Source organism: Taudactylus pleione, unplaced genomic scaffold (assembly GCF_031769625.1).
Source record: "Taudactylus pleione unplaced genomic scaffold, aTauple2 ptg001760l, whole genome shotgun sequence".
NCBI lineage: Eukaryota > Metazoa > Chordata > Amphibia > Anura > Myobatrachidae > Taudactylus > Taudactylus pleione.
The window spans coordinates 234,107-378,285 of record NW_028286157.1 but is presented as its reverse complement, the minus strand read 5'-3'; the positions used below and the strand labels follow the sequence as shown (position 1 = coordinate 378,285).

Genomic DNA, 144,179 nt, shown 5'->3' with positions numbered 1-144,179 from the left:
TCCTCCCCAGTGCCTAAACCAAACCTCACTCACCGCCCCCTAAACCTAACCCTCCCCCCAGTGCCTAAGTCTAACCTCACTCCCCGCCCCCTAAACCTAACCCCTTCCCCCAGTGCCTAAACCTAACCTCACTACCGCCCCCTAAACCTAACCCTCAGTGCCTAAACCTAGCCTCACTCCCCGCCCCCTAATCCTAACCCCCCCAGTTCCTATACCTAACCTCACTCCCCACCCCCTAAACCTAACCCTCCCCCCAGTGCCTAAACCTAATCTCACTCCCCAACCCCTAAACTTAACCCTCCCCCAGTGCCCAAACCTAACCCTCCCCCAGTGCCTAAATCTAACCTCACTGCCCACCCCATAAACCTAACCCTCCCAGTGCCTAAACCTAACCTCACTCCCGCCCCCTAAACATGACAATCCACCCCAGTGCCTATAAACCTAACCTCACTCTCCGCCCCCGAAACCTTAGCCTCCAACAGTGTCTAAACCTAACCTCACTCCCCACCAACTAACCCTAACCCTTGCCCCCAGTGCCTAAACCTAACCTCACTCCCTGCCCCCTAATCCTAACCCACCCAGTGCCTAAAAAGAACCTAATTCCCCGCCCCCTAAACCTTACCCCTTCCCCAGTGCCTAAACCTAACCTCACTCCCACACCCCCTACACCTAACCCTCCCCCATTGCCTAAACCAAACCTCACTCCCCGCCCCCTTAACCTAACCCCTTCCCCCAGTGCCTAAACCTAACCTCACTACCCGCCCCCTAAACCTAACCCTCAGTGCCTAAACCTAGCCTCACTCCCCGCCCCCTAAACCTAACCCCCCAGTTCCTATACCTAACCTCACTCCCCGCCCCCTAAACCTAACCCTCCCCCCCAGTGCCTAAACCTAACCCTCCCCAGTGCCAAAACCTAACCTCACTCCCCGCCCCCTAAACCTAACCCTCCCCCCACCACACCACAAGTGAGCTCTAAGCAAAGATTGTGATGGCGATCTTGTGGTGAAGTGGTGCCATGGATGGTCTGTGTGGGCATTTATCTTGATATTATATTTGTACTCAACCTGGGTGACAATAGCTACAGCCCATTGTTTCTGCATTGTGTGTCACCATTGTCACTTACACTATACATTGACCTCCCGATGGGGTTGTCAGCCTAAGAGAGTACCTGCAATATTTGGGTATTCTCTCATACTGAGGAGAGAGAGAGATGGGGGGTGATAGAGGGGGAGAGAGATATTCATGAAAAATCGTACATGTTCTTGGTATATATTTATAATATATACATACACACACATGAAATATCATTCATGCACTATATATTTTTTAATATGCCCGCATATATATTCATTATATAAATATATATTCATATATATATTATATAATCACACATATATATTTTTATATATAATAAAAATCATACATGTTCTATATATTAAATATATACACATTTATAATATATAACATATTTATTTACAAATATATAAGAAAATGCTCTCTATATATTATACTGAAAAAATGTTTCAGTAGCATGCAGGCCGGCAGGCAAAAGTTCTGACACCTCACGTCAGGAAGCCGCCTTCACGGAGCTGCCTGCAACTGCTGGAATCGGTATGAATTACCACCAGACGCAAGACCCGACAGCGGCTGCCCGAAATGGGTGAAAATCCCGATCATCCCCAGGTAGGTATTAACTAACCTAAACAGACAAATCTCAGGTGCACAACTCCAAATTATTAATAATATATAAATGCAATACAATTTTGCAATCAATAGAGGTTTTTAGCATAATCTTGGCCAAGGTTATGGGCCTACCCACCATATCCAGGTAACCTCTGTAGGGTAGGTCCCTAACATACTACGATTCAAATCCAGAGTGCAGGACACCCCCAAACTAGCCAAGCTAAGCCACCCCAGGGCACCGCCATAGTAAGAAAAGTGCAGTGTGAAAGAGATAGTTAGGAGCAGCTACTGCTGCATATAAAGAATGAAAATAAAAAGTGAGGTACATATATAATAAACAAACAGTGAAGGGTTAAAATGTGTTATAAAAGAAAAATGTGTTATAATGCGGTGCCCTGAAACATATCAACAAAGGCAATCCAGGGAGACCCACGTCCCAAAAATGAACCAAAGTTGCACTACAGTATATAAAACTTGTAGGACTTACCTAGAATTGTGCCTATTACTAGTGTGCATATTCATTACAAGACTCCATGCTTTTAAACCAATAAGGTAGGGGTGCTAATCCAGACTGAGGGCATCTCCTTTCCCTCAGGTGTGCAATAAAGCACATTAAATAGAGTATATGGGAAAGATTTCTGGACTGCACACCCTGAATATATATATAATGGGAGGTGCTACCTGATGAGACAAATTGCAGGCACAAAAACAGACAAATCTCAGGTGCACAACTCCAAATTATTAATAATATATAAATGCAATACAATTTTGCAATCAATAGAGGTTTTTAGCATAATCTTGGCCAAGGTTATGGGCCTACCCACCATATCCAGGTAACCTCTGTAGGGTAGGTCCCTAACATACTACGATTCAAATCCAGAGTGCAGGACACCCCCAAACTAGCCCAGCTAAGCCACCCCAGGGCACCGCCATAGTAAGAAAGGTGCAGTGTGAAAGAGATAGTTAGGAGCAGCTACAGCTGCATATAAAGAATGAAAATAAAAAAGTGAGGTACATATATAATAAACAAACAGTGAAGGGTTAAAATGTGTTATAAAAGAAAAATGTGTTATGCGGTGCCCTGAAACATATCAACAAAGGCAATCCAGGGGGACCCACGTCCCAAAAATTAACCAAAGTTGCACTACAGTATATAAAACTTGTAGGACTTACCTAGAATTGTGCCTATTACTAGTGTGCATATTCATTACAAGACTCCATGCTTTTAAACCAATAAGGTAGGGGTGCTAATCCAGACTGAGGGCATCTCCTTTCCCTCAGGTGTGCAATAAAGCACATTAAATAAAGTATATGGGAAAGATTTCTGGACTGCACACCCTGAATATATATATAATGGGAGGTGCTACCTGATGAGACAAATTGCAGGCACAAAAACAGACAAATCTCAGGTGCACAACTCCAAATTATTAATAATATATAAATGCAATACAATTTTGCAATCAATAGAGGTTTTTAGCATAATCTTGGCCAAGGTTATGGGCCTACCCACCATATCCAGGTAACCTCTGTAGGGTAGGTCCCTAATACTACGATTCAAAGCCAGAGCACAGGACACCCCCAAACTAGCCCAGCTAAGCCACCCCAGGGCACCGCCATAGTAAGAAAAGTGCAGTGTGAAAGAGATAGTTAGGAGCAGCTACTGCTGCATATAAAGAATGAAAATAAAAGTGAGGTACATATATAATAAACAAACAGTGAAGGGTTAAAATGTGTTATAAAAGAAAAATGTGTTATAATGCGGTGCCCTGAAACAGATCAACAAAGGCAATCCAGGGGGACCCACGCCCCAAAAATGAACCAAAGTTGCACTACAGCATATAAAACTTGTAGGACTTACCTAGAATTGTGCCTATTACTAGTGTGCATATTCATTACAAGACTCCATGCTTTTAAACCATGCGGTGGCTTAGCTGGGCTAGTTTGGGGGTGTCCTGCACTCTGGATTTGAATCGTAGTATGTTAGGGACCTACCCTACAGAGGTTACCTGGATATGGTGGGTAGGCCCATAACCTTGGCCAAGATTATGCTAAAAACCTCTATTGATTGCAAAATTGTATTGCATTTATATATTATTAATAATTTGGAGTTGTGCACCTGAGATTTGTCTGTTTTTGTGCCTGCAATTTGTCTCATCAGGTAGCACCTCCCATTATATATATATTCAGGGTGTGCAGTCCAGAAATCTTTCCCATATACTCTATTTAATGTGCTTTATTGCACACCTGAGGGAAAGGAGATGCCCTCAGTCTGGATTAGCACCCCTACCTTATTGGTTTAAAAGCATGGAATCTTGTAATGAATATGCACACTAGTAATAGGCACAATTCTAGGTAAGTCCTACAAGTTTTATATACTGTAGTGCAACTTTGGTTCATTTTTGGGGCATGGGTCCCCCTGGATTGCCTTTGTTGATCTGTTTCAGGGCACCGCATTATAACACATTTTTCTTTTATAACACATTTTAACCCTTCACTGTTTGTTTATTATATATGTACCTCACTTTTTATTTTCATTCTTTATATGCAGCAGTAGCTGCTCCTAACTATCTCTTTCACACTGCACTTTTCTTACTATGGTGGTGCCCTGGGGTGGCTTAGCTGGGCTAGTTTGGGGGTGTCCTGCACTCTGGATTTAAATCGTAGTATGTTAGGGACCTACCCTACAGAGGTTACCTGGATATGGTGGGTAGGCCCATAACCTTGGCCAAGATTATGCTAAAAACCTCTATTGATTGCAAAATTGTATTGCATTTATATATTATTAATAATTTGGAGTTGTACACCTGAGATTTGTCTGTTTTTGTGCCTGCAATTTGTCTCATCAGGTAGCACCTCCCATTATATATATATTCAGGGTGTGCAGTCCAGAAATCTTTCCTATTAACTAACCTAACCTCCCCCCCTAACCTTCCCCCCAGTGCCTAACCCTAATCCCCTCTCTAAGTGCCTAAACCTAACCCCCCTTTTCCTGCCACCTAAACCTAAGTCCCCCAGGGGGGTGCCTAACCCTAACTCTCCCTTCCCCTAGCCTAACCCTAAGTCCCCCCCTGGAGCCGAAAACCTAAGCCTCCTCCCCCCGCGGCTCTCCGCAGCGGCGCCCGGCATCACTTCGATCGGGATGCCGGGCGCCGGTCTCTCGGCGACGGTAAAATGACACGCGTCTAGATTTAGACACCTGTCATATAACCCTCGCCGGGATAAAGCATTCGGGAAGCCGGCCGTCGGGATTACGTCCGCTGGCTTCCCGACTGGATACCCGACTGCTGTTCTGCTATTTCTTTCGGGGCACAGTGATGTCCTGACATCACATGGGGCAGAGGAGGCGCCAGGTCACTGCGTGATGGTGTGTGGTGCAGTGAGGGCTAGTGAAGCCTTCCATTGAGCCACCTTGTTTATGCAATTTATGTTGGGATGGCATTCGACCATTGATTCAAAATCATCGATGGTTTATGGCCGATGTTGAATAGTTTTAACATCGATTACAGAGAGCTAATGGCTCTTTGCCATTGATGTATGAGTAGCAGCCGATACTTTTTTTATATCTGGACGGGATGGCGCTTAGCCCAGCCCCCAGTGGCCACTAAGCCCAATCCCCTTTTTTGATTGGCCTGCTCGGGGGGCCCAGACTGCTATCCCAGTGTTGAGAGATGCTCATGGCACCCATCACCATAACCCAACTCACTATTTAAGATTTACTATGAACGTCTCTACAACCTTTCCAAATCCTCTCCCATGGCCCCTGCTGCCAACTTCTCGACTTCAGAATACTTGACTTCTTGCAACCTTCCTCGCATAGACCCTGTCACCTCCCTCGCCCTAGACAATCCCATTTCTGCCGAAGAAATCCTTTCAGCCCTTAAAACACAAAAAGCCTCCAAGGCTCCTTGCCCCAATGGATTCCCGATGTCTTACTTTAAGACTTTCCAGTCCTCCCTGGTACCCCACTTAACCATGACTTTCAACCATATTCTCGGTGTTCCATTTCACTCAGACACATCTAAAGCCACTATCACAATCCTCCCAAAACCCAACAAAAATCCCTTATCCATGTCTAATTATTTGCTCATTTCATTGCTCAAAACTGATTTAAAAAATTTCCCAAAGTAATCGCAAATAGACTGAACCCACTTCTCCCTACCCTGGTCCACCCTGATCAGGTGGCTTTGTCTCATCCAGGCAAGCATTCGACAACACCAGATGCATGATTGATATTGTTCACTCCATCAATGTCCATAAACTTCCCTCACTGATGCGGAGAAGGCCTTGATGCGGAGAAGGCCTTTGAAGGGGTCTCCTGGCCATTTATGTTCCAGACGCTACGCCATTTTGGACTTCAGGGTAAATTCCTTAAGGCCGTTCAAGCCCTCTACCACAATCCATCTGCCACTGTCTCGGCTTGAGGTTTACTTTCTGACCCATTCCCAATCACTAATGGCACTAGGGAAAGATGACCCTTATTGCCCCTCATATTTGCACTTGTCATTGAGCCACTTGCTAACCGAGTATGGGCTAACCTCGACATAGCTGGCATAGAGGTTAAACACTCTCATTAAACCCTATCCATATTTGCCGATGACATACTCCTCACGCTAACAAAACCTTATGCATTCCTTCCCAACCTTGTTTGTGAACTCTCTCTCTCTACGGCGATTTTTCAGGTTATAAAGTCAACCACTCCAACTCCGAAGCTCTTCCTCTCCATCTCCCTAGGAGCATAAAGACGCTACTACAATCACATTTTGACTTTCTGTGGAATAGAGATTCATTGAAATACCTTGGTGTCCTTATCTCAAAATTTTATGGCTCCCTCTACAAAACCAACTACCCTACCCCCCGCCCTCATCAGCTCCATTGATAGGGACCTACAGCAATGGCATTCATACTTTCTCTCATGGGTAGTATATGTTTTTCAGACACTCCTAGTGCCTATTCCTTTACATACTCTCAATATTCTTCAATCCACACTTTGCAAATTTATTTGGAATAGTAAAAAACCCAGAATCCGATGAGATATTCTTGCCAGACACACATGGGATTGGGGGTTAGGGCTAAACATCCTTCACCGATACTACAATGCTTCCCGATTGAGCCAAATGATTGCCTTGCAATCTCCCATCACGTTAAATGCTGGGTCAACCTAGAAAGTGACTTGGTAGATGCACACTTGATCTCTCACCTGTCATGGTTAACCCATAAACACAGACCCAAATCTGCTTCATTGGTTCCTACTATCTCTCTGACACTTAGCAATTGGGACTCACTCAATAAAAAATTTAATCTTTCTTCATACACATCCCCCCTAACCCCCATTTGGAATAATCCTGCATTCCTACTCATGCCTTGATTTCAGTCGGCATCACCAGACTCCACCATATTCCAGGGAAATTTGCCCCCATGTCTTATGCCGATATTCAAGAAAAATACAGGATCCCCAACTCACTCCAATTTCAAGACCTATAGATTCGCCACTTCACCACCTCATCTTCTCCTGCTCTTTCATCCCCTCCTTCTCCTTTAGAAAGATTTTGTATTTATAGACCTAACGACAAAGTGGCTATTTCACATTTATACCATTCTATCCTCGCATTGGAGTCCTTGAGGCACAGGAACAGGCTTGGGAATCAGATCCGGGCCTATACCTTGGTGACAATATTTGGGAAGCCAAACGAACGGTCATCTCAAAATGCTCTATCAGCTATTCCAGAGAGTTCTTACAAAGTATTTACCAGATGGTACCTGGTGCCAAAACACCTCCATCAGATCTACCTGAATACCTCTAATTTATGCTGGAGATGTAGTGACCCAATCGGAACGTTTTTCCATATCTGGTGGACATGTCCACTTATTCTCCCTTTCTGGAACATGGTTCGTACCCTACTCTCCCAAGTTATTGACACCCTGACACCTCTCTTCCCCCACCAATCTATTACTCTGTGCCCCGATGGATCATGTTTCCAATGACTCTCATAAATTGATTCTCCACGTATCTTGCGCAGCAAAATATCAAATAGCCCGTAATTGGAAAGTGTCGCTCACCCCCAGCCATCAGGAACTTTTAACCAGAATATGGTTTATATCGAAAATGGGATATACTGTATTACTAGTTAGCACAGGGGTTCCCAACTACGGTCCTCAAGGAACACTAACGGTCCAGGTTTCAAGGATAGCCATACTTGAGCACAAGTGTCTTAATTAATACCTCATTTGTTTTGATTTAACCATCTGTGCTGAGGCATGGATATAACTAAAATCTGGACAGTGTGTCTTGAGGACCGAGGTTGGGAAACACTGAGTTAGCAGAACAACACTCTATGGAGATTCCAATCTGTCTGCAATCTGTGGTACTCCTACAATAATATATATATATATATATATATTGTGATAGAAGCACTGGAACAGTTTTGAATGGCTTATAGGTCTATCCCAGATTCCTGTCCTATGTGTTTTAAAACCCCCAGGAGAAGTCTGTTTGGAAAAACAGACTAGAAATGTCAGCTTTAGTGAAAAGCTGGAATGGGTCCTGGGGGTGTGGATGTGAGGAGAGGTAGGGCTCCATCCACAGGCCATTCCAGGTGTTGGGCCTTTCAGCCTGGTAGCAGGCTTGTTAGGGCTTGCACCTGAAAGTGGCTCAGATAAGCTGGGTTTTGTTATAGCTGAGTGTCTCATACCTGGGAGGGCAGGCTCACAGGCTAGTTTGCTCTGAGACACTGTGTGATACCACCTGTAAGTACTGTGGACGTGAACTTATTTAGTCTTCTGTTAGTGAGGGAACCTGCTGTCTAATTAGAGCCCAGATGGGCTAGGATTTTTGTTTGTGTTTTGTTTTATTTATGTGTCCAGTGCAATAAAGACTGGCTCCGACCAGCTTGCACGAGAACCCCAGAATTGTGTCCTGTTTCTACTGCTGCTGTGTGTGTAAAGAGGGAGTCCATCTACCCAGGAGAGGGACCCCTATCCCGACTGTGTCACAATTGGTGGGGAATGCAGGCAAGCACACACTGAAATTGCAGCAAGGGAAAAAAAAATTTCCTTAAAAATTTAAAGGAACAGACACGTAATTGTGGAATCCATGAAGGTGGCTTCAGCAGATGCTTAGAGAAGCTAGATTCAGCTTCCAACCTGCACCTAAAGATAACATGGAGGACATTGTTAAGGCCTTGCTCCAAGCTACGGAAGCTCAGCAGGAAATGAACAAACTTCAGCAGGAAGCTACCAGAGCTCAGCAGGAATCCACCAATGTGCAACTGTTGGCCTTGGAGACAGCCCAGAGGCAACAACAAGTCACTATCGAGGAAACCGCCAGGCCTTAAAAGAGGTAGTACAACACTTGGTATCCCGGTCTGGAGAAGCATCCACTGACCCTCCAATCCACACTCGCTCCATATGCGCCAGGCATTTTTTACAGAAGAGAACTCCAAGTGATGATGTGGAGGCGTATCTCACAGCATGTAAGAGAACCGTAGAACGGGAGAGTTGGCCCAAGGAACAGTGGGCAAGTCTTGTGGCACCCTTCCTGTCTGGAGAACCACAAATGGCCTACTATGATTTGTGCCTGGCTGATGCAAAGGACTATGAAAAGCTAAAATGTGAGATTCTAACTCGCTTGGGGGTCACCTCGTTTGTTCGTGCCCAACGAGCCCACCGCTGGGAATTCCAAATGGAAAAGCCTCCACGCTCACAGATGCATGACCTCGTTCATCTAACCACAATATGGCTACAGCCCGAGAAGCTGACAGGACCACAGATCGTCGAAAGAGTCGTGATGGACCGGTATCTGCGATCACTACTGCATCTCTGCGCAAGTGGGTGAGCCATGCAGACCCTAAGTCTGCAGACCAGTTAGTTGAACAGGTGGAGAGGTATGTGGCGGCTGAGGAGCTGTTGAGTCTGCCCCACTGAGCCCCGATGGTGCATCGGCGAACTCCCATCAACACGGGTAAGAGTGTTCCAGGGGAGAAGGGTGCTGGGCGATGGATTGTACTTAAGACTGAGGATGTGGAACCTGGAGATAGGCCAGCCAGGCCAGGAAGGTTCCTGCCCTGTAAAAGACTAGATAATAATGTGATTCAGTGTTTCCGATGTTGTGGTTTTGGCCATATTGCGGCTAATTGTTCACTTACCTCTGAACCTATGCAATATGATACTGCTCATGTCAACTGCAGGGGGTCTTTCTTTGCACAGCCAGCCTGTACTGCTGACCGGCAGGCTGAGACAGATAAACACATTTGTGTACTCACTGTAGATGGCAACCGAGTAGAGGCTCTGTTAGATTCTGGTAGCCTGGTTATACTTATGAAAGCTGAACTGGTGAACCCCTTGAAGTGTAAGGGGAAAACTGTTGGTGTGACCTGCATACATGGGGATACTCGGTATTATATTACTGCAGAAGTGAACATCGAGACAACATGTTGTTCCGCGATAGTCTCTGTGGGTTTTTTACATGGCTTAATGTATGATGCAATATTGGGGAGAGACTTTGCTCACTTCTGGAAGTTGTGGGAAAGCCGATTTTGCACAGAGGTAAATCACCCTGACCCATTTGAGAAGGTTACTGGTGTAGTAGCAGAGGTCAGAGTCAGAGATGTTCCCTTTATCTAGTATGAATGCGGAGCGTGATGGTGGCTCGTCAAGTGTTGTGCCTCCCACTGAGGTGGGAAGTGTTATTGATCCAGTTGAATGTCTGCCTGATTTAGAGGTCAGAAGAGAGGTCTTTGCCATGGAGCAGTTGAATGACCCTACTCTGGTAAAAGCCAGGGAGAATGTCAAAGTGATCAATGGTAAACCCATAGACCCCGATAGTCCTTTGTCATATCCTAACATGGCAGTATGTCGGGATTTTTTGTATCAAGTGACTAAGAAGGGGGAAGATATTGTGGAACAATTAATAGTCCCCAAAGCATACAGAAGAACAGTGTTAGATCTGGCCCATGGTCATATAACGGCAGGCCACCTGGGGGTAGAGAAAACCAGTGAGCAAATTTTGCAGAGGTTTTCCTGGCCTGGGGTCCATAAAGAGGTATCTGACTATTGTGCATCCTGCCCTGAATGTCAGTATCATGCTCCAAGGCCACATTTTAAAAGTCCACTAGTCCCATTACCCATTATTGAGGTGCCATTTGAAAGAATAGCAATGGATTTGGTTGGACCCTTAATGAAGTCACCACACAGTTATCCAACGGACCAATAGAACAGTCTACGCCTGGGCATCAGTAACAGACCATCTACCCATTTGGCTGAGTGTCCGCCCACCTGCCTGCCTGCCCACACCCCTCGTGACAACCGGTGCTGGAGAGGAAAGGAGTCACCGGAGGCTGTCTATACGGATCACAGAGGATCCTGACAAACACCTGCAGCCGCCGGCGCACCTTAAGAATCGTGCACGCGGACATCCCATCCGGCCCTGTGAAGGAGAGCAGTGATCGGCAGTCAGTTACAGACGGGGGAGAACACATCGCGACCAGTGTATTACTGCGCCCATGGTAAGGGCAGGAGTGCGGGACGCCGCCCCTGTCTCTATTTAAAGATTGTTCCACACTGTGCCTTTCCTCTATTACACTAACTATTGAGTGAGGATACGTATGACTATTCATACGGAAGGTTAGCCCTGCATGAGGGTACACCTACACCCTGCACCATCACAAATCCCTTGGGGATAATTACAACAACGTGATACGTCATATGTGCATATAAGCACTATCCTTTTACTACAGACTAATCAGACAGGTGATATCAGGGATACGTAGGCACGGGGAGCCATACGGAAAGGGACCTCACATAGGGGTTACCTTATGTCACCTGCACCTTGACATAGGTGTCTCACCTATCCAGAGACACCTTTCGTAACAAGGACCCTGTAACTTTGACCTAGGAACACGTAGACACCCATTGGTGACCTACGGAAAGAGGCACCCTAAAGGAGCTCTCTTATCCATCTACTAGTGTCACTGCTCAGGAACTTCATCCCCACCTATGGTGTTGAAATTGGACACCTGCTATATTGCATATTTTATAATAACAAGCGACTTCTTGAACTCTTTTTTCATTTAATAAATCCATATAAAGTTATTCGCATCTTGTACTCACTACTACACCACTGGACATAAAACGTTCCCACACACCATTAGAGCAGGTTAGCGCTGGATACTACTATTTAATTTATCATCCCCCTTAATGAAGTCTGCCCGGGGCCATCAATATATTCTGGTGATAATGGATTACACTACCAGGTACCCGGAAGCGATACCATTGCGCAATACGTCAACCAAGTCCATTGCTAGAGAGTTAGTCCATGTCTTTAGCAGGTAGGGAATACCTAAGGAAATACTGACTGACCAAGGAACCCCATTTATGTCAAAAGTCATGATAGAGTTATGCCGCCTGTTCAAAATCGAACAGTTAGGAACTTTGGTCTATCACCCCCAAACCGATGGGATGATGGAGAGGTTTTTTAAGATGTTAAAACATATGCTAAGAAAAGTAGTCGACAAGGATGGTAGAGATTGGGATTACTTGTTGCCTTATTTGTTGCTGGCCATAAGAGAGGTACCTCAATCCTCCACAGGGTTTTCACCTTTTGATTTGTTATATGGGAGACACCCAAGGGGGTTACTAGACATTGCCAATGAGACATGGGAGGGGCAGTCCAGTCCATATAAAACAGTCATTGAGCATGTTTCCCAAATGCAAGAAAGAATTGCTGCTGTGGTGCCGAGGGAGCACTTGGAACAGGCCCAACAGGCCCAGCAGAGGGTGTACAACCGCATTGATCGGTTACGCAACTTTGCTCCTGGGGACAGAGTGTTGTTGTTGGTTCCCACAGTAGAAAGTAAACTCTTGGCTAAGTGGCAAGGACCCTTTGAAATTTTTGAAAAAGTGGGGCAGGTTAATTATAAAGTTTACCAGCCGGGGAAAAGAAAGCTGGAACCGATATACCATGTAAATCGTATAAAACCCTGGAGGGATAGAGCAGCTCTGTCAGTCATCCGAGCCCCTCCAGTAAACCCAGGACCCTTGGTTCCCAAAGTGACAATGGCAAGAACCTTGTCAGCGGTTCAACAGCAGGAAGTTAAGGAATGTCTTATCAGAAATAGGGTGCTGTTTTCTGGCCTACCAGGGAAAACCACGGTCATCAAACATGACATAATCACTGACCCAGGGGTTAAGTTTAACCTAAAGCCCTATAGGTTACCAGAAGCTCAAAGAGAATCAGTATTGAAAGAAATTAAAAAATTTTAGAGTTGGATGTAATTGAAGAATCGCATAGTGAGAGGTGAGTGGTGAAGTCCAATTGTGCTTATTCCAAAGCCTAACGGGAGTCTGCTTTCCTGCAATGCCTTCCGAAAATTGAACAGTGTGTCAAAGTTTGATGCCTATCCAATGCCTAGGGTGGATGATCTAATTGAAAGGCTGGGGACAGCCAGATATTTAACGACTCTTGACTTAATCAAAGGGTATTGGCAAGTGCCGTTAACTGAGAATGCCAAAGAAAAGACAGCTTTTTCTGCACCAGAGGGGTTGTTTCAATACAAGATGTTGCCCTTTGGGCTACATGGGGCACCTGCTACTATCCAATTATGGAAAGGATTTTAAGGCCCCATAGACAGTATGCTGCTACTTGTCTAGGTGATGTGGTCATTCATAGTCCTGATTGGCAGTCTCACTTGCCCAGAGTACAAGCAGTGTTGGACTCCATCTATAAGGCAGGTTTATTATTATTATTATTATTATTATCCTTTATTTATATGGCGCCACAAGTGTTCCGCAGCGCCTTACATAGTACATAGAACTAATAAGTGAACAAGAAACAAGTAACTTACAGTACATTACAGTGCAGGACAGGGACACAACTTATATACATTGCTGAAATAGTGATTAAAGCACTCACAATAAGCTGCCGGGAGTTGGCGGTCCCGTGTTAGGTGCCCTAATGGGGAGTAGAGAGTAGAAGAAAATGTAAAGAGAAGCACATGAGGGAAGAGGTCCCTGCTCATGAGAGCTTACATTCTAAGGGGAGGGGCAGACAGACAGGCGTGACACAGAAGGGGAAGATAGGAAGGAAAGAGCATGAGGTGGGTTAGGAGGAGTGCTGGAAGGCCTTGATGAAGTAGTGGGTCTTGAGAGCCCGTTTGAAGATTTGTAGAGAGGTGGAGAGTCTGATAGGGAGAGGGAGAGCATTCCAAAGGTAGGGAGCAGCACGGGCAAAATCTCGGATGCGGGAGTGGGAGGAAGTAATCAGTTGGCAAGAGAGGCGGCATGCATTAGTTGAGCGAAGTGGGCGGGTGGGAGTGTGAAGGGAGAGAAGGTCAGAAATGTATGCGGGAGAGGATTTGGTGAGGGCTTTGTAGGTGAATGTAAGAACCTTGAATTGGCATCTGAAGGGGAAGGGGAGCCAGTGTAGGGCTTGAAGGAGAGGGGAAGCAGATATAGAACGTCTGGAGAGGAAGATGAGCCGAGCAGCAGCATTGAGAACAGATTGTAGTGGAGAGAGGTGAGAGACTGGGAGGCCAGCTAGGAGAAGGTTACAGTAGTCCAATCTGGATATGACCAGTGAGTGGATGAGGGTTTTAGTGGCATCCTGGGTGAGGAAGGGTCTAATCCTGGAGATATTTTTTAGGTGAAAACGGCAGGACTGCGAGATGTGCTGAATGTGCGGTTTAAAGGAGAGGGAGGAGTCTAGGATAACTCCAAGACAGCGCACTTTGGGGCTAGAGGAGATAGTTGTGCCATCAATAGATAACGAAATTGTGGAAAGTGATGTAGTGGAAGAGGGTGGGAAGATGATCAGCTCAGTCTTAGACATGTTAAGTTTAAGAAAGCGCTGGGACATCCACGAAGAGACAGCAGAGAGACAGTTGGAGATACGGGTAAGGAGCTCAGGGGTGAGCTCAGGGGTGGAAAGGTAAATTTGAGTATCATCTGCATAGAGATGATATTGGAGGTCAAAGGAGTTAATGAGTTCACCTAAAGAGGATGTATATAGGGAGAAAAGGAGAGGTCCAAGAACAGAACCTTGGGGAACTCCTACCTTTAGTGGAAGTGGAGGGGAAGAGGAGTCATGAGAGGACACAGCGAAGGAACGATCAGAGAGGTAGGAGGAAAGCCAGGAGAGGGCAGTTTCACGTAAACCGAGAGAGTAAAGGATTTGCAGGAGGAGAGGGTGGTCTACAGTGTCAAATGCAGCAGAGAGGTCAAGGAGAATGAGCAGAGAGTAGTGACCCTTGGATTTGGCAGCAAGGAGGTCGTTGCTGACTTTCGTGAGGGCAGTTTCCGTGGAGTGGAGAGATCGGAAGCCAGATTGAAATGAGTCAAGGAGGGAGTGGGAGGAAAGAAAGGTGGTAAGGCGGTTGTAGACAATACGCTCAAGGAGTTTGGAAGCAAAAGGGAGAAGAGAGATGGGTCGATAGTTTGAAAGTATGTTAGGATCAAGGGTAGGTTTTTTAAGAATGGGGGAGACAAGAGCATGTTTGAATGCAGAAGGGACAGTGCCAGATGATAGGGAAAGATTAAGGAGGTGAGCCAGATGGGAACAGGCAGAAGGAGACAAGTGGGAGAGGAGACGGGAAGGGATAGGGTCAAGAGGGGAGGTGGAAGGAGGGGAGGACCGGATGAGGGCCAAGACTTCCTCTCCAGAAGCAGGGGAGAAGGATGTCAGAGTTGGTGAGACAGAAGGGGAGGGGTGGTAAGGGCAAGGAGGGAGAGGAGTGCTAAGGGTCTGATGGGATATGATGTCCTCACGTATGGAGTCAATTTTAGATGTAAAGTAGGTGGCAAAGTCGAGGGCAGAGAGCGAGGAGGGAAGGCGAGGAGGGGAAGGGCAGAGTAGGGAGTTGAAAGTGGCAAAGAGACGCCGGGGGTTTGAGGACTGGGAGGAGATGAGGTGTTGTCTAGGGATGTAAGAAGTAAAGTATCTTGGGTACACCATTGGCGGAGGTTTGATTAAGCCACAGCTCAATAAGATTGAGGCAATACAAAACTGGCCATGACCCCTGAATAAGAAGCAGGTGAGAGCCTTCTTAGGGATTACTGGGTATTATAGGAGGTTTATACCCAATTTTGTCACCATTGCAGTCCCACTGACTGACCTTACCAAAGGCAAACAGAAAGTCATGGTGGAATGGGGTCCTGAAGCAGAGAAGGCTTTTCAGGAGTTGAAAATTGCATTGTGTACCCAACCAGTTCTGATGACTCCAGATTTTGACAGGGAGTTTGTTGTGCAAACTGATGCGTCAGAAGTAGGTATAGGAGCGGTCCTGTCCCAGAGCAAGGACACTGAGAAACACCCTATTTTTTACCTAAGCAGGAAATTAAATGTACATGAGAGAAACTATGCTACAGTGGAGAAAGAAGCATTGGCCATAAAGTGAGCATTAGAAACTCTCAGGTACTACTTGATGGGAAGGAAATTCAGGCTGATCACTGACCATGCCCCGTTGAAGTGGATGTCAGAGAACAAGGAGACCAATGGGAGAATAACAAGGTGGTTCTTGGCATTACAGAACTTTAAATTTTCGGTAGAACATAGGCCAGGAAGCCAGCTGGCCAATGCGGATGCTTTGTCACGCGTTCACTGCTTGGGGGCTGCAGTTGTTCTGCCCCACAGGTCGAACCAAAGGGGGAGATATGTGATAGAAGCACTGGAACAGTTTTGAATGGCTTCTATGTCTGTCCCAGATTCCTGTCCTATGTGTTTTAAAACCCCCAGGAGAAGTCTGTTTGGAAAAACAGACTAGAAATGTCAACTTTAGTGAAAAGCCGGAATGGGTCCTGGGGGTGTGGATGTGAGGAGAGGGAGGGCTCCATTCACAGGCAACTCCAGGTGTTGGGCCTTTCAGCCTTGTAGCAGGCTCATTAGGGCTTGCACCTTAAAGTGGCTCTGATAAGCTGGGTTTTGTTATAGCTGAGTATCTCATACCTGGGAGGGCAGGCCCGCAGGCTAGTTTGCTCTGAGACACTGTGTGATACCACCTGTAAGTATTGTGGATGTGAACTTATTTAGTCTTCTGTTAGTGAGGGAACCTGCTGTCTAATTAGAGCCCAGATGGGCTAGGATTTTTGTTTGTGTTATGTTTTATTTATGTGTCCAGTGCAATAAAGACTGGCTCCAACCAGCTAGCACGAGAACCCCAGAATTGTGTCCTGTTTCTCCTGCTTCTGTGTGTGTAAAGAGGGAGTCCATCTACCCAGGAGAGGGACCCCTATCCCGACTGTGTCACAATATATATATATATATATATATATATATATATATATATTACACACACACACACACACACACATATATATTACATACATTATATATCTATATCTATATATATATATATATAATGTGTAAGGGTCAGCATAATGCCACATGAAGTAAATGTGGAATATCCAGATCTCCCAGGTTTGGCAGAGCAAAGGCATTAGGGTCGTGTAAATGTCCAGTTCAGGTGTTGCCTCAGTCAGTGCCTGGAAAGGCAGCTGATTACAGACACCAGTGAGAAGCTGGTTTAAGAACTACAGAGACACTTGGGAAACTGAGCCTGACGGTGAGATAGTCGCCCAGCTTATAGGCCCGGGGGTGATTAGTGTTAGGGATCCTGGACCTGCCAGTCCTCTGAATAATTATTGCTGTATAGGAAGACTTTGTGTAACATGTTACCTGTGATACTGCCATATCCTGTGTACCTGCCTGTGATACTGCCGTATCCTGTGTACCTGCCTGTGATGCTGCCATATCCTTTGTACCTGCCTGTGATGCTGCCGTATCCTGTGTACCTGCCTGTGATGCTGCCGTATCCTGTGTACCTGCCTGTGGTGCTGCCGTATCCTGTGTACCTGCCTGTGGTGCTGCCATATCCTGTGTGCCTGCCTGTGCTGCTGCCATATCCTGTGCGCCTGCCTGTGGTACTGCCACATCCTGTGCGCCTGCCTGTGATACTGCCACATCCTGTGCGCCTGCCTGTGGTACTGCCACATCCTGTGCGCCTGCCTGTAGTACTGCCATATCCTGTGCGCCTGCCTGTGATACTGCCATATCCTGTGCGCCTGCCTGTGATACTGCCATATCCTGTGTGCCTGCCTGTGGTACTGCCATATCCTGTGTGCCTGCCTGTGATACTGCCACATCCTGTGTACCTGCCTGTGATACTGCCACATCCTGTGTACCTGCCTGTGATACTGCCACATCCTGTGTACCTGCCTGTGATACTGCCACATCCTGTGTACCTGCCTGTGATACTGCCACATCCTGTGTACCTGCCTGTGGTACTGCCATATCCTGTGTACCTGCCTGTGGTACTTCCATATCCTGTGTACCTGCCTGTGGTACTGCCATATCCTGTGTACCTGCCTGTGGTGAGCAATAAAAGCTACTGATGGATTTTACCGAGTCTATGTGATTCTTGTCACATTTGGCGCCCAAACAGGGACTCTTGCTGGATACTGCTACACAGCAAGAGCAGAGATACAGTGACCGGATCCACCCACAGCGGCAGTAAGAAGCTTTGTAGGATGCTACGTACTGCGCAGCGGCAGGCCAGCCATAAAGTGGCAGTTGTTCACAGTGATAATAATATGTCTGTGTATATGCACATTGTGCAGAATATAAATACTGCTTAGTTCCTGTGCATGGGTGAATGGACAGGGAATGTGGTGCAGTTTTAAGAGAAGCCAGCTATGATATAGGGCCTGATTCAGACCCGCTCGCGAGCGCTGAACGCTCGCAAGTGGGTCGATGTTGGCCCAGAGCGTATGTGCATGATGGACCTGGCTCTGTCGTGCGCATGCGTGAGACCCGGATAGCGACGGGCAAGCCGTCGCTATGGGTCTCGCTATGGGTCTCACTATGGGTCTCGCTGCTGTCGATGGTGAGTGACAGCACGTCTGATAGAGCCAAAAGCACTCCAGGGCTTGCGGCAACGAGACCCTACCGCAAGGGTCTCGTCGCAAGCCCGATGGTCGCAACGGTCTTGACCATCACGACCATCTTCCTGGCCGCTCACTATAGAGGTGGGTGGTCACCCACAGCTATACAAACGGCCAGGAGGCTGCTCTAAAAATAAGGACAGCCCTGATTCAGAGCGAGCGCTCTATCAGAGGGTCCGGCTCTGAATCAGGGCCATAGTTTGTTGGGAATCTGGCTTCCAAAAGAGAATTTATAAAGCCTCCTAAGTTTGTCCATAAAGGTATAAAGCAGTGTAATATGGAGGAGCTTTTGAAAAGTTTTGCTGAAATAGTTGCAGGGCAACAAGCTATTCAGCAGCGCATCAAGCACAGATGCAGAGTTAACTGAAGTGAGGAAAGGTGGGCAGGAGTGAGAGGTGTTACAGGGGCCCATTTATCAAAGTTAATTTGAGGCAAATTCCCCAAAAACACCTGTTTTCGGGGGTTTACCTCAAATATTAAGTATGCCCCGGATGTATGAAAGAGGGACCGCAGCAGGTATCTTCGACACCTGCTGCGATCCCTCCATTGCCGCCCGCAGCCGCCTCCCCCATAGGTTTCTATGGGGGATGCGATGCTGCCAAATGTATCAATATCGGGAATGCGAAGCATTCCCGATATTGGCCCCAGCAGCTAACGCTGTCTGAAGATAGCGTTAGCCGCTGTAGTCTATGGGGACTTGCCACATTTCAGCCGGTGGAGGGATCCCCCAGATCTCTCCGCCGGCAATGGGTGCCGCTCATGTGCAGTCCCGCATGCACTCAGGCCACATCGCAGGGATGGGCTCCTTTCGGAGCCCGTCTCCCTGTATGTGCCGGATAGTACATTCAGCCGGTATGATCGCATTTTGCAATGGGCGGTACTGGATGCCCTGATCACATTGCAAAATGCGATCATTAATAAATGGACCCCACAGAAGCTTACTCCATCTGATGACATTGAAGCTTTTCTGTGTACCTTTGAGCGTACTGCTACACATTTAAAATGGCCTGAGGAGGAGTGGGCTGCCAGACTTGCTCCCTGTCTCACAGGGGAACCTCAGAGAGCATATGTTGATTTAAACGTGACTGAGGCAAACTCCTATCCGCACTTGAAAAAGGCCATATTAGGCTGAGTTGGAGTGACTGGAAATAGCAAAGCTCAGGAGTTTCAGGAATGGCAGCTAAACCTGTCTGAAGCTCCAAAGGTCCAGCTGGCCAAATTAGCCAGGCTGAGTAAGGCGTGGTCGCAGCCGGATAAGAACTCTGCTCAGCGTATAGTAGAGGTGGTGGCTTTGGACCATGCTGTACGGGTACTAGATCGTGTGGTACAACAATGGGCTCTACAGGCTGATGCTCAAACGTTTGAGGAGTTAGCAGTGATTGAACAATACCTGACTTTTGGGAAGTTAAACAAACCCAAACAGGCATTCCAGATTGTTCCCAAGCCGAGAACTCCCATTTGTAAAAGCCAAAAAACCACCTCCAGTTGTATTTTGACTGCAGCAAGCCTGGTCATTTGTGCCAGCACTGCCCAAAGCAGGGTGAGCCGATGGACTGTAGTGCTGGAAAAACAACTCAACCAGATGTCAGCATGGCTGCTGGAAGCACTTCACCGGTACAAACCACCTTGTTTCATTTGATGGTGTGAGTGGAAGGCCGGGAAGTCTGGACCTTAATGAATACTGGCAGCAAATTAACCATCATCTCTGCCAACTTTGTTCCACCTGGGGCTGATCAGGTGCTACCCCCGGTAAAGATTATGGACCTTATTCAGAGGCGGCCGTATGGTCTATGACCGCCTTGATGTTTTGCCAGTGCGCATGCGCACGAGGGAGCCGGCTCTCTCGTGCGCATGCGTGAGACCCGCAACGACCGACAGCGCCGGTCGTAGCGGGTCTCTTTCCAAAGGGGGCGAGTTGTCGATGTTGATTGACAGCTCGCCCCGTTTGGAAGGCAGGCCGGGGGGCTGGCAGCCCAAATGGAGGCGTTCCCATGGGAATGCCTACCATTTGGGGGAGGCCCCACTGACATCACTAGTGATGTCAGTGGAGAGCTCCCGGCTCTGACAGAGCTCTGACAGAGCCAGAAGCTCTCCGAGACTTACGACAAGTGAGACCCTACCCTAGGGTCTCGTCGTAAGCCCCGATGGTCTCTGACCATCGCGACCATCACCCGAGTGGTCGTTAGAGCTGTGGGTGTTAACCCACAGCCTAACAACCGCAACAGAGGCGGGCGGTCAGGATGCAAGCGGCCGCCCAGTTTCTGAGCGACCGCTTGCATCCTCTGACCGCCTCTGAATGAGGTCCTATATGTGTACAGGGGGATGTAGAAGAATACCCCCGAGTGCACTTCCCAATTTTGATCAAAGGGCGATCCCTGAAGGTGATAGCTGCAGTAGGCGCCAGGCCACCCTACCCATTGATCACAGGATGAGACTTTCCGTTGTTACAAGAGGTGGTTACGTGGCATGATGACAGCAGAAGGTCCACAACAGAGGTGTCTGAGGAGCCAAGCTCTGCTGTTTCCCAAAGTTTGGTTTACATGGGGCTACAACAACCTTCCAGAGGTCTATGAACAGGTTGCTGCGACCTCACAAGGAATATGTAGCTGCATATCTAGATGACATGGTCATCTTTAGCTCCGACTGGAGTCACACCTACCAAGAGTAGAAGCAGTGTTACAATATTTATGGGCACATGGGTTTACTGCTAATCCTAAGAAATGTGACATTGGAATGGTGGAGGTGAAATATTTGGCATATATTGTAGGCAGAGGGCAGGTAAAACCTCGGCCCAGTAAGGTGGAGGTGGTCCTCACATGGCCTAAACCCAAATGTAAATCCCAGCTCAGAACATTCCTTGGCCTAGTGGGTTACTATCGCAGATTCACTTGTGATTTTGCCACTAGGGCAGCATCATTAACTGAGTGTCTTAAAAAACAGTCCCCAGGCAAGATACTGTGGTCTAGAGCAGCAGAAGCTGCATGGCAGGATTTAAGGTACGCCTTGTGTTCTGCAGGCTCCTAACTTTAAAAAGCAGTTTGTATTGCAGACAGATGCCTCAGGTACAGGATTGGGGGCTGTCCTTTCCCAAGAAACCCATCCTCTACCTCAGCCAGAAATTGCTGCCCAGGGAGCGAAAGTACTCAACTGTGGAGCAAGAGTGCTTGGCAATTAAGTGGGCAGTAGACTTGTTAAAATAATATTTGTTGGGGCAGGAGTTTGTGTTGGTTACACATCAGGCCCCTTACAATGGACGCACATGAACAAAGAAGTGAATGCTCGTGTAACCCGCTGGTTTTTGTCTTTGCAGCCATTTAAGTTTGAGGTGCAGCGTCGTCCGGGGAAACAGCACCTCAATGCTGATGCCCTTTTCAGAAGATTTGTTGAGCCTGATCCTCCAAGCAACCCTATGGTGAAACTAGATGAGGAAGAGGAAGAGGGTGAGGATGGCGAACAGTGGAAAATGGCAGAGAGCTGAGTACCGAGATGGATGTCACAAATAGATGTGGGCAAAGCAGGTAGCTCACCTGAAAGTGTTTTTTTACCAGGGTGGTTGAAGCTAAGGGGGAGAAGTGTGAGAGGGTCAACATAATTCCATATGAAGTAAGGGGAAGATGTATTAACGGCAAAAATGTGGTAAAACCCCCGAAAATGCAGTTTTTGGGGGTTTTATCGCATTCCCCGTATGTATTAAGCAGCAGAATGGCGTTATCCAATAGAAGCCTATGGGTTTCTTAGCGCAACGCTCGGGGCTGGGACGGATCCCTCCCATGAGCCCCCGCGGACCGCGGCTCTCTGCGCATGCATAGAAGGACTTCTGGGTGTTAAACCCGGAAGTCCCTCTGCTTGGCAGCATCGCAAAGGACAGCTCTCATCGAGAGAGCTGTTCTTTGCGATATTCTTGGTACATACCGCGGTAATTAACCGCGGTATGTACGCAAAGTCGGGGGGATATACCGCATCAGCGATGTCGCCAATGATACATCTCCCCCAAAATGTGGAATACCCATATCTCCCAGGTTTGGCAGAGCAAAGGCATTAGAAATGTGTAATGTCCAGTTCAGGTGTTGCCTCAGTGCATAACGGGGGGTTTCGTTCTGATCGAAATTAAATAGTACCCATGTGACCAATATGAGCGAGTACAAATGAACACACTTTATTTACAAGTAACAAACAAACAATAAACAAACAACATACAAAGTATACTGTATACTCAACTTTTGTCTATGTCTTCAGATGACACCGGTAAATCATCATCAGCATAAGATGTACTTCATCTTATCTTCTGTCTGGGGAGCCCTCGTTTCACAACGCCCAGATAATATATATATAATACATTGCAGGCACCTCTTCTGCAGAGTATTAGGTCCATACATGAGCTAATGGGTCCTTTGTGTACCTCTGGTTTATATACCTTAGTATGGGGTGTTGGCTTGCCGGATATTAAGCCCATATCAGTTACATACAGTGCTAGGTATCAAGCACTCATTGGTCCAGCGTAGCATTGACCAAACTTATCTCTCTTGCACATGCTCCGTAAGCACTAAGATATACTACCAGACAAAGAAATACATTAATGACGTATCCTAATGTCTGGAGATGAACTGTATTTCAAGTAGGGATGTGCAGGCTCGGATAGGTTCGAGTTTGCACGTGGAGTTCGGATTTTTCCCTCCAAAAAAACGGAACTCAGAACGAGGCAAAACGTCATCTTACATGGACGAACATCATCATTCCTGGACAAAAGACAAGGAATGATGATGTTCGTCCATGTAAGATGACGTTTTGCCTCGTTCTGAGTTCCGTTTTTTTGGAGGGAAAAATCCGAACTCCACGTGCAAACTCGAACCTATCCGAGCCTGCACATCCCTAATTTCAAGGCTCCTTTGTATAGAGTCTGGACATCACTACTAATTACCCATAATGCTTAGCATCTCTACACAGCTTACAAATGGTCATTCCAATGGAATGTGGTTAACTGATAAGAACATAGAAGCTATGAATGGCTCATTATACTTATAGTTGCAATAGAAATGACAGGTAGAGCTAGGCCCCAATATTTATGTCTTCTTTGACCCCAAAAGGGCATTTGACCAGTCTATGGAAAAACAGCAACTGTATTAAGACAATCTCATTTCAAACCTGAAGAGGACTAGCAAGGGGTATATATATGTGTGTTACAGCTTATATACTTATGTAGAAATTAACTATTTAATCCACTGATTACACCTCAGTCAGTGCCTGGAAAGGCAGCTGATTACAGACACCAGTGAGAAACTGGTTTAAGAACTACAGAGACACTGGGGAAACAGACTGATGGTAAGATAGTCGCCCAGCTTATAGGCCCGGGGGTGATTAATGTTAGGGATCCTGGACCTGCCAGTCCTTGAAGAAATATTGCTGTATAGGAAGACTTTGTGTAACATCTTACCCGTGATACTGCTATATCCTGTGCACCTGCCTGTGATACCGCCATATCCTGTGTACCCGCCTGTGATACTGCCATATCCTGTGTACCTGCCTGTGATACTGCCTTATCCTGTGTACCTGCCTGTGATACTGCCCTATCCTGTCTACCTGCCTGTGATACTGCCATATCCTGTCTACCTGCCTGTGATACTGTCATATCCTGTGTACCTGCCTGTGATACTGCCCTATCCCGTGTACCTGCCTGTGATACTGCCATATCCTGTGTACCTGCCTGTGATACTACTCTATCCTGTCTACCTGCCTGTCATACTGCCCTATCCTGTCTACCTGCCTGTCATACTGCCCTATCCTGTCTACCTGCCTGTGATACTGTCCTATCCTGTCTACCTGCCTGTGATACTGCCCTATCCTGTGTACCTGCCTGTGATACTGCCCTATCCTGTGTACCTGCCTGTGATACTGCCCTAACCCGTGTACCTGCCTGTGATACTGCCCTATCCCGTGTACCTGCCTGTGATACTGCCCTATCCCGTGTACCTGCCTGTGATACTGCCCTATCCCGTGTACCTGCCTGTGATACTGCCCTATCCTGTGTGCCTGCCTGTGGTACTGCCGTATCCCGTGTACCTGCCTGTGGTACTGCCGTATCCCGTGTGCCTGCCTGTGGTACTGCCGTATCCCGTGTGCCTGCCGGTGATACTGCCGTATCCCGTGTGCCTGCCGGTAATACTGCCGTATCCCGTGTGCCTGGTGTGCCTGCCGGTGATACTGCCATATCCCGTGTGCCTGCCTGTGGTACTGCCCTATCCTGTGTGCCTGCCTGTGATACTGCCCTATACTGTGTACCTGCCTGTGATACTGCCCTATCCTGTGTACCTGCCTGTGATACTGCCCTATCCTGTGTACCTGCCTGTGATATTGCCCTATCCCCTATCCTGCGATACTGCCACATCCCGTGTACCTGCCTGTGATACTGCCGTATCCCATGTACCTGCCTGTGGTACTGCCCCATCCCGTGTACCTGCCTGTGATACTGCCCTATCCCGTGTACCTGCCTGTGGTACTGCCGTATCCCGTGTACCTGCCTGTGGTACTGCCGTATCCCGTGTGCCTGCCTGTGGTACTGCCGTATCCCGTGTGCCTGCCGGTGATACTGCCGTATCCCGTGTGCCTGCCGGTGATACTGCCGTATCCCGTGTGCCTGGTGTGCCTGCCGGTGATACTGCCGTATCCCGTGTGCCTGCCTGTGATACTGCCCTATCCTGTGTACCTGCCTGTGATACTGCCCTATCCTGTGTACCTGCCTGTGATACTGCCCTATCCTGTGTACCTGCCTGTGATACTGCCCTATCCTGTGTACCTGCCTGTGATACTGCCCTATCCTGTGTACCTGCCTGTGATACTGCCCTATCCTGTGTACCTGCCTGTGATACTGCCCTATCCCCTATCCTGCGATACTGCCACATCCTGTGTACCTGCCTGTGATACTGCCATATCCTGTGCACCTGCCTGTGATACTGCCACATCCTGTGCGCCTGCCTGTGATACTGCCGCATCCCGTGCACCTGCCTGTGATACTGCCGCATCCCGTGCGCCTGCCTGTGATACTGCCGCATCCCGTGCGCCTGCCTGTGATACTGCCGTATCCCGTGCGCCTGCCTCTGATACTGCCGTGTCCCGTGCGCCTGCCTCTGATACTGCCGTGTCCCGTGCGCCTGCGTCTGATACTGCCGTGTCCCGTGCGCCTGCCTGTGATACTGCCGTATCCCGTGCGCCTGCCTGTGATACTGCCGTATCCCGTGCGCCTGCCTCTGATACTGCCGTGTCCCGTGCGCCTGCGTCTGATACTGCCGTGTCCCGTGCGCCTGCCTGTGATACTGCCGTGTCCCGTGCGCCTGCCTGTGATACTGCCGTGTCCCGTGCGCCTGCCTGTGATACTGCCGTATCCCGTGCGCCTGCCTGTGATACTGCCGTATCCCGTGCGCCTGCCTGTGATACTGCCGTATCCCGTGCGCCTGCCTGTGATACTGCCGTATCCCGTGCGCCTGCCTGTGATACTGCCGTATCCCGTGCGCCTGCCTGTGATACTGCCGTATCCCGTGCGCCTGCCTGTGATACTGCCGTATCCCGTGCGCCTGCCTGTGATACTGCCGTATCCCGTGCGCCTGCCTGTGATACTGCCGTATCCCGTGCGCCTGCCTGTGATACTGCCGTATCCCGTGCGCCTGCCTGTGATACTGCCGTATCCCGTGCGCCTGCCTGTGATACTGCCGTATCCCGTGCGCCTGCCTGTGATACTGCCGTAACCCGTGTGCCTGCCTGTGATACTGCCGTATCCCGTGTACCTGCCTGTGATACTGCCCTATCCTGTGTACCTGCCTGTGGTACCCGTGTGCCTGCCTGTGGTACTGCCGTATCCCGTGTACCTGCCTGTGGTACTGCCGTATCCCGTGTACCTGCCTGTGATACTGCCGTATCCCGTGTACCTGCCTGTGATACTGCCGTATCCCGTGTACCTGCCTGTGGTACTGCCCTATCCTGTGTACCGGCCTGTGATACTGCCCTATCCTGTGTACCTGCCTGATACTGCCCTATCCTGTGTACCTGCCGGTGATACTGCCCTATCCCCTATCCTGCGATACTGCCACATCCTGTGTACCTGCCTGTGATACTGCCGTATCCCGTGTACCTGCCTGTGATACTGCCGTATCCCGTGTACCTGCCTGTGATACTGCCCTATCCTGTGTACCTGCCTGTGATACTGCCCTATCCTGTGTACCTGCCTGTGATACTGCCCTATCCTGTGTACCTGCCTGTGGTACCCGTGTGCCTGCCTGTGGTACTGCTGTATCCCGTGTACCTGCCTGTGGTACTGCAGTATCCCGTGTACCTGCCTGTGATACTGCCGTATCCCGTGTACCTGCCTGTGATACTGCCGTATCCCGTGTACCTGCCTGTGGTACTGCCCTATCCTGTGTACCTGCCTGTGATACTGCCCTATCCTGTGTACCTGCCTGATACTGCCCTATCCTGTGTACCTGCCGGTGATACTGCCCTATCCCCTATCCTGCGATACTGCCACATCCTGTGTACCTGCCTGTGATACTGCCGTATCCCGTGTACCTGCCTGTGATACTGCCGTATCCCGTGTACCTGCCTGTGATACTGCCCTATCCTGTGTACCTGCCTGTGATACTGCCCTATCCTGTGTACCTGCCTGTGGTACCCGTGTGCCTGCCTGTGGTACTGCCGTATCCCGTGTACCTGCCTGTGGTACTGCAGTATCCCGTGTACCTGCCTGTGATACTGCCGTATCCCGTGTACCTGCCTGTGATACTGCCGTATCCCGTGTACCTGCCTGTGGTACTGCCCTATCCTGTGTACCTGCCTGTGATACTGCCCTATCCTGTGTACCTGCCTGATACTGCCCTATCCTGTGTACCTGCCGGTGATACTGCCCTATCCCCTATCCTGCGATACTGCCACATCCTGTGTACCTGCCTGTGATACTGCCGTATCCCGTGTACCTGCCTGTGATACTGCCGTATCCCGTGTACCTGCCTGTGATACTGCCCTATCCTGTGTACCTGCCTGTGATACTGCCCTATCCTGTGTACCTGCCTGTGGTACCCGTGTGCCTGCCTGTGGTACTGCCGTATCCCGTGTGCCTGCCTGTGGTACTGCCGTATCCCGTGTACCTGCCTGTGGTACTGCAGTATCCCGTGTACCTGCCTGTGATACTGCCGTATCCCGTGTACCTGCCTGTGATACTGCCGTATCCCGTATACCTGCCTGTGGTACTGCCCTATCCTGTGTACCTGCCTGTGGTACTGCCCTATCCTGTGTACCTGCCTGATACTGCCCTATCCTGTGTACCTGCCTGTGATACTGCCCTATCCCCTATCCTGCGATACTGCCACATCCTGTGTACCTGCCTGTGATACTGCCGTATCCCGTGTACCTGCCTGTGATACTGCTGTATCCCGTGTACCTGCCTGTGATACTGCCGTATCCTGTGTACCTGCCTGTGATACTGCCCTATCCTGTGTACCTGCCTGTGATACTGCCCTATCCTGTGTACCTGCCTGATACTGCCCTATCCTGTGTACCTGCCTGATACTGCCCTATCCTGTGTACCTGCCTGTGATACTGCCCTATCCCCTATTCTGCGATACTGCCACATCCTGTGTACCTGCCTGTGATTCTTCCGTATCCTGTGTACCTGCCTGTGATACTGCCACATCCTGTGTACCTGCCTGTGATACTGCCACATCCTGTGTACCTGTCTGTGATACTGCCACATCCTGTGTACCTGCCTGACTGTGATACTGCCCTATCCCGTGTACCTGCCTGTGATACTGCCGTATCCCGTGTACCTGCCTGTGATACTGCCGTATCCCGTGTACCTGCCTGTGATACTGCCGTATCCCGTGTACCTGCCTGTGATACTGCCGTATCCCGTGTACCTGCCTGTGATACTGCCGTATCCCGTGTACCTGCCTGTGATACTGCCGTCTCCTGTGTACCTGCCTCTGATACTGCCGTCTCCTGTGTACCTGCCTCTGATACTGCTGTATCCCGTGTACTTGCCTGTGATACTGCCGTATCCCGTGTACCTGCCTGTGATACTGCCGTATCCCGTGTACCTGCCTGTGATACTGCCGTATCCCGTGTACCTGCCTGTGATACTGCCGTATCCTGTGTACTTGCCTCTGATACTGCCGTATCCTGTGTACCTGCCTGTGATACTGCCGTATCCTGTGTACCTGCCTGTGATACTGCCGTATCCTGTGTACTTGCCTGTGATACTGCCGTATCCTGTGTACTTGCCTGTGATACTGCCGTATCCTGGGTACCTGCCTGTGGTGAGCAATAAAAGCTACTGACGGATTTTACCCGGTCTATGTGAATCTTGTCACATTATATTATATATATACACACAGAAACTCTCTCTCTCATTAGATATGACATTAAACAGAGAGAGGGGTGAAGATTAATTGTTCTCATTTAATCATCATGTAACATTATACAGTGGATATTACAATGGACAAGATGAGAGGGGTGATAATAATTATATAACGTCCGATCAGAGGACAGCGCAGACCAGTCGCTTCTCCCGGAACGGATTCTCAGCAGATGGAAGCGGAGAGACCAGCGGGTCTGAGAGAGAATGAGACTGGCAGAATGATAGAATCTCCGAGACCACCACAGACACCTGAGACACAGACGAGACGCAAATTATTATTAGCAGCAGCATTTATTTATGAGGAGCTCTGTACACAATAGAGAAACAAAGTAACAGGCCTACATAGTGTATATACATCTAACAGGCCTACATAGTGTATATACATCTAACAGGCCTACATAGTGTATATACATCTAACAGGCCTACATAGTGTATATACATCTAACAGGCCTACATACTGTATCTACATCTAACAGGCCTACATACTGTATCTACATCTAACAGGCCTACATACTGTATCTACATCTAACAGGCCTACACACTGTATCTACATCTAACAGGCCTACATACTGTATCTACATCTAACAGGCCTACATACTGTATCTACATGTAACAGGCCTACATACTGTATCTACATCTAACAGGCCTACACACTGTATATACATCTAACAGGCCTACATACTGTATCTACATCTAACAGGCCTACATACTGTATCGACATCTAACAGGCCTACATACTGTATCTACATCTAACAGGCCTACATACTGTATCTACATCTAACAGGCCTACATACTGTATCTACATCTAACAGGCCTACATACTGTATATACATGTAACAGGCCTACATACTGTATATACATGTAACAGGCCTACATACTGTACATACATGTAACAGGCCTACATACTGTACATACATGTAACAGGCCTACATACTGTATCTACATCTAACAGGCCTACATACTGTATCTACATCTAACAGGACTACATACTGTATCTACATCTAACAGGCCTACATACTGTATCTACATCTAACAGGCCTACACACTGTATCTACATCTAACAGGCCTACACACTGTATCTACATCTAACAGGCCTACATACTGTATCTACATCTAACAGGCCTACACACTGTATCTACATCTAACAGGCCTACATACTGTATCTACATCTAACAGGCCTACACACTGTATCTACATGTAACAGGCCTACATACTGTATCTACATGTAACAGGCCTACACACTGTATATACATCTAACAGGCCTACATACTGTATCTACATCTAACAGGCCTACACACTGTATCTACATCTAACAGGCCTACACACTGTATCTACATGTAACAGGCCTACATACTGTATCTACATGTAACAGGCCTACACACTGTATATACATCTAACAGGCCTACATACTGTATATACATCTAACAGGACTACATACTGTATCTACATCTAACAGGACTACATACTGTATCTACATCTAACAGGACTACATACTGTATCTACATCTAACAGGCCTACACACTGTATCTACATCTAACAGGCCTACATACTGTATCTACATCTAACAGGCCTACATACTGTATATACATGTAACAGGCCTACATACTGTATATACATGTAACAGGCCTACATACTGTATATACATCTAACAGGCCTACATACTGTATATACATCTAACAGGCCTACATAGTGTATATACATCTAACAGGCCTACATAGTGTATATACATCTAACAGGCCTACACACTGTATATACATCTAACAGGCCTACATACTGTATATACATCTAACAGGACTACATACTGTATCTACATCTAACAGGCCTACATACTGTATATACATGTAACAGGCCTACACACTGTATATACATGTAACAGGCCTACATAGTGTATATACATGTAACAGGCCTACATACTGTATCTACATCTAACAGGCCTACATACTGTATCTACATCTAACAGGCCTACATACTGTATATACATCTAACAGGCCTACATACTGTATCTACATGTAACAGGCCTACATACTGTATCTACATGTAACAGGCCTACATACTGTATATACATGTAACAGGCCTACATACTGTATATACATGTAACAGGCCTACATACTGTATATACATCTAACAGGCCTACATACTGTATATATATCTAACAGGCCTACATACTGTATATACATGTAACAGGCCTACATAGTGTATATACATGTAACAGGCCTACACACTGTATCTACATCTAACAGGCCTACATACTGTATATACATGTAACAGGCCTACATAGTGTATATACATGTAACAGGCCTACATACTGTATCTACATCTAACAGGCCTACATACTGTATATACATGTAACAGGCCTACATACTGTATCTACATCTAACAGGACTACATACTGTATCTACATGTAACAGGCCTACATACTGTATCTACATCTAACAGGCCTACATACTGTATATACATCTAACAGGACTACATACTGTATCTACATGTAACAGGTATCCTCTCTCCTTTACTTGTTACAATAGACCTCTCTATATTCCTTTCCCTTTAGCGCCTCCACCCAAGTCCTGGATTTTCTTACGCTATACCTGGAGAGGACTTGGGATCACCCCTGAATGGTAAGTATTGGCTTTGTGTCATGTTATACCTTAATATCAGACTGGTAACCTACCAATGACAATGATAACTATGCACCAGCAATTACTCACTTCACTATAACATCTCTGTTTATACTCAGAATTACACACTAATTAGTTACATAGTTTATGTTACTGCGACTCTCTGTTCTGCTGAAGATGAATTCGGTTAATGAACAATGCAGTAATCATAACATTTACACATTTATCAATAAAAGCTGAAAACCAGATCATAATATCTCTCTATACAAATGACATACTGATAATAATTAATTTTCTTTAAAGCTTTACAGAGCTTAGGGGGTCATTCAGACCCACTCGCGAGCGCAGTGGGTCGATGTTCCCCACTGCGCATGCGCATGACGGAGGGAGCTCCGTCGTGCGCATGCGCGAGACCCGGACTGCGACAGCCAAGCTGTCGCTCCGGGTCTCGCACCGAAGGGGGCGTGCTGTCGATGTTGATTGACAGCACGCCCCCTTTGGTGGGCGTGCCTGCCAGACGGAGGCGTTCCCATGGGAACGCCTACCGTCTGAAGCCGGCCCCACTGACATCACTAGTGATGTCAGTGGGAGTGATTTTGGCTCTGATAGAGCCAAAATCACTCCAGGGCTTGCGGCAGCGAGACCCTACCGCAGGGTCTCCAGCGCAAGCCCAATGGTCGTGATGGTCAAGACCATCGCAACCATCTTTTTGGACGCTCCATTTTCATGGAGGAGGGCCCTGATTCAGAGCGAGCACTCTGGTCAGAGCGTCCGGCTCTGAATCAGGGCCTTAATCCTCTCATATTCTGTTCTTACACTCCCCTTATTAGAACGAGGAGTTAAAAAGATCCGCACAGACTCCTAGTACTCCATCATGACAATATAATGTTGTCCTACCCCTACTGGATTTATATAGCTACTGTATAGCTCTCACCAAGAGGGGGTGCACCCAGGAATAAATTAGATATCAATAAAAGAAAAAAGAAAAAGTATTCCTATCACGGGGCACTCAAAGACAAACACCTAAAATTTAATTAATTTTTAATTCTACATAATCACCAAATACAACAATAATAGTGAACCATATTATACCAATTTTCTTTTTTTTTTAAAACATAACCTTTAATCAATCCTTAGATTGGATACAGCTACATTTTTATAATTTTTAATTTATATATAAAAAACAGAAAACAACTCAATCATTAGTACCACCTCACAATACTTGATAGTACTTTATTATACGGACTAACTTCATCAAATTCAATATGGTTTAATGTCTCTCATGAGCGTCTGTAGACAACGGACATATGTTATGTCAGAAGGTGTAATATCTCTGGTTATGAGAAGCCAATATTAATATCCTTGTTATCACAATCCTAAAGATCACCTACTGTACCCTTTTACAGTTATAGATACTAAATTAAAGATATGTCCTGTATCTGAGTAACTGATGTAATTTCCTATATTGGTAATGCAGGCATCATTAATATATTACAGTGCATACAGTAGTCTTCAGCTTAATTACTGACATCAATGTCTCATAAATAAATCTGAATGCCGAGTCATACGTGCCCGCTAATCAGTGCCCTATAGTCTAACAGACGCCTATAAATCTTTACATAGTATAGTGAGGATGGTCAAAGCATATACATACATACACACTACACCTTTTATCAATCCTTAGATTGGATGCAGCGGGATATATATAATATTTTATATATAAAACCAATATAATACAATCATTAATTCCATCTTACAATGTTCAATGGTTCATTATTAATCGGACTAACTACGTAAAATACTGTATAATTAATTACGTCTCTCCTGAGTGCCTATAGATAATGGATATATGTTATATCACGATGCGATATATCTCTATTTGATAGAGAGCCAATATTAGTATCCTTATCATTACAATCACCTACTGCAGATAAGGGATTAATGTCAATCTACTTTAATCCTCAAGATTACATATGGATACAATCTATTCAGTTCAACTGACATCACATATTAAGCCAATAAAGCGCTTGTCTGATTGCAAGTAAGCTTATTATTGATCCATAGTGGTCACTGTTACCTGCAGACACTCATTATTGTACATCTCTCCACCATGTGTCACTGTTACCTGCACACACTCATTATTGTACATCTCTCCACCATGTGTCACTGTTACCTGCACACACTCATTATTGTACCTCTCTCCACCATGTGTCACTGTTACCTGCACACACTCATTATTGTACCGCTCTCCACCATGTGTCACTGTTACCTGCAGACACTCATTATTGTACCTCTCTCCACCATGTGTCACTGTTACCTGCACACACTCATTAATGTACCTCTCTCCCCCATGTGTCACTGTTACCTGCACACACTCATTATTGTACCGCTCTCCACCATGTGTCACTGTTACCTGCAGACACTCATTATTGTACCTCTCTCCACCATTTGTCACTGTTACCTGCACACACTCATTATTGTACCTCTCTCCCCCATGTGTCACTGTTACCTGCACATACTCATTATTGTACCGCTCTCCACCATGTGCACTGTTACCAGCACACACTCATTATTGTAGCACTCTCCACCATGTGTCACTGTTACCTGTAGTCATTCATTACTGTACCGCTCTCCACCATGTGTCACTGTTACCTGCACACACTCATTACTGTACCGCTCTCCACCATGCGTCACTGTTACCTGCACACACTCATTACTGTACCGTTCTCCACCATGCGTAACTGTTACCTGCACACACTCATTATTGTACCGCTCTCCACCATGTGTCACTGTTACCTGCACTCACTCATTATTATACCTCTCTCCACCATGTGTCACTGTTACCTGCACACACTCATTATTGTACCTCTCTCCACCATGTGTCACTGTTACCTGCACACACTCATTATTGTACCGCTCTCCACCATGTGTCACTGTTACCTGCACACACTCATTATTGTACCTCTCTCCCCCATGTGTCACTGTTACCTGCACACACTCATTTTTGTACCTCTCTCCACCATGCGTCACTGTTACCTGCACACACTGATTATTGAACCTCTCTCCACCATGCGTCACTGTTACCTGCACACACACATTATTGTACCTCTCTCCACCATGTGTCACTGTTACCTGCACACACTTATTATTGTACCATTCTCCTTGTGTCACTGTTACCTGCACACACATATTATTGTATCTCTCTCCACCATGTGTCACTGTTACCTGCACACACTCATAATTGTACCTCTCTCCACCATGTGTCACTGTTACCTGCACACACTTATTATTGTACCATTCTCCATGTGTCACTGTTACCTGCACACACTCATTATTGTACCTCTCTCCACCATGTGTCACTGTTACCTGCACACACTCATTATTGTACCACTCTCCACCATTTGTCACTGTTACCTGCACACACTCATTATTGTACCGCTCTCCATGTGTCACTGTTAACTGCAGACAATACTGTACCACTCTCCACCATGCGTCACTGTTACCTGCACACACTCATTATTGTACCGCTCTCCATGTGTCACTGTTAACTGCAGACAATACTGTACCACTCTCCACCATGCGTCACTGTTACCTGCACACACTCATTATTGTACCACTCTCCACTATGCGTCACTATTACCTGCACACACTCATTACTGTACCTATCTCCACCATGTGTCACTGTTACCTGCAAACACTCATTATTGTACCGCTCTCCACCATGTGTCGCTGTTACCTGCACACACTCATTATTGTACCTCTCTCCACCATGTGTCACTGTTACCTGCACACACTCATTATTGTACCTCCTCCATGTGTCACCATTACCTGCACACACTCATTATTGTACCTCTTTCCTCCATGCGTCGCCATTACCTGCACACACTCATTATTGTACCGCTCTCCACCATGTGTCGCTGTTACCTTCACACACTCATTATTGTACCTCTCTCCTCCATGTGTCACTGTTACCTGCACACACTCATTATTGTACCTCTCTCCACCTTGTGTTACTGTTACCTGCACACACTCATTATTGTACCGCTCTCCACCATGTGTCACTGTTACCTGCACACACTCATTATTGTACCGCTCTCCACCATGTGTCACTGTTACCTGCACACACTCATTATTGTACCTCTCTCCACCATGTGTCACTGTTACCTGCACACACTCATTATTGTACCTCTCACCACCATGTGTCACTGTTATCTGCACACACTCATTATTGTACCTCTCTCCACCATGTGTCACTGTTATCTGCACACACTCATTATTGTACCGCTCTCCACCATGTGTCACTGTTACCTGTAGTCACTCATTACTGTACCGCTCTCCCCCATGTGTCACTGTTACCTGCACACACTTATTATTGTACCTCTCTCCACCATGTGTCACTGTTACCTGCACACACTCATTATTGTACCTCTCTCCCCCATGTGTCACTGTTACATGCACACACTCATTATTGTACCGCTCTCCACCATGTGTCACTGTTACCTGCACACACTCATTATTGTACCTCTCTCCACCATGCGTCACTGTTACCTGCACACACTCATTATTGTACCTCTCTCCACCATGCGTCACTGTTACCTGCACACACTGATTATTGAACCTCTCTCCACCATGCGTCACTGTTACCTGCACACACACATTATTGTACCTCTCTCCACCATGTGTCACTGTTACCTGCACACACTTATTATTGTACCATTCTCCTTGTGTCACTGTTACCTGCACACACATATTATTGTATCTCTCTCCACCATGTGTCACTGTTACCTGCACACACTCATAATTGTACCTCTCTCCACCATGTGTCACTGTTACCTGCACACACTTATTATTGTACCATTCTCCATGTGTCACTGTTACCTGCACACACTCATTATTGTACCTCTCTCCACCATGTGTCACTGTTACCTGCACACACTCATTATTGTACCACTCTCCACCATTTGTCACTGTTACCTGCACACACTCATTATTGTACCGCTCTCCATGTGTCACTGTTAACTGCAGACAATACTGTACCACTCTCCACCATGCGTCACTGTTACCTGCACACACTCATTATTGTACCGCTCTCCATGTGTCACTGTTAACTGCAGACAATACTGTACCACTCTCCACCATGCGTCACTGTTACCTGCACACACTCATTATTGTACCACTCTCCACTATGCGTCACTATTACCAGCACACACTCATTACTGTACCTATCTCCACCATGTGTCACTGTTACCGTGCACACACTCATTATTGTACCTCTCTCCTCCATGTGTCACTGTTACCTGCACACACTCATTATTGTACCTCCCTCCTCCATGCGTCGCCATTACCTGCACACACTCATTATTGTACCGCTCTCCACCATGTGTCGCTGTTACCTGCACACACTCATTATTGTACCTCTCTCCTCCATGTGTCACTGTTACCTACACACACTCATTATTGTACCTCTCTCCACCATGTGTCACTGTTACCTGCAAACACTCATTATTGTACCTCTCTCCACCATGTGTCACTGTTACCTGCACACACTCATTATTGTACCTCTCTCCCCCATGTGTCACTGTTACCTGCACACACTCATTTTTGTACCTCTCTCCACCATGTCACTGTTACCTGCACACACTCATTATTGCACCACTCTCCACCATGTGTCACTGTTACCTGCACACACTCATTATTGTACCGCTCTCCACCATGTGTCACTGTTACCAGCACACACTCAATATTGTACCTCTCTCCCCCATGTGTCACTGTTACCTGCACACACACATTATTGTACCTCTCCCCACCATGTGTCACTGTTACCTGCACACACTTATTATTGTACCTCTCTCCCCCATGTGTCACTGTTACCTGCACACACTCATTATTGTACCGCTCTCCACCATGTGTCACTGTTACCTGCACACACTCATTATTGTACCGCTCTCCCCCATGTGTCACTGTTACCTGCACACACTCATTATTGTACCTCTCTCCCCATGCGTCACTGTTACCTGCACACACTCATTATTGTACCTCTCTCCACCATGTGTCACTGTTACCTACACACACTCATTATTGTACCTCTCTCCACCATGTGTCACTGTTACCTGCACACACACATTATTGTACCTCTCCCCACCATGTGTCACTGTTACCTGCACACACACATTATTGTACCTCTCCCCACCATGTGTCACTGTTACCTGCACACACTCATTATTGTACCGCTCTCCACCATGTGTCACTGTTACCAGCACACACTCATTATTGTACCTCTCTCCACCATGTGTCACTGTTACCTGCAGACACTCATTATTGTACCTCTCTCCACCATGTTTCACTGTTACCTGCACACTCTCATTATTGTACCTCTCTCCACCATGTTTCACTGTTACCTGCACACACTCATTATTGTACCTCTCTCCACCATGTGTCACTGTTACCTGCACACACTCATTACTGTACCGTTCTCCACCATGCGTCTCTATTACCTGCACACACTCATTATTGTACCTCTCTCCACCATGTGTCACTGTTACCTGCACACACACATTATTGTACCTCTCTCCACCATGTGTCACTGTTACCTGCACACACTCGTTACTGTACCGTTCTCCACCATGCGTCACTGTTACCTGCACACACACATTATTGTACCTCTCTCCACCATGTGTCACTGTTACCTGCACACACTCATTATTGTACCGCTCTCCACCATGTGTCACTGTTACCTTCACACACTCATTATTGTACCTCTCTCCACCATGTGTCACTGTTACCTGCAGACACTCATTATTGTACCTCTCTCCACCATGTGTCACTGTTACCTGCAGACACTCATTATTGTACCACTCTCCACCATGTGTCACTGTTACCTGCACACACTCATTATTGTACCACTCTCCCCCATGTGTCACTGTTACCTGCACACACTCATTATTGTACCTCTCTCCACCAAGTGTCACTGTTACCTGCACACACTCATTATTGTACCTCTATCCACCATGTGTCACTGTTACCTGCACACACTCATTACTGTACCGTTCTCCACCATGCGTCTCTATTACCTGCACACACTCATTATTGTACCTCTCTCCACCATGCGTCACTGTTACCTGCACACACACATTATTGTACCTCTCTCCACCATGTGTCACTGTTACCTGCACACACTCGTTACTGTACCGTTCTCCACCATGCGTCACTGTTACCTGCACACACTCGTTATTGTACCTCTCTCCACCATGTGTCACTGTTACCTGCACACACACATTATTGTACCTCTCTCCACCATGTGTCACTGTTACCTGCAGACACTCATTATTGTACCTCTCTCTACCATGCGTCACTGTTACCTGCACACACTCATTATTGTACCACCCTCCACCATGCGTCACTGTTACCTGCAGACACTCATTATTGTACCACTCTCCACCATGCGTCACTGTTACCTGCACACACTCATTATTGTACCACTCTCCACTATGCGTCACTATTACCTGCACACACTCATTACTGTACCTATCTCCACCATGTGTCACTGTTACCTTGCACACACTCATTATTGTACCTCTCTCCTCCATGTGTCACTGTTATCTGCACACACTCATTATTGTACCTCTCTCCCCCATGTGTCACTGTTACCTGCACACACTCATTATTGTACCTCCTCCATGTGTCACCGTTACCTGCACACACTCATTATTGTACCTCTCTCCTCCATGTGTCGCCATTACCTGCACACACTCATTATTGTACCGCTCTCCACCATGTGTCGCTGTTACCTGCACACACTCATTATTGTACCTCTCTCCTCCATGTGTCACTGTTACCTGCACACACTCATTATTGTACCTCTCTCCACCATGTGCTACTGTTACCTGCACACACTTATTATTTTACCACTCTCCACCAAGTGTCACTGTTACCTGCACACACTCACTATTGTACCGCTCTCCACCATGTGTCACTGTTACGTGAACACACTCATTATTGTACCTCTCTCCCCCATGTGTCACTGTTACCTGCACACACTTATTATTGTACCATTCTCCATGTGTCACTGTTACCTGCACACACTCATTATTGTAACTCTCTCCATCATGCATCACTGTTACCTGCAGACACTCATTATTGTACCGCTCTCCACCATGCATCACTGTTACCTGCAGACACTCATTATTGTACCACTCTCCACCATGCGTCACTGTTGCCTGCACACACTCATTACTGTACCGTTGTCCACCATGCGTCACTGTTACCTGCACACACTCATTATTGTACCTCTCTCCACCATGCATCACTGTTACCTGCACACACTCTTTATTGTACCTCTCTCCACCATGTGTCACTGTTACCTGCACACACTCAGTACTGTACCTATCTCCACCATGTGTCACTGTTACCTTGCACACACTCATTATTGTACCTCTCTCCCCCATGTGTCACTGTTATCTGCACACACTCATTATTGTACCGCTCTCCACCATGTGTCACTGTTACCTGCACACACTCATTATTGTACCGCTCTCCATGTGTCACTGTTAACTGCAGACAATACTGTACCTCTCTCCACCATGCGTCACTGTTACCTGCACACACTCATTATTGTACCACTCTCCACCATACGTCACTATTACCTGCACACACTCATTACTGTACCTATCTCCACCATGTGTCACTGTTACCTTGCACACACTCATTATTGTACCTCTCTCCACCATGTGTCACTGTTATCTGCACACACTCATTATTGTACCTCTCTCCCCCATGTGTCACTGTTACCTGCACACACTCATTATTGTACCGCTCTCCACCATGTGTCTCTGATACCTGCACACACTCATTATTGTACCTCTCTCCACCATGTGTCACTGTTACCTGCACACACTCATTATTGTACCACTCTCCACCATGTGTCACTGTTACCTGCACACACTCATTATTGTACCACTCTCCACCATGTGTCACTGTTACCTGCACACACTCATTATTGTACGACTCTCCCCCATGTGTCACTGTTACCTGCACACACTCATTATTGTACCTCTCTCCACCATGTGTCACTGTTACCTGCACACACTCATTATTGTACCTCTCTCCACCATGTGTCACTGTTACCTGCACACACTCATTACTGTACCGCTCTCCACCATGCATCACTGTTACCTGCACACACTCATTACTGTACCGTTCTCCACCATGCGTCACTGTTACCTGCACACACTCATTATTGTACCGCTCTCCACCATGCGTCACTGTTACCTGCAGACACTCATTATTGTACCTCTCTCCACCATGTGTCACTGTTACCTGCACACACTTATTATTTTACCTCTCTCCACCATGTGTCACTGTTACCTGCACACACTCATTATTGTACCTCTCTCCACCATGTGTCACTGTTACCTACACACACTCATTATTGTACATCTCTCCACCATGTGTCACTGTTACCTACACACACTCATTATTGTACCGCTCTCCACCATGTGTCACTGTTACCTGAACACACTCATTATGGTACCTCTCTCCCCCATGTGTCACTGTTACCTGCACACACTTATTATTGTACCATTCTCCATGTGTCACTGTTACCTGCACACACTCATTATTGTAACTCTCTCCACCATGCATCACTGTTACCTGCACACACTCATTATTGTACCGCTCTCCACCATGCATCACTGTTACCTGCACACACTCATTACTGTACCGTTCTCCACCATGCGTCACTGTTACCTGCACACACTCATTATTGTACCGCTCTCCACCATGCATCACTGTTACCTGCAGACACTCATTATTGTACCTCTCTCCACCATGCGTCACTGTAACCTGCACACACTAATTATTGTACCTCTCTCCACCATGCATCACTGTTACCTGCACACACTCATTATTGTACCTCTCTCCACCATGCATCACTGTTACCTGCACACACTCATTATTGTACCTCTCTCCACCATGTGTCACTGTTACCTGCACACACTCATTATAGTACCGCTCTCCACCATTTGTCACTGTTACCTGCACACACTCATTATAGTACCTATCTCTCCACCATGTGTCACTGTTACCTGCACACTCATTACAGTACCTCTCTCCACCATGTGTCACTGTTACCTGCACATACTCATTATTGTACCGCTCTCCACCATGTGTCACTGTTACCTGCACACACTCATTATTGTACCGCTCTCCATGTGTCACTGTTAACTGCAGACAATACTGTACCACTCTCCACCATGCGTCACTGTTACCTGCACACACTCATTATTGTACCACTCTCCACCATGCGTCACTGATACCTTGCACACACTCATTATTGTACCTCTCTCAACCATGTGTCACTGTTATCTGCACACACTCATTATTGTACCTCTCTCCCCCATGTGTCACTGTTACCTGCACACACTCATTATTGTACCTCTCTCCACCATGTGTCACTGTTACCTGCACACACTCATTATTGTACCTCCTCCATGTGTCACCATTACCTGCACACACTCATTATTGTACCTCTTTCCTCCATGCGTCGCCATTACCTGCACACACTCATTATTGTACCGCTCTCCACCATGTGTCGCTGTTACCTTCACACACTCATTATTGTACCTCTCTCCTCCATGTGTCACTGTTACCTGCACACACTCATTATTGTACCTCTCTCCACCTTGTGTCACTGTTACCTGCACACACTCATTATTGTACCACTCTCCACCATGTGTCACTGTTACCTGCACACACTCATTATTGTACCGCTCTCCACCATGTGTCACTGTTACCTGCACACACTCATTATTGTACCTCTCTCCACCATGTGTCACTGTTACCTGCACACACTCATTATTGTACCTCTCACCACCATGTGTCACTGTTATCTGCACACACTCATTATTGTACCTCTCTCCACCATGTGTCACTGTTATCTGCACACACTCATTATTGTACCGCTCTCCACCATGTGTCACTGTTACCTGTAGTCACTCATTACTGTACCGCTCTCCCCCATGTGTCACTGTTACCTGCACACACTTATTACTGTACCTCTCTCCACCATGTGTCACTGTTACCTGCACACACTCATTATTGTACCTCTCTCCACCATGTGTCACTGTTACCTGCACACACTCATTATTGTACCTCTCTCCCCCATGTGTCACTGTTACCTGCACACACTTATTATTGTACCATTCTCCATGTGTCACTGTTACCTGCACACACTCATTATTGTAACTCTCTCCATCATGCATCACTGTTACCTGCACACACTCATTACTGTACCGTTCTCCACCATGCGGCACTGTTACCTACACACATTCATTACTGTACCGCTCTCCACCATGCGTCACTGTAACCTGCACACACTAATTATTGTACCTCTCTCCACCATGCATCACTGTTACCTGCACACACTCATTATTGTACCTCTCTCCACCATGCATCACTGTTACCTGCACACACTCATTGTAGTACCGCTCTCCACCATGTGTCACTGTTACCTGCACACACTCATTATTGTACCAATCTCCACCATGTGTCACTGTTACCTGCACACACTCATTATTGTACCTCTCTCCAGCATGTGTCACTGTTACCTGCACACACTCATTATTGTACCTCTCTCCACCATGTGTCACTGTTACCTGCACACACTCATTTTTGTACGTCTCTCAACCATGTGTCACTGTTACCTGCACACACTCATTGTACCACTCTCCACCATGTGTCACTGTTACCTGCAGACACTCATTACTGTACCACTCTCCACCATGTGTCACTGTTACCTGCATACACTCATTATTGTACCACTCTCCACCATGTGTCACTGTTACCTGCACACACTCATTGTACAACTCTCCACCATGTGTCACTGTTACCTGTAGTCACTCATTACTGTACCGCTCTCCACCATGCGTCACTGTTACCTGCACACACTCATTACTGTACCACTCTCCACCATGCGTCACTAATACCTGCACACACTCATTACAGTACCGTTCTCCACCATGCGTCACTGTTACCTGCACACACTCATTACTGTACCGCTCTCCTCCATGTGTCACTGTTACAAGCACACACTCATTATTGTACCTCTCTCCACCATGTGTCACTGTTACCTGCACACACTCATTACTGTACCGCTCTCCACCATGTGTTACTGTTACCTGCACACACTCATTATTATACGGCTCTCCACCATGCATCACTGTTACCTACACACACTCATTACTGTACCTCTCTCCACCATGCGTCACTGTTACCTGCAGACACTCATTATTGTAACTCTCTCCACCATGTGTCACTGTTACCTGCACACTCATTATTCTACCTCTCTCCACCATGTGTCACTGTTACCTGCACACACTCATTATTGTACCACTCTCCACCACGTGTCACTGTTACCAGCACACACTCATTATTGTACCGCTCTCCACCATGTGTCACTGTTACCTGCACACACTCATTATTGTACCTCTCTCCACCATGTGTCACTGTTACCTGCACACAATCATAGTACCGCTCTCCACCATTTGTGACTGTTACCTGCACACTCATTACAGTACCTCTCTCCACCATGTGCCACTGTTACCTGCACATACTCATTATTGTACCGCTCTCCACCATGTGTCCTGTTACCTGCACACACTCATTATTGTACCTCCTCCATGTGTCACTGTTACCTGCACACACTCATTATTGTACCTCCTCCATGTGACACTGTTACCTGCACACACTCATTATTGTACCTCTCTCCAGCATGTTTCACTGTTACCTGCACACACTCAGTATTGTATCACTCTCCACCATGTGTCACTGTTACCTGCACACACTCATTAATCTACCTCTCTCCACCATGTTTCACTGTTACCTGCACACACTCATTATTGTACCGCTCTCCACCATGTGTCACTGTTACCTGCACACACTCATTATTGTACCTCTCTCCACCATGCGTCACTGTTACCTGCACACACTCATTATTGTACCTCTCTCCACCATGCGTCACTGTTACCTGCACACACTCATTATTGTACCGCTCTCCACAATGTGTCACTGTTACCTGCACACACTCATTATTGTACCGCTCTCCACCATGTGTCACTGTTACCTGCACACACTTATTATTGTACCTCTCTCCACCATGTGTCACTGTTACCTGCACACACTCATTATTGTACCGCTCTCCACCATGTGTCACTGTTACCTGCACTGTTCCCTGCACACACTCATTATTGTACCTCTCCTCCATGTGTCACTGTTACCTGCACACACTCATTATTCTACCTCTCTCCCACGTGTGTCACTGTTACCTGCACACACTCATTATTGTACCTCTCTCCACCATGCGTCACTGTTACCTGCACACACTCATTATTGTACTGCTCTCCTCCATGTGTCACTGTTACCTGCACACACTCATTATTGTACCTCTCTCCACCATGTGTCACTGGTACCTGCACACACTCATTATTGTACCTCTCTCCACCATGTATCACTGTTACCTGCACACACTCATTATAGTACCTCTCTCCAACATGCGTCACTGTTACCTGCACACACTCATTATAGTACCTCTCTCCACCATGTGTCACTGTTACCTGTACACACTCATTATTGTATCTCTCTCCACCATGTGTCACTGTTACCTGTACACACTCATTATTGTATCTTTCTCCCCCATGTGTCAGTTACCTGCAGACACTCATTACTGTACCGCTCTCCTCCATGTGTCACTGTTACCTGCACACACTCATTATTGCACCTCTCTCCCCCATGTGTCACTGTTACCTGCACACACTCATTACTGTACCGCTCTCCACCATGTGTTACTGTTACCTGCACACACTCATTATTATATGGCTCTCCACCTTGCGTCACTGTTACCTACACACACTCATTACTGTACCTCTCTCCACCATGCGTCACTGTTACCTGCAGACTCTCATTATTGTACCTCTCTCCACCATGTGTCACTTTTACCTGCACACACTCATTATTGTACCTCTCTCCACCATGTGTCACTGTTACCTGCACACACTCATTATTGTAACGCTCTCCACCATGTGTCACTGTTACCTGCACACACTCATTATTGTACCTCTCTCCACAATGTGTCACTGTTACCTGCACACACTTATTATTGTACCTCTCTCCACCATGTGTCAGTTACCTGCACACACTCATTATAGTACCTCTCTCCAACATGCGTCACTGTTACTTGCACACACTCATTATAGTACCTCTCTCCACCATGTGTCACTGTTACCTGCACACACTCATTATTGTACCTCTCTCCCCCTTGTGTCACTGTTACCTGCACACACTCATTATAGTACCTCTCTCCACCATGTGTCACTGTTACCTGCACACTCATTACTGTACCTCTCTCTACCATGTGTCACTGTTACCTGCACACTCATTACAGTACCTCTCTCTACCATATGTCACTGTTACCTGCACCTACTCATTATTGTACCGCTCTCCACCATGCGTCACTGTTACCTGCACACACTCATTATTGTACCGGTCTCCACCATGCGTCACTGTTACCTGCACACACTCATTACTGTACCGCTCTCCACCATGCGTCACTATTACCTGCACACACTCATTACTGTACCTATCTCCACCATGTGTCACTGTTACTTGCACACACTCATTATTGTACCGCTCTCCACCATGCGTCACTGTTACCTGCACACACTCATTATTGTACCGCTCTCCACCATGTGTCAATGTTACCTGCACACACTCATTATTGTACCTCTCTCCACCATGTGTCACTGTTACCTGCACACACTCATTATTGTACCTCTCTCCACCATGTGTCACTGTTACCTGCACACACTCATTATTGTACCGCTCTCCACCATGCGACACTGTTACCTGCACACACACTCATTATTGTTCCTCTCTCCACCATGCGTCACTGTTACCTGTACACACTCATTATTGTACCTCTCTTCACCATGTGTCACTGTTACCTTCACACAGTAATTATTGTACCTCTCTCCACCATGTGTCACTGTTATCTGCACACACTCAATATTGTACCTCTCTCCACCATGTGTCACTGTTACCTGCACACACTCATTATTGTACCTCTCTCCTCCATGCGTCACTATTACCTGCACACACTCATTATTGTACTGCTCTCCACCATGTGTCACTGTTCCCTGCACACACTCATTATTGTACCTCTCTCCTCCATGTGTCACTGTTACCTGCACACAGTCATTATTGTACCGCTCTCCACCATGTCACTGTTACCTGCACACACTCATTATTGTACCTCTCTCCCCATGTGTCACTGTTACCTGCACACACTCATTATTGTACCACTCTCCACCATGTGTCACTGATACCTGCACACACTCATTATTGTACCTCTCTCCACCATGTGTCACTGTTACCTGCACACACTCATTATTGTACCTCTCTCCTCCATGTGTCACTGTTACCTGCACACAGTCATTATTGTACCGCTCTCCACCATGTGTCACTGTTACCTGCACACACTCATTATTGTACCTCTCTCCACCATGTGTCACTGTTACCTGCACACACTCATTATTGTAACTCTCTCCACCATGCATCACTGTTACCTGCACACACTCATTATTGTACCACTCTCCACCAAGCGTCACTGTTATCTGCACACAATCATTACTGTACCGTTCTCCACCATGCGGCACTGTTACCTGCACACACTCATTACTGTACCGCTCTCCACCATGCGTCACTGTTACCTACACACATTCATTACTGTACCGCTCTCCACCATGCGTCACTGTAACCTGCACACACTAATTACTGTACCTCTCTCCACCATGCATCACTGTTACCTGCACACACTCATTATTGTACCTCTCTCCACCATGCATCACTGTTACCTGCACACACTCATTGTAGTACCGCTCTCCACCATGTGTCACTGTTACCTGCACACACTCATTGTTCCACTCTCCACCATGTGTCACTGTTACCTGTAGTCACTCATTACTGTACCGCTCTCCACCATGTGTCACTGTTACCTGCACACACTCATTACTGTACCACTCTCCACCATGCGTCACTGTTACCTGCACACACTCATTACTGTACCGTTCTCCACCATGCATCACTGTTACCTGCACACACTCATTACTGTACCGCTCTCCTCCTTGTGTCACTGTTACCTGCACACACTCATTATTGCACCTCTCTCCCCCATGTGTCACTGTTACCTGCACACACTCATTATTATACGGCTCTCCACCATGCGTCACTGTTACCTACACACACTCATTACTGTACCTCTCTCCACCATGCGTCACTGTTACCTGCAGACACTCATTATTGTAACTCTCTCCACCATGTGTCACTGTTACCTGCACACTCATTATTCTACCTCTCTCCACCATGTGTCACTGTTACCTGCACACACTCATTATTGTACCACTCTCCACCATGTGTCACTATTACCAGCACACACTCATTATTGTACCGCTCTCCACCATGTGTCACTGTTACCTGCACACACTCATTATTGTACCTCTCTCCACAATGTGTCACTGTTACGTGCACACACTCATTATTGTACCTCTCTCCAACATGCGTCACTGTTACCTGCACACACTCATTATTGTACCTCTCTCCACCATGTGTCACTGTTAGCTGCACACACTCATTGTTCCACTCTCCACCATGTGTCACTGTTACCTGTAGTCACTCATTACTGTACCGCTCTCCACCATGTGTCACTGTTACCTGCACACTCATTACAGTACCTCTCTCCACCATGTGCCACTGTTACCTGCACATACTCATTATTGTACTGCTCTCCACCATGTGTCACTGTTACCTGCACACACTCATTATTGTACCTCCTCCATGTGTCACTGTTACCTGCACACACACATTATTGTACCTCTCTCCACCATGTGTCACTGTTACCTGCACACACTCAGTATTGTATCACTCTCCACCATGTGTCACTGTTACCTGCACACACTCATTATTGTACCTCTCTCCACCATGTTTCACTGTTACCTGCACACACTCATTATTGTACCGCTCTCCACCATGTGTCACTGTTACCTGCACACACTCATTATTGTACCGCTCTCCACCATGTGTCACTGTTACCTGCACACACTCATTATTGTACCTCTCTCCACCATGCGTCACTGTTACCTGCACACACTCATTATTGTACCGCTCTCCACAATGCGTCACTGTTACCTGCACACACTCATTATTGTACCGCTCTCCACCATGTGTCACTGTTACCTGCACACACTTATTATTGTACCTCTCTCCACCATGTGTCACTGTTACCTGCACACACTCATTATTGTACCGCTCTCCACCATGTGTCACTGTTACCAGCACACACTCATTATAGTACCTCTCTCCACCATGTGTCACTGTTACCTGTACACACTCATTATTGTATCTCTCTCCACCATGTGTCACTGTTACCTGTACACACTCATTATTGTATCTCTCTCCCCCATGTGTCACTGTTACCTGCACACACTCATTATTATATGGCTCTCCACCATGCGTCACTGTTACCTACAAACACTCATTACTGTACCTCTCTCCACCATGCATCACTGTTACCTGCAGACTCTCATTATTGTACCTCTCTCCACCATGTGTCACTTTTACCTGCACACACTCATTGTACCACTCTCCAGCATGTGTCACTGTTACCAGCACACACTCATTATTGTAACGCTCTCCACCATGTGTCACTGTTACCTGCACACACTCATTATTGTACCTCTCTCCCCCTTGTGTCACTGTTACCTGCACACACTCATTATAGTACCTCTCTCCACCATGTGTCACTGTTACCTGCCCACTCATTACAGTACCTCTCTCTACCATGTGTCACTGTTACCTGCACACTCATTACAGTACCTCTCTCTACCATGTGTCACTGTTACCTGCACATACTCATTATTGTACCGCTCTCCACCATGCGTCACTGTTACCTGCACACACTCATTATTGTACCAGTCTCCACCATGCGTCACTGTTACCTGCACACACTCATTACTGTACCGCTCTCCACCATGCGTCACTATTACCTGCACACACTCATTACTGTACCTATCTCCACCATGTGTCACTGTTACTTGCACACACTCGTTATTGTACCTCTCTCCTGCATGTGTCACTGTTACCTGCACACACTCATTATTGTACCTCTCTCCCACGTGTGTCACTGTTACCTGCACACACTCATTATTGTACCTCTCTCCCACGTGTGTCACTGTTACCTGCACACACTCATTATTGTACCGCTCTCCACAATGCGTCACTGTTACCTGCACACACTCATTATTGTAACTCTCTCCACCATGTGTCAATGTTACCTGCACACACTCATTATTGTACCTCTCTCCACCATGTGTCACTGTTACCTGCACACACTCATTATTGTACCTCTCTCCACTATGTGTCACTGTTACCTGCACACACTCATTATTGTACCTCTCTCCACCATGTGTCACTGTTACCTGCACACACTCATTATTGTACCGCTCTCCACCATGCGACACTGTTACCTGCACACACACTCATTATTGTTCCTCTCTCCACCATGCGTCACTGTTACCTGCACACACTCATTATTGTACCTCTCTCCACCATGCGTCACTGTTACCTGCACACAGTCATTATTGTACCTCTCTCCACCATGTGTCACTGTTATCTGCACACACTCATTATTGTACCTCTCTCCTCCATGCGTCACTATTACCTGCACACACTCATTATTGTACTGCTCTCCACCATGTGTCACTGTTCCCTGCACACACTCATTATTGTACCTCTCTCCTCCATGTGTCACTGTTACCTGCACACAGTCATTATTGTACCGCTCTCCACTATGTGTCACTGTTACCTGCACACACTCATTATTGTACCTCTCTCCCCTATGTGTCACTGTTACCTGCACACACTCATTATTGTACCGCTCTCCACCATGTGTCACTGATACCTGCACACACTCATTATTGTACCTCTCTCCACCATGTGTCACTGTTACCTGCACACACTCATTATTGTACCTCCTCCATGCGTCACCGTTACCTGCACACACTCATTATTGTACCTCTCTCCTCTATGCGTCGCCATTACCTGCACACACTCATTATTATACCGCTCATCACCATGTGTCGCTGTTACCTGCACACACTCATTATTGTACCTCTCTCCTCCATGTGTCACTGTTACCTGCACACACTCATTATTGTACCTCTCTCCACCTTGTGTTACTGTTACCTGCACACACTCTCCACCATGTGTCACTGTTACATGCACACACTCATTATTGTACCGCTCTCCACCATGTGTCACTGTTACCTGCACACACTCATTATTGTACCTCTCTCCACCATGTGTCACTGTTACCTGCACACACTCATTATTGAACCTCTCTCCACCATGTCACTGTTACCTGCACACACTCATTATTGTACCACTCTCCACCTTGTGTCACCGTTACCTGCACACACTCATTATTGTACCGCTCTCCACCATGTGTCACTGTTACCTGCACACACTCATTATTGTACCACTCTCCACCATGTGTCACTGTTATCTGCACACACTCATTATTGTACCTCTCACCACCATGTGTCACTGTTATCTGCACACACTCATTATTGTACCTCTCTCCACCATGTGTCACTGTTATCTGCACACACTCATTATTGTACCGCTCTCCACCATGTGTCACTGTTACCTGTAGTCACTCATTACTGTACCGCTCTCCCCCATGTGTCACTGTTACCTGCACACACTTATTACTGTACCTCTCTCCACCATGTGTCACTGTTACCTGCACACACTCATTATTGTACCTCTCTCCACCATGTGTCACTGTTACCTGCACACACTCATTATTGTACCTCTCTCCACCATGTGTCACTGTTACCTGCACACACTCATTATTGTACCTCTCTCCCCCATGTGTCACTGTTACCTGCACACACTTATTATTGTACCATTCTCCATGTGTCACTGTTACCTGCACACACTCATTATTGTAACTCTCTCCACCATGCATCACTGTTACCTGCACACACTCATTATTGTACCACTCTCCACCAAGCGTCACTGTTATCTGCACACAATCATTACTGTACCGTTCTCCACCATGTGGCACTGTTACCTGCACACACTCATTACTGTACCGCTCTCCACCATGCGTCACTGTTACCTACACACATTCATTACTGTACCGCTCTCCACCATGCGTCACTGTAACCTGCACACACTAATTATTGTACCTCTCTCCACCATGCGTCACTGTTACCTGCACACACTCATTATTGTACCTCTCTCCACCATGCATCACTGTTACCTGCACACACTCATTGTAGTACCGCTCTCCACCATGTGTCACTGTTAGCTGCACACACTCATTATTGTACCAATCTCCACCATGTGTCACTGTTACCTGCACACACTCATTATTGTACCTCTCTCCACCATGTGTCACTGTTACCTGCACACACTCATTATTGTACCTCTCTCCACCATGTGTCACTGTTACCTGCACACACTCATTGTACCACTCTCCACCATGTGTCACTGTTACCTGCAGACACTCATTACTGTACCGCTCTCCACCATGTGTCACTGTTACCTGCACACACTCATTACTGTACCACTCTCCACCATGCGTCACTAATACCTGCACACACTCATTACTGTACCGTTCTCCACCATGCGTCACTGTTACCTGCACACACTCATTACTGTACCGCTCTCCTCCATGTGTCACTGTTACCTGCACACACTCATTATTGTACCTCTCTCCACCATGTGTCACTGTTACCTGCACACACTCATTACTGTACCGCTCTCCACCATGTGTTACTGTTACCTGCACACACTCATTAGTATACAGCTCTCCACCATGCATCACTGTTACCTACACACACTCATTACTGTACCTCTCTCCACCATGCGTCACTGTTACCTGCAGACACTCATTATTGTAACTCTCTCCACCATGTGTCACTGTTACCTGCACACTCATTATTCTACCTCTCTCCACCATGTGTCACTGTTACCTGCACACACTCATTATTGTACCACTCTCCACCATGTGTCACTGTTACCAGCACACACTCATTATTGTACCGCTCTCCACCATGTGTCACTGTTACCTGCACACACTCATTATTGTACCTCTCTCCACAATGTGTCACTGTTACCTGCACACACTCATTATTGTACCTCTCTCCAACATGCGTCACTGTTACCTGCACACACTCATTATTGTACCTCTCTCCACCATGTGTCACTGTTACCTGCACACACTCATTGTTCCACTCTCCACCATGTGTCACTGTTACCTGTAGTCACTCATTACTGTACCGCTCTCCACCATGTGTCACTGTTACCTGCACACACTCATTACTGTACCACTCTCCACCATGCGTCACTGTTACCTGCACACACTCATTACTGTACCGTTCTCCACCATGCATCACTGTTACCTGCACACACTCATTACTGTACCGCTCTCCTCCTTGTGTCACTGTTACCTGCACACACTCATTATTGCACCTCTCTCCCCCATGTGTCACTGTTACCTGCACACACTCATTATTATACGGCTCTCCACCATGCGTCACTGTTACCTACACACACTCATTACTGTACCTCTCTCCACCATGCATCACTGTTACCTGCAGACACTCATTATTGTAACTCTCTCCACCATGTGTCACTGTTACTTGCACACACTCATTATTCTACCTCTCTCCACCATGTGTCACTGTTACCTGCACACACATTATTGTACCACTCTCCACCATGTGTCACTGTTACCAGCACACACTCATTATTGTACCTCTCTCCCCCATGTGTAACTGTTACCTGCACACACTCATTATTGTACCTCTCTCCACCATGAGTCACTGTTAACTGCACACACTAATTATTGTACCTCTCTCCACCATGTGTCACCGTTACCTGCACACACACATTATTGTACCGCTCTCCACCATGCGTCACTGTAACATGCACACACTAATTATTGTACCTCTCTCCACCATGCGTCACTGTTACCTGCAAACACTCATTATTGTACCTCTCTCCACCATGCATCACTGTTACCTACACACACTCATTATTGTACCTCTCTCCACCATGTGTCACTGTTACCTGCACACACTCATTATAGTACCGCTCTCCACCATTTGTCACTGTTACCTGCACACACTCATTATAGTACCTCTCTCCACCATGTGTCACTGTTACCTGCACACTCATTTAAAGTACCTCTCTCCACCATGTGCCACTGTTACCTGCACATACTCATTATTGTACCGCTCTCCACCATGTGTCACTGTTACCTGCACACACTCATTATTGTACCTCCTCCATGTGTCACTGTTACCTGCACACACTCATTATTGTACCTCTCTCCACCATGTGTCACTGTTACCTGCACACACTTATTATTGTACCGCTCTCCACCACGTGTCACTGTTACCTGCACACACTCATTATTATACCTCTCTCCACCATGTGTCACTGTCACCAGCACACACTCATTATTGTACCTCTCTCCACCATGTGTCACTGTTATCAGCACACACTCATTATTGTACCTCTCTACATGTGTCACTGTTACCTGCACACACTCATTATTGTACCTCTCTCCTCCATGCGTCACTATTACCTGCACACACTCATCATTGTACCTCTCTCCTCCATGTGTCACTGTTACCTGCACACACTCATTATTGTAAATCTCTCTCCCACGTGTGTCACTGTTACCTGCACACACTCATTACTGTACCTCTCTCCACCATGCGTCACTGTTACCTGCAAACACTCATTATTGTACCGCTCTCCACCATGCATCACTGTTACCTGCACACACTCATTATTGTACCTCTCTCCACCATGCGTCACTGTTACCTGCACTGTTCCCTGCACACACTCATTATTGTACCTCCCTCCTCCGTGTGTCACTGTTACCTGCACACACTCATTATTGTACCTCTCTCCCACGTGTGTCACTGTTACCTGCACACTCTCATTATTGTACCTCTCTCCACCATGCGTCACTGTTACCTGCACACACTCTTTATTGTACCGCTCTCCACCATGCGTCACTGTTACCTGCACACACTCATTATTGTACCTCTCTCCACCATTCGTCACTGTTACCTGCACACACTCATTATTGTACCGCTCTCCCCCATGCATCACTGTTACCTGCACACACACATTATTGTACCGCTCTCCACAATGCGTCACTGTTACCTGCACACACTCATTATTGTACCGCTCTCCACCATGCGTCACTGTTACCTGCACACACTCATTATTGTACCTCTCTCCACCATGCGTCACTGTTACCTGCACACACTCATTATTGTACCGCTCTCCTCCATGTGTCACTGTTACCTGCACACACTCATTATTATACCTCTCTCCACCATGTGTCACTGGTACCTGCACACACTCATTATTGTACCTCTCTCCACCATGTGTCACTGTTACCTGCACACATTCATTATAGTACCTCTCTCCAACATGCGTCACTGTTACCTGCACACACTCATTATAGTACCTCTCTCCACCATGTGTCACTGTTACCTGTACACACTCATTATTGTACCGCTCTCCACCATGCGTCACTGTTACCTGCACACACTCATTACTGTACCGCTCTCCACCATGCGTCACTATTACCTGCACACACTCATTACTGTACCTATCTCCACCATGCGTCACTGTTACCTGCACACACTCATTATTGTACCTCTCTCCTCCATGTGTCACTGTTACCTGCACACACTCATTATTATACGGCTCTCCACCATGCGTCACTGTTACCTACACACACTCATTACTGTACCTCTCTCCACCATGCGTCACTGTTACCTGCAGACACTCATTATTGTAACTCTCTCCACCATGTGTCACTGTTACTTGCACACACTCATTATTCTACCTCTCTCCACCATGTTTCACTGTTACCTGCACACACTCATTATTGTACCACTCTCCACCATGTGTCACTGTTACCAGCACACACTCATTATTGTACCTCTCTCCCCCATGTGTCACTGTTACCTGCACACACTCATTATTGTACCTCTCTCCACCATGAGTCACTGTTACCTACAGACACTAATTATTGTACCTCTCTCCACCATGTGTCACCGTTACCTGCACACACACTTTATTGTACCGCTCTCCCCCATGTGTCACCGTTACCTGCACACACTCATTATTGTACCGCTCTCCATCATGCGTCACTGTTACCTGCACACACTCATTATTGTACCACTCTCCACCATGCGTCACTGTTACCTGCACACACTCATTACTGTACCGCTCTCCACCATGCGTCACTGTAACCTGCACACACTAATTATTGTATCTCTCTCCACCATGCGTCACTGTTACCTGCAAACACTCATTATTGTACCTCTCTCCACCATGCGTCACTGTTACCTACACACACTCATTATTGTACCTCTCTCCACCATGTGTCACTGTTACCTGCAAACACTCATTATTGTACCTCTCTCCACCATGCATCACTGTTACCTACACACACTCATTATTGTACCTCTCTCCACCATGTGTCACTGTTACCTGCACACACTCATTATTGTAAATCTCTCTCCCACGTGTGTCACTGTTACCTGCACACACTCATTACTGTACCTCTCTCCACCATGCGTCACTGTTACCTGCACACACTCATTATTGTACCGCTCTTCACCATGCGTCACTGTTACCTGTACACACTCATTATTGTATCTCTCTCCACCATGTGTCACTGTTACCTGTACACACTCATTATTGTATCTCTCTCCCCCATGTGTCACTGTTACCTTTACACACTCATTATTGTATCTCTCTCCCCCATGTGTCACTGTTACCTGCAGACACTCATTACTGTACCGCTCTCCTCCATGTGTCACTGTTACCTGCACACACTCAATATTGCACCTCTCTCCCCCATGTGTCACTGTTACCTGCACACACTCATTATTGTACCTCTCTCCACCATGCGTCACTGTTACCTGCAGAGTCTCATTATTGTACCTCTCTCCACCATGTGTCACTGTTACCTGCACACACATTATTCTACCTCTCTCCACCATGTGTCACTGTTACCAGCACACACTCAATACTGTACCGCTCTCCTCCATGTGTCACTGTTACCTGCACACACTCATTATTGCACCTCTCTCCCCCATGTGTCACTGTTACCTGCACACACTCAGTATTGTATCACTCTCCACCATGTGTCACTGTTACCTGCACACACTCATTATTGTACCTCTCTCCATCATGTGTCACTGTTATCTGTACACACTCATTATTGTACCTCTCTCCTCCATGTGTCACTGTTACCTGCACACACTCATTATTGTACCTCTCTCCCCCATGTGTCACTGTTACCTGCACACACTCATTATTGTATCACTCTCCCCCATGTGTCACTGTTACCTGCACACACTCATTATTGTACCGCTCTCCACCATGTGTTACTGTTACCTGCACACACTCATTATTATATGGCTCTCCACCATGCGTCACTGTTACCTACACACACTCATTACTGTACCTCTCTCAACCATGCGTCACTGTTACCTGCAGAGTCTCATTATTGTACCTCTCTCCACCATGTGTCACTGTTACCTGCACACACTCATTATTCTACCTCTCTCCACCATGTGTCACTGTTACCTGCACACACTCATTATTGTACCACTCTCCAGCATGTGTCACTGATACCAGCACACACTCATTATTGTACCGCTCTCCACCATGAGTCACTGTTACCTGCACACACTCATTATTGTACCTCTCTCCACAATGTGTCACTGTTACCTGCACACACTCATTATTGTACCTCTCTCCACCATGTGTCAGTTACCTGCACACACTCATTATTGTACCTCTCTTCTCCATGTGTCACTGTTACCTGCACACACTCATTATTGTACCTCTCTCCCCCATGTGTCACTGTTACCTGTACACACTCATTATTGTATCACTCTCCCCCATGTGTCACTGTTACCTGCACACACTCATTATTGTACCGCTCTCCACCATGTGTCACTGTTACCTGCACACACTCATTACTGTACCGCTCTCCACCATGTGTTACTGTTACCTGCACACACTCATTAGTATACGGCTCTCCACCATGCATCACTGTTACCTACACACACTCATTACTGTACCTCTCTCCACCATGCGTCACTGTTACCTGCAGACACTCATTATTGTAACTCTCTCCACCATGTGTCACTGTTACCTGCACACTCATTATTCTACCTCTCTCCACCATGTGTCACTGTTACCTGCACACACTCATTATTGTACCACTCTCCACCATGTGTCACTGTTACCAGCACACACTCATTATTGTACCGCTCTCCACCATGTGTCACTGTTACCTGCACACACTCATTATTGTACCTCTCTCCACAATGTGTCACTGTTACCTGCACACACTCATTATTGTACCTCTCTCCAACATGCGTCACTGTTACCTGCACACACTCATTATTGTACCTCTCTCCACCATGTGTCACTGTTACCTGCACACACTCATTGTTCCACTCTCCACCATGTGTCACTGTTACCTGTAGTCACTCATTACTGTACCGCTCTCCACCATGTGTCACTGTTACCTGCACACACTCATTACTGTACCACTCTCCACCATGCGTCACTGTTACCTGCACACACTCATTACTGTACCGTTCTCCACCATGCATCACTGTTACCTGCACACACTCATTACTGTACCGCTCTCCTCCTTGTGTCACTGTTACCTGCACACACTCATTATTGCACCTCTCTCCCCCATGTGTCACTGTTACCTGCACACACTCATTATTATACGGCTCTCCACCATGCGTCACTGTTACCTACACACACTCATTACTGTACCTCTCTCCACCATGCATCACTGTTACCTGCAGACACTCATTATTGTAACTCTCTCCACCATGTGTCACTGTTACTTGCACACACTCATTATTCTACCTCTCTCCACCATGTGTCACTGTTACCTGCACACACATTATTGTACCACTCTCCACCATGTGTCACTGTTACCAGCACACACTCATTATTGTACCTCTCTCCCCCATGTGTAACTGTTACCTGCACACACTCATTATTGTACCTCTCTCCACCATGAGTCACTGTTAACTGCACACACTAATTATTGTACCTCTCTCCACCATGTGTCACCGTTACCTGCACACACACATTATTGTACCGCTCTCCACCATGCGTCACTGTAACCTGCACACACTAATTATTGTACCTCTCTCCACCATGCGTCACTGTTACCTGCAAACACTCATTATTGTACCTCTCTCCACCATGCATCACTGTTACCTACACACACTCATTATTGTACCTCTCTCCACCATGTGTCACTGTTACCTGCACACACTCATTATAGTACCGCTCTCCACCATTTGTCACTGTTACCTGCACACACTCATTATAGTACCTCTCTCCACCATGTGTCACTGTTACCTGCACACTCATTTAAAGTACCTCTCTCCACCATGTGCCACTGTTACCTGCACATACTCATTATTGTACCGCTCTCCACCATGTGTCACTGTTACCTGCACACACTCATTATTGTACCTCCTCCATGTGTCACTGTTACCTGCACACACTCATTATTGTACCTCTCTCCACCATGTGTCACTGTTACCTGCACACACTTATTATTGTACCGCTCTCCACCATGTGTCACTGTTACCTGCACACACTCATTATTATACCTCTCTCCACCATGTGTCACTGTCACCAGCACACACTCATTATTGTACCTCTCTCCACCATGTGTCACTGTTATCAGCACACACTCATTATTGTACCTCTCTACATGTGTCACTGTTACCTGCACACACTCATTATTGTACCTCTCTCCTCCATGCGTCACTATTACCTGCACACACTCATCATTGTACCTCTCTCCTCCATGTGTCACTGTTACCTGCACACACTCATTATTGTAAATCTCTCTCCCACGTGTGTCACTGTTACCTGCACACACTCATTACTGTACCTCTCTCCACCATGCGTCACTGTTACCTGCAAACACTCATTATTGTACCGCTCTCCACCATGCATCACTGTTACCTGCACACACTCATTATTGTACCTCTCTCCACCATGCGTCACTGTTACCTGCACTGTTCCCTGCACACACTCATTATTGTACCTCCCTCCTCCGTGTGTCACTGTTACCTGCACACACTCATTATTGTACCTCTCTCCCACGTGTGTCACTGTTACCTGCACACTCTCATTATTGTACCTCTCTCCACCATGCGTCACTGTTACCTGCACACACTCTTTATTGTACCGCTCTCCACCATGCGTCACTGTTACCTGCACACACTCATTATTGTACCTCTCTCCACCATTCGTCACTGTTACCTGCACACACTCATTATTGTACCGCTCTCCCCCATGCATCACTGTTAGCTGCACACACACATTATTGTACCGCTCTCCACAATGCGTCACTGTTACCTGCACACACTCATTATTGTACCGCTCTCCACCATGCGTCACTGTTACCTGCACACACTCATTATTGTACCTCTCTCCACCATGCGTCACTGTTACCTGCACACACTCATTATTATACCTCTCTCCACCATGTGTCACTGGTACCTGCACACATTCATTATAGTACCTCTCTCCAACATGCGTCACTGTTACCTGCACACACTCATTATAGTACCTCTCTCCACCATGTGTCACTGTTACCTGTACACACTCATTATTGTACCGCTCTCCACCATGCGTCACTGTTACCTGCACACACTCATTACTGTACCGCTCTCCACCATGCGTCACTATTACCTGCACACACTCATTACTGTACCTATCTCCACCATGCGTCACTGTTACCTGCACACACTCATTATTGTACCTCTCTCCTCCATGTGTCACTGTTACCTGCACACACTCATTATTATACGGCTCTCCACCATGCATCACTGTTACCTACACACACTCATTACTGTACCTCTCTCCACCATGCGTCACTGTTACCTGCAGACACTCATTATTGTAACTCTCTCCACCATGTGTCACTGTTACTTGCACACACTCATTATTCTACCTCTCTCCACCATGTTTCACTGTTACCTGCACACACTCATTATTGTACCACTCTCCACCATGTGTCACTGTTACCAGCACACACTCATTATTGTACCTCTCTCCCCCATGTGTCACTGTTACCTGCACACACTCATTATTGTACCTCTCTCCACCATGAGTCACTGTTACCTACAGACACTAATTATTGTACCTCTCTCCACCATGTGTCACCGTTACCTGCACACACACTTTATTGTACCGCTCTCCCCCATGTGTCACCGTTACCTGCACACACTCATTATTGTACCGCTCTCCATCATGCGTCACTGTTACCTGCACACACTCATTATTGTACCACTCTCCACCATGCGTCACTGTTACCTGCACACACTCATTACTGTACCGCTCTCCACCATGCGTCACTGTAACCTGCACACACTAATTATTGTATCTCTCTCCACCATGCGTCACTGTTACCTGCAAACACTCATTATTGTACCTCTCTCCACCATGCGTCACTGTTACCTACACACACTCATTATTGTACCTCTCTCCACCATGTGTCACTGTTACCTGCAAACACTCATTATTGTACCTCTCTCCACCATGCATCACTGTTACCTACACACACTCATTATTGTACCTCTCTCCACCATGTGTCACTGTTACCTGCACACACTCATTATTGTAAATCTCTCTCCCACGTGTGTCACTGTTACCTGCACACACTCATTACTGTACCTCTCTCCACCATGCGTCACTGTTACCTGCACACACTCATTATTGTACCGCTCTTCACCATGAGTCACTGTTACCTGTACACACTCATTATTGTATCTCTCTCCACCATGTGTCACTGTTACCTGTACACACTCATTATTGTATCTCTCTCCCCCATGTGTCACTGTTACCTTTACACACTCATTATTGTATCTCTCTCCCCCATGTGTCACTGTTACCTGCAGACACTCATTACTGTACCGCTCTCCTCCATGTGTCACTGTTACCTGCACACACTCAATATTGCACCTCTCTCCCCCATGTGTCACTGTTACCTGCACACACTCATTATTGTACCTCTCTCCACCATGCGTCACTGTTACCTGCAGAGTCTCATTATTGTACCTCTCTCCACCATGTGTCACTGTTACCTGCACACACATTATTCTACCTCTCTCCACCATGTGTCACTGTTACCAGCACACACTCAATACTGTACCGCTCTCCTCCATGTGTCACTGTTACCTGCACACACTCATTATTGCACCTCTCTCCCCCATGTGTCACTGTTACCTGCACACACTCATTATTGTACCTCTCTCCTCCATGTGTCACTGTTACCTGCACACACTCATTATTGTACCTCTCTCCCCCATGTGTCACTGTTACCTGCACACACTCATTATTGTATCACTCTCCCCCATGTGTCACTGTTACCTGCACACACTCATTATTGTACCGCTCTCCACCATGTGTTACTGTTACCTGCACACACTCATTATTATATGGCTCTCCACCATGCGTCACTGTTACCTACACACACTCATTACTGTACCTCTCTCAACCATGCGTCACTGTTACCTGCAGAGTCTCATTATTGTACCTCTCTCCACCATGTGTCACTGTTACCTGCACACACTCATTATTCTACCTCTCTCCACCATGTGTCACTGTTACCTGCACACACTCATTATTGTACCACTCTCCAGCATGTGTCACTGATACCAGCACACACTCATTATTGTACCGCTCTCCACCATGAGTCACTGTTACCTGCACACACTCATTATTGTACCTCTCTCCACAATGTGTCACTGTTACCTGCACACACTCATTATTGTACCTCTCTCCACCATGTGTCAGTTACCTGCACACACTCATTATTGTACCTCTCTTCTCCATGTGTCACTGTTACCTGCACACACTCATTATTGTACCTCTCTCCCCCATGTGTCACTGTTACCTGTACACACTCATTATTGTATCACTCTCCCCCATGTGTCACTGTTACCTGCACACACTCATTATTGTACCGCTCTCCACCATGTGTTACTGTTACCTGCACACACTCATTATTATATGGCTCTCCACCATGCGTCACTGTTACCTACACACACTCATTACTGTACCTCTCTCCACCATGCGTCACTGTTACCTGCAGAGTCTCATTATTGTACCTCTCTCCACCATGTGTCACTGTTACCTGCACACACTCATTATTCTACCTCTCTCCACCATGTGTCACTGTTACCTGCACACACTCATTATTGTACCACTCTCCAGCATGTGTCACTGTTACCAGCACACACTCATTATTGTAACGCTCTCTACCATGTGTCACTGTTACCTGCACACACTCATTATTGTACCTCTCTCCACAATGTGTCACTGTTACCTGCACACACTCATTATTGTACCTCTCTCCACCATGTGTCACTGTTACCTGCACACTCATTACAGTACCTCTCTCCACCATGTGTCACTGTTACCTGCACACACTCATTATTGTTCCGCTCTCCACCATGTGTCACTGTTACCTGCACACACTCATTATTGTACCTCTCTCCTCCATGTGTCACTGTTACCTGCACACACTCATTATTGTACCGCTCTCCACCATGTGTCACTGTTACCTGCACACACTTATTATTGTACCTCTCTCCACCATATGTCACTGTTACCTGCACACACTCATTATTGTACCGCTCTCCACCGTGTGTCACTGTTACCAGCACACACTCATTACTGTACCGCTCTCCACCATGTGTCACTGTTACCTGCACACACTCATTATTGTACCTCTCTCCACCATGTGTCACTGTTACCTGCACACACTCATTATTGTACCTCTCTCCCCCATGTGTCACTGTTACCTGCACACACTCATTATTGTACCTCTCTCCCCCATGTGTCACTGTTACCTGCACACACTCATTATTGTACCTCTCTCCCCCATGTGTCACTGTTACCTGCACACTCATTACAGTACCTCTCTCTACCATGTGTCACTGTTACCTGCACACACTCATTATTGTACCGCTCTCCACCATGCGTCACTGTTACCTGCACACACTCATTATTGTACCGCTCTCCACCATGCGTCACTGTTACCTGCACACACTCATTACTGTACCGTTCTCCACCATGCATCACTGTTACCTGCACACACTCATTACTGTACCGCTCTCCACCATGTGTCACTGTTACCTGCACACACTCATTACTGTACCACTCTCCACCATGCGTCACTAATACCTGCACTGTTCCCTGCACACACTCATTATTGTACCTCTCTCCTCCATGTGTCACTGTTACCTGCACACACTCATTGTTCTACTCTCCACCATGTGTCACTGTTACCTGTAGTCACTCATTACTGTACCACTCTCCACCATGCTTCACTGTTACCTGCACACACTCATTATTGTACCTCTCTCCACCATGCTTCACTGTTACCTGCACACACTCATTATTGTACCTCTCTCCACCATGCGTCACTGTTACCTGCACACACTCATTATTGTATCTCTCTCCACCATGTGTCACTGTTTCCTGCACACACTCATTATTGTACCTCTCTCCACCATGCGTCACTGTTACCTGCACACTCATTATTATACCGCTCTCCACCATGTGTCACTGTTACCTGCACACACTCATTATTGTACCACTCTCCACCATGTGTCACTGTTACCTGCACACACATTATTGTACCTCTCTCCCCCATGTGTCACTGTTACCTGTACACACTCATTATTGTACCTCTCTCCTCCAGGTGTCACTGTTACCTGCACACACTCATTATTGTACCTCTCTCCCCCATGTGTCACTGTTACCTGCACACACTCATTATTGTATCACTCTCCCCCATGTGTCACTGTTACCTGCACACACTCATTATTGTACCTCTCTCCACCATGCTTCACTGTTACCTGCACACACTCATTATTGTACCGCTCTCCACCATGCATCACTGTTACCTGCACACACTCATTATTGTACCTCTCCACCATGCGTCACTGTTACCTGCACACACTCATTATTGTACCTCTCCACCATGCGTCACTGTTACCTGCACACACTCATTATTGTACCGCTCTCCACCATGCGTCACTGTTACCTGCACACACTCATTATTGTACCGCTCTCCACCATGCGTCACTGTTACCTGCACACACTCATTATTGTTCCGCTCTCCACCATGTGTCACTGTTACCTGCACACACTCATTATTGTACCTCTCTCCTCCATGTGTCACTGTTACCTGCACACACTTATTATTGTACCTCTCTCCACCATGTGAAACTGTTACCTGCACACACTCATTATTGTACCTCTATCCACCATGTGTCACTGTTACCTGCACACACTCAGTATTGTATCACTCTCCACCATGTGTCACTGTTACCTGCACACACTCATTATTGTACCGCTCTCCACCATGTGTCACTGTTACCTGCACACACTTATTATTGTACCTTTCTCCACCATGTGTCACTGTTACCTGCACACACTCATTATTGTATCACTCTCCACAATGTGTCACTGTTACCTGCACACTCTCATTACTGTACCGCTCTCCACCATGTGTCACTGTTACCTGCAGACACTCATTATTGTACCTCTCTCCACCATGTGTCACTGTTACCAGCACACACTCATTATTGTATCTCTCTCCACCATGCGTCACTGTTTCCTGCACACACTCATTATTGTACCTCTCTCCACCATGCGTCACTGTTACCTGCACACACTCATTATTATACCGCTCTCCACCATGTGTCACTGTTACCTGCACACACTCATTATTGTACCACTCTCCACCATGTGTCACTGTTACCTGCACACACATTATTGTACCTCTCTCCCCCATGTGTCACTGTTACCTGCACACACTCATTATTGTACCTCTCTCCCCCATGTGTCACTGTTACCTGCACACACTCATTATTGTACCTCTCTCCCCCATGTGTCACTGTTACCTGCACACACTCATTATTGTACCGCTCTCCACCATGTGTCGCTGTTACCTGCACAGACTCATTATTGTACCTCTCTCCACCATGTGTCACTGTTACCTGCACACACTCATTATTGTACCTCTCTCCACCATGTGTCACTGTTACCTGCACACTCTCATTATTGTACCTCTCTCCCCCATGTGTCACTGTTTCCTGCACACACTCATTATTGTACCTCTCTCCACCATGCGTCACTGTTACCTGCACACACTCATTATTATACCGCTCTCCACCATGCGTCACTGTTACCTGCACACACTCATTATTGTACCACTCTCCACCATGTGTCACTGTTACCTGCACACACATTATTGTACCTCTCTCCCCCATGTGTCACTGTTACCTGCACACACTCATTATTGTACCTCTCTCCCCCATGTGTCACTGTTACCTGCACACACTCATTATTGTACCTCTCTCCCCCATGTGTCACTGTTACCTGCACACACTCATTATTGTACCGCTCTCCACCATGTGTCGCTGTTACCTGCAGACTCATTATTGTACCTCTCTCCACCATGTGTCACTGTTACCTGCACACACTCATTATTGTACCTCTCTCCACCATGTGTCACTGTTACCTGCACACACTCATTATTGTACCTCTCTCCACCATGTGTCGCTGTTACCTGCACAGACTCATTATTGTACCTCTCTCCACCATGTGTCGCTGTTACCTGCACAGACTCATTATTGTACCTCTCTCCACCATGTGTCACTGTTACCTGCACACACTCATTATTGTACCTCTCTCCACCATGTGTCACTGTTACCTGCACACACTCATTATTGTACCTCTCTCCCCCATGCGTCACTGTTACCTGCACACACTCATTATTGTATCTCTCTCCACCATGTGTCACTGTTTCCTGCACACACTCATTATTGTACCTCTCTCCACCATGCGTCACTGTTACCTGCACACACTCATTATTATACCGCTCTCCACCATGTGTCACTGTTACCTGCACACACTCATTATTGTACCACTCTCCACCATGTGTCACTGTTACCTGCACACACATTATTATACCTCTCTCCCCCATGTGTCACTGTTACCTGCACACACTCATTATTGTACCTCTCTCCCCCATGTGTCACTGTTACCTGCACACACTCATTATTGTACCTCTCTCCCCCATGTGTCACTGTTACCTGCACACACTCATTATTGTACCGCTCTCCACCATGTGTCGCTGTTACCTGCACAGACTCATTATTGTACCTCTCTCCACCATGTGTCACTGTTACCTGCACACACTCATTATTGTACCTCTCTCCACCATGTGTCACTGTTACCTGCACACTCTCATTATTGTACCTCTCTCCCCCATGTGTCACTGTTTCCTGCACACACTCATTATTGTACCTCTCTCCACCATGCGTCACTGTTACCTGCACACACTCATTATTATACCGCTCTCCACCATGTGTCACTGTTACCTGCACACACTCATTATTGTACCACTCTCCACCATGTGTCACTGTTACCTGCACACTCTCATTATTGTACCTCTCTCCCCCATGTGTCACTGTTTCCTGCACACACTCATTATTGTACCTCTCTCCACCATGCGTCACTGTTACCTGCACACACTCATTATTATACCGCTCTCCACCATGTGTCACTGTTACCTGCACACACTCATTATTGTACCACTCTCCACCATGTGTCACTGTTACCTGCACACACATTATTGTACCTCTCTCCCCCATGTGTCACTGTTACCTGCACACACTCATTATTGTACCTCTCTCCCCCATGTGTCACTGTTACCTGCACACACTCATTATTGTACCTCTCTCCCCCATGTGTCACTGTTACCTGCACACACTCATTATTGTACCGCTCTCCACCATGTGTCGCTGTTACCTGCACAGACTCATTATTGTACCTCTCTCCACCATGTGTCACTGTTACCTGCACACACTCATTATTGTACCTCTCTCCACCATGTGTCACTGTTACCTGCACACACTCATTATTGTACCTCTCTCCACCATGTGTCACTGTTACCTGCACACACTCATTATTGTACCTCTCTCCACCATGTGTCACTGTTACCTGCACACACTCATTATTGTGCCGCTCTCCAGCCCTTCGGTGAACAAACTGCCTCTGTTACAGCCAAATATCTCACATTGTGACTCCTCAGTACAGAGCACCTGCTGCCATTTTTCTGCACCCCAGGTCCTATGTTTTCGTGCATAGTTGAGTCGCTTGGTCTTGTTTCCATGTAGAAGGTATGGCTTTTTGGCCACAATTCTTCCATGAAGACCATTTCTGGTCAGACTTCTCCGAATAGTAGATGGGTGTACCTGGGTCCCACTGAGTTCTGCCAGTTCTGAGCTGATGGCACTGCTGGACATCTTTTCTGATTTAGAAGAGAAGTGAGCATGATGTGTCTTTCATCTGATGTACTGTTTCCTTGGACAACCACTCCGTCTACGGTCCACAATGTTGCCCGTTTCTTTGTGATTCTTCAAGAGACCTTGAACAGCACATCTAGAAACCCTGGTCTGCTGTGAAATAATTGCCTGGGAGAGACCTTGCTGGTGCAGTATAACTACCATGTGTCTTGTTGCTGTGCTCAGTCCTTGCCATAGTGTATGACCTGTGACATGAGACTGTCTGCCACAACCTCGCCTCTGTAGCAGAGATTGGCTGTTCCTCACCCAGTTTTAAGCCTCCTACACAACTGTTTCTGTTTTAGTTAATGGCTGTGTTTCAACCTACATATGAAAGTGATGATAATTATCACCTGTTTGGTATGATTGGTTATTCATACACCTGACTATAATCCTACAAAATCCCTGACTGTGTGCAAGTGTACCTAGAAGAATTGATGTTGATTTGAAGGCATAGGGCGGTCACAATATAAAATACTGATTTGATTTAGATTTCTCTTCTGTTCATTCACTTTGCATTTTAATTGCTAAAAATAAACTATTATCACTTCTATTACTGAAAGCATTCTTACTTTGCAGCATTTTTGCCATACCTGCCTATAACTTTTGCACAGTATTGTGTGTGTGTATATATATATATTTATTGTGATAGAAGCACTGGAGAAGTGTGGAATGGCTTCTATATCTGTCCCAGATTCCTGTCTTATGTCTTTTAAAACCCTCAGAAGTCTGTTGGATAAAGCAGACTAGAATTGTCGGCTTCTGTGAAAAGCCAGAATGGATCCTTGGGGTGTGAATGTGAGGAGAGGGAGGGCTCCATCCACATGCCACTCCAGGTGTTGGGCCTTTCAGCCTGGTAGCAGGCTCATTAGGGCTTGCACCTGGAAATAGCTGATTTATGCTGGGTTTAGTTAGGGCTGAGTGTCTTATACCTGGGAGAGCAGGCCCGCAGGTTAGCTTGTTCTGAGACACTGTTGGCTACAAACCAGAAGGTACTGTGGATGAGGATTTATTTAGTGTTCTGTTAGTGAGGGAACTTACTGTCTAGTTAGTGCCCAGCCGGGCTAGGGTTTATTTTGTGTTTTGTTTCTTTGATTATTGATATTGCACAATAAAAACTGGTGCCGACCAGCTTGTACGAAAACCCACAACTGGAGGGCTATTTCCTGGCTGCTGTGTGTAAGGTGGTGTCCATCTACCCCAGGAGGAGGACCCCCTACCCCGACCTTATCACTATATATATATATATATATATATATAATGTATATACTGTATATACACATACAGCGCCTTACATCGTACATAAATAAAAGCAATGCAAACATAAAAAAATAACAGGAAATAATGCAGAATACTTACAGTACGACACATTACAGAACACGGTGTTAGACAAAGTGAGAGGTCCCTCATCGCACATACACGCTGCGCCACGTTTTGCACATGGAGAGTGACTTTTTATCCCTGATCCCCAGAACAGACTTTAATAGAGTTAGATGTTTATTATGTTGTCTGGTTATATTGTATCCATTTGGTTATTCTGTGTTCAATGTTTGCGTAATAGTTAATAGGAATCATTCTAGGCCAGAGGGGTCTATAATAAGAGTCTATTGTAATCTAATGCTGGGAACGCACTATGCGATATGTCGTTTGTTCAGCCAAGTAATGAGGCGACGCGCCCACCGCCTGAACGCTGGCTGCCGAGGCCGCAGGTGATGGAGATCACAACTAGCCAGGTACATATAAATGCCCGCCCAGCTGTGATGTCAGCGCAGACACATCGAGTGGCAGATTGGTACACGTGTATTGTCTTGCCAATCGCCTGCTTGGCCTACAGATCCCTGGGTCGGTGAAGAAGTTGCCCTGGTGTGTACCCACCTTTAGTCCCCTGACCATATAATCAGATCTGTAACCAGGCTGTGATTGCAGCTATCAGGTAAACTGATTATATACACCCCATTGTGTGCAGGAACCCAGACATCCTGTCTCCCCTCCTCATCAGACTGTGACACCCTGACTGACTGACCTGCTCGTGTTGTGAATAGAGAGAGCAGGGTATAAGGAGAGCTGTGAGCAATACTGGAGGGTGGGCATCTGCAGCATAGCCCCTGGCCGGGCACTGCGGTGATGTAGGGCGCTGTGTGAGCTGGTATCTCAGGCCAGGAGACAGGACTAGGGCTGGCATCTAACAGCAGGAGACCGCTGGCGTCTGTAATTCATACACTACTGTGGGATAACCCTGGGCAGCATAGACCCTGGCCGGGCACTGCGGTGACGTAGGGCGCTGTGTGAGCTGGGATCTCAGGCCAGGAGACAGGACTAGGGCTGGCATCTAACAGCAGGAGACTGCAGGCGTCTGTAATTCATACACTACTGTGGGATAAACCTGGGCAGCATAGCCCCTGGCCAGGCACTGCAGTGACGTAGGGCGCTGTGTGAGCTGGTATCTCAGGCCAGGACACAGGACTAGGGCTGGCATCTAACAGCAGGAGACCACAGGCGTCTATAATTCATACACTACTGTGGGATAACCCTGGGCAGCATAGACCCTGGCCGGGCACTGCGGTGACGTAGGGCGCTGTGTGAGCTGGGATCTCAGGCCAGAAGACAGGACTAGGGCTGGCATCTAACAGCAGGAGACCACAGGCGTCTGTAATTCATACACTACTGTGGGATAACCCTGGGCAGCATAGACCCTGGTCAGGCACTGCGGTGACGTAGGGCACTGTGTGAGCTGGTATCTCAGGCCAGGAGACACAGGACTAGGGCTGACATCTAACAGCAGGAGACGGCAGGCGTCTGTAATTCATACACTACTGTGGGATAACCCTGGGCAGCATAGACCCTGGCCGGGCACTGCGGTGCTGTCATTGGGGAGAATACATGATGTAGGGCGCTGCGTGAGCTGGTATCTCAGGCCAGGAGACACAGGGACTAGGGCTGGCATCTAACAGCAGGAGACCGCAGGCGTCTGTAATTCATACACTACTGTGGGATAACCCTGGGCAGCATAGCCCCTGGCCAGGCACTGCGGTGACGTAGGGCGCTGTGTGAGCTGGTATCTCAGGCCAGGACACAGGACTAGGGCTGGCATCTAACAGCAGGAGACCGCAGGTGTCTGTAATTCATACACTACTGTGGGGACCTAGTAAGATAGACACCATCCTGGCCTGTTATAGTGTACTGTGCACACCTACCCACTTTCTGGCAGGGGGCTATGATGATGTGATTCAGCGCAAATCGCGTCATTGCCCCCCCCCCCCTTCCCCCCAGACCACCTACTATTGCTCAATAAGTAGGAGGGTTGCCTGCTCTTGCGGGGTCTGGGATCGCCACCTGATTTTTGGGAGGCTCCCATCTGAATCGGGAGAGTAGGTAACGATGATACTGTGTGTGTATATTTGTCTGTTTCCCTGAGTGATGTGAGAACCCGTATCCTCACACATGGGATCAGGCTATATAACCATTGTGCGTACGCTGTCACAGCTCCCACAGAGGCAGCACCGGCTGAGGACAGAGGATCGGAGCCGCTGTACGCATTGGGGACGGGATGATGTATAAGTGAGGGAAGAAAAAGCACATGATGGCCTGGTCCTCAGAGCTTACAGTCTATACACACACTCCACTGCTGCTGAACACTGTATTTTATTCACAGCACTGACACGGCAGACACCCGGTAAGCTAACACCAATCTGATCCCGAGTGCCGGAATCACTTCGTATATTACACACACATTATATAGTATCTCAGAAAATGGCTGCCACTCCACCGCTGTGCAACTATAATATTTAGGAATTATAAGGACTGTTCCTGTTTATGATCGTTTCAAGCCCTGGAGTGCCTCCTATTTGGTGAGATTGTGCAATTGTATGCTGCGGGTACAGGGAGAGCACCCGGGTACACGTGGATAATTTGGAGTGTCGGTCCTATAGAATGTTATATATATAACAAACACACACACACAGAAGTGCCAAAAGTTAAGGGATAGCCGAATGTATAGGTAACTATAGGTGGTGTCACTGTACTGTGACATCTTGGAAATGCCCAGACCTGTATCCGTTGTAATCTGACTTCTCGTGAGTCAGTTTGAACACTGGCTAGGCTGCTCATCACAAGACAACGTGAATTATCGGAAGGGGCATGAGAGTGGGTGCCCGACAGATGGGACATTCCATTTCCGAGGTTGTGCATTCAAAATTCCTCAATCTATGGTGTTATGTGTGTACAGGGAATACCTCATGGGAGGCGTTACCACCACATTGGAGAACACAGAGGCCGACCACCGGTGCCAAATGATGGTGACCAGCAGCGTCTGCCCAGAATTGTCCTGGTAACAGACAAGAGACACTGGCTCAGATCACATCCACATTCAATGCAGGAGGTACCAGCCGCATAGCCAGCAGGTCAGAGCAGCGTTCTTTACCTTCCATGGGATATGGGAGCAGAAGACCCACCAGAGTGCCCCAGTTACCACTACAACACCGGACACCGCGCCTCACCTGGAGGACTGGCAACATGTGGCGTGGTCTGATGTGTCACGGATCCAGTTGTATTGGGCTGATGGCAGGGTTTGTGTGTGTTTGTGTATGTGTGTGTGTATATGTGTGTGTGTGTTTGTGTATGTGTGTGTATATGTGTGTGTGTCTATATATATATATATATATATATATATATATATATATGACGATTGATTACTGTGACCGGACGCCTTTCGTCTAGACCGTCACTGGTCACGGGTTAGCCCTTTTGGACTCCCACTCACCGTCAGTGACTGCCTGTCACTGACTCTGCCCACTGCGCCGTGGGCGTTTAACGATGCTGCCACCACCAAACTCTACCATCGGCGTTTGGAACCGCTTTTTATGTAGAATCAGGTACCTACGTCGGCACCTGGAACCGCTTCTGCTGCGTATGCGTTTGATTAACTGCGGACACACCTCCTGTTTGGTGTTGGCTGTTCCCACCTGATCCCTCGCAATGGACCAGGTCTGCACGGTAGCTGGCAGAGGGCTTGAACTTGGAGACACGGAGCTCTTACCCAGAACAGCAGGAGAACGGAATAGCGTTTTGGCGCAATTCTGTTGGTCGCAGGATTGGGTCAATTGAAGTCAAGGCAAACAGTGTTTATTTACTCAATGTCTTAAAGAAGACCCTCCCTTCCGTCTGAAGGGGAATATCACACAGAAATCAAACAGCAATTCTCCACAAAGGATTTTCAAAGATGTACCACATACAGGAATCTTATCAGCAGGTCTCCTCCACACAGAAGTTACAGGGTTGTACCACACACACAGGGCTCACAGTCCCTCTTTTTATGTCATTCTTACACACATCATCACAGGGGGGCAAATCCACCCTGTGTTCCTTCTAGCCAATCATTCTAGCTCAGAAAACATAAATTAACAACATATTACATTTCAAAGGAGTCTCTCAATATCCTCCTTCCTAATCCACCAACACAAACTGATTTATCATACATTATACTGTCTCCTAAAATGTTGGTATAACATTTCACAGGATATGGTAAATGACATTCAGCTTTTAGAAGTGGCATCCAAAAGGATCTTCTTAAAACAAATGAATTGTCTTTTCAAAAGGAAGTTCTGTATGTGAAGTGTTTGGCTATATGACACCATTCACACCTTCACACAGTAACCTTCCAGCCAGAGGTCACTGACCACAACAGGTCTTCCTATTCATCAGACCTCCTGCTAGTTTCTGCAGACACAGAGGCTGTCATGTCATATTCAGGCATATATTCAATAAGTGCATTTTCTCTACAAAATATACATTTAAACCATAAAGTGCACAGCCTATTAAATATACGTTGCCTCATGCACTAATGCATTGCAGATCAGCTGCAGTGCATTACAGCAATACATATATACTTTAATACAGTTTACTATGAACCATGTGCAGTGTACTTTTACACTGTCCACTTTAACTGTGTCAGCGCTGGTCGCAGTGGGAGCTGGCTCTCCCTGTCCCGCAGCGGCCATGACACACTCTACCTACACTCCCCCAGTGCAGCAAGTGCAGGCCACTGCATATAAAACATTAAAAACACACAGCGCATAGCGCAGAGTATACATTTACAATGGGCGCCTGGCGCCTTTTTGTTCTTTTAAAAATGGCGGCACAGCACAGGGGTTAACCCCTTCACTGCTGTGGCAGCCATTAACCCAGTGTGGCCTGCCTCCGGCCACACTTACAATCGAAACATTGGTGATATTTACCTGCTGTTAAGCTTCTATTTGTCCGAGTGCGGCTGCATCTGCTGTGTATATATATTTCTCTAAGTAATCCGCACACTCCTCAGTGTAGTATAGTTGCTGGAGTACAACATGAATGTTCACTCAGGGTAAGCTCCACAGACAGAGAAGGCATAATATACTATGGGGGAGCACTCACCAGCCTTCAGCCAATTCATTAAGGGTGATAACTTTATTTCATCATAGTAAAAAAAAAAATCTATATACAGTATATATATTAAAACAATCAAATGTCCTGACTGACTCATCAATGCCCAGCCCAAACCCCTGGACCTAGAAACAATAATCAGGGAGTACACTTCTTCCATGACGTAGGTGCCCACTAAGAAGGGATTTTTCTAAATTCTAATCCTAAGGGGGTAAAAAGGGTTAAAATGCTCCCTTATTTGAATAGTGAGGGAAGGGAATGTATTACTACAGAGATGAGAGAGGAAAATGTATTACAACAGCAGTAAGAGGGGAATGTGTTACTATAGAGGTGAGGGAGGGAATGTGTTACTACACAGGTGAGGGAGGAGAATGTGTTACTACACATGTGAGGGAGGAGAATGTGTGTTACTACACGGGTGAGGGAGGGAAATGTGTTACTACACAGGTGATTGAGGGAAATGTGTTACTATACATGTAAGGGAGGGGAATGTATTACAACAGCAGTAAGAGGGGAATGTGTTACTACACAGGTCAGGGAGGAGAATGTGTTACTACACAGGTCAGGGAGGAAAATGTGTTACTACACAGGTGAGGGAGGAGAATGTGTGTTACTACACAGGTGAGGGAGGGGAATGTGTTACTACACAGGTCAGGGAGGAGAATGTGTTACTACACAGGTCAGGGAGGAGAATGTGTTACTACACAGGTGAGGGAGGAGAATGTGTGTTACTACACAGGTGAGGGAGGGGAATGTGTTACTATACATGTAAGGGAAGGGAATGTGTTACTATACATGTAAGGGAGGGGAACGTGTTACTACAACGGTATGGGAGGGGATGTGTCAAATGTGTTACTACAGTGAGGAAAGGGAACATGTTACTACAGTGTTGAGGGAGGATGTGTTACTACAGTGCTGAGGGAGGGGAATAAGTTACTGCAGGTATTAGTGAGGGTAATGTGTTACTACAATGGTGAGGGAGGGTAATGTGTTACCACAGGGGTGAGGAAGGGATTGTATTTCTACACAGGTGAGGGAGGGGAATGTTGAATGTGTTACAACACGTGCGAGGGAGGGAAAATGTGTTACTACAGAGGTGAGCGAGGATAATGTGATACTACAGAGGTGAGGGAGTGGAATGTGTTAGTACAAAGGTGTGGGATGGTAATGTCTATATACACACACACACACACACACACAGATATACATATATACACACGCATACAGACACACTTCTCACCTTTAGACGGCTAATATTCACCTCCATCTTTAACTGCTCCACATCTTTTCGGGCCTCAGAGATCTTGGCCAGGTTGTTAGACATCCTGTGCAGAGGAGACGCAGGTGAGGCAGGTGCAGGTGATACTCCCCCGGGGAGGGGGAATTACACCTGGGAGGTAACATTAATTACAGCTGGAGCAACGTGATGAATATAACTAATTATGATCAGTGTGAGACAGAGCAAGAACTGACAGGGATAATGGAAGTTTGGTCTATGAGCTACCACACAGTACATGTGATAATACTGTGACACATTGTGGTAGCGTGTGTGCCTCCTGTACATAACACAGAAGTGAGGTTACAGGACTCGGAGGATAACTGTGTTACACCCGTGTAGAGGACATGTGATAATACTGTGACACATTATGGTAGTGTGTGTCTCCCGTACATAACACAGAAGTGAGGTTACAGGACTCGGAGGATAACTGTGTTACACCCGTGTAGAGGACATGTGATAATACTGTGATACATTGTGGTAGCGTGTGTGCCTCCCGTACATAACACAGAAGTGAGGTTACAGGACTCGGAGGATAACTGTGTTACACCCGTGTAGAGGTCATGTGATGATACTGTGATACATTGTGGTAGTGTGTCTCTCCTGTACATAACACAGAAGTGAGGTTACAGGACTCGGAGGATAACTGTGTTACACCCGTGTAGAGGACATGTGATGATACTGTGATACATTGTGGTAGCGTGTGCCTCCTGTACATAACACAGAAGTGAGGTTACAGGAATCGGAGGATAACTATGTTACATCCGTGTAGAGGACATGTGATGATACTGTGATACATTGTGGTAGTGTGTGTCTCCTGTACATAACACAGAAGTGAGGTTACAGGACTCAGAGGATAACTATGTTACATCCGTGTAGAGGACATGTGATAATACTGTGATACATTGTGGTAGCGTGTGCCTCCTGTACATAACACAGAAGTGAGGTTACAGGACTCGGAGGATAACTGTGTTACACCCGTGTAGAGGACATGAGATAATACTGTGATACATTGTGGTAGTGTGTGCCTCCTGTACATAACACAGAAGTGAGGTTACAGGACTCGGAGGATAACTGTGTTACACCCGTGTAGAGGACATGTGCTGATACTGTGATACATTGTGGTAGTGTGTGTCTCCTGTACATAACACAGAAGTGAGGTTACAGGACTCAGAGGATAACTATGTTACACCCGTGTAGAGTACATGTGCTGATACTGTGATACATTGTGGTAGTGTGTCTCCCGTACATAACACAGAAGTGAGGTTACAGGACTCGGAGGATAACTGTGTTACACCCGTGTAGAGGACATATGATAATACTGTGATACATTGTGGTAGCGTGTGCCTCCTGTACATAACACAGAAGTGAGGTTACAGGACTCGGAGGATAACTGTGTTACACCCGTGTAGAGGACATGAGATAATACTGTGATACATTGTGGTAGTGTGTGCCTCCTGTACATAACACAGAAGTGAGGTTACAGGACTCGGAGGATAACTGTGTTACACCCGTGTAGAGGACATGTGCTGATACTGTGACACATTGTGGTAGTGTGTGTCTCCTGTACATAACACAGAAGTGAGGTTACAGGACTCGGAGGATAACTGTGTTACACCCGTGTAGAGGACATGTGATAATACTGTGATACATTGTGGTAGTGTGTGTCTCCTGTACATAACACAGAAGTGAGGTTACAGGACTCGGAGGATAACTGTGTTACACCCGTGTAGAGGACATGTGATAATACTGTGATACATTGTGGTAGTGTGTGTCTCCTGTACATAACACAGAAGTGAGGTTACAGGACTCGGAGGATAACTGTGTTACACCCGTGTAGAGTACATGTGATGATACTGTGACACATTGTGGTAGTGTGTGCCTCCTGTACATAACACAGAAGTGAGGTTACAGGACTCGGAGGATAACTGTGTTACACCCGTGTAGAGTACATGTGATAATACTGTGACACATTGTGGTAGTGTGTGCCTCCTGTATATAACACAGAAGTGAGGTTACAGGACTCGGAGGATAACTGTGTTACACCCGTGTAGAGGACATGTGATGATACTGTGATACATTGTGGTAGCGTGTCTCCCGTACATAACACAGAAGTGAGGTTACAGGACTCGGAGGATAACTGTGTTACACCCGTGTAGAGTACATGTGCTGATACTGTGACACATTGTGGTAGTGTGTATCCTGTACATAACACAGTAGTGAGGTTACAGGACTCGGAGGATAACTGTGTTACACCCGTGTAGAGTACATGTGATAATACTGTGACACATTGTGGTAGTGTGCCTCCCGTACATAACACAGAAGTGAGGTTACAGGACTCGGAGGATAACTGTGTTACACCCATGTAGAGGACATGTGATGATACTGTGATACATTGTGGTAGCGTGTGTGCCTCCCGTACATAACACAGAAGTGAGGTTACAGGACTCGGAGGATAACTGTGTTACACCCGTGTAGAGTACATGTGATAATACTGTGACACATTGTGGTAGTGTGTGCCTCCTGTATATAACACAGAAGTGAGGTTACAGGACTCGGAGGATAACTGTGTTACACCCGTGTAGAGGACATGTGATGATACTGTGATACATTGTGGTAGCGTGTCTCCCGTACATAACACAGAAGTGAGGTTACAGGACTCGGAGGATAACTGTGTTACACCCGTGTAGAGTACATGTGCTGATACTGTGACACATTGTGGTAGTGTGTATCCTGTACATAACACAGTAGTGAGGTTACAGGACTCGGAGGATAACTGTGTTACACCCGTGTAGAGTACATGTGATAATACTGTGACACATTGTGGTAGTGTGCCTCCCGTACATAACACAGAAGTGAGGTTACAGGACTCGGAGGATAACTGTGTTACACCCATGTAGAGGACATGTGATGATACTGTGATACATTGTGGTAGCGTGTGTGCCTCCCGTACATAACACAGAAGTGAGGTTACAGGACTCGGAGGATAACTGTGTTACACCCGTGTAGAGGACATGTGATGATACTGTGACACATTGTGGTAGTGTGTATCCTGTACATATAACAGAAGTGAGGTTACAGGACTCAGAGGGTAACTGTGTTACACCCGTTGTGGCAGTGTCATAGTCTGCAATCCGTAAAGAACCCGTGTACACAATATGAATGTATATAATAATAAGAGTGGCACTGTATATAATCTATCTGTATATAATAAGACTAGCACTGTATATAATCTATCTGTATATAATAATTAGACTAGCACTGTATATAATCTATATGTATATAATAAAAGAACACTGTATATAATCTATAAGTATATAATAAGACTAGCACTGTATATAATCTATCTGTATATAATAAGACCAGCACTGTATATAATCTATCTGTATATAATAATTAGACTAGCACTGTATATAATCTATATGTATATAATAAAAGAACACTGTATATAATCTATAAGTATATAATAAGACTAGCACTGTATATAATCTATATGTATATAAAAACACTGTATACAATCCATATGTATATTAGACTAGCATTGTATTTAATCTATATGTATTTAAAACACTGAATATAATAAATCTAGCACTGAATATAAGACCAGCACTGTATATAATCTATCTGTATATAATAAGACCAGCACTGTATATAATCTATCTGTATATAATAAGACCAGCACTGTATATAATCTATCTGTATATAATAACACTAGCACTGTATATAATCTAACTGTATATAATAAGACTAGCACTGTATATAATCTATCTGTATATAATAATAAGACTAGCACTGTATATAATCTATCTGTATATAATAATAAGAGTGGCACTGTATATAATAAGAGTGGCACTGTATATAATCTATCTGTATATAATAAGAGTGGCACTGTATATAATAAGACTAGCACTGTATATAATCTATCTGTATATAATAAGACTAGCATTGTATATAATCTATATGTATATAATAATAAGAGTGGCACTGTATATAATCTATCTGTATATAATAAGAGTGGCACTGTATATAATCTATCTGTATATAATAAGAGTGGCACTGTATATAATAAGACTAGCACTGTATATAATCTATCTGTATATAATAAGACTAGCATTGTATATAATCTATCTGTATATAATAAGACTTGCACTGTATATAATCTATCTGTATATAATAAGAGTGGCACTGTATATAATCTATCTGTATATAATAATAAGACTAGCACTGTATATAATCTATCTGTATATAATAATAAGACTAGCACTGTATATAATCTATCTGTATATAATAAAAGAACACTGTATATAATCTATAAGTATATAATAAGACTAGCACTGTATATAATCTATATGTATATAAAAACACTGTATACAATCCATATGTATATTAGACTAGCATTGTATTTAATCTATATGTATTTAAAACACTGAATATAATAAATCTAGCACTGAATATAAGACCAGCACTGTATATAATCTATCTGTATATAATAAGACCAGCACTGTATATAATCTATCTGTATATAATAAGACCAGCACTGTATATAATCTATCTGTATATAATAAGACTAGCACTGTATATAATCTATCTGTATATAATAAGACTGGCACTGTATATAATCTAACTGTATATAATAAGACTAGCACTGTATATAATCTATCTGTATATAATAAGACTAGCATTGTATATAATCTATATGTATATAATAATAAGAGTGGCACTGTATATAATCTATCTGTATATAATAAGAGTGGCACTGTATATAATCTATCTGTATATAATAAGAGTGGCACTGTATATAATAAGACTAGCACTGTATATAATCTATCTGTATATAATAAGACTAGCATTGTATATAATCTATCTGTATATAATAAGACTTGCACTGTATATAATCTATCTGTATATAATAAGAGTGGCACTGTATATAATCTATCTGTATATAATAATAAGACTAGCACTGTATATAATCTATCTGTATATAATAATAAGACTAGCACTGTATATAATCTATCTGTATATAATAATAAGACTAGCACTGTATATAATCTATCTGTATATAATAATAAGACTAGCACTGTATATAATCTATCTGTATATAATAAGACTAGCACTGTATATAATCTATCTGTATATAATAAGACTAGCACTGTATATAATCTATCTGTATATAATAACACTAGCACTGTATATAATCTATCTGTATATAATAATACTAGCACTGTATATAATCTATCTGTATATAACACTAGCACTGTATATAATCTATCTGTATATAATAAGACCAGCACTGTATATAATCTATCTGTATATAATAACACTAGCACTGTATATAATCTATCTGTATATAATAAGACCAGCACTGTATATAATCTATCTGTATATAATAATAAGAGTGGCACTGTATATAATCTATCTGTATATAATAAGACCAGCACTGTATATAATCTATCTGTATATAATAAGACCAGCACTGTATATAATCTATCTGTATATAATAAGACCAGCACTGTATATAATAACACTAGCACTGTATATAATAAGACCAGCACTGTATATAATCTATCTGTATATAATAACACTAGCACTGTATATAATCTATCTGTATATAATAAGACCAGCACTGTATATAATCTATCTGTATATAATAAGACCAGCACTGTATATAATCTATCTGTATATAATAAGACTAGCACTGTATATAATCTATCTGTATATAATAAGACCAGCACTGTATATAATCTATCTGTATATAATAACACTAGCACTGTATATAATCTATCTGTATATAATAATAAGAGTGGCACTGTATATAATCTATCTGTATATAATAAGACCAGCACTGTATATAATCTATCTGTATATAATAACACTAGCACTGTATATAATCTATCTGTATATAATAAGACCAGCACTGTATATAATCTATCTGTATATAATAAGACCAGCACTGTATATAATCTATCTGTATATAATAAGACCAGCACTGTATATAATCTATCTGTATATAATAAGACCAGCACTGTATATAATCTATCTGTATATAATAATAAGAGTGGCACTGTATATAATCTATCTGTATATAATAAGACCAGCACTGTATATAATCTATCTGTATATAATAAGACCAGCACTGTATATAATCTATCTGTATATAATAACACTAGCACTGTATATAATCTATCTGTATATAATAAGACCAGCACTGTATATAATCTATCTGTATATAATAACACTAGCACTGTATATAATTATCTGTATATAATAAGACCAGCACTGTATATAATCTATCTGTATATAATAATAAGAGTGGCACTGTATATAATCTATCTGTATATAATAAGACCAGCACTGTATATAATCTATCTGTATATAATAAGACCAGCACTGTATATAATCTATCTGTATATAATAAGACCAGCACTGTATATAATCTATCTGTATATAATAAGACCAGCACTGTATATAATCTATCTGTATATAATAAGACCAGCACTGTATATAATCTATCTGTATATAATAACACTAGCACTGTATATAATCTATCTGTATATAATAACACTAGCACTGTATATAATCTATCTGTATATAATAATAAGAGTGGCACTGTATATAATCTATCTGTATATAATAAGACCAGCACTGTATATAATCTATCTGTATATAATAAGACCAGCACTGTATATAATCTATCTGTATATAATAAGACCAGCACTGTATATAATCTATCTGTATATAATAACACTGGCACTGTATATAATCTATCTGTATATAATAACACTGGCACTGTATATAATCTATCTGTATATAATAACACTGGCACTGTATATAATCTATCTGTATATAATAAGACCAGCACTGTATATAATCTATCTGTATATAATAACACTGGCACTGTATATAATCTATCTGTATATAATAACACTAGCACTGTATATAATCTATCTGTATATAATAAGACCAGCACTGTATATAATCTATCTGTATATAATAAGACCAGCACTGTATATAATCTATCTGTATATAATAAGACCAGCACTGTATATAATCTATCTGTATATAATAAGACCAGCACTGTATATAATCTATCTGTATATAATAATAAGACTAGCACTGTATATAATCTATCTGTATATAATAAGACCAGCACTGTATATAATCTATCTGTATATAATAACACTAGCACTGTATATAATCTATCTGTATATAATAACACTAGCACTGTATATAATCTATCTGTATATAATAACACTAGCACTGTATATAATCTATCTGTATATAATAAGACCAGCACTGTATATAATCTATCTGTATATAATAAGACCAGCACTGTATATAATCTATCTGTATATAATAAGACCAGCACTGTATATAATCTATCTGTATATAATAAGACCAGCACTGTATATAATCTATCTGTATATAATAACACTAGCACTGTATATAATCTATCTGTATATAATAAGACCAGCACTGTATATAATCTATCTGTATATAATAACACTAGCACTGTATATAATCTATCTGTATATAATAACACTAGCACTGTATATAATCTATCTGTATATAATAAGACCAGCACTGTATATAATTATCTGTATATAATAACACTAGCACTGTATATAATCTATCTGTATATAATAACACTAGCACTGTATATAATCTATCTGTATATAAGACCAGCACTGTATATAATCTATCTGTATATAATAATAAGACCAGCACTGTATATAATCTATCTGTATATAATAACACTAGCACTGTATATAATCTATCTGTATATAATAACACTAGCACTGTATATAATCTATCTGTATATAATAACACTAGCACTGTATATAATCTATCTGTATATAATAAGACCAGCACTGTATATAATCTATCTGTATATAATAAGACCAGCACTGTATATAATCTATCTGTATATAATAACACTAGCATTGTATATAATCTATCTGTATATAATAACACTAGCACTGTATATAATCTATCTGTATATAATAAGACTAGCACTGTATATAATCTATCTGTATATAATAACACTAGCACTGTATATAATCTATCTGTATATAATAACACTAGCACTGTATATAATCTATCTGTATATAATAACACTAGCACTGTATATAATCTATCTGTATATAATAAGACCAGCACTGTATATAATCTATCTGTATATAATAACACTAGCACTGTATATAATCTATCTGTATATAATAAGACCAGCACTGTATATAATCTATCTGTATATAATAACACTAGCACTGTATATAATCTATCTGTATATAATAACACTAGCACTGTATATAATCTATCTGTATATAATAACACTAGCACTGTATATAATCTATCTGTATATAATAACACTAGCACTGTATATAATTATCTGTATATAATAACACTAGCACTGTATATAATCTATCTATATATAATAATAAGACCAGCACTGTATATAATCTATCTGTATATAATAACACTAGCACTGTATATAATCTATATGTATATAATAATAAGAGTGGCACTGTATATAATCTATCTGTATATAATAAGACCAGCACTGTATATAATCTATCTGTATATAATAACACTGGCACTGTATATAATCTATCTGTATATAATAACACTGGCACTGTATATAATCTATCTGTATATAATAATAAGAGTGGCACTGTATATAATCTATCTGTATATAATAATAAGAGTGGCACTGTATATAATCTATCTGTATATAATAACACTGGCACTGTATATAATCTATCTGTATATAATAACACTGGCACTGTATATAATCTATCTGTATATAATAATAAGAGTGGCTCTCAGATCCTATGCTCCTCCATTGTGTAGATAGCTATAATCCTGTCCTGTGAGACCCCATCGCTCAGTAACATCATACAGACATCCGTCTGTCTCTATGCTCAGCCAATCTACCTGCAGTCAGATCACAGGTGTCCCCTCCAACCCACCAGGACCCCTCGTCTGCTACACTCACCTGTACACACAGACGGCAGCGAGACAGGACAGAGGCGATGACTCCGAGCTTCTTCTCCAGGTCTGACAGACGTGACGGCTCCTATATCACAGCAACCCCCAGAGAGATGAGGAAACAACTGTGACCACGCCAAGAGGTACACACAGCGCCTAACACAGCTATCACCACTCAGCAGTAATATTACATCACCCGGTGACCGGGGAACATCGTATTACATCACCCTGTGACTGGGGTACAAAGTATTACTACATCACCCTGTGACCGGGGTACAGAGTATTACTACATCACCCTGTGACTGGGGTACAAAGTATTACTACATCACCCTGTTACCGGGGTACAGAGTATTACTACATCACACGGTGACCGGGGTACAGAGTATTACTACATCACCCTGTGACCGGGGAACAGAGTATTACTACATCGCCCTGTGACCGGGGTACAGAGCATTACTACATCACCCTGTGACCGGGGAACAGAGTATTACTACATCACCCTGTGACCGGGGAACAGATTATTACTACATCACCCTGTGACCGGGGTACAGAGTATTACTACATCACCCTGTGACCGGGGTACAGAGTATTACTACATCACCCTGTGACCGGGGAACAGAGTATTACTACATCACCCTGTTACCGGGGTACAGAGCATTACTACATCACCCTGTGACCGGGGAACAGAGTATTACTACATCACCCTGTGACCGGGGTACAGAGTATTACTACATCACCCTGTGACCGGGGAACAGAGTATTACTACATCACCCTGTGACCGGGGAACAGAGTATTACTACATCACCCTGTGACCGGGGTACAGAGTATTACTACATCACCCTGTGACCGGGGAACAGACTATTACTACATCACCCTGTGACCGGGGTACAGAGCATTACTATATCACCCTGTGACCGGGGAACAGATTATTACTACATCACCCTGTGACCGAGGTACAGAGTATTACTACATCACCCTGTGACTGGGGTACAGAGTATTACTACATCACCCTGTGACCGGGGAACAGAGTATTACTACATCACCCTGTTACCGGGGTACAGAGCATTACTACATCACCCTGTGACCGGGGAACATAGTATTACTACATCACCCTGTGATCGGGGAACAGAGTATTACTACATCACCCTGTGACCGGGGTACAGAGTATTACTACATCACCCTGTGACCGGGGTACAGAGTATTACAACATCACCCTGTGACCGGGGTACAGAGCATTACTACATCACCCTGTGACCGGGGAACAGAGTATTACTACATCACCCTGTGACCGGGGTACAGAGTATTACTACATCACCCTGTGACCGGGGTAAAGAGTATTACTACATATCACTGTGTGACCGGGGTACAGAGTATTACTACATCACCCAGTGACCGGGGTACAGCGTATTACTACATCACCCTGTGACCGGGGAACAGAGTATTACTACATCACCCGGTGACCGGGGAACATCGTATTACATCACCCTGTGACCGGGGAACATCGTATTACATCACCCTGTGACCGGGGAACAGAGTATTACATCACCCGGTGACCGGGGAACAGAGTATTACTACATCTCCCTGTGACCGGGGTACAGAGTATTACTACATCACCCTGTGACCGGGGTACAGAGTATTACTACATCACCCTGTGACCGGGGAACATCGTATTACATCACCCTGTGACCGGGGTACAGAGCATTACTACATCACCCGGTGATCGGGGAACAGAGTATTACTACATCAGCCTGTGACCGGGGTACAGAGCATTACTACATCACCCTGTGACCGGGGTACAGAGTATTACTACATCACCCTGTGACCGGGGAACAGAGTATTACTACATCACCCGGTGACCGGGGAACATCGTATTACATCACCCTGTGACAGGGGAACATCGTATTACATCACCCTGTGACCGGAGAACATCGTATTACTACATCACCCTGTGACCGGGGTACAGAGTATTACTACATCACCGGGTGACCGGGGTACAGAGCATTACTACATCACCCTGTGACCGGGGTACAGAGCATTACTACATCACCCTGTGACCGGGGTGCAGAGTATTACTACATCACCCTGTGACCGGGGTACAGAGTATTATTACATCAACCTGTGACAGGGGTACAGAGTATTACTACACCACCCTGTGACCAGGGTACAGAGTATTACTACATCACCCTGTGATCGGGGAACAGAGTATTATTACATAACCCTGTGACCGGGGTACAGAGTATTACTACATCACCCTGTGATCGGGGAACAGAGTATTATTACATCACCCTGTGACCGGGGTACAGAGTATTACTACATCACCCTGTGACCGGGGTACAGAGTATTACTACATCACCCTGTGACCGGGCTACAGAGCATTACTACATCACCCTGTGACCGGGGTGCAGAGCATGACTACATCACCCTGTGACCGGGGTGCAGAGTATTACTACATCACCCTGTGACCGGGGTACAGAGTATTACTACATCACCCTGTGACCGGGGAACAGAGTATTACTACATCACCCTGTGACCGGGGTACAGAGCATTACTACATCACCCTGTGACCGGGGAACAGAGTATTACTACATCACCCTGTGACCGGGGAACAGAGTATTACTACATCACCCTGTGATCGGGGAACAGAGTATTACTACATCACCCTGTGACCGGGGTACAGAGTATTACTACATCACCCTGTGACCGGGGTACAGAGTATTACTACATCACCCTGTGACCGGGGTACAGAGTATTACTACATCACCCTGTGACCGGGGTACAGAGTATTACTACATCACACGGTGACCAGGGTACAGAGAGTATACAGCGTATTATTACATCACACAGTGACAGGGGTGCAGAGAGTATACAGCGTATTACTACATCACACGGTGACTGGGGTACAGAGAGTATACAGCATATTACTACATCACACGGTGACCGGGGTACAGAGATTATACAGAGTATTATTACATCACACAGTGACCGGGGTACAGAGAGTATACAGCGTATTACTACATCACATGGTGACCGGGGTACAGAGAGTATACAGAGTATTATTACATCACACGGTGACCGGGATACAGAGAGTATACAGCGTATTACTACATCACACAGTGACCGGGGTACAGAGAGTATACAGCGTATTACTACATCACACGGTGACCGGGGTACAGAGAGTATACAGAGTATTACAACATCACACAGTGACCGGGGTGCAGAGAGTATACAGCGTATTACTACATCACATGGTGACTGGGGTACAGAGAGTATACAGCATATTACTACATCACACGGTGACCGGGGTACAGAGATTATACAGAGTATTATTACATCACCCGGTGACCGGGGTACAGAGAGCATACAGCGTATTACTACATCACACAGTGACCGGGATGCAGAGAGTATACAGCGTATTACTACATCACACGGTGATCGGGGTACAGAGAGTATACAGAGTATTATTACATCACACGGTGACCGGGATACAGAGAGTATACAGCGTATTACTACATCACACAGTGACCGGGGTACAGAGAGTATACAGCGTATTACTACATCACCCGGTGACCGGGGTACAGAGAGTATACAGCGTATTATTAGTAGGGGTGAGCGGGTTCGGATTTCTGAAATCCGAACCCCCCCGAGCCCCCCCGATCCGAGTCCGATCCGAGTCAGGCTCGACTTTTCCCGCCTGACTCGGATCTGACATCGAGGCAAAACGTCATCATCCCGCCTTCCGAGTCTCGCGGGTTTTGGATCCTATATAAGGTACCCGCGTCGGCGCCATTTTCTCACTCGGCTGTGGACAGTGAAGAGGGAGGGTGGGAGTTAGTGCTGTGTAGTGTAGTGTAGTGTAGTGCTGCTGTTGTCCACTACTTCAAAGTCCATAGGGGCTGGCTGTGTTGTGCTGTGCTGCTGTTGTTAATAGGGGCTGTGTCCACTACTTCAAAGTCCATAGGGGCTGGCTGGACTGTGTTGTGCAGTCAGTTCCAAAGTCCTGTGCAGTGTCCCAGTCCTAAAGGGGTGCTGTAGTGTTGTCCAGGGGGTGCTCTGTCCATCAGGGGTGCTCCCCCCAAGTGCTAAAAAAATAATATATTTTCTGTGTTTGTGAATTGTGTGCGCAGTAGCCGCACGTGCATCAACAAAGTAGTGCCAAGCGTGCGCCTGTGTCATAAGTAAAGGGCCGGCTGGCTTGACCGTTAAGGGTGCTGTAACCCCCGAAAGTACACTCCAGTCCAAACCAAAAAAAAAATTATTTTCTGTGTTTGTGAATTGTGTGCGCAGTAGCCGCACGTGCATCAACAAAGTAGTGCCAAGCGTGCGCCTGTGTCATAAGTAAAGGGCCGGCTGGCTTGACCGTTAAGGGTGCTGTAACCCCCGAAAGTACACTCCAGTCCAAACCTAAAAAAAAATTATTTTCTGTGTTTGTGAATTGTGTGCGCAGTAGCCGCACGTGCATCAACAAAGTAGTGCCAAGCGTGCGCCTGTGTCATAAGTAAAGGGCCGGCTGGCTTGACCGTTAAAGGGTGCTGTAACCCCCGAAAGTACACTCCAGTCCAAACCAAAAAAAAATTATTTTCTGTGTTTGTGAATTGTGTGCGCAGTAGCCGCACGTGCATCAACAAAGTAGTGCCAAGAGTGCGCCTGTGTCATAAGTAAAGGGCCGGCTGGCTTGACCGTTAAAGGGTGCTGTAACCCACAAAGTACACTCCAGTCCGAACCAAAAAAAAATTTATTTTCTGTGTTTAGCCGCACGTATATATCAAATCGATATAACATAAATGGAGGACCAAACTTTCTCCGATAAAAATAAAATAGAGAAAGATCAAGAACCACTTCCTCCTAGTGCTGAAGCTGCTGCCACTAGTCATGACATAGACGATAACATGCCATCAACGTCGTCTGCCAAGGCCGATGCCCAATGTCATAGTAGAGGGCACATACAATCCCAAATGGCAAAGTTCAGGAAAATGACCTTGAAAAAGACATTTAAATCAGCTGAAGAGAAACGTAAACTTGCCAATATGCCATTTACGACACGGAGTGGCAAGGAACGGCTAAGGTCGATCCCTAGTATGTTCATGACTAGTGGTTCAGCTTCACATGACGATGGAAGCACTCCTCCCACTAAAAAAATCAAAAGAGTTAAGCTGGCAAAAGCACAGCGAAGAACTGTGCTTTCTAAGAAGATATCACAAATCCCCAAAGAGAGTCCAAGTGTGGTGGTGGTTGCGATGCCTGACCTTCCCAGCACTGGACGGGAAGAGGTGGCTCTTTCCACCATTTGCACGCCCCCTGCAAGTGCTGAAAGGAGCACCCACAGTCCACTTGCTGATATGCAAATTGAAGATGTCACTGTTGAAGTACAACAGGATGAGGATACTGGTGTAGCTGGCGCTGAGGAGGAAGTTGGCGAGGAGGATTCTGATGGTGATGTGGTTTGTTTAAATCAGGCTCCGGGGGAGACAGTTGTTGTCCGTGGGATGAAAAAGCCCATCACGGTCATGCCTGGGCAGAAGACCAAACATTCCACCTCTTTGGTCTGGCAATATTTCTATCCAAATCCGGACAACAACTGTCTTGCCATATGTACCATATGTAAAGGTGAAATAAGTAGGGGTAGGGACGTCAACCACCTAGGAACATCCTCCCTTATACGGCACCTGCAGCGCGTTCATAAAAAGTTACTGTCAAGTTCAGAAACTTTGGCTCAGACCGTAAGCAGTCCAGGGACACCTAAATCCCGTTGTCCTGTTGTATCCAAGCGCCTGCAAACCACACCGTCAACTCCCTCCTCGTCAATTTCCTCCTTAGTCAGGATCGGAAGTAGTCCTGCAGGCCATATCACTGGCATGACTGACTCTCCTATCCGGGATTCCTCCGGAGGATCCTGCATTGCTACGCCTACTGCTGCCGCTGCTGCTGTTGCTGCTGCTGCTGGGAGTCGTTCATCATCCCAGAGAGGAAGTAGGAACACCACTACTTTTACTAAACAATTGACCCTCCAACAGTCCTTAGCGAGGAGGATGAAGTACGACAGCAGTCATCCTGAAGCAAAACGTATAACTGAGGCCTTGACTGCTATGTTGGTGTTAGACGTGCGTCCGGTATCCGCCATTAGTGCAGTGGGATTTAGACAATTGATGGAGGTAGTGTGTCCCCGGTTCCAAATCCCGTCTAGATTCCACTTCACTAGGCAGGCGATACCGAGACTGTACAGAAACGTCAGAAAAAGTGTCCTCAGTGTCCTGAAAAATGCCGTTGTACACAATGTCCACTTAACCACGGACATGTGGACAAGTGGAACAGGGCAGACTAAGGACTATATGACTGTGACAGCCCACTGGGTAGATGTATCACCTTACGCAGCAACAGCAGCAGCGTCACCAGTAGCAGCATCTCAGAAACGCCAGCTCGTTACAAGGCAGGCTACGCTGTGTATCACCGGTTTCAGTAAGAGGCACACCGCCGACAACCTCTTAGAGAAACTGAGGGAAATCATCGCCCAGTGGCTTACCCCACTTAGACTCTCCTGGGGATTTGTGATATCTGACAACGCCACCAATATTGTGCGGGCATTACATCTGGGCAAATTCCAGCACGTCCCATGTTTTGCTCACACAATAAACTTGGTGGTGCAGAATTTTCTGAAAAGCGACAGGGGCGTGCAGGAGACGCTTTGGGTGGCCCGAAAAATTTCTGGCCACTTTCGCCATTCAGCGACTGCGTGCCGAAGACTGGAGCGCCAGCAAACACTCTTGAACCTGCCCCGCCATCACCTGAAGCAAGAGGTTGTGACGCGGTGGAACTCAACCCTCTATATGCTTCAGAGGATGGAGGAGCAGCAAAAGGCCATACAAGCCTATACATCCACCTATGACATAGGCAAAGGAGGGGGTATGCACCTGACTCAAGCGCAGTGGAGAATGATTTCCGTGTTGTGCAAGGTTCTTCAGCCCTTCGAACTTGCCACACGTGAAGTCAGTTCAGACACTGCCAGCTTGAGTCAGGTCATTCCCCTCATCAGGCTTTTGCAGAAGCAGCTGGAGAAAGTGAAGGAGGAGCTAAGACGGAGCGATTCCGCTCGGCATGTGGGACTTGTGGATGAAGCCCTTCATTCGCTTTGCCAGGATTCCAGGGTGGTCAATCTGTTGAAATCAGACCACTACATTTTGGCCACCGTGCTCGATCCTAGGTTTAAAGCCTATGTGGTGTCTCTCTTTCCGGCCGACACAAGCCTGCAGAGGTGCAAAGACCTGCTGGTGAACACACTGTCAGCTGAAGCGGAACGTGACACGTCAACGGCTCCTTCTTCATTTTCTCCCGCAACTGGGGCTGCCAGGAAAAAACTTAGGTATCCTAAGCAACCCGCTGGCGGTGATGCAGGGCAGGCAGGACCAAGTTTGGACATCTGGTCCGGACTGAAGGACCTGGCAACAATTTCTGACATGTCTACTGTCACTGCATATGATACTGTCACCATTGACAGAATGGTGGAGGATTACATCGGTGACAGCATCCAAGTAGGCATGTCAGACAGTCCATACCTGTACTGGCAGGAAAAAGAGGCAATTTGGAGGCCCCTGTACAAGCTGGCTCTATTTTACCTGAGTTGCCCCCCCTCCAGTGTGTACTCCGAAAGAGTGTTTAGTGCAGCCGGGAACCTTGTCAGCGAAAGGCGTAGGAGGTTGCTTCCACAGAATGTGGAGAAGATGATGTTCATCAAAATGAATTATCAGCTCTTCCAGGGAGACCAGCCTCCAGAAGGTACAGAGGGACCTGTGGTGGTGGATTCAAGTGGGGACGAGTTAATACTTTGTGAGGATGAGGATGTACACACTGAAGAGGGTGAGGAATCGGTGGATGAGGAGGATGAGGATGACATCTTGCCTCCGTAGAGCCAGTTTGTGCAGGGACAGATTAATTGCCAGCTTGTTTTGTGGGGGCCCAAACGAACCAATCATTTCAGCCACAGTCGTGTGGCAGACCCTGGCGCTGAAATGATTGCTTTGTTAAAGTGTGCATGTCCTGTTTATACAAAATAAGGGTGGGTGGGAGGGCCCAAGGACAATTCCATCTTGCACCTCTTTTTTTCTTTGCATTATGTACAGTTTGGGGCCTAGTTTTTCTAACTGCCATCCTGTCTGCCACTGCAGTGTCACTCCTAGATGGGTCACGTGTTTGTGCCGCCCACTCGTGTCGCTTAGCATAGTCATCCAGCTACCTCGGTGCAACCTTTTGGACATAAAAACACTATTGTGAGGTGTGAGGTGTTCAGAATAGACTGGAAATGAGTGGAAATTAAGGTTATTGAGGTTAATAATAGCATAGGAGCAGAAAAACCTACAAATTCTGTGATTTTAGCTGTTTTTATGCTTTTTTTCAAAAAAATACAGATCCAAAACACAAAACCCAGAACCCAAAACACGGAAGGGTGGTTTTGGCAAAACCAATCCAGATCCAAAACACGAAGAAAGATCCAGATCCAAAACCAAAACACAAAACACGAAAAGTGGCCGGTGCACACCCCTAATTATTACATCACCCAGTGACCAGGGTACAGAGAGTATACAGCGTATTACTACATCACATGGTGACCGGGATACAGAGAGTATACAGCGTATTACTACATCACACGGTGACCGGGGTACAGAGATTATACAGAGTATTATTACATCACCCGGTGACCGGGGTACAGAGAGTATACAGCGTATTACTACATCACACAGTGACCGGGGTGCAGAGAATATACAGCGTATTACTACATCACACAGTGACCGGGGTACAGAGAGTAAACAGCTTATTACTACATCACCTAGTGACCGGGGTACAGAGAGTATACAGATTATTGTTAGATCACACGGTGACCGGGGTACAGAGAGTATACAGCGTATTACTGCATCACACTTTGACCGGGGTGCAGAGAGTATACAGCGTATTACTACATCACATGGTGACCGGGGTACAGAGAGCATACAGAGTATTATTACATCACACGGTGACCGGGATACAGAGAGTATACAGCGTATTACTACATAACACAGTGACCGGGGTACAGAGAGTATACAGCGTATTACCACATCTCCCGGTGACAGAGGTACAGAGAGCATACAGCGTATTATTACATCACCCAGTGACCGGGGTACAGAGAGTATACAGCGTATTACTACATCACACGGTGACCGGGATACAGAGAGTATACAGCGTTTTGTTACATCACACGGTGACCGAGTTACAGAGAGTATACAGCTTCTTATTACATCACACGGTGACCGGGGTACAGAGAGTATACAGCGTATTATTACATCACCTAGTGACCGGGGTACAGAGAGTATACAGCGTATTGTTACATCACACGGTGACCGGGGTACAGAGAGTATACAGCATATTACTACATCACCCAGTGACCGGGGTACAGAGAGTATACAGCGTATTACTACATCACCCGGTGACCGGGGTACAGAGAGTATACAGCGTATTACTACATCACACGGTGACCGGGGTACAGAGAGTATACAGTGTATTACTTCATCACCCAGTGACCGGGGTACAGAGAGTATTCAGCGTATTACCACATCTCCCGGTGACCGAGGTACAGAGAGCATACAGCGTATTATTACATCACCCAGTGACCGGGGTACAGAGAGTATACAGCATATTACTACATCACACGGTGACCGGGGTACAGAGAGTATACAGAGTATTATTACATCACACAGTGACCGGGGTACAGAGAGTATACAGCATATTACTACATCACACGGTGACCAGGGTACAGAGAGTATACAGCGTATTATTACATCACACGGTGACCGGGGTACAGAGAGTATACAGCGTATTACTACATCACACAGTGACCGGGGTACAGAGAGTATACAGCGTATTATTACATCACACAGTGACCGGGGTACAGAGAGTATACAGCGTATTACTACATCACACGGTGACCGGGGTACAGAGAGTATACAGCGTATTACTACATCACACAGTGACCGGGGTACAGAGAGTATACAGTGTATTATTACATCACACAGTGACCGGGGTACAGAGAGTATACAGCGTATTATTACATCACACAGTGACCGGGGTACAGAGAGTATACAGCATATTATTACATCACACGGTGACCAGGGTACAGAGAGTATACAGCATATTACTACATCACACGGTGACCGGGGTACAGAGAGTATACAGCGTATTATTACATCACACGGTGACCAGGATACAGAGAGTATACAGCGTTTTGTTACATCACACGGTGACCGAGTTACAGAGAGTATACAGCTTCTTATTACATCACACGGTGACCGGGGTACAGAGAGTATACAGCGTATTATTACATCACCTAGTGACCGGGGTACAGAGAGTATACAGCATATTGTTACATCACACGGTGACCGGGGTACAGAGAGTATACAGCATATTACTACATCACCCAGTGACCGGGGTACAGAGAGTATACAGCATATTACTACATCACCCGGTGACCGGGGTACAGAGAGTATACAGCGTATTACTACATCACACGGTGACCGGGGTACAGAGAGTATACAGAATATTGTTACATCACACGGTGACCGGGGTACAGAGAGTATACAGCATATTACTACATCACACGGTGACCGGGGTACAGAGAGTATACAACGTATTACTACATCACACGGTGACCGGGGTACAGAGAGTATACAGCGTATTGTTACATCACACGGTGACCGGGGTACAGAGAGTATACAGAGTATTGTTACTTCACACGGTGACCGGGGTACAGAGAGTATACAGCATATTACTACATCACACAGTGACCGGGGTACAGAGAGTATACAGATTATTATTACATCACATGGTGACAGGGGTAAAGAGAGTATACAGCATATTACTACATCACCCGGTGACCGGGGTACAGAGAGTATACAGCGTAATACTACATCACCCAGTGACCGGGGTACAGAGAGTATACAGCATATTGTTACATCACACGGTGACCGGGGTACAGAGAGTATACAGCGTATTACTACATCACACGGTGACCAGGGTACAGAGAGTATACAGCGTATTATTACATCACACGGTGACCGGGGTGCAGAGAGTATACAGCGTATTATTACATCACACGGTGACAGGTATACAGAGAGTATACAGAGTATTATTAGATCACACGGTGACCGGGGTACAGAGAGTATACAGAGTATTACTACATCACACGGTGACCGGGTACAGAGAGTATACAGTGTATTACTACATCACACGGTGACCGGGGTACAGAGAGTATACAGCGAATTATTACATCACCCAGTGACCGGGGTACAGAGAGTATACAGAGTATTATTAGATCACACGGTGACCGGGGTACAGAGAGTATACAGAGTATTACTACATCACACGGTGACCAGGGTACAGAGAGTATACAGCGTATTACTACATCACACGGTGACTGGGGTACAGAGATTATACAGCGTATTACTACATCACATGGTGACCAGGGTACAGAGAGTATACAGCATATTACTACATCACACGGTGACCGGGGTACAGACAGTATACAGAGTATTATTACATCACCCTGTGACCGGGGTACAGAGAGTATACAGCGTATTACTACATCACACGGTGACCGGTGTACAGATAGTATACAGAGTATTACTACATCACACAGTGACCGGGGTACAGAGAGTATACCGCGTATTACTACATCACCCTGTGACCGGGGTACAGAGAGTATACAGCGTATTACTACATCACACGGTGACCGGGGTACAGAGAGTATACAGCATATTACTACATCACACGGAGACCGGGGTACAGAGAGTATACAGCGTATTATTACATCACACAGTGACCGGGGTACAGAGAGTATACAGCATATTACTACATCACACGGTGACCGGGGCACAGAGAGTATACAGCGTATTATTACATCACACGGTGACCGGGGTACAGAGAGTATACAGCGTATTACTACATCACACGGTGACCGGGGTACAGAGAGTATACAGCGTATTACTACATCACACAGTGACCGGGGTACAGAGAGTATACAGCTTCTTATTACATCACACGGTGACCGGGGTACAGAGAGTATACAGCGTATTATTACATCACCTAGTGACCGGGGTACAGAGAGTATACAGCGTATTGTTACATCACACGGTGACCGGGGTACAGAGAGTATACAGCATATTACTACATCACCCAGTGACCCGGGTACAGAGAGTATACAGCATATTACTACATCACCCGGTGACCGGGGTACAGAGAGTATACAGCGTATTACTACATCACACGGTGACCGGGGTACAGAGAGTATACAGTGTATTACTTCATCACCCAGTGACCGGGGTACAGAAAGTATACAGCATATTGTTACATCACACGGTGACCGGGGTACAGAGAGTATACAGCATATTACTACATCACACGGTGACCGGGGTACAGAGACTATACAACGTATTACTACATCACACGGTGACCGGGGTACAGAGAGTATACATCGTATTGTTACATCACACGGTGACCGGGGTACAGAGAGTATACAGAGTATTGTTACTTCACACGGTGACCGGGGTACAGAGAGTATACAGCATATTACTACATCACACAGTGACCGGGGTACAGAGAGTATACAGAGTATTATTACATCACATGGTGACAGGGGTAAAGAGAGTATACAGCATATTGTTACATCACACGGTGACCGGGGTACAGAGAGTATACAGCGTATTACTACATCACACGGTGACCAGGGTACAGAGAGTATACAGCGTATTATTACATCACACGGTGACCGGGGTGCAGAGAGTATACAGCGTATTATTACATCACACGGTGACAGGTATACAGAGAGTATACAGAGTATTATTAGATCACACGGTGACCGGGGTACAGAGAGTATACAGAGTATTACTACATCACATGGTGACCGGGTACAGAGAGTATACAGTGTATTACTACATCACACGGTGACCGGGGTACAGAGAGTATACAGCGAATTATTACATCACCCAGTGACCGGGGTACAGAGAGTATACAGAGTATTATTAGATCACACGGTGACCGGGGTACAGAGAGTATACAGAGTATTACTACATCACACGGTGACCAGGGTACAGAGAGTATACAGCGTATTACTACATCACACGGTGACTGGGGTACAGAGATTATACAGCGTATTACTACATCACATGGTGACCAGGGTACAGAGAGTATACAGCATATTATTACATCACACGGTGACCGGGGTACAGACAGTATACAGAGTATTATTACATCACCCTGTGACCGGGGTACAGAGAGTATACAGCGTATTACTACATCACACGGTGACCGGTGTACAGATAGTATACAGGGTATTACTACATCACACAGTGACCGGGGTACAGAGAGTATACAGCGTATTACTACATCACACAGTGACCGGGGTACAGAGAGTATACAGCGTATTACTACATCACACGGTGACCGGGGTACAGAGAGTATACAGCATATTACTACATCACACGGTGACCGGGGTACAGAGAGTATACAGCGTATTATTACATCACACAGTGACCGGGGTACAGAGAGTATACAGCATATTACTACATCACACGGTGACCGGGGTACAGAGAGTATACAGCGTATTATTACATCACACGGTGACCGAGGTACAGAGAGTATACAGCGTATTACTACATCACACGGTGACCGGGGTACAGAGAGTATACAGCGTATTACTACATCACACGGTGACCGGGGTACAGAGAGTATACAGCGTATTATTACATCACACAGTGACCGGGGTACAGAGAGTATACAGCGTATTATTACATCACACAGTGACCGAGGTACAGAGAGTATACAGCATATTACTACATCACCCAGTGACCGGGGTACAGAGAGTATACAGCATATTACTACATCACCCGGTGACCGGGGTACAGAGAGTATACAGCGTATTACTACATCACACGGTGACCGGGGTACAGAGAGTATACAGTGTATTACTTCATCACCCAGTGACCGGGGTACAGAGAGTATACAGCATATTGTTACATCACACGGTGACCGGGGTACAGAGAGTATACAGCATATTACTACATCACACGGTGACCGGGGTACAAAGAGTATACAGCGTATTACTACATCACACGGTGACCGGGGTACAGAGAGTATACAGCGTATTGTTACATCACACGGTGACCGGGGTACATAGAGTATACAGAGTATTGTTACTTCACACGGTGACCGGGGTACAGAGAGTATACAGCATATTACTACATCACACAGTGACCGGGGTACAGAGAGTATACAGAGTATTATTACATCACATGGTGACAGGGGTAAAGAGAGTATACAGCATATTACTACATCACCCGGTGACCGGGGTACAGAGAGTATACAGCGTAATACTACATCACCCAGTGACCGGGGTACAGAGAGTATACAGCATATTGTTACATCACACGGTGACCGGGGTACAGAGAGTATACAGCGTATTACTACATCCCACGGTGACCAGGGTACAGAGAGTATACAGAGTATTACTACATCACACAGTGACCGGGATACAGAGAGTATACAGCGTATTGTTACATCACACGGTGACCGGTATACAGAGAGTATAAAGAGTATTATTAGATCACACGGTGACCGGGGTACAGAGAGTATACAGAGTATTACTACATCACACGGTGACCGGGGTACAGAGAGTATACAGCGTATTACTACATCACACGGTGACCGGGGTACAGACAGTATACAGCGTATTATTACATCACGCAGTGACCGGGGTACAGAGAGTATACAGAGTATTATTAGATCACACGGTGACCGGGGTACAGAGAGTATACAGAGTATTACTACATCACACGGTGACTAGGGTACAGAGAGTATACAGCGTATTACTACATCACACGGTGACTGGGGTACAGAGATTATACAGCGTATTACTACATCACATGGTGACCAGGGTACAGAGAGTATACAGCATATTACTACATCACATGGTGACCAGGGTACAGAGAGTATACAGCATATTATTACATCACACGGTGACCGGGGTACAGAGAGTATACAGCGTATTACTGCATCACACGGTGACAGGGGTACAGAGAGTATACAGCGTATTACTACATCACACAGTGACCGGGGTACAGAGAGTATACAGCGTATTATTACATCACACAGTGACCGTGGTACAGAGAGTATACAGCGTATTATTACATCACACAGTGACCGGGGTACAGAGAGTATACAGCATATTATTACATCACACGGTGACCGGGGTACAGAGAGTATACAGCATATTACTACATCACACGGTGACCGGGGTACAGAGAGTATACAGCATATTGTTACATCACACGGTGACCAGGGTACAGAGAGTATACAGCATATTACTACATTACACGGTGACCGGGGTACAGAGAATATACAACGTATTACTACATCACACGGTGACCGAGGTACAGAAAGTATACAGCGTATTGTTACATCACACGGTGACCGGGGTACAGAGAGTATACAGAGTATTGTTACTTCACACGGTGACCGGGGTACAGAGAGTATACAGCATATTACTACATCACACAGTGACCGGGGTACAGAGAGTATACAGCGTATTACTACATCACACGGTGACCGGGGTACAGAGAGTATACAGAGTATTATTACATCACATGGTGACAGGGGTAAAGAGAGTATACAGCGTATTACTACATCACCCGGTGACCGGGGTACAGAGAGTATACAGCGTCTTACTACATCACACGGTGACCGGGGTACAGAGAGTATACAGCGTAATACTACATCACCCAGTGACCGGGGTACAGAGAGTATACAGCATATTGTTACATCACACGGTGACCGGGGTACAGAGAGTATACAGCGTATTACTACATCACACGGTGACCGGGGTACAGAGAGTATACAGAGTATTACTACATCACACAGTGACCGGGGTACAGAGAGTATACAGCGTATTGTTACATAACACGGTGACCGGGGTACAGAGAGTATACAGCGTATTATTACATCACCCAGTGACCGGGGTACAGAGATTATACAGAGTATTACTACATCACACGGTGACTGGGGTACAGAGAGTATACAGCGTATTGTTACATCACACGGTGACCGAGGTACAGAGAGTATACAGCGTATTACTACATCACACAGTGACTGGGGTACAGAGAGTATACAGCGAATTATTACATCACACGGTGACCGGGGTACAGAGATTATACAGCATATTACTACATCACACGGTGACCGAGGTACAGAGAGTATACAGCGTATTACTACATCACACAGTGACTGGGGTACAGAGAGTATACAGCGTATTATTACATCACACGGTGACCGGGGTACAGAGAGTATACAGAGTATTATTACATCACACAGTGACCGGGGTACAGAGAGTATACAGCGTATTGTTACATCACACGGTGACCGGGGTTCAGAGAGTATACAGCGTATTACTACATCACACGGTGACCGGGGTACAGAGAGTATACAGAGTATTACTACATCACATGGTGACCGGGGTACAGAGAGTATACAGCGTATTACTACATCACACAGTGACCGGGGTACAGAGAGTATACAGAGTATTACTACATCACACAGTGACCGGGGTACAGAGAGTATACAGCGTATTACTACATCACACGGTGACCGAGGTACAGAGAGTATAGAGCGTATTACTACATCACACAGTGACTGGGGTACAGAGAGTATACAGCATATTATTATATCACACGGTGACCGGGGTACAGAGAGTATACAGCATATTATTACATCACACGGTGACCGGGGTACAGAGAGTATACAGAGTATTACTACATCACACGGTGACTGGGGTACAGAGAGTATACAGCATATTATTACATCACACGGTGACCGGGGTACAGAGAGTATACAGAGTATTACTACATCACCCAGTGACCAGGGTACAGAGAGTATACAGCGTGTTATTACATCACACGGTGACCGAGGTACAGAGAGTATACAGAGTATTACTACATCACCTAGTGACAGGGGTACAGAGAGTATACAGCGTATTACTACATCACACGATGACCGAGGTACAGAGAGTATACAGAGTATTACTACATCACACGGTGACTAGGGTACAGAGAGTATACAGCGTATTACTACATCACACGGTGACTGGGGTACAGAGATTATACAGCGTATTACTACATCACATGGTGACCAGGGTACAGAGAGTATACAGCATATTACTACATCACATGGTGACCAGGGTACAGAGAGTATACAGCATATTATTACATCACACGGTGACCGGGGTACAGAGAGTATACAGCGTATTACTGCATCACACGGTGACAGGGGTACAGAGAGTATACAGCGTATTACTACATCACACAGTGACCGGGGTACAGAGAGTATACAGCGTATTATTACATCACACAGTGACCGTGGTACAGAGAGTATACAGCGTATTATTACATCACACAGTGACCGGGGTACAGAGAGTATACAGCATATTATTACATCACACGGTGACCGGGGTACAGAGAGTATACAGCATATTACTACATCACACGGTGACCGGGGTACAGAGAGTATACAGCATATTGTTACATCACACGGTGACCAGGGTACAGAGAGTATACAGCATATTACTACATTACACGGTGACCGGGGTACAGAGAATATACAACGTATTACTACATCACACGGTGACCGAGGTACAGAAAGTATACAGCGTATTGTTACATCACACGGTGACCGGGGTACAGAGAGTATACAGAGTATTGTTACTTCACACGGTGACCGGGGTACAGAGAGTATACAGCATATTACTACATCACACAGTGACCGGGGTACAGAGAGTATACAGCGTATTACTACATCACACGGTGACCGGGGTACAGAGAGTATACAAAGTATTATTACATCACATGGTGACAGGGGTAAAGAGAGTATACAGCGTATTACTACATCACCCGGTGACCGGGGTACAGAGAGTATACAGCGTCTTACTACATCACACGGTGACCGGGGTACAGAGAGTATACAGCGTAATACTACATCACCCAGTGACCGGGGTACAGAGAGTATACAGCATATTGTTACATCACACGGTGACCGGGGTACAGAGAGTATACAGCGTATTACTACATCACACGGTGACCGGGGTACAGAGAGTATACAGAGTATTACTACATCACACAGTGACCGGGGTACAGAGAGTATACAGCGTATTGTTACATAACACGGTGACCGGGGTACAGAGAGTATACAGCGTATTATTACATCACCCAGTGACCGGGGTACAGAGATTATACAGAGTATTACTACATCACACGGTGACTGGGGTACAGAGAGTATACAGCGTATTGTTACATCACACGGTGACCGAGGTACATAGAGTATACAGCGTATTACTACATCACACAGTGACTGGGGTACAGAGAGTATACAGCGAATTATTACATCACACGGTGACCGGGGTACAGAGATTATACAGCATATTACTACATCACACGGTGACCGAGGTACAGAGAGTATACAGCGTATTACTACATCACACAGTGACTGGGGTACAGAGAGTATACAGCGTATTATTACATCACACGGTGACCGGGGTACAGAGAGTATACAGAGTATTATTACATCACACAGTGACCGGGGTACAGAGAGTATACAGCGTATTGTTACATCACACGGTGACCGGGGTTCAGAGAGTATACAGCGTATTACTACATCACACGGTGACCGGGGTACAGAGAGTATACAGAGTATTACTACATCACATGGTGACCGGGGTACAGAGAGTATACAGCGTATTACTACATCACACAGTGACCGGGGTACAGAGAGTATACAGAGTATTACTACATCACACAGTGACCGGGGTACAGAGAGTATACAGCGTATTACTACATCACACGGTGACCGAGGTACAGAGAGTATAGAGCGTATTACTACATCACACAGTGACTGGGGTACAGAGAGTATACAGCATATTATTATATCACACGGTGACCGGGGTACAGAGAGTATACAGCATATTATTACATCACACGGTGACCGGGGTACAGAGAGTATACAGAGTATTACTACATCACACGGTGACTGGGGTACAGAGAGTATACAGCATATTATTACATCACACGGTGACCGGGGTACAGAGAGTATACAGAGTATTACTACATCACCCAGTGACCAGGGTACAGAGAGTATACAGCGTGTTATTACATCACACGGTGACCGAGGTACAGAGAGTATACAGAGTATTACTACATCACCTAGTGACAGGGGTACAGAGAGTATACAGCGTATTACTACATCACACGATGACCGAGGTACAGAGAGTATACAGCGTATTATTACATCACACGGTGACCGAGGTACAGAGATTATACAGCATATTACTACATCACACAGTGACTGGGGTACAGAGATTATACAGCATATTACTACATCACACGGTGACCGGGGTACAGATGGTATACAGAGTATTACTACATCACACGGTGACTGGGGTACAGAGAGTATACAGCGTATTACTACATCACACAGTGACCGAGGGACAGAGAGTATACAGCGTATTGTTACATCACACGGTGACCGGGGTACAGAGAGTATACAGCGTTTTGTTACATCACACGGTGACCGGGGTACAGAGAGTATACAGCGTATTACTACATCACACAGTGACCGGGGTACAGAGAGTATACAGCATATTATTACATCACACGGTGACCGGGGTTCAGAGAGTATACAGCGTTTTGTTACATCACATGGTGACCGGGGTACAGAGAGTATACAGCGTATTATTACATCACCCAGTGACCGGGGTACAGAGAGTATACAGCGTATTATTACATCACCCAGTGACCGGGGTACAGAGAGTATACAGCGTATTACTACATCACACGGTGACTGGGGTACAGAGATTATACAGCATATTACTACATCACATGGTGAACAGGGTACAGAGAGTATACAGCATATTACTACATCACACGGTGACCGAGCTACAGAGAGTATACAGCGTATTATTACATCACCCGTTGACCGGGGTTCAGAGAGTATACAGCGTATTACTACATCACACAGTGACTGGGGTACAGAGAGTATACAGCATATTATTACATCACACGGCGACCGGGGTACAGAGAGTATACAGCGTATTACTACATCACACAGTGACTGGGGTACAGAGAGTATACAGCATATTATTACATCACACGGTGACCGGGGTACAGAGAGTATACAGAGTATTACTACATCACCCAGTGACCAGGGTACAGAGAGTATACAGCGTATTATTACATCACACGGTGACCGGGGTACAGAGAGTATACAGAGTATTACTACATCACCTAGTGACCGGGGTACAGAGAGTATACAGCGTATTATTACATCACACGGTGACCGGGGTACAGAGAGTATACAGCGTATTGTTACATCACACGGTGACCGGGATACAGAGAGTATACAGCGTATTATTACATCACACGGTGACCGGGGTACAGAGAGTATACATCGTATTACTACATCACCCAGTGACCGGGGTACAGAGAGTATACAGAGTATTATAATATCACCCAGTGACCGGGATACAGAGAGTATATAGAGTATTACTACATCACACTGTGACCGGGGTACAGAGAGTATACAGCATATTATTGCATCACACAGTGACCGGGGTATAGAGAGTATACAGCGTATTGTTACATCACAGTGACCAGGGTACAGAGAGTATACAGCATATTACTACATCACACAGTGACCGAGGTACAGAGAGTATACAGCGTATTATTACATCACCCTTTGACCGGGGTACAGAGAGTATACAGCATATTATTACATCACACGGTGACCGGGGTACAGAGAGTATACAGCGTATTACTACATCACATGGTGACCGGGGTACAGAGAGTATACAGCGTATTATTACATCACACGGTGACCGGGGTACAGAGATTATACAGAGTATTACTACATCACACGGTGACCGGGGTACAGAGAGTATACAGCATATTATTACATCACACGGTGACCGGGGTACAGAGAGTGTACAGCGTATTATTACATCACACGGTGACCGGGGTACAGAGATTATACAGAGTATTATTACATCACACGGTGACCGGGGTACAGAGAGTATACAGCGTATTACTACATCACACGGTGACCGGGGTACAGAGAGTATACAGAGTATTATTACATCACCCAGTGACCGGGGTACAGAGAGTATACATCGTATTACTACATCACACAGTGACCGGGGTACAGAGAGTATACAGCGTATTACTACGTCACATGGTGACCGGGGTACAGAGAGTATACAGCGTATTATTACATCACCTAGTGACCGGGGTACAGAGAGTATACAGCGTATTGTTACATCACACGGTGACCAGGGTACAGAGAGTATACAGCGTATTGTTACATCACACGGTGACCGGGGTACATAGGGTATACAGCGTATTGTTACATCACACGGTGACCGGGGTACAGAGAGTATACAGAGTATTATTACATCACACGGTGACCGGGGTACAGAGAGTATACAGAGTATTACTACATCACACAGTGACCGGGGTATAGAGAGTATACAGCGTATTGTTACATCACAGTGACCAGGGTACAGAGAGTATACAGCATATTACTACATCACACAGTGACCGAGGTACAGAGAGTATACAGCGTATTATTACATCACCCTTTGACCGGGGTACAGAGAGTATACAGCATATTATTACATCACACGGTGACCGGGGTACAGAGTATACAGCATATTACTACATCACACGGTGACCGGGGTACAGAGAGTATACAGCGTATTATTACATCACCCAGTGACCGGGGTACAGAGTATACAGCGTATTATTACATCACCCAGTGACCGGGGTACAGAGAGTATACAGAGTATTACTACATCACACGGTGACCGGGGTACAGAGAGTATACAGCGTATTATTACATCACCCTTTGACCGGGCTACAGAGAGTATACAGCATATTACTACATCACACAGTGACCGGGGTACAGAGAGTATACAGCGTATTGTTACATCACACAGTGACCGGGGTACAGAGTATACAGCATATTACTACATCACACAGTGACCGGGGTACAGAGAGTATACAGCGTATTGTTACATCACACGGTGACCGGGATACAGAGAGTATACAGCGTATTATTACAGCACACGGTGACAGGGGTACAGAGAGTATACAGCGTATTATTACATCACCATTTAACCGGGGTACAGAGAGTATACAGTGTATTATTATTACATCACACGGTGACCGGGTTACAGAGAGTATACAGAGTATTACGACATCACCCTGTGACCGGGGTACAGAGAGTATACAGCGTATTATTACATCACACGGTGACAGGGGTACAGAGAGTATACAGCGTATTGTTACATCACACGGTGACCGGGATACAGAGAGTATACAGCGTATTATTACATCACACGGTGACCGGGGTACAGACAGTATACAGCGTATTACTACATCACCCAGTGACCGGGGTACAGAGAGTATACAGAGTATTATAATATCACCCAGTGTCCGGGGTACAGAGAGTATATAGAGTATTACTACATCACACGGTGACCGGGGTACAGAGAGTATACAGCATATTATTACATCACACAGTGACCGGGGTACAGAGATTATACAGAGTATTATTACATCACACAGTGACCGGGGTACAGAGAGTGTACAGAGTATTACTACATCACACGGTGACCGGGGTACAGAGAGTATACAGCGTATTACTGCATCACACGGTGACTGGGGTACAGAGATTATACAGAGTATTACTACATCACACGGTGACCGGGGTACAGAGAGTATACAGCATATTATTACATCACACGGAGACCGGGGTACAGAGAGTATACAGCGTATTATTACATCACACGGTGACTGGGGTACAGAGATTATACAGAGTATTACTACATCACACGGTGACCGGGGTACAGAGAGTATACAGCATATTATTACATCACACGGTGACCAGGGTACAGAGAGTATACAGCGTATTATTACATCACACGGTGACCGGGGTACAGAGATTATACAGAGTATTATTACATCACACGGTGACCGGGGTACAGAGAGTATACAGCGTATTACTACATCACACGGTGACCGGGGTACAGAGAGTATACAGCGTATTATTACATCACACAGTGACTGGGGTACAGAGATTATACAGAGTATTACTACATCACACGGTGACCGGGGTACAGAGAGTATACTGCGTATTACTACATCACATGGTGACCGGGGTACAGAGATATACAGAGTATTATTACATCACCCAGTGACCGGGGTACAGAGAGTATACATCGTATTACTACATCACACAGTGACCGGGGTTCAGAGAGTATACAGCGTATTACTACGTCACATGGTGACCGGGGTACAGAGAGTATACAGCGTATTATTACATCACCTAGTGACCGGGGTACAGAGAGTATACAGCGTATTGTTACATCACACGGTGACCGGGGTACAGAGAGTATACAGCGTATTGTTACATCACACGGTGACCGGGGTACATAGAGTATACAGCGTATTGTTACATCACACGGTGACCGGGGTACAGAGAGTATACAGAGTATTATTACATCACACGGTGACCGGGGTACAGAGAGTATACAGAGTATTACTACATCACACAGTGACCGGGGTACAGAGAGTATAGAGCGTATTGTTACATCACACAGTGACCAGGGTACAGAGAGTATACAGCGTATTATTACATCACACGGTGACCGGGATACAGAGAGTATACAGCATATTGTTACATCACACGGTGACCGAGGTACAGAGAATATACAGCATATTACTACATCACCTAGTGACCAGGGTACAGAGAGTATACAGCGTATTGTTACATCACACAGTGACCGGGGTACAGAGAGTATACAGTATATTACTACATCACACAGTGACCGGGGTACAGAGAGTATACAGCGTATTACTACATCACCCGGTGACCGGGGTACAGAGAGTATTCAGCATATTATTACATCACACAGTGACCGGGGTACAGAGAGTATACAGCATATTACTACATCACACAGTGACCAGGGTACAGAGAGTATGCAGAGTATTGTTAGATCACACGGTGACCGGGGTACAGAGAATATACAGCGTATTATTACATCACACGGTGACCGGGGTACAGACAGTATACAGAGTATTATTACATCACACGGTGACCGGGGTGCAGAGAGTATACAGCGTATTATTACATCACACGGTGACAGGTATACAGAGAGTATACAGAGTATTATTAGATCACACGGTGACCGGGGTACAGAGAGTATACAGAGTATTACTACATCACACGGTGACCGGGTACAGAGAGTATACAGCGTATTACTACATCACACGGTGACCGGGGTACAGAGAGTATACAGCGAATTATTACATCACCCAGTGACTGGGGTACAGAGAGTATACAGAGTATTATTAGATCACACGGTGACCGGGGTACAGAGAGTATACAGAGTATTACTACATCACACGGTGACCAGGGTACAGAGAGTATACAGCGTATTACTACATCACACGGTGACTGGGGTACAGAGATTATACAGCATATTACTACATCACATGGTGAACAGGGTACAGAGAGTATACAGCATATTACTACATCACACGGTGACCGGGGTACAGAGAGTATACAGTGTATTACTTCATCACCCAGTGACCGGGGTACAGAGAGTATACAGCATATTACTACATCACACAGTGACCAGGGTACAGAGAGTATGCAGAGTATTGTTAGATCACACGGTGACCGGGGTACAGAGAATATACAGCGTATTATTACATCACACGGTGACCGGGGTACAGAGAGTATACAGCGTATTACTACATCACATGGTGACCGGGGTACAGAGAGTATACAGCATATTACTACATCACACGGTGACCGGGGTACAGAGAGTATACAGCGTATTATTACATCACACAGTGACCGTGGTACAGAGAGTATACAGCATATTACTACATCACACGGTGACCGGGGTACAGAGAGTATACAGCGTATTACTACATCACACGGTGACCGGGGTACAGAGAGTATACAGCGTATTACTACATCACACAGTGACCGGGGTACAGAGAGTATACAGCGTATTATTACATCACACAGTGACCGTGGTACAGAGAGTATACAGCATATTATTACATCACACGGTGACCGGGGTACAGAGAGTATACAGCGTATTACTACATCACACGGTGACCGGGGTACAGAGAGTATACAGCGTATTACTACATCACACAGTGACCGGGGTACAGAGAGTATGCAGCGTATTATTACATCACACAGTGACCGGGGTACAGAGAGTATACAGCGTATTATTACATCACACAGTGACTGGGGTACAGAGAGTATACAGCATATTATTACATCACACGGTGACCAGGGTACAGAGAGTATACAGCATATTACTACATCACCCGGTGACCGGGGTACAGAGAGTATACAGCGTATTATTACATCACACGGTGACGGGGATACAGAGAGTATACAGCGTTTTGTTACATCACACGGTGACCGAGTTACAGAGAGTATACAGCTTCTTATTACATCACACGGTGACCGGGGTACAGAGAGTATACAGCGTATTATTACATCACACAGTGACCGGGGTACAGAGAGTATACAGCGTATTGTTACATCACACGGTGACCGGGGTACAGAGAGTATACAGCGTATTACTACATCACACGGTGACCGGTGTACAGATAGTATACAGAGTATTACTACATCACACAGTGACCGAGGTACAGAGAGTATACAGCGTATTACTACATCACCCTGTGACCGGGGTACAGAGAGTATACAGCGTATTACTACATCACACGGTGACCGGGGTACAGAGAGTATACAGCATATTACTACATCACACGGTGACCGGGGTACAGAGAGTATACAGCGTATTATTACATCACACATTGACCGGGGTACAGAGAGTATACAGCATATTACTACATCACACGGTGACCGGGGTACAGAGAGTATACAGCGTATTATTACATCACACGGTGACCGGGGTACAGAGAGTATACAGCGTATTACTACATCACACGGTGACCGGGGTACAGAGAGTATACAGCGTATTACTACATCACACAGTGACCGGGGTACAGAGAGTATACAGCATATTATTACATCACACAGTGACCGGGGTACAGAGAGTATACAGCATATTATTACATCACACGGTGACCAGGGTACAGAGAGTATACAGCATATTACTACATCACACGGTGACCGGGGTACAGAGAGTATACAGCGTATTATTACATCACAAGGTGACCGGGATACAGAGAGTATACAGCGTTTTTTTACATCACACGGTGACCGAGTTACAGAGAGTATACAGCTTCTTATTACATCACACGGTGACCGGGGTACAGAGAGTATACAGCGTATTATTACATCACCTAGTGACCGGGGTACAGAGAGTATACAGTGTATTGTTACATCACACGGTGACCGGGGTACAGAGAGTATACAGCATATTACTACATCACCCAGTGACCGGGGTACAGAGAGTATACAGCATATTACTACATCACCCGGTGACCGGGGTACAGAGAGTATACAGCGTATTACTACATCACACGGTGACCGGGGTACAGAGAGTATACAGTGTATTGCTTCATCACCCAGTGACCGGGGTAAAGAGAGTATACAGCATATTGTTACATCACACGGTGACCGGGGTACAGAGAGTATACAGCATATTACTACATCACACGGTGACCGGGGTACAGAGAGTATACAACGTATTACTACATCACACGGTGACCGGGGTACAGAGAGTATACAGAGTATTGTTACATCACACGGTGACCGGGGTACAGAGAGTATACAGAGTATTGTTACTTCACACGGTGACCGGGGTACAGAGAGTATACAGCATATTACTACATCACACAGTGACCGGGGTACAGAGAGTATACAGAGTATTATTACATCACATGGTGACAGGGGTAAAGAGAGTATACAGCATATTACTACATCACCCGGTGACCGGGATACAGAGAGTATACAGCGTAATACTACATCACCCAGTGACCGGGGTACAGAGAGTATACAGCATATTGTTACATCACACTGTGACCGGGGTACAGAGAGTATACAGCGTATTACTACATCACACGGTGACCAGGGTACAGAGAGTATACAGAGTATTACTACATCACACAGTGACCGGGGTACAGAGAGTATACAGCGTATTGTTACATCACACGGTGACCGGGGTACAGAGAGTATACAGCGTATTATTACATCACCCAGTGACCGGGGTATAGAGAGTATACAGTATATTACTACATCACACGGTGACCGGGGTACAGAGAATATACAGAGTATTACTACATCACACGGTGACTGGGGTACAGAGAGTATACAGCGTATTGTTACATCACACGGTGACCAAGGTACAGAGAGTATACAGCGTATTACTACATCACACAGTGACAGGGGTACAGAGAGTATACAGAGTATTATTACATCACACGGTGACAGGGGTACAGAGAGTATACAGTGTATTGTTACATCACACGGTGACCGGGGTACAGAGAGTATACAGCGTATTACTACATCACACGGTGACCGGGGTACAGAGAGTATACAGAGTATTTCTACATCACACGTGACCGGGGTACAGAGAGTATACAGCGTATTACTACATCACACTGTGACTGGGGTACAGAGAGTACACAGAGTATTACTACATCACACTGTGACCGGGGTACAGAGAGTATACAGCGTATTACTACATCACACGGTGACCGAGGTACAGAGAGTATACAGCGTATTACTATATCACACAGTGACTGGGGTACAGAGAGTATACAGCGTATTATTACATCACACGGTGACCGGGGTACAGAGAGTATACAGCGTATTATTACATCACCCAGTGACCGGGGTACAGAGAGTATACAGCATATTATTACATCACACGGTGACCGGGGTACAGAGAGTATACAGAGTATTACTACATCACTCGGTGACTGGGGTACAGAGAGTATACAGCGTATTATTACATCACACGGTGACCGGGGTACAGAGAGTATACAGCGTATTGTTACATCACACAGTGACCGGGGTACAGAGTATACAGCATATTACTACATCACACGATGACCGGGGTACAGAGAGTATACAGCGTATTATTACATCACACGGTGACCGGGGTACAGAGAGTATACAGAGTATTACTACATCACTCGGTGACTGGGGTACAGAGAGTATACAGCATATTATTACATCACACGGTGACCGGGGTACAGAGAGTATACAGCGTATTGTTACATCACACAGTGACCGGGGTACAGAGTATACAGCATATTACTACATCACACAGTGACCGAGGTACAGAGAGTATACAGCGTATTATTACATCACACAGTGACCGGGGTACAGAGAGTATTCAGCATATTATTACATCACACAGTGACCGGGGTACAGAGAGTATACAGCATATTACTACATCACACAGTGACTGGGGAACAGAGAGTATACAGAGTATTGTTAGATCACACGGTGACCGGGGTACAGAGAGTATACAGCGTATTATTACATCACACGGTGACCGGGGTACAGAGAGTATACAGCGTATTATTACATCACACAGTGACCGGGGTACAGAGAGTATTCAGCATGTTACTACATCACGCAGTGACCGGGGTACAGAGAGTATACAGAGTATTATTAGATCACACGGTGACCGGGGTACAGAGAGTATACAGAGTATTACTACATCACATGGTGACCAGGGTACAGAGAGTATACAGCGTATTACTACATCACACGGTGACTGGGGTACAGAGATTATACAGCGTATTACTACATCACATGGTGACCAGGGTACAGAGAGTATACAGCATATTACTACATCACACGGTGACCGGGGTACAGACAGTATACAGAGTATTATTACATCACCTTGTGACTGGGGTACAGAGAGTATACAGCGTATTACTACATCACACGGTGACCGGTGTACAGATAGTATACAGAGTATTACTACATCACACAGTGACCGGGGTACAGAGAGTATACAGCGTATTACTACATCACCCTGTGACCGGGGTACAGAGAGTATACAGCGTATTACTACATCACACGGTGACCGGGGTACAGAGAGTATACAACATATTACTACATCACACGGTGACCGGGGTACAGAGAGTATACAGCATATTACTACATCACACGGTGACCGGGGTACAGAGAGTATACAGCGTATTATTACATCACACAGTGACCGGGGTACAGAGAGTATACAGCATATTACTACATCACACCGTGACCGGGGTACAGAGAGTATACAGCGTATTATTACATCACACGGTGACCGGGGTACAGAGAGTATACAGCGTATTACTGCATCACACGGTGACAGGGGTACAGAGAGTATACAGCGTATTACTACATCACACAGTGACCGGGGTACAGAGAGTATACAGCGAATTATTACATCACACAGTGACCGTGGTACAGAGAGTATACAGCGTATTATTACATCACATGGTGACAGGGGTAAAGAGAGTATACAGCATATTACTATATCACCCGGTGACCGGGGTACAGAGAGTATACAGCGTAATACTACATCACCCAGTGACCGGGGTACAGAGAGTATACAGCATATTGTTACATCACACGGTGACCGGGGTACAGAGAGTATACAGCGTATTACTACATCACACGGTGACCAGGGTACAGAGAGTATACAGAGTATTACTACATCACACAGTGACCGGGGTACAGAGAGTATACAGCGTATTGTTACATCACACGGTGACCGGGGTACAGAGAGTATACAGCGTATTATTACATCACCCTGTGACCGGGGTATAGAGAGTATACAGTATATTACTACATCACACGGTGACCGGGGTACAGAGAATATACAGAGTATTACTACATCACACGGTGACCGGGGTACAGAGAGTATACAGCGTATTACTACATCACACGGTGACCGGGGTACAGAGAGTATACAGAGTATTACTACATCACACGGTGACCAAGGTACAGAGAGTATACAGCGTATTACTACATCACACAGTGACAGGGGTACAGAGAGTATACAGAGTATTATTACATCACACGGTGACAGGGGTACAGAGAGTATACAGCGTATTATTACATCACACGGTGACCGGGGTACAGAGAGTATACAGCGTATTACTACATCACACGGTGACCGGGGTACAGAGAGTATACAGAGTATTACTACATCACACAGTGACCGGGGTACAGAGAGTATACAGCGTATTACTACATCACACGGTGACCGAGGTACAGAGAGTATACAGCGTATTACTACATCACACGTGACCGGGGTACAGAGAGTATACAGCGTATTACTACATCACACTGTGACCGGGGTACAGAGAGTATACAGAGTATTACTACATCACACAGTGACCGGGGTACAGAGAGTATACAGCGTATTACTACATCACACGGTGACCGAGGTACAGAGAGTATACAGCGTATTACTACATCACACAGTGACTGGGGTACAGAGAGTATACAGCGTATTATTACATCACACGGTGTCCGGGGTACAGAGAGTATACAGCGTATTATTACATCACCCAGTGACCGGGGTACAGAGAGTATACAGCATATTATTACATCACACGGTGACCGGGGTACAGAGAGTATACAGAGTATTACTACATCACTCGGTGACTGGGGTACAGAGAGTATACAGCGTATTATTACATCACACGGTGACCGGGGTACAGAGAGTATACAGCGTATTGTTACATCACACAGTGACCGGGGTACAGAGTATACAGCATATTACTACATCACACGATGACCGGGGTACAGAGAGTATACAGCGTATTATTACATCACACGGTGACCGGGGTACAGAGAGTATACAGAGTATTACTACATCACTCGGTGACTGGGGTACAGAGAGTATACAGCATATTATTACATCACACGGTGACCGGGGTACAGAGAGTATACAGCGTATTGTTACATCACACAGTGACCGGGGTACAGAGTATACAGCATATTACTACATCACACGATGACCGGGGTACAGAGAGTATACAGCGTATTGTTACATCACACGGTGACCGGGATACAGAGAGTATACAGCGTATTATTACAGCACACGGTGACCGGGGTACAGAGAGTATACAGCGTATTATTACATCACCATTTAACCGGGGTACAGAGAGTATACAGTGTATTATTATTACATCACACGGTGACCGGGTTACAGAGAGTATACAGCGTATTACTACATCACCCAGTGACTGGGATACAGTGAGTATACAGAGTATTACGACATCACCCTGTGACCGGGGTACAGAGAGTATACAGCGTATTATTACATCACACGGTGACCGGGGTACAGAGAGTATACAGCATATTACTACATCACACAGTGACCGGGGTACAGAGAGTATACAGCGTATTAATACATCACACAATGACAGGGGTACAGAGAGTATACAGCGTATTATTACATCACACGGTGACCGGGGTACAGAGAGTATACAGCGTATTGTTACATCACACGGTGACCGGGGTACAGAGAGTATACAGCGTATTGTTACATCACACGGTGACCAGGGTACAGAGAGTATACAGCGTATTGTTACATCACACGGTGACCGGGGTACAGAGAGTATACAGAGTATTATTACATCACCCAGTGACCGGGGTACAGAGAGTATACAGAGTATTACTACATCACACAGTGACCGGGGTACAGAGAGTATACAGCGTATTGTTACATCACACAGTGACCAGGGTACAGAGAGTATACAGCGTATTATTACATCACACGGTGACCGGGATACAGAGAGTATACAGCATATTGTTACATCACACGGTGACCGAGGTACAGAGAATATACAGCATATTACTACATCACCTTGTGACCGGGGTACAGAGAGTATACAGCGTAGTTACATCACACGGTGACCGGGGTACAGAGAGTATACAGTATATTACTACATCACACAGTGACCGGGGTACAGAGAGTATACAGAGTATTACTACATCACCCGGTGACCGGGGTACAGAGAGTATACAGCGTATTACTACATCACCCGGTGACCGTGGTACAGAGAGTATACGGCGTATTGTTACATCACACAGTGACCGAGGTACAGAGAGTATACAGCGTATTATTACATCACACAGTGACCGGGGTACAGAGAGTATACAGCATATTACTACATCACACGGTGACCGGGGTACAGAGAGTATTCAGCATATTATTACATCACACAGTGACCGGGGTACAGAGAGTATACAGCATATTATTACATCACACGGTGACCGGGGTACAGAGAGTATACAGCGTATTATTACATCACACAGTGACCGGGGTACAGAGAGTATTCAGCATATTACTACATCACACAGTGACCGGGGTACAGAGAGTATACAGAGTATTGTTACATCACACGGTGATCGGGGTACAGAGAGTATACAGCATATTATTACATCACATGGTGACCGGGGTACAGAGAGTATACAGCGTATTATTACATCACACGGTGAGCGGTATACAGAGAGTATACAGAGTATTATTAGATCACACGGTGACCGGGGTACAGAGAGTATACAGAGTATTACTACATCACACGGTGACCGGGGTACAGAGAGTATACAGCGTATTACTACATCACACGGTGAGTGGGGTACAGAGAGTATACAGCGTATTATTACATCACGCAGTGACCGGGGTACAGAGAGTATACAGAGTATTATTAGATCACATGGTGACCGGGGTACAGAGAGTATACAGAGTATTACTACATCACATGGTGACCAGGGTACAGAGAGTATACAGCGTATTACTACATCACACGGTGACTGGGGTACAGAGATTATACAGCGTATTACTACATCACATGGTGACCAGGGTACAGAGAGTATACAGCATATTACTACATCTCACGGTGACCGGGGTACAGACAGTATACAGAGTATTATTACATCACCCTGTGACCGGGGTACAGAGAGTATACAGCGTATTACTACATCACACGGTGACCGGTGTACAGATAGTATACAGAGTATTACTACATCACACAGTGACCGGGGTACAGAGAGTATACAGCGTATTACTACATCACCCTGTGACCGGGGTACAGAGAGTATACAGCATATTACTACATCACACGGTGACCGGGGTACAGAGAGTATACAGCGTATTATTACATCACACAGTGACCGGGGTACAGAGAGTATACAGCATATTACTACATCACACGGTGACCGGGGTACAGAGAGTATACAGCGTATTATTACATCACACGGTGACCGGGGTACAGAGAGTATACAGCGTATTACTGCATCACACGGTGACAGGGGTACAGAGAGTATACAGCGTATTACTACATCACACAGTGACCGGGGTACAGAGAGTATACAGCGTATTATTACATCACACAGTGACCGTGGTACAGAGAGTATACAGCGTATTATTACATCACACAGTGACCGGGGTACAGAGAGTATACAGCATATTATTACATCACACGGTGACCAGGGTACAGAGAGTATACAGCATATTACTACATCACACGGTGACCGGGGTACAGAGAGTATACAGTGTATTACTACATCACACGGTGACCGGGGTACAGAGAGTATACAGTGTATTACTACATCACACAGTGACCGGGGTACAGAGAGTATACAGCATATTGTTACATCACACGGTGCCCGGGGTACAGAGAGTATACAGCATATTACTACATCACACGGTGACCGGGGTACAGAAAGTATACAGCGTATTGTTACATCACACGGTGACCGGGGTACAGAGAGTATACAGAGTATTGTTACTTCACACGGTGACCAGGGTACAGAGAGTATACAGCATATTACTACATCACACAGTGACCGGGGTACAGAGAGTATACAGAGTATTATTACATCACATGGTGACAGGGGTAAAGAGAGTATACAGCGTATTACTACATCACCCGGTGACCGGGGTACAGAGAGTATACAGCGTATTACTACATCACACGGTGACCGGGGTACAGAGAGTATACAGCGTAATACTACATCACCCAGAGACCGGGGTACAGAGAGTATACAGCATATTGTTACATCACACGGTGACCGGGGTACAGAGAGTATACAGCGTATTACTACATCACACGGTGACAAGGGTACAGAGAGTATACAGAGTATTACTACATCACACAGTGACCGGGGTACAGAGAGTATACAGCGTATTGTTACATCACACGGTGACCGGGGTACAGAGAGTATACAGCGTATTATTACATCACCGAGTGACCGGGGTACAGAGATTATACAGAGTATTATTACATCACACGGTGACAGGGGTACAGAGAGTATACAGAGTATTACTACATCACACGGTGACTGGGGTACAGAGAGTATACAGCATATTACTACATCACACGGTGACCGGGGTACAGAGAGTATACAGAGTATTACTACATCACACAGTGACAGGGGTACAGAGAGTATACAGAGTATTATTACATCACACGGTGACAGGGGTACAGAGAGTATACAGAGTATTACTACATCACACGGTGACTGGGGTACAGAGAGTATACAGCATATTACTACATCACACGGTGACCAGGGTACAGAGAGTATACAGAGTATTACTACATCACACGGTGACCAAGGTACAGAGAGTATACAGCGTATTACTACATCACACAGTGACAGGGGTACAGAGAGTATACAGAGTATTATTACATCACACGGTGACAGGGGTACAGAGAGTATACAGCGTATTATTACATCACACGGTGACCGGGGTACAGAGAGTATACAGCGTATTACTACATCACACGGTGACCGGGGTACAGAGAGTATACAGAGTATTACTACATCACACGTGACCGGGGTACAGAGAGTATACAGCGTATTACTACATCACACTGTGACCGGGGTACAGAGAGTATACAGAGTATTACTACATCACACAGTGACCGGGGTACAGAGAGTATACAGCGTATTACTACATCACACGGTGACCGAGGTACAGATAGTATACAGCGTATTACTACATCACACAGTGACTGGGGTACAGAGAGTATACAGCGTATTACTACATCACACAGTGACTGGGGTACAGAGAGTATACAGCGTATTATTACATCACACGGTGTCCGGGGTACAGAGAGTATACAGCGTATTATTACATCACCCAGTGACCGGGGTACAGAGAGTATACAGCATATTACTACATCACCCAGTGACCGGGGTACAGAGAGTATACAGCATATTATTACATCACACGGTGACCGGGGTACAGAGAGTATACAGAGTATTACTACATCACTCGGTGACTGGGGTACAGAGAGTATACAGCGTATTATTACTTCACACGGTGACCGGGGTACAGAGAGTATACAGCGTATTGTTACATCACACAGTGACCGGGGTACAGAGTATACAGCATATTACTACATCACACGATGACCGGGGTACAGAGAGTATACAGCGTATTATTACATCACACGGTGACCGGGGTACAGAGAGTATACAGAGTATTACTACATCACTCGGTGACTGGGGTACAGAGAGCATACAGCATATTATTACATCACACGGTGACCGGGGTACAGAGAGTATACAGCGTATTGTTACATCACACGGTGACCGGGATACAGAGAGTATACAGCGTATTATTACAGCACACGGTGACCGGGGTACAGAGAGTATACAGCGTATTATTACATCACCATTTAACCGGGGTACAGAGAGTATACAGTGTATTATTATTACATCACACGGTGACCGGGTTACAGAGAGTATACAGCGTATTACTACATCACCCAGTGACTGGGATACAGTGAGTATACAGAGTATTACGACATCACCCTGTGACCGGGGTACAGAGAGTATACAGCGTATTATTACATCACACGGTGACCGGGGTACAGAGAGTATACAGCATATTACTACATCACACAGTGACCGGGGTACAGAGAGTATACAGCGTATTAATACATCACACAATGACAGGGGTACAGAGAGTATACAGCGTATTATTACATCACACGGTGACCGGGGTACAGAGAGTATACAGCGTATTGTTACATCACACGGTGACCAGGATACAGAGAGTATACAGCGTATTATTACATCACACGGTGACCGGGGTACAGAGAGTATACAGCGTATTGTTACATCACACGGTGACCGGGGTACAGAGAGTATACAGCGTATTGTTACATCACACGGTGACCAGGGTACAGAGAGTATACAGCGTATTGTTACATCACACGGTGACCGGGGTACAGAGAGTATACAGAGTATTATTACATCACCCAGTGACCGGGGTACAGAGAGTATACAGAGTATTACTACATCACACAGTGACCGGGGTACAGAGAGTATACAGCGTATTGTTACATCACACAGTGACCGGGGTACAGAGAGTATACAGCGTATTATTACATCACACGGTGACCGGGATACAGAGAGTATACAGCATATTGTTACATCACACGGTGACCGAGGTACAGAGAATATACAGCATATTACTACATCACCTTGTGACCGGGGTACAGAGAGTATACAGCGTAGTTACATCACACGGTGACCGGGGTACAGAGAGTATACAGTATATTACTACATCACACAGTGACCGGGGTACAGAGAGTATACAGAGTATTACTACATCACCCGGTGACCGGGGTACAGAGAGTATACAGCGTATTACTACATCACCCGGTGACCGTGGTACAGAGAGTATACGGCGTATTGTTACATCACACAGTGACCGAGGTACAGAGAGTATACAGCGTATTATTACATCACACAGTGACCGGGGTACAGAGAGTATACAGCATATTACTACATCACACGGTGACCGGGGTACAGAGAGTATTCAGCATATTATTACATCACACAGTGACCGGGGTACAGAGAGTATACAGCATATTATTACATCACACGGTGACCGGGGTACAGAGAGTATACAGCGTATTATTACATCACACAGTGACCGGGGTACAGAGAGTATTCAGCATATTACTACATCACACAGTGACCGGGGTACAGAGAGTATACAGAGTATTGTTACATCACACTGTGATCGGGGTACAGAGAGTATACAGCGTATTATTACATCACATGGTGACCGGGGTACAGAGAGTATACAGCGTATTATTACATCACACGGTGACCGGTATACAGAGAGTATACAGAGTATTATTAGATCACACGGTGACCGGGGTACAGAGAGTATACAGAGTATTACTACATCACACGGTGACCGGGGTACAGAGAGTATACAGCGTATTACTACATCACACGGTGAGTGGGGTACAGAGAGTATACAGCGTATTATTACATCACGCAGTGACCGGGGTACAGAGAGTATACAGAGTATTATTAGATCACACGGTGACCGGGGTACAGAGAGTATACAGAGTATTACTACATCACATGGTGACCAGGGTACAGAGAGTATACAGCGTATTACTACATCACACGGTGACTGGGGTACAGAGATTATACAGCGTATTACTACATCACATGGTGACCAGGGTACAGAGAGTATACAGCGTATTACTACATCACACGGTGACCGGGGTACAGACAGTATACAGAGTATTATTACATCACCCTGGGACCGGGGTACAGAGAGTATACAGCGTATTACTACATCACACGGTGACCGGTGTACAGATAGTATACAGAGTATTACTACATCACACAGTGACCGGGGTACAGAGAGTATACAGCGTATTACTACATCACCCTGTGACCGGGGTACAGAGAGTATACAGCATATTACTACATCACACGGTGACCGGGGTACAGAGAGTATACAGCGTATTATTACATCACACAGTGACCGGGGTACAGAGAGTATACAGCGTATTACTACATCACACAGTGACCGGGGTACAGAGAGTATACAGCGTATTATTACATCACACAGTGACCGTGGTACAGAGAGTATACAGCGTATTATTACATCACACAGTGACCGGGGTACAGAGAGTATACAGCATATTACTACATCACACGGTGACCGGGGTACAGAGAGTATACAGTGTATTACTACATCACACAGTGACCGGGGTACAGAGAGTATACAGCATATTGTTACATCACACGGTGCCCGGGGTACAGAGAGTATACAGCATATTACTACATCACACGGTGACCGGGGTACAGAAAGTATACAGCGTATTGTTACATCACACGGTGACCGGGGTACAGAGAGTATACAGAGTATTGTTACTTCACACGGTGACCAGGGTACAGAGAGTATACAGCATATTACTACATCACACGGTGACCGGGGTACAGAGAGTATACAGAGTATTATTACATCACATGGTGACAGGGGTAAAGAGAGTATACAGCGTATTACTACATCACCCGGTGACCGGGGTACAGAGAGTATACAGCGTATTACTACATCACACGGTGACCGGGGTACAGAGAGTATACAGCGTATTATTACATCACCCAGTGACCGGGGTATAGAGAGTATACAGCGTATTGTTACATCACACGGTGACCGAGGTACAGAGAGTATACAGCGTATTACTATATCACACGGTGACCGGGTACAGAGAGTATACAGCGTATTACTACATCACACGGTGACCGGGGTACAGAGATTATACAGCATATTACTACATCACACTGTGACCGGGGTACAGAGAGTATACAGCGTTTTGTTACATCACATGGTGACCGGGGTACAGAGAGTATACAGCGTATTATTACATCACCCAGTGACCGGGGTACAGAGAGTATACAGCGTATTACTACATCACACGGTGACCGAGCTACAGAGAGTATACAGCGTATTATTACATCACCCGGTGACCGGGGTTCAGAGAGTATACAGCGTATTACTACATCACACAGTGACCGGGGTACAGAGAGTATACAGCATATTACTACATCACACGGTGACCGAGGTACAGAGAGTATACAGCGTATTACTACATCACACAGTGACTGGGGTACAGAGAGTATACAGTGTATTACTACATCACACAGTGACTGGGGTACAGAGAGTATACAGCGTATTATTACATCACACGGTGACCGGGGTACAGAGATTATACAGCGTATTGTTACATCACACAGTGACCGGGGTACAGAGAGTATACAGCGTATTATTACATCACACGGTGACCAGGGTACAGAGATTATACAGCGTATTGTTACATCACACAGTGACCGGGGTACAGAGAGTATACAGCGTATTATTACATCACACGGTGACCGGGGTGTCACGACCCTGTCTGGTTTTTACCTTTTCCCTGTTGACTTTCCTCTGCCAGCTGGCTCCATGGATCTGTGTGTGGTTGGCTGGAGGATCTTGCCTCTCCTCTGTCTGTGAGCACTGCACCTGAGCCTCCTCTGTCTGTGAGCACTGCACCTGGTCTCTCCTGTCTGTGAGCACTGCACCTGAGCCTCCTCTGTCTGTGAGCATTGCACCTGGTCTCTCCTCTGTCTGTGAGCATTGCACCTGAGCCTCCTCTGTCAGTGATTATTGCACCTGGTCTCTCCTCTGTCTGTGAGCACTGCTAGCCCTGATTGGAGTCACAGGTGTGGTTCTGATTCTCAGAGCTGTAGAGATGAATACTCCCTCTGCATGTTGTGCCTTCCACCTCTCAGAATGCTACTACCAGACCACCTGTCCGTATCCACCAATTGCTGCCAGACCCAGGGTATATATATCCTCCCCTGATAGCATTCTGGGCCTGAACATCTAGTCTTACCATGGTGTATGGGTCATGCTGTTTCTGTGTTCTAGTGTATTCCTGAAACCTGCTACAGCAATCCCTGGTGCAATCCAGAAAACCTGTTACAGCTATACCTGGCAATCCAGTAGACCTGCTGGCAGCAACCCCAGGTGCATCCAGAAAGCCTGCTACAGTAATACCTGGCATCCAGACGTCCTGTTACAGCAATACCTGGCCTGTGCTCTGCTGCTAGTCCTACTTCTGGTTGGTCCCTGGCACTCTGTAATCCTGCATCATGTCACCCTGCCTTGCTTCCTGCTGTGGATCAACTCCTGCCCCTTTTACCTACCTACTCCCTCCCTGAACCTAAAATTCCCAAACCTACCCAATCCTTCCTGAACCCGTTATTCCCTATTACTCATCCAGCCTGCACCTGTGTTCCAGTCTTTGTCACAGGAATTCCAGATTACCCTGTTTAGCCCTCGTCTCAGCATTACCTGACTTCCCTTCAGCCATTGTCACATTATTCCAGTCCAGAGTCAAGTTCCTGTCATATCAGTTCTATCCACGTTGTTCCAGTCCAGAGTCAAGTTCTTAAGGTGCCCACACACATACCGACTTTTCATCCAATTTGGCCGATTTCGACGAATCGTGACGACAGATCATGTAAAAAATGGCCAAATCGTGAGTTTCTACTCTTGATGCCGATGCGCGTCCCCGCTCGTCGTACCTCGCATCTTCAGATCTGACGTGCTGTAGGGCAGATTAGCCAATCTGGGATACAATGCATTGGCTGCACGATAGATCTTTAGTCAGATTGGACATTTTTTTTTTTTAAAACCTATTTTTATTGTAAAACCGCAATAAACAAAATAACATGTTGGTCAGAAAATGACAAGATATCAACAGGACCACAACAGTAATGTGCAATACAATGTATCCATGAGGAACGTATCAATACAGGAATTAAAATGGTGGTTCACCTGAAGACAAGGTTTCTTCATTATACCAGGCTGTGAGTTGGACTGCGGCACGGAGCGTGTCTTTAACCTGAGGTGTTAATGTGTGAACATACGGAAGCCAAATATTAAAGAACTTCTCTGCTTCCCTGTCTTTATTAAGGGATAGTTCTCGCCAATCCATATTAAATAGGTGTGTAATTCTAGGTTGTAAAAGACTGAGCGTTAAAGTGTCAGTGGAAATCCATTGGGATAATATGTTTTTTTTCGCAGCTGCTGCAATCTTTGCTAGTAATAGACGGGCACCTCCAGGGTGACAGGACGACCCAGATGATGGTACAATATCCCACATAGCCCACTCGGGTGTTAGTTCAAAAACAATTCCCAGCGTGGTGGATATATAATGTGTGTACTAAGGACCAGAACCTCTGTACCTCCGCACAGTGCCACATACAATGCATTAGAGTCTAACAAAAGATTTTAGAATGGTGGATAGGGGTATGTTAGGGAATGTGGAATGCCACTTGGCAAGTCCCACCGTCTCCACTTCCAAATTTATTTCCCGGCGTATATAGGTGTATAACATAGAAGTGGAAAATGACATAGAGGAGCAGCGAGACACCACATCATCCAAACCACTTTTCCCAGATATAATGGGAATTTTAGGGAGTAAAGTATTGACATAACTACGTATTTTGAAAAATATAAATAAAGGGATTTGGATACAGGGAAATTTTTCCTGTATTTGGTTGTGAGAGTAAATAGTCATTGTGGAGAGATCCAGTAATTGATATATGTAACGCAGTCCCTGTGTGTTCCAGGTTTTGAAAGTCTGTGTTAGAAAACCAGCATGAAACCCTGGGTTATGGCCGATAGGAAGGAATAGGGAGACATTAGGAGGGACTCTCGTTTGAGTTCTGGCTCGTCACCAAGCCAAGCATGTAGTATGAAGTAGTAGGTTATGTGCTACGTGAGGTGGAAAAGACAAGGGTCGTGTGTGTAACAAACTAGCTAATGGCATTTCAACACTAAAAGATTGCTCTATTAGCGTGTCAGCAAATCCATTTGTTCCTCTAATCCAGTCAATTGCGTATCGGTAATTTGACGCAATGGCATAGGATTTTAAGCAAGGGAGATTAATTCCGCCTAAAGTAGGTGGTTGGCTGAGTTTGAATAATGAAATCCTGGGTTTTTTGTTCGCCCAAATGAACTTGCTGATCGCCTTGTTAATCAATTTTAAATCAGATTCTAAAGGAAGCAAGGGGAGCATCTGAAAAAAATATAAAATCCTGGGAAAAGATATAATTTTAATTAATTGACATCTACCGAGATATGAGAGTGGGAGGTGTTTCCATTTTTTTAAATCTAAAAAAAAGTGTACATTGTATTAGAGCAGGGAAATTGACTGAGTATAGGGCGGAGGGATGTGCCGGAATATTAAGGCCTAAGTATTTTAGAGTTGTTTTGGCCCATTTAAATGGGAAAGAATTTTTCCAATTTTTTGTGGCGTCCGAGTGTATAGCCAAGGCCTCTGTTTTGTTATAATTTATCAAAAAACCAGAGATAATATGGAAGTCTTTCAAGATATGAAGAAGTTTAGGTATGGCAGAATGTGGGCTCTCAAAATACAGTAATAAGTCATCTGCATACGCGGAGACTTTCAAAGTGTTATTTCCAATATTTATTCCCTGCCATTGTTGACATAGCAAAAAGGTGCGGATGAGAGGGTCTATAGCCAGGTTAAATAATAAAGGGGATAGGGGACATCCCTGTCGGGTGCCCCTATGCAGTCTAAGGGATGGAGTATTCAGGCCGATAACTGTTAGGAATGCTATAGGGGTGTGGTATATTGTTTTGAATAATGTAATAAATTCGGGACCAAAATTTTGTAACTGGAAGATGCGCAATAGATGGTCCCACTACACCGTATCAAAGGCCTTGTCAGCGTCACAACTGACAAGGAGCGTTTGGTTATTACTCATTTGGTGAGATTTAGTTAGTCCTGCAATCAAATGTCGCACGTTGATCACTGAGTGTCGTCCTTTCATAAACCCAGTTTGTGCGGTGTGTATGAGATGTGGCAATACTAATTGTAAACGTTGAGCGATAATACCAGTGAGGATTTTAAAATCCTGGTTGAGCAGAGATATTGGCCTGTATGATTGGGTCAGCGTAGGGTCTTTCTCAGGTTTCAAGAGAAGGATAATTCGGGCCTGGTTAAAGTCTGGTGGTGTTGAGTCTCCCTTCAATATTTAATTAAATAAGGAAACTAAATGAGGGGTTACAAGTGGATTTAATATTTTGTAGTACTCGGCACTAAGGCCATCTAGGCCGGGTGTCTTTCCGTTGGCCAGGGATTGGATAGTTAGAGCAACCTCCAACTCCGAAACAGGAGTTGTTAGGGAGTCGTGGGCCTCTTCAGAGAGGGAAGGTAGATTAGCCTCTTTCAAAAAGTTCATCCCCAGAACAGGGTTATCATCCTGTGCGGAGTATAAGTCTGTGTAATATTGTAAGAAAGAGGCCGCAATGTCCTCGTTGGTATGTAATGATCCTAGGGGACCTTTAAGAGAAATAATGGGAGAGGATGTTTTCTGACTTCTCACTATATTAGCCAGCAGCTTGCCCGCTTTATTTCCCCAACGGAAATAGCGATGTTTCTGGAAATCTAGATAATATTGGGCTCTTTCAGTGCACAATGTGTCATATAAATTTTTGTTATTCACATAATTCCGCCGTGTCTCTGTGTTGTTATTTTGCAGCATAATGGCATACGATTGTGATAAGGCTTTACTCAATTCCATGAAACGTGTGTTAAGTTTACGGCGTTTATGGGAAACATATCCCATAATATGCCCTCTCACTACTGGTTTAGATGCGGCCCAAAACAATGATATGTCGCCAATATGAGAAGCATTATCATTATTATAATTAAGAAATTGTTGTTCTAAGTATTTTTTGAAGTCTGGAGAAGTGAATAAGTATGAGGGAAATCTCCCATTGAAGGAAGATGTTTTGGGGGTAGATAGTTGTAACGTGAACCATGTAGGCGCATGATCGGAGATGACTATGTTTTCTATATGAGATGTTTGAATCCTATTAATTAAAGAGCTTGAGACCAGCCAGAAGTCCAATCTAGCTGAGGAGTGATGGGGGTGGGAGTAAAACGTGTAATCACATGCTAAGGGGTGGAGGTGTCTCCATGGGTCTACTAGGGCGAGGGATTCAATTAGAAGTTGTAGCGTTGGAGATGTGCTGCCCCGCCACTCACCGGATGTTCCCGTTCTGTCCAAACTAGGAGAAAGAGTAGTGTTGAAGTCTCCTCCTATGACGAGAGCGCCTTCTGCCCAATTCTGGAGTCGGGCGTAGAGATTGGAGAAGAATGCATTGTTGTGACCTGTGGGAGCATACAAAGTGACAAGCGTGATTAGTTTACCTTCTAAATTCAGTTTAAGAAAAAGAAATCTGCCCTCCGCTGTCCAGGATCGAGTCTACAACTGTGTATTTTAAGGATTTGTGGAAAATCACCAATACCCCTCTTTTTTTAGATGTGAAAGATGCAGCTGTATAATCTTTTATCCATGAGTCTCTAAGAGTATTGGGGTCACCCTGTCTCCAATGGGTCTCCTGTAGCACTGCTATGTCGGGTTTAAATTTTTTAAGTTGTTGTAGTATTTTACACCATTTAATTGGAGTGTTTAAACCCTCTACATTCCAAGTTAAAAATCTTATGTTTTTTTGTGTTTTAGTGAGATCAGTAATAGAGTGAGACATTGTGTTATCCTATACCTGTCCTGTAGATCAAGAAAGTGAACCATCGTAAAGAGACCGTGACGCTCTCAGTCCCAGCACGCAGAGAGCGCCTGCAGTAAAACCTTGAAAGTGCCATTACAGAAATACACATAACACAAAAACAAAAACATGACCTGCCATAATATATGGAATATAACAAACATAATGCAGTCTTACAATTTTTGAAAATTTTAAGAACCAAAAAATAAGGCTCTACGGGCCTAATTAAACCCAGTGAGGTATAAAAGTATCGATAATTGAAAAAAAGAAATAAAAGAAAATAAAAAAGGGGATGGGAAAGAGGAGGAATGGTAAATGTGCAAAAGGAAGGGGAGAAAACAACAAACCAGAGATTATCTTGACAATTCTGCCGTTGACGTTTAGCAGTTGTTGAAATAACCAGAAATCTTGAAACAAACATAAGATATATATTTCCAATAACAGACTCTCCATGTTTGCGATAGGAGACGGATTTGTACAATTAAATGTATCGTCTTAAGTCACGATATCATTTTGAGGAGTCATTTGATCAGTTAGAGAGTCCAGAAAAGTCTTTGCAGACGATGGAGAATCGAAAAAGTGTTGTTTGCCGTTATGTAGGACTTTCAGCTTCGCAGGGGACATTAATGCAAATCTCAGTCCCAGATCAAATAATGCTTTACAAATAGTAGAGTATTCCCTTCTTTTCATCGCTACTTGATATGATAAGTCCTGAAACAACAACAATTTGTGCCCCTGATAGGTGAGGCCTTCTGATTTGCGGTAGGCGTCCAGTATGCGAGTTTTGTCTAGGTAATTCAACATTTTCATTATGACAGGCCAAGGTCTTCTCTGATCAGAAGCATGGTCAGGGCCTATGCGGTGAACTCGTTCTATGATGAGGGTATTGGAGGAAGCCGAACAATTGAGCTCAGAGGGTAACCATTTAGAGACGAAATCCATGAGATCTCTTTGCTTAACAGATTCCGGTAGGCCTATAAACCTTAAATTGTTGCGGCGATTTCTGTTCTCTAAGTCTTCCAATTTTTCCTCCATAGCAGAGATCGCTGATTCCTGTGTACATATTACGCTTTGTGCCTCTGTTAGCTCATCTTCAATATTGGAGATACGTTGTTCTGCTTCCGTGAAGCGTCGACCATGTTCCTTAAGTTGCGAAACTGCTGACTCTATAGCTTCTTTGAGGCCAGAAAGTTTTTTGTCAAGCAAGGGAGAAAGAAGCTTGGATATTTCTTGGGCTTTAGCTATTGAGGCGGTGCTAAATTGAGTCGAGTTAGAGGCTCCGTCCAGGATATTGTCAGCTGGAGGTGAAGTAGGAGAGTCAGGAGATGATGATGGGGCTGCATTTTTGTCTTTCCCTTTAGTAGTTTGCCCTTTAGGTGCACACTGTGGTCTGGCCAAAACTTCTCCATGATATAGGGATGTGACGTGCGATTTAATCAAGAGCCACTAGAGGGAGCCCCAAGTGTTCAGGATATATATGACACTGGGTCTGTAAATTAGAGCCTATAGTACGGCTTATGAGCACTATCTTTGGACCAGACAAGATCACAGTATGAGGACACAGCTACACCACCCTGCTCCCTGGTATGAGCAGCAAATAGAGAGGGTTGTGAAGGAAGGTAAGCGCTGGCTGCAGCAACTTGTTCAGGTCTCAAAATGGCAGCCGCGGGTGATGTGTGGCCAGCAGGGAGCTTATGGCAGGGGAACTTCCCTGAAGCGGTGTCCAGGCGTCCCACTTGCTCCTCAGGTCTGGTGATAGCCTCGGTGGCTGTTGCTGGAGGTGGGGAGGGGAGAAATTATGCCCGGCCGCGATCCAAGATGGCGGCCGTGGGCAGTGCCGCTTTTCTAATGCGGCTGTACTCCGGTGTTCTGGGGCAGTGCGGGGGGCCGGGGCATGCGTCGCTCTTACCCGCGTTATCCTAGAGACCTCAGGCTGGCTTTAGGTGAGGCAGTGAGTCTCTCCGGTGGCGCTATGTCGCGGCTATATGGAGCCGGCTTGGGAGCCCATTAAAAGTGCGGCCAGGTCGTTTGGTCCGCCCACCGGAAGTCCAGATTGGACATTTTTAACTCCAAATCGTGACCAAGACTGCCGGGGAGCTGCCTGGGGAGAGTTCAGGGGAAATCGTGTACATCAGCTGATTGGGAGCAAGTCGGTGTGTGTGTGGGCACCTTAAGTTCATCAGTTCAATTCAACAAGTCTTCCTGCCGGTCCCAGTCCGGTCCCTTCAGTTCCTGTCATTTATCATCAAAGGCAGTTTTCACTGCTACACAAGTCTTGTAAATAGAGCTATATACATCACCCATGGTTCCAGTCATGCCGGCCTCCAGAGAATCCAGTTCATCACCTGAGACAGGTAACTCACAAGCACCAATCATGACACGGGGTACAGAGAGCATACAGTGTATTACTACATCACACGGTGACCGGGGTACAGAGAGTATACAGCGTATTATTACATCACACGGTGACCAGGGTACAGACAGTATACAGCATATTACTACATCACACGGTGACCAGGGTACAGACAGTATACAGCATATTACTACATCACACGGTGACCGGGGTACAGAGAGTATAGAAAACGAAGGTTGCCCAAACATGAGTGAAATAAGAATCCTGGGGTTTTTGCTGATTGGCTGTCTTGACAGCCTTGTTACTAGGCAGATTAAGTTGGTTTGGTGGTCAGGTGGTTTAGCTAACCAATGCTGTGATTTCTGGGTGTGCCTGTGACTAGGGGTATAAAAGAGGCGGTGTGCCTGTAACTAGGGGTATAAAAGAGGCGGTGTGCCTGTGACTACGGGTATAAAAGAGGCGGTGTATCTGTGACTAGGGGTATAAAAGAGGCGGTGTGTGCCTGTGACTAGGGGTATAAAAGAGGCGGTGTGTGCCTGTGACTAGGGGTATAAAAGAGGCGGTGTATCTGTGACTAGGGGTATAAAAGAGGTGGTGTGTGTCTTTGACTAGGGGTATAAAAGAGGCGGTGTGTGCCTGTGACTAGGGGTATAAAAGAGGCGGTGTGTGCCTGTGACTAGGGGTATAAAATAGGCAGTGTGTCTGTGACTAGGGGTATAAAAGAGGCGGTGTGCCTGTAACTAGGGGTATAAAAGAGGCGGTGTGCCTGTGACTACGGGTATAAAAGAGGCGGTGTGCCTGTGACTAGGGGTATAAAAGAGGCGGTGTGCCTGTGACTAGGGGTATAAAAAAGAGGCGGTGTGCCTGTGACTACGGGTATAAAAGAGGCGGTGTGCCTGTGACTAGGGGTATAAAAGAGGCGGTGTGCCTGTGACTAGGGGTATAAAAGAGGCGGTGTGCCTGTGACTAGGGGTATAAAAGAGGCGGTGTGCCTCGGACTAGGGGTATAAAAGAGGCGGTGTGCCTGTGACTAGCGGTATAAAAAAGGCGGTGTGCCTGTGACTAGGGGTATAAAAGAGGCGGTGTGCCTGTGACTAGGGGTATAAAAGAGGCGGTGTGCCTGTGACTAGGGGTATAAAAGAGGCGGTGTGCCTGTGACTAGGGGTATAAAAGAGGCGGTGTGCCTCGGACTAGGGGTATAAAAGAGGCGGTGTGTGCCTGTGACTAGCGGTATAAAAAAGGCGGTGTGCCTGTGACTAGCGGTATGAAAGAGGCGGTGTGCCTGTGACTAGGGGTATAAAAGAGGTGGTGTGCCTGTGACTAGGGGTATAAAAGAGGTGGTGTGCCTGTGACTAGGGGTATAAAAGAGGCGGTGTGCCTGTGACTAGGGGTATAAAAGAGGCGGTGTGTGCCTGTGACTAGCGTATAAAAAAGGCGGTGTGCCTGTGACTAGTGGTATGAAAGAAGCGGTGTGCCTGTGACTAGGGGTATAAAAGAGGTGGTGTGCCTATGACTAGGGGTATAAAAGAGGAGGTGTGTGCCTGTGGCTAGGGGTATAAAAGAGGTGGTGTGCCTGTGACTATCAGTATAAAAGAGGCGGTGTGCCTGTGACTATCAGTATAAAAGAGGTGGTGTGCCTGTGACTATCAGTATAAAAGAGGCGATGTTCCTGTGACTATCAGTGTAAAAGAGGTGGTGTGCCTGTGACTATCAGTATAAAAGAGGTGGTGTGCCTGTGACTATCAGTATAAAAGAGGTGGTGTGCCTGTGACTATCAGTATAAAAGAGGCGGTGTGCCTGTGACTAGGGGTATAAAAGAGGTGGTGTGCCTGTGACTATCAGTATAAAAGAGGTGGTGTGCCTGTGACTATCAGTCACAGGCACACCACCTCTTTTATACTGATAGTCACAGGCACACCACCTCTTTTATACTGATAGTCACAGGCACACCACCTCTTTTATACCCCTAGTCACAGGCACACCGCCTCTTTTATACTGATAGTCACAGGCACACCACCTCTTTTATACTATCAGTATAAAAGAGGTGGTGTGCCTGTGATCTGCCTCTTTGCTGATTCTGGAGGAGACGAGTATCCGGCTGTTTGCAGCTTTAGTATTTCTTTTTCTTAATCCCTTTCCAGTTCCTCCCTGCCATCCCTCCGTCTTCCTTCCTTCTTTCCACCTCTTATTTAGCACCCCTGTGGCACCCTGCCCCCCTCCCCTCCGAGTCAGGCTTATCCTTGCCTGCTCGGCCGGCGCTGCAGTAGCGCTCTCCCCTGCCGGCCTCCCAGTTCCCCCTCTGTGGCAGGACTCTGGCTGTTCACTGTGCATTTTCCCTTCACCAGCAGGAGTAGTCGCGTCCGAGACTCTGCTGGGCTCTCTCCCCTCTGGCCTCCTAGTGTGCCTTCCGTGCAGGACTCAGCGCTGATGCCGAGTCCTGCTTATCTGGGTCTTCCGCTGCACCAGTAGGAGCAGTCACCGCCGCGACTCCCGCTGGGCACTCTGCAGGTGGCAGCCGCCTGTCCACAGCAGGTGGCTGCCCCCCCGCAGCAGTTTTTGCGGCCCCTGGCCCCCCTGCAGGGAGCATTTAGTCTCCCACCCCACGTTGGACCACGCCTCACGGCGGGTCCGGCGGCCATTTTGGTGGTGGCGGCCATCTTGGATCCCACTTTTACAGTGGGATCCGGTATTAAATTTGGTATTTAGTTTCCCTTTGGCTGGTGCCCCCCTTTGTTTTAGTGCTCCAGGGTCCTTTAGGGGTTACACAAGAGTGGGCATGAGAACATTTGCTTAGGTATATATGTGGTTTTATTGCAAACTTGTTTGGCTAATTCTATTTGGTGCCTTAATTCGTAGTTATTGCCGTTTATGCTCCCAGGAGTCCATTTCATCATTTCACGCGTCTGGTTGTTTCACATGGTATGGGTGTGGGGATAGTCCCATGGCGCTTGTCAGGCCAGTCACACATTAGTTTGGGATTAGCTGCCCGATTGGTTGCAATGGTTCCCTGTAAGTGTTTTTTCTCGCTAGTTAGATACATAGCACCATAGCGTTTGCCCACAGTTAGTACCATTTGGCCCATCTAGTCTGCCCCATTTTTCACATAGTGTTACCTCTACCCTTATTATCCTTACTTTTTCTGACGTATTCCCTTAGGTCTATACCATGCATGTTCTAATTGCTACGCTGCCTTAGCCTCTTCCACCTCCGATGGGAGGCTATTCCACTTGTACACGATCCTGGGGGGGGGTGCCTGGTTGGCTGCGATTTACCATTCGGGGTCATTAATTTAGGATGCCACATAATGTACATCCTTCGGCGGGTCCCTGGTGGTTTTGTGGGTTGCTGTGGGCACTGAGTTTGTTGGGTAGGTTTTAGGGCCCGTTTTTCTCTTTCCCTCCCTGCAGAAACTGTTAATTATTTATTTGGTGGGTAGTCATCTCTTTTAGGCCCTGGGGTGGGATCTGATTATTTCAATATTTACCTTGGTCCTACGTTTTTTTCCTGTTAATTACGTCATACCAGAGTCGGCCTGCAGAGCGGTTTTTCTCAGCTGTTTGTTGAGGTCTTGTGGACGATTCGTTTTGATTCAGGTATTTTGTTTACAAGGCTAGACGTTATCCGTGTTCTGGTTGTTGCCTTCCATCTATAGGCATGCGCTATATAGTTGTTTTTTTTTGTAGAAAGTTGGAGAAGTCCACGGCAAGGGTGAGCCAGCCTCATCTGTTCATTCTGTCTTCTGAGATTAAAGAGGATCTTCGAACTTGGACCAGTTTTCTGGTTCATTTTAATGGTGAACGCGTTTGGCCCTCTGCTCCTGTGGTGAATGCTTCTTTGCAGCTTTTCACCGATGCGGCTGGTTTCCTCTAGTTTTGGGCCTATTTTAGCGGGGAGTGGTGCGCAGCGCTCTGGCCTCCTGAGTGGCATTTAGAAGGCCTTACTGGCAATTTGCTTTTGTTGGAACTTTTCCCTATTGTAGTGGCAGTTTAGCTATGGAGGGAGCGTTTGGCTGGTCAGCATGTAGTTTGCTAGTGCGACAATCTAGGGGTGGTCCAGGTCATTAACAATCAGCGTTCTTTCTCCCCTCCGGCCTGGCGTCCCCTTATATATTTGGTTTTGCGTTGCTAAAAGGCCAACATTTGGGTTTTGCGCGCGCCTTGTCCCTGAGCTGCATAATGCGATTGCTGATTCATTGTCCTGATTCAAAGTTGCCCGTTTCCATTTGCTGGCACCGGCAGCTTCTGCAGTTGGGTTTTCTTGCCCTCCTTTCATCAAGCCGGAATATAGGGCCTAGCGTAGAGGTTTCTGGCTTCAGCAACTCGGATGGCTTATCCTGCGGTGTTTAGGGCAGGCAGGAGTTCTGTTCGCAAAGCCCCCAGCCGGGTAGCCTTTCTCAGGGTTTATGGCTAGGTTCATTTGGGGGCACTAACAGCATGCTCGCTCCATGGCTTCCTATTGCCTCGGCCCTGGCAGGGATTTCCTTTTTCAGTAAATTAAAGGGTTTACCAGATCCAACAAAATCGTTCCTCCTTTCTAAATAAAACCCTTTAAGGATGGGCGATGGAGTTTCCTGCCAGGGCTGACTCCCGCAGGCCTATTGATCTTCATCTCCTTGTTCGCTTGCTGGGTGTTATGGACAGTGTGGCTTCGGATTCTTGCGAGGCCTCGCTGCTCCGTTTGGCTTTTGCAGTCGCGCTTCTTGGGGCTTTGAGGGTCAGTGAGATTGTAACTTCCAGCAAGTCCTCGGTGTCCACAGGGTTCATGATGGGAGATATCGGGTTCCAAGAGTCATTCGTTTTGTGCAAACTACGGTTTTACAGTACGGATCAGTCAGGCCGAGGCAGGTGGGTTACCTTGCATAAACAGGGTGACGTCTCTGTTTGCCCGGTGTGACTTGCCGCATTGTATATGGCTGGTCGCCGGGCAGGTGGTACACAATGGTTGGTGCATTCAAATTTGTCCCCTCTTTCCAAATTTCAATTTGCTGCTGTTCTTTGGAGTAGCTTATTGGCGTTAGGCTTAGATGGCGCTAGTTGCGGGACCCATCCTTCTGGATCTGTGCCGCTACAGGTGTAGCAATAGCGGGACCATCAGCAGTGATATTCAAAAAGATTGGGAGGTGGAGGTCATCTGCATATAAAACGTATGTTCGCTGGCACAAGCTGTAGGTGCACTCCTGCGCCAACCCGAAAACGTTGTTTACTCGCCAGTTATAAAATGATTAGCATTTGATAAGTGGGGGTGTGAAGGGATTTTTAAATTTTTCCTCCCGGGGACCATTATCTGGCCCAACTTGGTTCACGGGGAAGGTTTTTTAGGTTTTCTCCTTCACTCGGGTTACCTGTTTCCCCCATTGCATTCCTGCTAGTTTAGTTGCTGTGTGTTAGTTTTGTTGTGTGCAGTTTGGTTTTGGTGCGGTGGCTCACGGTGTTCTTTCCTTACAGTGGAAAGACTTTGGAGAAGAGCAGGTTTGGCTGGTCGGACATTCCTATATTTTCTGGGCTGAACGGCATGGTTTGGTTAGATGTGCCAGTTTGTTGTTGGGTGGTAGGCATGTTGGCTGGATAGGTGTGCATGGCCTGCTGGGCGCATCCGTGCAAGGTTTGTTGGTAGAGTCTGCAGCGAAATGGGGGATGCCTGATTGGTTGGTCCTGCATGTTGGTGGGAATGATCTTTGTAAGATCAAAGATTAGAGTTGTCTTTTCGGCTGAGAGAGTTGGTGAATGCGGTGCGTTTATTGTGGCCGGATGTGCGCATTGTCTGGTCTGAAATAGCGCCACGACTGGTGCTTTGAATACGCATGTTCTGTCCTTTGGTGGCTTGGTGGTCAGGCATAGCTTTTAGGGTTCGGATTTAGCCGGAATTTTTCGTCCAGACGGTGTTCATTTTAATAATTTGGGTTTAGGTTTGTTATTAAGGATTTTGCTTGCTTTGGATTAGTGGGTTTTTTCTCTAGGTGGTGGGCCAGTCTCAATTTGAGTCTGGCTTTGGCGGGAGAATGCTGCATCTCAGTGGCTTTATTGTGGCGCAAGAGAGCGTTGTGTCTGTCTCGCACAGTATAGCCCTCTCGCACCTCTCTCGCTGTGTCTGTCTCGCACAGTATTGCACTCTCGCACCTCTCTCGCTGTGTCTGTCTCGCACAGTATTGCACTCTCGCACCACTCTCGCTGTGTCTGTCTCTCACAGTATAGCACTGTCGCACCTCTCTCGCTGTGTCTGTCTAGCACAGTATTGCACTCTCGCACCTCTCTCGCTGTGTCTGTCTCGCACAGTATAGCCTCTTGCACCTCTCTCGCTGTGTCTGTCTTGCACAGTATAGGCCTATCGCACCTCTCTCGCTGTGTCTGTCTCGCACAGTATAGCCCTCTCGCACCTCTCTCGCTGTGTCTGTCTCGCACAGTATAGCCCTCTCGCACCTCTCTCGCTGTGTCTGTCTCGCACAGTGTAGCACTCTAGCACCTCTCTCGCTGTGTCTGTCTCGCACAGTATAGGACTCTCGCACCTCTCTCGCTGTGTCTGTCTCGCACAGTATAGCACTCTCGCACCTCTCTCGCTATGTCTGTCTCGCACAGTATAGCACTCTCGCACCTCTCTCGCTATGTCTGTCTGTCTCGCACGGTATAGCACTCTCGCACCTCTCTCGCTGTCTGTCTGTCTCGCACAGTATAGCAGTCTCACACCTCTCTCGCTGTGTCTGTCTCGCACAGTATAGCACTCTCGCACCTCTCTCGCTGTGTCTGTCTCGCACAGTATTGCACTCTCGCACCTCTCTCGCTGTGTCTGTCTCGCACAGTATAGCCTCTTGCACCTCTCTCGCTGTGTCTGTCTTGCACAGTATAGGCCTATCGCACCTCTCTCGCTGTGTCTGTCTCGCACAGTATAGCCCTCTCGCACCTCTCTCGCTGTGTCTGTCTCGCACAGTATAGCCCTCTCGCACCTCTCTCGCTGTGTCTGTCTCGCTCAGTGTAGCACTCTAGCACCTCTCTCGCTGTGTCTGTCTCGCACAGTATAGGACTCTCGCACCTCTCTCGCTGTGTCTGTCTCGCACAGTATAGCACTCTCGCACCTCTCTCGCTATGTCTGTCTCGCACAGTATAGCACTCTCGCACCTCTCTCGCTATGTCTGTCTGTCTCGCACGGTATAGCACTCTCGCACCTCTCTCGCTGTCTGTCTGTCTCGCACAGTATAGCAGTCTCACACCTCTCTCGCTGTGTCTGTCTCGCACAGTATAGCACTCTCACACCTCTCTCGCTGTGTCTGTCTCGCACAGTATTACACTCTCGCACCTCTCTCGCTGTGTCTGTCTCGCACAGTATAGCCTCTTGCACCTCTCTCGCTGTGTCTGTCTCGCACAGTATAGCCCTATCGCACCTCTCTCGCTGTGTCTGTCTCGCACAGTATAGCCCTCTCGCACCTCTCTCGCTGTGTCTGTCTCGCACAGTATAGCACTCTCGCACCTCTCTCGCTGTCTGTCTGTCTCACACAGTATAGCAGTCTCATACCTCTCTCGCTGTGTCTGTCTCGCACAGTATAGCACTCTCGCACCTCTCTCGCTGTGTCTGTCTCGCACAGTATTGCACTCTCGCACCTCTCTCGCTGTGTCTGTCTCGCACAGTATAGCACTCTCGCACCTCTCTCGCTATGTCTGTCTGTCTCGCACAGTATAGCACTCTCGCACCACTCTCGCTGTCTGTCTCGCACAGTATAGCAGTCTCACACCTCTCTCGCTGTGTCTGTCTCGCACAGTATAGCACTCTCGCACCTCTCTCGATGTGTCTGTCTCGCACAGTATAGCCCTATCGCACCTCTATCGCTGTGTCTGTCTCGCACAGTATAGCCCTCTCGCACCTCTCTCGCCGTGTCTGTCTCGCACAGTATAGCACTCTCTCACCTCTCTCGCTGTGTCTGTCTCGCACAGTGTAGCACTCTAGCACCTCTCTCGCTGTGTCTGTCTCGCACAGTATAGGACTCTCGCACATCTCTCGCTGTGTCTGTCTCGCACAGTATAGCACTCTCGCACCTATCTCGCTGTGTCTGTCTTACACAGTACAGCACTCTCGCACCTCTCTCGCTATGTCTGTCTGTCTGGCACAGTATAGCACTCTCGCACCTCTCTCACTATGTCTGTCTGTCTGGCACAGTACAGCACTCTCGCACAGTATAGCACTCTCGCACCTCTCTCGCTATGTCTGTCTGTCTGGCACAGTATAGCACTCTCGCACAGTATAGCACTCTCGCACCTCTCTCGCTATGTCTATCTGTCTGATACAGTATAGCACTCTCGCACAGTATAGCACTCTCGCACCTCTCTCGCTATGTCTGTCTGTCTGGCACAGTATAGCAGTCTCGCACCTCTCTCGCTATGTCTGTCTGTCTGGCACAGTATAGCACTCTCGCACAGTATAGCACTCTCACACCTCTCTCGCTATGTCTGTCTCTCTGGCACAGTATAGCACTCTCGCACAGTATAGCACTCTCGCACCTCTCTCGCTATGTCTGTCTGTCTGGCACAGTATAGCCTCTCGCACCTCTCTCGCTGTGTCTGTCTCACACAGTATAGCACTCTCGCACCTCTCTCGCTATGTCTGTCTGTCTGGAACCGTATAGCACTCTCGCACCTCTCTCGCTATGTCTGTCTGTCTGGCACAGTATAGCAGTCTCGCACCTCTCTCGCTATGTCTGTCTGTCTGGCACAGTATAGCACTCTCGCACAGTATAGCACTCTCGCACCTCTCTCGCTATGTCTGTCTGTCTGGCACAGTATTGCCTCTCGCACCTCTCTCGCTGTGTCTGTCTCACACAGTATAGCACTCTTGCACCTCTCTCGCTGTGTCTGTCTCGCACAGTATAGCACTCTCGCACCTCTCTCGCTGTGTCTGTCTGTCTGGCACAGTATAGCACTCTCGCACAGTATAGCACTCTCGCACCTCTCTTGCTGTCTGTCTGTCTCGCACAGTATAGCACTCTCGCACAGTATAGCACTCTCGCACCTCTCTCGCTGTGTCTGTCTCGCACAGTATAGCACTCTCGCACAGTATAGCACTCTCGCACCTCTCTTGCTGTCTGTCTGTCTCGCACAGTATAGCACTCTCGCACAGTATAGCACTCTCGCACCTCTCTCGCTGTGTCTGTCTCGCACAGTATAGCAGTCTCACAGATCCCCGTCAGTTTTTATTCCCTCGTCGTCATGGAAACAAGAAAAATTTCCGTCCAAATATAAGACAGAAAGTGATTCATGTATGGGGAGGAGAGCGGAGAAGACGGGGGACATAGGGGGGCTGGTGACTGACCCCTAATCCTCCACCCGCTCACAGGGTTACTCTTGCTGTACTGTAGGGGGCAAGTTGAAGGGATCAACCTATATTATCCTCCAAGTTCTCTGGCTGCAGGACATTGGCCAGATTACACTCAGCTAATTACCCTTCTGCCCTACTACCCACTTACTGGCCCAAAGTGATGAATATAAAGTGCAACCTCATAGCCAGGTATATTGTTATATGTATATAGCATGTACCCCGGTCACCGCGTGATGTAATAATACGCTGAATAATCTCTGTACCCCAGTTACCGGGTGATGTAATAATACGCTGTATACTCTCTGTACCCCGGTCACCGCGTGATATAATAATACTCTGTATACTCTCTGTACCCCGGTCACCGTGTGATGTAGTAATACACTGTATACTCTCTGTACCCCGGTCACCGTGTGATGTAATAATACACTGTATACTCTCTGTATCCCGGTCACCGTGTGATGTAATAATACGCTGTATACTCTCTGTACCCCGGTCACCGTGTGATGTAAAAATACACTGTATACTCTCTGTACCCCGGTCAACGTGTGATCTTACAATACGCTGTATACTCTCTGTACCCCGGTCACTGGGTGATGTAATAATATGCTGTATACTCTTTGCACCCCGGTCACCGTGTGATGTAGTAATACTCTGTATACTCTCTGTACCCCGGTCACCGTGTGATGTAGTAATACGCTGTATAATCTCTGTACCCCGGTCACCGTGTGATGTAGTAATACGCTGTATACTCTCTGTACCCCTGTCACCGGGTGATGTAAAAATACGCTGTATACTCTCTGTACCCCGGTCACCGGGTGATCTAACAATACACTGTATACTCTCTGTACCCCGGTCACCGTGTGATGTAATAATACGCCGTATACTCTCTGTACCCCAGTCACCGGGTGATGTAGTAATACGCTGTATACTCTCTGTACCCCGGTCACCGCGTGATGTAATAATACGCTGAATAATCTCTGTACCCCAGTTACCGGGTGATGTAATAATACGCTGTATACTCTCTGTACCCCGGTCACCGCGTGATATAATAATACTCTGTATACTCTCTGTACCCCGGTCACCGTGTGATGTAGTAATACACTGTATACTCTCTGTACCCCGGTCACCGTGTGATGTAATAATACACTGTATACTCTCTGTATCCCGGTCACCGTGTGATGTAATAATACGCTGTATACTCTCTGTACCCCGGTCACCGTGTGATGTAAAAATACACTGTATACTCTCTGTACCCCGGTCAACGTGTGATCTTACAATACGCTGTATACTCTCTGTACCCCGGTCACTGGGTGATGTAATAATATGCTGTATACTCTTTGCACCCCGGTCACCGTGTGATGTAGTAATACTCTGTATACTCTCTGTACCCCGGTCACCGTGTGATGTAGTAATACGCTGTATAATCTCTGTACCCCGGTCACCGTGTGATGTAGTAATACGCTGTATACTCTCTGTACCCCTGTCACCGGGTGATGTAAAAATACGCTGTATACTCTCTGTACCCCGGTCACCGGGTGATCTAACAATACACTGTATACTCTCTGTACCCCGGTCACCGTGTGATGTAATAATACGCCGTATACTCTCTGTACCCCAGTCACCGGGTGATGTAGTAATACGCTGTATACTCTCTGTACCCCGGTCACTGTGTGATGTAATAATACGCTGTATACTCTCTGTACCCCGGTCACCGTGTGATGTAATAATACTCTGTATACTCTCTGTATCCCGGTCACCGTGTGATGTAATAATACTCTGTATACTCTCTGTACCCCGGTCACCGTGTGATGTAATAATACTCTGTATACTCTCTGTACCCCGGTCACATTGTGATGTAATAATACTCTGTATACTCTCTGTACCCCGGTCACCGTGTGAGTTAAATGTAGTGTAGGGAATAATGTCAGAGTACTGTGTATATCATCATTTGTGTCCCGATCCCCTCAGTGTAGGGAATAATGTCAGAGTACTGTGTATATCATCATTTGAGTCCTGATCCCCTCAGTGTAGGGAATAATGTCAGAGTACTGTGTATATATCATCATTTGTGTCCTGATCCCCTCAGTGTAGGGAATAATGTCAGAGTACTGTGTATATATCATCATTTGTGTCCTGATCCCCTCAGTGTAGAGAATAATGTCAGAGTACTGTGTGTATATCATCATTTGTGTCCTGATCCCCTCAGTGTAGAGAATAATGTCAGAGTACTGTGTGTATATCATCATTTGTGTCCTGATCCCCTCAGTGTAGGGAATAATGTCAGAGTACTGTGTATATCATCATTTGTGTCCTGATCCCCTCAGTGTAGGGAATAATGTCAGAGTACTGTGTATATCATCATTTGTGTCCTGATCCCCTCAGTGTAGAGAATAATGTCAGAGTACTGTATATATCATCATTTGTGTCCTGATCCCCTCAGTGTAGGGAATAATGTCAGAGTACTGTGTATATCATCATTTGTGTCCTGATCCCCTCAGTGTAGAGAATAATGTCAGAGTACTGTGTATATCATAATTTTGTCCTGATCCCCTCAGTGTAGGGAATAATGTCAGAGTACTGTGTGTATATATCATCATTTGTGTCCTGATCCCCTCAGTGTAGGGAATAATGTCAGAGTACTGTGTATATCATCATTTGTGTCCTGATCCCCTCAGTGTAGATAATAATGTCAGAGTACTGTGTATATCATCATTTGTGTCCTGATCCCCTCAGTGTAGGGAATAATGTCAGAGTACTGTGTGTATATCATCATTTGTGTCCTGATCCCCTCAGTGTAGAGAATAATATCAGAGTACTGTGTGTATATCATCATTTGTGTCCTGATCCCCTCAGTGTAGAGAATAATATCAGAGTACTGTGTATATATCATCATTTGTGTCCTGATCCCCTCAGTGTAGAGAATAATATCAGAGTACTGTATATATCATCATTTGTGTCCTGATCCCCTCAGTGTAGAGAATAATATCAGAGTACTGTATATATCATCATTTGTGTCCTGATCCCCTCAGTGTAGAGAATAATGTCAGAGTACTGTGTATATATCATCATTTTTGTCCTGATCCCCTCAGTGTAGGGAATAATGTCAGAGTACTGTGTATATCATCATTTGTGTCCTGATCCCCTCAGTGTAGGGAATAATGTCAGAGTACTGTG

At 45.9% G+C, this 144,179-nt stretch overlaps 1 protein-coding gene across 2 annotated transcripts; it reads right to left on the bottom strand.

Annotated features, from left to right (window-relative positions):
• Positions 1–29,045: 29,045 nt before the first annotated feature.
• On the bottom strand, positions 29,046–124,400 carry LOC148439472 (guanine nucleotide-binding protein G(I)/G(S)/G(O) subunit gamma-8-like). 2 transcript variants are annotated; one of them, XM_088464705.1, is made up of 4 exons: positions 124,175–124,400; positions 84,887–84,967; positions 75,859–75,943; positions 29,046–29,254 (listed from the first exon to the last, which is right to left on the bottom strand). In XM_088464705.1, the coding sequence occupies exons 1-4, from the start codon at positions 124,210–124,212 to the stop codon at positions 29,126–29,128; spliced, it is 333 nt and encodes a 110-aa protein (XP_088320831.1). In that variant the 5' UTR covers positions 124,213–124,400; the 3' UTR covers positions 29,046–29,125. The 2 variants fall into 2 exon arrangements, with proteins under 2 accessions (XP_088320831.1, XP_088320832.1); XM_088464706.1 differs by lacking the exon at positions 124,175–124,400 and having other exon boundaries at positions 75,859–76,008; positions 84,887–84,945.
• Positions 124,401–144,179: the final 19,779 nt, after the last annotated feature.

What these genes read in the sequence shown, in the direction of transcription:
- LOC148439472 (XM_088464705.1), bottom strand. Translation starts at nt 124,212, where the DNA reads ATGGAGCCAGCTGGCAGAGGAAAGTCAACAGGGAAAAG. An exon ending in GGAAAGTCAACAGGGAAAAG is followed by an intron (nt 84,968 to 124,174) that starts GTAAAAACCAGA and finishes GCTGTGATATAG; the next exon opens with GAGCCGTCACGTCTGTCAGA. An exon ending in TGAATATTAGCCGTCTAAAG is followed by an intron (nt 29,255 to 75,858) that starts GTGAGAAGTGTG and finishes TCTGTGTCTCAG; the next exon opens with GTGTCTGTGGTGGTCTCGGA.